Source organism: Leuciscus leuciscus (genome assembly GCF_965113295.1).
Source record: "Leuciscus leuciscus genome assembly, chromosome: 15".
Taxonomy (NCBI): domain Eukaryota; kingdom Metazoa; phylum Chordata; class Actinopteri; order Cypriniformes; family Leuciscidae; genus Leuciscus; species Leuciscus leuciscus.
In genome coordinates, this window is record NC_138739.1 from 13681362 (window position 1) to 13825540 (window position 144179).

Consider the following 144179-nt stretch of genomic DNA (forward strand, 5'->3'; position numbering starts at 1 on the left):
CGTGATTACAGAGCCTTAAAACTCGTTAGCGCCAACTAGTGGCCGATTTCTTTCAAAATTCTTACAGACCTCCAGGGGCTTGAGCCGAACATGCCCACCGAGTTTCGCTCCGATCGGACTTCGTTAACGGTGCTCAAACCTCATTGGCCAATGGCGGCCATGTTTTTCGAGATAGGCCAATATCCTTTTAGACATACATGGCCCCTTGGGCCAAGACACTGCATACCAAATTTCAAGTCGTTCGGAAAAACGGTCAGGTGTCTATACGTTTTATTTTGTTTTATAGCGCCACCCTGTGGCCAATCGACGCAATTTTTTTACTGTGACCTCAGATTGACCTCTTACACATGTGTACCAAGTTTGGTGAAGTTTACTTAATTACTTCTTGAGTTATAGCCATTTTAGTAAAATAGGCTCCTCCCACAACGTTAATTTTGCACCCCCTAGCGACCATGAATCGAAATTTCAACTTTTTTTCGATAATTATTGATCTTCAGACTGCAGAGAACAATTCTGCACTGGTTTGGTTCCGATCAGGCGAAAAACCAGGGACTAGTTCGCAAAAGTAGGTTTTTGACAAAATTCAAAATGGCGAAAAATCTATCATGGCGGAAATGAAATCGGAGATATACATTTTTTTCTTCAGGACCTCTGGATTTCAATGATATAAGACACTTGAAGCTACACCTTACGGTCTGGGAGTTCTGAGCAGTTTCGCGCTTTTGATTGCTATAGCGCCACCTATGGGCCGATTGGGCTGAGTCCGTGTATCTGAGTAGCGAGCAATAGTACTACCATCTGGCAAAGTTTCAAGTCTCTAGGTCTTACGGTTTGGGCTGCACGATGCGTTTTATGGCGGAAAAATAATAATAATAATTAAAGCTGCAAGCAGCATTTATCGGGGTTCAAGCTGTTAAGGTGTTTAAGGTTTTTAAGCACAAAAGCATCAAAAGTTATAAAGTTTTATTTAGCAAGCATGTAACCACTGACATAATAGATTAAGAAGACCATTTACAGCCAATGCAGGCAATTCACCATAGGTAATATATGGTTTTAAAGCTTTTTAACAGTTATAGCGCCACCTTTGGTCCGATGTCCATAAAATTTGGCATGCTTGTTAATGATGTTATGTCACATATACTCACCAATTTTTGTCAAGTTCTGAGTTTTCATTTAGGATTTATAGGCTTTTTAATGTATTTTGCCACACCCATTTTATAAATGACCCTATTACAGCCATCCAAATGCAAAAGTTCAACTTTTTTTTGATAATTATTGATCTCGAGAGTCCAGAGAATTGTCCTAGACTGGTCTGGTTCCGATCGGGCGAAAAACCTAGGACTAGTTCGCAAAAGTAGGTTTTTAACATATTTGCGAATAATTAATGAACGGTTTGATTGACAGCAATGGTTCTTGAGGCAAAGTTGTTCAGCATGAGCAGATCTATCAAATGATATGCATATTGTGTGGATGTGTGCAACACCACGTGATTACAAAGCCATAAAACTCATAAAACAATTGGACTTCGTTAACCTTGTTTAATAGGTGCTCAAACCTCATTGGCCAATGGCGGCCATGTTTTTCGAGATATGCCAATATCCTTTTAGACATACATGGCCTCTTGGCCCAAGACACTGCATACCAAATTTCAAGTCATTCGGAAAAACGGTCAGGTGTTTATACGTTTTTTTTTGTTTATAGCGCCACCATGTGGCCAATCGATGCAATTTTTTTACTGTGACCTCAGATTGACCTCCTACACATGTGTACCAAGTTTGGTGAAGTTTAATCAATTAATTCTTGAGTTATAGCCATTTTAGTAAAATAGGCTCCTCCCACAACGTTCATTTTGCACCCCCTAGCGACCATGAATCAAAATTTCGACTTTTTTTTGATAATTATTGATTGTCAGACTCCAGAGAACAATTCTTCACTGGTTTGGTTCCGATCGGACAAAAAACCTAGGACTAGTTCACAAAAGTAGGTTTTTGACAAAATTCAAAATGGCGGAAAATCTATCATGACGGAAATGAAATCGGAGATATACGTTTTGTTCGTCAGGCGTCCAGCTTTCCAATGATATAAGACACTTGAGTCTAAGACTTACGGTCTATGAGTTATGAGCTGTTTCGCGCTTTTGGTTGCTATAGCGCCACCTATGGGCCAATCGGGGTCATAATTTGATAACCTCTCCTCGATTTTTGTACTACCATCTGGCAAAGTGTCAATGCTCTAGCCCTTACGGTTTGGGCTGCACGATGCGTTTTACGGCAGAAGAATAATAATAATAATAATAATTAAAGCTGCAAGCAGCATTTAGCGGGGTTCAAGCATTTAGGGTCTTTAAGCACATAAGGCAGTTTAGTGAGTTGTCTGAGTTTTTGTTTAGGATTTACAGGCTTTTGAGTGTTTTTTGCCATACCCATTTTCTAAATGATCCTGTTATGGCTACCCAATGGGTAAAGTTAAAGTTTTTTATATAATTAATAATCTAGAGCTTCCAGAGAATTGTACTGTACTGGTATATTTCCGATCGGGCGAAAAACCTAGGACTAGTTCGCAAAAGTAGGTTTTTAACATAATCGCAAGTATTTAATGAACAAATTGATTGACAGCAGTAGTTCTTGAGGCAAAGTTGTTCAGTATGAGGAGATCTATCAAATGATATGCATCACGTGATTACATAGCCGTAAAACCTGTTAGCGTCAACTAGTGGCTGATTTTTCAAAATTCTTACAGACCTCTAGGGCCACGAGTCGAACATGCCCACCGAGTTTCGTTCTGATCGGCCTCCGTTAAGAGCAAACTAACAGCTTTGAATTAAAATGGTGAGGTATCCTGTTGTAAACATCAACCATGCCTGTTGACAGTTCTCTTTTGTGGGAAAGGAATGAAAAGTTCTCAAATCCGCAGCACAGCCTCAGACATAACATTTATATCCATGATCTGCCATTTTCACTATTGTCCTTGCTTGCTTCTTCACAATACCTGCAGATCTTCTGCTGATTCGGCTGTGCAGGTCTACATTAACACTGCCTGGCCTAGAACATGGACTGGAAAATGCAAATTTGGGGGGTATAAATATTAATGATCCTGACTCCAACGTCACAGTCGGTGTTATGGTGGGATTCACTCATTTTTCAGCGGTCTTTTGCAAACAGGAGATTTACACATGAAGGAGGAAACAATGGTGTTTGAGGCTCACGGTATGTCAGTTCCATGTCCAGAACTCTTATCATTCAACTATGCCAAGATAAATACAGTTTTCAACTGTATGGCACCTTTAAAATAGATGATTAGTAATATAATGCTTACTTGGAGTCTGAAATGGCTTTAACAAAAGAAGAAAAATATTCTTAGATTTCTGTTCATTCTAATCATGTACAAATAAAGTAGCACATTAAGATTACATTTATTTGAATGCATTAGTGAGTGTGTGATTGTGCTGTGTGTGCAGCGTGTCAATACTAAAATTGAAGGTGTAATTGATATCTTTGGTGATAATATCTGTAGTAATCATAAAAAAACAATTAAGAAATAAAGAATTAAAATTACAAATAATATTCTATTAAGTTATGAGTTACAATAACATGATTTGCAATAGTAATAATATCAATAATATATGCACAATACACACAGATTAGACTATCAGGTCTGTGTCTTACAAAAACATTAGTATTGCAGCCAATGTGAGTCTGTGGGATTTATAAACAGACAAAATATGATTTGAAATGTTATTTTAATGATTTTATTAAGTTTAAACAATATTTCAAATGGAAATTTTTTTTAAAAATAATATTTTAGTGAGCAGAATGAACCAATGAGTGTTCTTCTTCTGGTGGTTAAAATGTAAATGAAAACAATAATACTTAAACAATAATACTTAATACACTAACCATGCTTGAACACACACATGCACACACATTTTGTTGTAGATGGAGATATTTAAAATAAAAGATAGGTAACAAAATGATAATTGCAAATCTCCTCTGTATAACACCATTTTCAGATTTCAAATTAATCACTGAGAGGCAGAATTGTTCAAACTGAGAGCTCAGTAAAAATGAAGTGATAAACTTTGACAAAACATGACTGTTATAATAGGTGATTTTCATGCAAGTAATTTGATATAGTCCAAAAACTAATGCAAAAGCACAGATGAAAATATTTTATTAAGTAGAATGTCCTGCAGAGGGCAGTAGAAGACCACTAATTGACTCACTTTCATTTGAAAGACTTTTTTATCCACCAGTAAAACAAAGCAGTTTCTCCATGTTCTTTCCATTAAGCATGCTTACACACACAGACACACACACAAACACAAACACATCCACACACACACACACACACAGATACAAATATGTTTTCAATGTCTTTAGGATGTGTTATTGTGAAAAAATATTTTAATGGTCTAACCATTTCATATATTTCATTGTGATCTATATTATCAGTCCAATAATAATTTTTAAAAAATAGCTTTAACCCTTTGTTTGTTGGCCAAAACTGAAAGCTGATAAAAAGATTAATACTATGTCTAATACTGCTGCTCCCTCTAGTTGACAACAGTGGAATTACAGCCTCCATCTTACAGTTGAAGTGTTTGAATGAATGAATGGGAATTTGGTTTTTCACTTATATCTCGGGAACCAGAAGGCGAAAAATTCTGAAATTCAGAGCATAGATAGTTCTTGAGGAGCCCTGTTGAATGAGACCATCGCGGTGTTTATGGGCGATTGGGCCCGGGAGTTATGACTGTTCAAAGGCATGTCTTTTGAGGCTTTTATCTCTGGAATGCCCAGGGCAAATTACACCACATTTGAATCGAAGCTAGCCTAGAACGGGACCTTTCCAACGAGCTCTCACACAAGGTTCGGGGTGGTCTGGGTCGGGAGTTTCGGCCGTTCAAAATCGGGGGTCCCACGAATTTGCGATTCGTGGGGGGCGCGCTCCCGAGGCCCGCGACGACACGTTTCGATCAAGAGCCCGGAGAAGACCTTACCATCAAAATTTGAGCGCGCAACGACTTTCCGTTTTCGAGTTATGAATGAATTTGTATTCGGGGGCGTGGCTTAAATGCCGTTTTACTTTCGTTTTCATGTTAAATGTTAAAATAATGATTTTATAAAGTCTAAATATGAATTATATAACAATATTAGGGAGTAGTATGATGAAATGACAGCAGGGGGCAGTAAAATACCACTTATTGGCTTAATATGGTATTCATTTTAAGACTACATATTGAAGTGACCCTATTATAGCTATCCAAATGAAGTAGTTCAACTTTTTCTGACAATTATTGATCTAGTGAGTCCAGAGAATTGTATTGCACTGGTTTTTAACATTATTTTATAAACATGATCATGTGGAAAACACAATTTACAGCCAAAACAGGCAATTTACCATAGGAAATATATGGTTTTAAAGCTTTTTAACAGTTATAGCGCCAACTATGGTCCGATCTTCATAAAAATTTCCATGCTTCTTTAGCATGTTATGTCACATATGCTCATCAATTTTTGTGAAGTTCTGAGTTTTCATTTAGGATTTATAGGCTTTTTAGTGTATTTTGCCACGCCCATTTTCTAAATGACCCTATTACAGCCATCCAAATGCAAAAGTTCAACTTTTTTTCGATAATTATTGATCTAGAGAGTCCAGAGAATTGCCCTAGACTGGTCTGGTTCCGATCGGGCCAAAAACCAGGGACTAGTTCGCAAAGGTAGGTTTTTAACATGTTTGCAAATATTTAATGAATGGTTTGATTGACAGTAGTGGTTCTTGAGGCAAAGTTGTTCAGCATGAGCAGATCTATCAAATGATAGGCATAATGTGACAATAAGTTTAACACCACGTGATTACAGAGCCATAAAACTCGTTAGCGCCAACTAGTGGCCGATTTCTTTCAAAATTCTTACAGACCTCTAGGGCCATGAGTTGAACATGCCCATCGAGTTTTGTTCCGATCGGCCTCCGTTAACCTTGTCTAATAGGTGCTCAAACTTCATTGGCCGATGGCGGCCATGTTTTTTGAGATACACCAATGTCCTCATAGACATACATGGCACCTTGGACCAAGACACTGCATACCAATTTTCAAGTCAATCGGACTAACGGTCAGGTGGTTATAGCCTGTTTTATGTTTTTTTCATATTATAGCGCCACCATGTGGCCAATCACCGCGATTTTTTTACTGTGACCTCAGATTGACCTCTTACACAAGTGAACCGAGTTTGGTAAATATACCTCATTTACTTCTGGAGTTATAGCCGTTTTAGTAAAATAGGCTCCTCCCACAACATACATTTTGGCGCCCCTTAGCGACCTTGAATCGAAATTTCAACTTTGTTTCGATAATTATTGATCTTCAGACTCCAGAGAACATTTCTACACTGGTTTGGTTCCGATCGGGCGAAAAACCACAGACTAGTTCGCAAAAGTAGGTTTTTGACAAAATTCAAAATGGCGGAAAATCTTTCATGGCGGAAATGAAATCGGAGATATACGTTTTGTTCGTCAGCCGTCCAGCTTTCCAATGATATAAGACACTTGAGTCTACGAATTACGGTCTATGAGTTATGAGCTGTTTCGCGCTTTTGGTTGCTATAGCGCCACCTATGGGCCAATCGGGTTCATAATCTCTGAACCTCTCCTCGATTTTTGTACTACCATCTGGCAAAGTTTCAATGCTCTAGCCCTTACGGTTTGGGCTGCACGATGCGTTTTAGCGGAGAAGAATAATAATAATAATTAAAGCTGCAAGCAGCATTTAGCGGGGTTCAAGCATTTAGGGTCTTTAAGCACATAAGGCAGTTTAGTGAGTTGTCTGAGTTTTTGTTTAGGATTTACAGGCTTTTGAGTGTTTTTTGCCATACACATTTTCTAAATGATCCTGTTATGGCTACCCAATGGGTAAAGTTAAAGTTTTTTATATAATTAATAATCTAGAGCTTCCAGAGAATTGTACTGCACTGGTATATTTCCGATCGGGCGAAAAACCTAGGACTAGTTCGCAAAAGTAGGTTTTTAACATAATCGCAAGTATTTAATGAACAAATTGATTGACAGCAGTAGTTCTTGAGGCAAAGTTGTTCAGTATGAGGAGATCTATCAAATGATATGCATCACGTGATTACATAGCCGTAAAACCTGTTAGCGTCAACTAGTGGCTGATTTTTCAAAATTCTTACAGACCTCTAGGGCCACGAGTCGAACATGCCCACCGAGTTTCGTTCTGATCGGCCTCCGTTAAGAGCAAACTAACAGCTTTGAATTAAAATGGTGAGGTATCCTGTTGTAAACATCAACCATGCCTGTTGACAGTTCTCTTTTGTGGGAAGGGAATGAAAAGTTCTCAAATCCGCAGCACAGCCTCAGACATAACATTTATATCCATGATCTGCCATTTTCACTATTGTCCTTGCTTGCTTCTTCACAATACCTGCAGATCTTCTGATGATTCGGCTGTGCAGGTCCACATTAATACTGCCTGGCCTAGAACATTGACTGGAAAATCCAAATTTGGGGGGTATAAATATTAATGATCCTGACTCCAACGTCACAGTCGGTGTTATGGTGGGATTCACTCATTTTTCAGCGGTCTTTTGCAAACAGAAGATTTACACATGAAGGAGGAAACAATGGTGTTTGAGGCTCACGGTATGTCAGTTCCATGTCCAGAACTCTTATCATTCAACTATGCCAAGATAAATACAGTTTTCAATTGTATGGCACCTTTAAAATAGATGATTAGTAATATAATGCTTACTTGGAGTCTGAAATGGCTTTAACAAAAGAAGAAAAATAGTCTTAGATTTCTGTTCATTCTAATCATGTACAAATAAAGTAGCACAGTAAGATTACATTTATTTGAATGCATTAGTGAGTGTGTGATTGTGCTGTGTGTGCAGCGTATCAATACTAAAAGTGAAGGTGTAGTTGATATCTTTGGTGATAATATCTGTAGTAATCATAAAAAAACAATTAAGAAATAAAGAATTAAAATTACAAATAATATTCTATTAAGATATGAGTTACAATAACATGATTTGCAATAGTAATAATATCAATAATATATGCACAATACACACAGATTAGACTATCAGGTCTGTGTTTTACAAAAACATTAGTATTGCAGCCAATGTGAGTCTGTGGGATTTATAAACAGACAAAATATGATTTGAAATGTTATTTTAATGATTTTATTAAGTTTAAACAATATTTCAAATGGAAAAAAAATGAAAAATAATATTTTAGTGAGCAGAATGAACCAATGAGTGTTCTTCTGGTGGTTAAAATGTAAATGAAAACAATAATACTTAAACAATAATACTTAATACACTAACCATGCTTGAACACACACATGCACACACATTTTGTTGTAGATGTAGATATTTAAAATAAAAGATAGGTAACAAAATGATAATTGCAAATCTCCTCTGTATAACACCATTTTCAGATTTCAAATTAATCACTGAGAGGCAGAATTGTTCAAACTGAGAGCTCAGTAAAAATGAAGTGATAAACTTTGACAAAACATGACTGTGTTATAATAGGTGATTTTCATGCAAGTAATTTTATATAGTCCAAAAACTAATGCAAAAGCACAGATGAAAATATTTTATTAAGTAGAATGTCCTGCAGAGGGCAGTAGAAGACCACTAATTGACTCACTTTCATTTGAAAGACTTTTTTATCCACCAGTAAAACAAAGCAGTTTCTCCATGTTCTTTCCATTAAGCATGCTTACACACACAGACACACACACAAACACAAACACATCCATCCACACACACACACACACACACACACACACACACACACAAAGACAAATATGTTTTCAATGTTTTTATGATGTGATATTGTGAAAATATCTTCATCTCCTCATCTTGAACAACTTTGCCTCAAGAATCACTAATGTCAATCAAACCGTTCATAATCATAATAAAAAAATAAAATATATACAAATATCATAATAAAACAAAAAACATCGTAATAAAAAAGATTGCTTCTTAAAGCATTTGTTTATTTCCCAATACTGAAAGCGAATTAAAAGATCATGCGTAATCCTGCTGCTCCCTCTAGTGGACAACAGTGGTATTATAGCTTTTTTTACAGTTGAAGTGTTTGAATGAATGAATGGGAATTAGTTTTTTTACTTATATCTCAGGAACCGAAAGGCGAAAAATTCTGAAACTCAGAGCATAGATAGTGCTTGAGGAGCCCTGTTGAATGAGACCATCAAGGTGTTTTTGGGCGATTGGGGCTGGGAGTTATGACTGTTATAAGGCATATCTGTTCGGGCTATTATCTCTGGAATGCCCAGGGCAAATAACACCACATTTGAATCGAAGCTAGCCAAGGACGCGCCCTTTCCAACGAGCTCTCACACAAGGTTCGGGGTGGTTTGGGTCGGGAGTTGCGGTCGTTCAAAGTCGGGGGTCCGCGGGCTTGCGATGCGCGGGGGGGGGCGCGCTCCCGAGGCCCGCGACGACACGTTTCGATCAAGAGCCCCGAGAGGTCCTCACCATCAAAATTTGAGCGCGCAACGACTTTCCGTTTTCGAGTTATGAATGAATTTGTATTTGGGGGCGTGGCTTAAATGCCGTTATACTTTCGTTTCATTTCATTCATTTACTTTCGTCCATTTCCATATCTCAGTGTAACACAATTGTCAATAGTAATACTCAATAGATGAGTTTTGACAAAATGTGATTGTAAATGTTAAAATAATGATTTTATAAAGTCTAAATATGAATTTTATAACAATATTAGGGAGTAGTATGATGAAATGACAGCAGGGGGCAGTAAAATACCACTTATTGGCTTAATATGTCATTATATTCATATAAAATCACCTTTTGAAGAAGTTAAACTTTTTTTCTGATAATTATTGATCTAGAGAGTTCAGAGAATTGTGCTGCACTGGTTTTGAACATTATGATATGAACATTATATGATAGAAGACACCATTTACAGCAAATACAGGCAATTTACCATAGGAAATATATGGTTTTAAAGCGTTTTAACAGTAATAGCGCCAACTATGGTCCGCTCTCCATAAAATTTTCCATGCTTCTTAAGCAGGTTATGACACATATGCTCATCAATTTTCGTGAAGTTCTGAGTTTTCGTTTAGGATTTATAGGCTTTTGAGTGCATTTTACCACGCCCATTTTCTAAATGACCCTGTTAGCCATGCGAAAAATGCAAAAGTTCAACTTTTTTTTGATAATTATTGACCTAGAGAGTCCATAGAATTGTCCTAGACTGGTTTGGTTCCGACCGGGCGAAAAACCTAGGACTAGTTCGCAAAAGTAGGTTTTTAACATAATTACGAATATTTAATGAACGGTTTGATTGACAGCAATGGTTCTTGAGGCAAAGTTGTTCAACAAGAGGAGATCTATCAAATGGTATGCATTTTGTGACAATAAGTGTAACACCACGTGATTACAGAGCCATAAAACTCGTTAGCGCCAACTAGTGGCCGATTTCTTTTAAAATTCTTACAGACCTCTAGGGCCATGAGTAGAACATGCCCACCGAGTTTCGTTCCGATCGGCCTCCGTTAACCTTGTCTAATAGGTGCTCAAACTTCATTGGCCGATGGCGGCCATGTTTTTTTAGATACGCCAATGTCCTCATACACATACATGACACCTTGGACCAAGACACTGCATACCAATTTTCAAGTCAATCGGACTAACGGTCAGGTGGTTAAAGCCTGTTTTATGTTTTTTTCATATTATAGCGCCACCATGTGGCCAATCGCCGCGATTTTTTTACTGTTACCTCATATTGAGCTCATACATATGTGTACCGAGTTTGGTGAAGATACCTCATTTACTTCTGGAGTTATAGCCATTTTAGTAAAATAGGCCCCTCCCACAACGTACGTTTTGGCGCCCCTTAGCGTCCGTGAATCGAAATTTCGACTTTTTTTCGATAATTATTGATCTTCAGTTTCTAGAGAACATTTCTGCACTGGTTTGGTTCCGATCGGGCGAAAAACCAGGGACTAGTTCGCAAAAGTAGGTTTTTGACAAAATTCAAAATGGCGGAAAATCTATCATGGCGGAAATGAAATCGGAGATATACGTTTTGTTCGTCAGGCATCCAGCTTTCCAATGATATAAGACACTTGAGTCTACGACATACGGTCTAGGAGTTATGAGCAGTTTCGCGCTTTTGGTCGCTATAGCGCCACCTATGGGCCATTCGAGGTCATAATTTGATAACCTCTCCTCGATTTTTGTACTACCATATGGCAAAGTTTCAAAGTTCCAGCTCTTACGGTTTGGGCTGCACGATGCGTTTTACGGCAGAAGAAAAATAATAATAAAAATCAGGACAATTACAATAGGGTTTCAGCACTTCGTGCTTGAACCCCTAATTAAAGCTGCAAGCAGCATTTATCGGGGTTCAAGCTTTTAAGGTCTTTAAGGTTTTTAAGCATCAAAAGTTATAAAGTTTTATTTAGCAAGCATGTAACCACTGACATAATAGATGGAAAAGACCATGTTCTAGCATGATTTACCATGATATACCACATTCTAGCATGATTTACCACAGTTTATCATGATTTACCATGGTTTACCATTATTTACCATGTTCTAGCATAGTTTACCATGATTTTATCTTAATTTACTTTGATTTACCATGTTTTAGCATGATTTACCATGATATACCACATTCTAGCATGATTTACCATAGTTTATCATGATTTACCATGGTTTACCATGATTTACCATGGTTTACCATGATTTACCATGAATTCATCTTAGTTTACCTTGATTTACCATGTTCTAGCATGATTTACCATGATTTTCCACATTCTAGCATGATTTACCATAGTTTATCATGATTTACCATGGTTTACCATGATTTACCCTGTTCTGGCATAGTTTACCATGAATTTATCTTAGTTTACCTTGATTTACCATGTTCTAGCATGGTTTACCATGATATGCCACATTCTAGCATGATTTACCAAAGTTTATCATGATAAACTTGGTTTACCATGATTTACCCTGTTCTAGCATAGTTTACAATGATTTACCATGATATACCACGTTGTAGAATGACATAACAGGATTCTAGCATGATTTACCTTGATACACCACATTCTAGTATTATTTACTATGATTTACAATGTTTCTAGCGTGATTTACCATGATTTACCAAATTACTAGCAAGTATGTGAAGTGTCAGTGCAAATGAAGCACTGACAAAATCTGATTGTGTTATAATAGTTATTGTTATATAAGTGATTTTTTAATGTCTAATTATGAATTCAAAAGCACATTTCAAAAGACTTCATTAATAAGTAGAATGGCCAGCAGAGGGCACTAGAAGACCATTATTGGCTCAGTTTCAGTTTAATCTTCATGATTTTCACCAGCTTTCTGCACTAAAGCAAACCAGTCTTTCCATGTTAACTCCATAATGCATGCTTACACACACACACACACACACACACACACACACACACACACACACACACACACACACACACACACACACACACACACAAATACTTTAACAGACGGATTTTGACTAAATGTAATTGTAAATGTTAAAATAATTATTTTATAAAGTCTAAATATGAATTATAGAAACAATATGACAAAATAACTATTTTAAACAGCAGGGGGCAGTAAAATACCACTTATTGGCTTAATATGCCATTGTATTCATATTATTTTCACCTTTTTAAACTGTTATAGAGTCAAATTTTGTCCGATCTGTCTGAAATTGTTCATGCTTGTTCAGAGTGATATTTCACATGTTCTGACTTGTTTTTAAGAAGATCTGAGCATCTTAAAAGATATAAGCTTTCGGGGACACTTGGTCAAGGCCACATTTTGAAGTGACCCTATTATAGCCATCCAAATGAAGTAGTTCAACTTTTTCTGATAATTACTGATCTAGAGAGTCCAGAGAATTGTACCAGGCAATGTACCATAGGAAATGTATGGTTTTAAAGCTTTTTAACAGTTATAGCGCCATCTATCGTCCGATCTCTATAAAATTTGGCATGCTTGTTAATGATGTTATGTCACATATGCACACCAATTTTCGTGAAGTTCTGAGTTTTTATTTGTGATTTATAGGCTTTTGAGTGTATTTTGGCACACCCATTTTATAAATGACCCTATTACAGCCACCCAAATGCAAAAGTTCAACTTTTTTTTGATAATTATTGATCTAGAGAGTCCAGAGAATTGTCCTAGACTGGTCTGGTTCTGATCGGGCGAAAAACCTAGGACTAGTTCGCAAAAGTAGGTTTTTAACATATTCATGAATATTTAATGAACTGTTTGATTGACAGCAATGGTTCTTGAGGCAAAGTTGTTCAGCATGAGCAGATCTATCAGATGATATGCATTTTGTGATGATAAGTGTAACACCACGTGATTACAGAGCCTTAAAACTCGTTAGCGCCAACTAGTGGCCGATTTCTTTCAAAATTCTTACAGACCTCTAGGGGCTTGAGCCGAACATGCCCACCGAGTTTCGTTCCGATCGGACTTCGTTAATAGGTGCTCAAACCTCATTGGCCAATGGCGGCCATGTTTTTCGAGATACGCCAATATCCTTTTAGACATACATGGCCCCTTGGGCCAAGACACTGCATACCAAATTTCAAGTCATTCGGAAAAACGGTCAGGTGTCTATACGTTTTTATTGTTTTATAGCGCCACCATGAGGCCAATCGACGCAATTTTTTTACTGTGACCCCAGACTGAACCCATACACATGTGTATCAAGTTTGGTTAAGCTATCTCATTTACTTTTTGAGTTATAGCCATTTTAGTAAAATAGGCTCCTCCCACAATGTTCATTTTATGCCCCCTAGCGACCATGAATAAAAATTTCGACTTTTTTTGGACAATTATTGATCTTCAGACTCCAGAGAACATTTCTGCACTGGTTTGGTTCCGATAGGGCAAAAAACCACAGACTAGTTCGCAAAAGTAGATTTTTGACAAAATTCAAAATGGCGGAAAATCTATCATGGCGGAAATGAAATCGGAGATATACGTTTTGTTCGTCAGGCGTCCAGCTTTCCAATGATATAAGACACTTGAGTCTACGACAAACGGTCTAGGAGTTATGAGCTGTTTCGCGCTTTTGGTTGCTATAGCGCCACCTATGGGCCAATCGGGGTCATAATCTCTAAACCTCTCCTCGATTTTTGTACTACCATCTGGCAAAGTTTCAATGCTCTAGCCCTTACGGTTTGGGCTGCACGATGCGTTTTACGGCAGAAGAATAATAATAATAATAATAATTAAAGCTGCAAGCAGCATTTAGCGGGGTTCAAGCATTTAGGGTCTTTAAGCACATAAGGCAGTTTAGTGAGTTGTCTGAGTTTTTGTTTAGGATTTACAGGCTTTTGAGTGTTTTTTGCCATACACATTTTCTAAATGATCCTGTTATGGCTACCCAATGGGTAAAGTTAAAGTTTTTATATAATTAATAATCTAGAGCTTCCAGAGAATTGTACTGCACTGGTATATTTCCGATCGGGCGAAAAACCTAGGACTAGTTCGCAAAAGTAGGTTTTTAACATAATCGCAAGTATTTAATGAACAAATTGATTGACAGCAGTAGTTCTTGAGGCAAAGTTGTTCAGTATGAGGAGATCTATCAAATGATATGCATCACGTGATTACATAGCCGTAAAACCTGTTAGCGTCAACTAGTGGCTGATTTTTCAAAATTCTTACAGACCTCTAGGGCCACGAGTCGAACATGCCCACCTAGTTTCGTTCTGATCGGCCTCCGTTAAGAGCAAACTAACAGCTTTGAATTAAAATGGTGAGGTATCCTGTTGTAAACATCAACCATGCCTGTTGACAGTTCTCTTTTGTGGGAAGGGAATGAAAAGTTCTCAAATCCGCAGCACAGCCTCAGACATAACATTTATATCCATGATCTGCCATTTTCACTATTGTCCTTGCTTGCTTCTTCACAATACCTGCAGATCTTCTGATGATTCGGCTGTGCAGGTCCACATTAACACTGCCTGGCCTAGAACATTGACTGGAAAATCCAAATTTGGGGGGTATAAATATTAATGATCCTGACTCCAACGTCACAGTCGGTGTTATGGTGGGATTCACTCATTTTTCTGCGGTCTTTTGCAAACAGGAGATTTACACATGAAGGAGGAAACAATGGTGTTTGAGGCTCACGGTATGTCAGTTCCATGTCCAGAACTCTTATCATTCAACTATGCCAAGATAAATACAGTTTTCAATTGTATGGCACCTTTAAAATAGATGATTAGTAATATAATGCTTACTTGGAGTCTGAAATGGCTTTAACAAAAGAAGAAAAATAGTCTTAGATTTCTGTTCATTCTAATCATGTACAAATAAAGTAGCACAGTAAGATTACATTTATTTGAATGCATTAGTGAGTGTGTGATTGTGCTGTGTGTGCAGCGTATCAATACTAAAAGTGAAGGTGTAGTTGATATCTTTGGTGATAATATCTGTAGTAATCATAAAAAAACAATTAAGAAATAAAGAATTAAAATTACAAATAATATTCTATTAAGATATGAGTTACAATAACATGATTTACAATAGTAATAATATCAATAATATATGCACAATACACACAGATTAGACTATCAGGTCTGTGTTTTACAAAAACATTAGTATTGCAGCCAATGTGAGTCTGTGGAATTTATAAACAGACAAAATATGATTTGAAATGTTATTTTAATGATTTTATTAAGTTTAAACAATATTTCAAATGGAAAAAAAATGAAAAATAATATTTTAGTGAGCAGAATGAACCAATGAGTGTTCTTCTTCTGGTGGTTAAAATGTAAATGAAAACAATAATACTTAAACAATAATACTTAATACACTAACCATGCTTGAACACACACATGCACACACATTTTTTTGTAGATGTAGATATTTAAAATAAAAGATAGGTAACAAAATGATAATTGCAAATCTCCTCTGTATAACACCATTTTCAGATTTCAAATTAATCACTGAGAGGCAGAATTGTTCAAACTGAGAGCTCAGTAAAAATGAAGTGATAAACTTTGACAAAACATGACTGTGTTATAATAGGTGATTTTCATGCAAGTAATTTTATATAGTCCAAAAACTAATGCAAAAGCACAGATGAAAATATTTTATTAAGTAGAATGTCCTGCAGAGGGCAGTAGAAGACCACTAATTGACTCACTTTCATTTGAAAGACTTTTTTATCCACCAGTAAAACAAAGCAGTTTCTCCATGTTCTTTCCATTAAGCATGCTTACACACACAGACACACACACAAACACAAACACATCCATCCACACACACACACACACACACACACACAAAGACAAATATGTTTTCAATGTTTTTATGATGTGATATTGTGAAAATATCTTCATCTCCTCATCTTGAACAACTTTGCCTCAAGAATCACTAATGTCAATCAAACCGTTCATAATCATAATAGAAAAATAAAATATATACAAATATCATAATAAAACAAAAAACATCGTAATAAAAAAGATTGCTTCTTAAAGCATTTGTTTATTTCCCAATACTGAAAGCGAATTAAAAGATCATGCGTAATCCTGCTGCTCCCTCTAGTGGACAACAGTGGTATTATAGCTTTTTTTACAGTTGAAGTGTTTGAATGAATGAATGGGAATTTGTTTTTTTACTTATATCTCAGGAACCAAAAGGCGAAAAATTCTGAAACTCAGAGCATAGATAGTGCTTGAGGAGCCCTGTTGAATGAGACCATCAAGGTGTTTTTGGGCGATTGGGGCTGGGAGTTATGACTGTTATAAGGCATATCTGTTCGGGCTATTATCTCTGGAATGCCCAGGGCAAATAACACCACATTTGAATCGAAGCTAGCCAAGGACGCGCCCTTTCCAACGAGCTCTCACACAAGGTTCGGGGTGGTTTGGGTCGGGAGTTGCGGTCGTTCAAAGTCGGGGGACCGCGGGCTTGCGATGTGCGGGGGGGCGCGCTCCCGAGGCCCGCGACGACACGTTTCGATCAAGAGCCCCGAGAGGTCCTCACCATCAAAATTTGAGCGCGTAACGACTTTCCGTTTTCGAGTTATGAATGAATTTGTATTTGGGGGCGTGGCTTAAATGCCGTTATACTTTCGTTTCATTTCATTCATTTACTTTCGTCCATTTCCATATCTCAGTGTAACACAATTGTCAATAGTAATACTCAATAGATGAGTTTTGACAAAATGTGATTGTAAATGTTCAAATAATGATTTTATAAAGTCTAAATATGAATTTTATAACAATATTAGGGAGTAGTATGATGAAATGACAGCAGGGGGCAGTAAAATACCACTTATTGGCTTAATATGTCATTATATTCATATAAAATCACCTTTTGAAGAAGTTAAACTTTTTTTCTGATAATTATTGATCTAGAGAGTTCAGAGAATTGTGCTGCACTGGTTTTGAACATTATGATATGAACATTATATGATAGAAGACACCATTTACAGCAAATACAGGCAATTTACCATAGGAAATATATGGTTTTAAAGCGTTTTAACAGTTATAGCGCCAACTATGGTCCGCTCTCCATAAAATTTTCCATGCTTCTTAAGCAGGTTATGACACATATGCTCATCAATTTTCGTGAAGTTCTGAGTTTTCGTTTAGGATTTATAGGCTTTTGAGTGCATTTTACCACGCCCATTTTCTAAATGACCCTGTTAGCCATGCGAAAAATGCAAAAGTTCAACTTTTTTTTGATAATTATTGACCTAGAGAGTCCATAGAATTGTCCTAGACTGGTTTGGTTCCGATCGGGCGAAAAACCTAGGACTAGTTCGCAAAAGTAGGGTTTTAACATAATTACGAATATTTAATGAACGGTTTGATTGACAGCAATGGTTCTTGAGGCAAAGTTGTTCAACAAGAGGAGATCTATCAAATGGTATCCATTTTGTGACAATAAGTGTAACACCACGTGATTACAGAGCCATAAATCTCGTTAGCGCCAACTAGTGGCCGATTTCTTTCAAAATTCTTACAGACCTCTAGGGCCATGAGTAGAACATGCCCACCGAGTTTCGTTCCGATCGGCCTCCGTTAACCTTGTCTAATAGGTGCTCAAACTTCATTGGCCGATGGCGGCCATGTTTTTTTAGATACGCCAATGTCCTCATACACATACATGACACCTTGGACCAAGACACTGCATACCAATTTTCAAGTCAATCGGACTAACGGTCAGGTGGTTAAAGCCTGTTTTATGTTTTTTTCATATTATAGCGCCACCATGTGGCAAATCGCCGCGATTTTTTTACTGTTACCTCATATTGAGCTCATACATATGTGTACCGAGTTTGGTGAAGATACCTCATTTACTTCTGGAGTTATAGCCATTTTAGTAAAATAGGCCCCTCCCACAACGTACGTTTTGGCGCCCCTTAGCGTCCGTGAATCGAAATTTCGACTTTTTTTCGATAATTATTGATCTTCAGTTTCTAGAGAACATTTCTGTACTGGTTTGGTTCCGATCGGGCGAAAAACCAGGGACTAGTTCGCAAAAGTAGGTTTTTGACAAAATTAAAAATGGCGGAAAATCTATCATGGCGGAAATGAAATCGGAGATATACGTTTTGTTCGTCAGGCGTCCAGCTTTCCAATGATATAAGACACTTGAGTCTACGACATACGGTCTAGGAGTTCTGAGCAGTTTCGCGCTTTTGGTTGCTATAGCGCCACCTATGGGCCAATCGGGGTCATAATTTGATAACCTCTCCTCGATTTTTGTACTACCATCTGGCAAAGTTTCAAGGTTCCAGCTCTTACGGTTTGGGCTGCACGATGCGTTTTACGGCAGAAGAAAAATAATAATAAAAATCAGGACAATTACAATAGGGTTTCAGCACTTCGTGCTTGAACCCCTAAAAATCCTTACAATTACAATAGGTGTTCAGCACTTCGTGCTTGAACCCCTAATAATAAAAATCTTTACAAATACAATAGGTGTTCAGCACTTCGTGCTTGAACCCCTAATTAAAGCTGCAAGCAGCATTTATCGGGGTTCAAGCAGTTAAGGCCTTTAAGGCCTTTAAGAACAAAAGCATCAAAAGTTATTAAGTTTTATTTAGCAAGCATTTAACCACTGACATATATGATGGAAAAGACCATTTACAGCCAATACAGGCCATTTAACATAGGAAATATATGGTTTTCAAAGCTTTTTGACAGGTATTGCACCTTTTTGCCTGAGTCTTCTTACAGTCTTGCCTGATCTCCACCACTTTTATTAGTAGTACTCAAAGTGTGCCCATATATTTGTGTCAAATTTGTTGTAAATATGTAATTTTGATAAGGAGTTTAGACAATTATATTCAGTGGCATAACGAGCCAACACACGGCATACGGCTCCTAAGATTGTGGCCAAAACTGGTACTGCAATCACTTTCAAATTACTGTAGAGCGGTGTATCCCCTCCCCTCCCCCTGACTCGAGGTTGCCAGATAGGCTGCAGGATCCAGCAGGAACGTAGGCTGCTACGTAGCTGTGGTAACTAGAGCAGAACTGGAAACCCTGAGGCCGAAACACTACTGACTTCGTGATTGGTAGATAGGTGGAGGGTGGCGCTTCAGGCCAAAACACAACATGACAACATCAACATCAGTTGAGGGCTGCAACTTCAATTTTAAAATGACAATATTCTGCCCGGACTACTGTTGTCAGTGATATAAGTATTTGAAATGAACATGATTTCTTAATGTCTAGTGATATATCAGGGCCATTTTATGATTAATTGAAATACATTTCTTACATACAGCTCCTTTAAGTAGGATTATCAAGGCGGGCCCCTTGATGACGCAATTGATGACATTGATGACGCAATGTCAGTGAGTAGGCTACCATAAATAGGGCAGGATATGATCATACACAGCATATAAGAGATGAGATGACTAACAAAATCAGGAGGAGCCTATGCTCACCAAAAAACCAAAAAACCAAAAAAACACTGGTGATAGCGCACCATAACACATTGTTAGGCCTAGGTCCAAATACATAAAAAAGATGCTCTCTTACATTATAGCGGGATTTTCCGGGCTTTCCTATGTGCAACTGCAAAGTTGTCGATTAGATCAGGATTGTGCGCACGGGCATTCTCAATTGACCATTTGCAGGGAGTATGATTGACAGGCGATCTGACTAATCATAATCCGCCATTTTGTCCCACAAAGCAGTCAGGAGAGTTAGTAGATTAACATTGGAGGATTTAAATTTGAAAAACAAAGTGTACTGACGTCTTGGCACTTTAAAACAACATTCCTTTTATGTTCATTCATGTTTATTTGAATGCTATAAATTAACTAGAAGGAAGAGATGATTGGTTCACGAGCAGCTTTAACTGAGCCTCGAGTCTACAGCGATCTGTCAGACACATTAAAGAGTCACAAAACAGTATTTATTGTTTAAATGTCTCTAAAAAGTGACTACATTTGAAAGGTGAGACTTTTGCCGCTTTTCCATTAACAGTACCAGCTCAACTCGAGTCGACTCGACTCGACTCGGCTCGCTTTTCGCTCCGTTTTCCATTGCAGATAGTACCTCCACAATAGTACCTGGTCGTCATAGCGACGCCGCAGGAAACTGCTGTGACTTAATCTTCTACGCGAGATACATCCGCTGCCACACACACAGGACAAAGGAGGAAATCGAGTGTATGCTGTTTTTGGATGTTTTTGTTTTTGCTGTTTTTTATTCAGGATACTCCGTCTGGCGCGTGCAATGATGACGCAGTTAATAGTGACGATTCTCTCTGACCAGTCAGCAGTCTGCCGTGTTTTCACGTCACATTTTAGTATCGCCTCAGCTCGCCCCAGCTCGCTTAGAACCTCGCCGGAGGTGGTACGAAAAAAAGTACCTGGAAGCAGGTACAGGTACAACTTTTACACAGTGGAAAAAGTACACTGTGTTATACTGTGTAGTGGAAAAGCGCCATTTGTTTCATATCAAAAGTACTTGTCTGTCAGCGCGCAGTCTCCTCTCTGATCCGCAATGTATTTTTCACTGCGTGAGAACTTGGTGTGGTGTGAGAGTGGCGTCGCTTGTCAGACATAGCAACAGTAACTAAAGTGGGCGGGTCTTTGCGAATGGTCATTGACAGTATGGACGGGGATTCGCCAGTCCCAATTCAAAACAAATTTCATCACAATCCATCATTGTTCGTTTCAAACATGTGAGAGCATCAAAATGATCCATGGGTGAAATTGATTGGGTTTAATTTTTTTTTTTTGTCAGTTCCTATCATAATTTTAACATTTTGGCGTTATTGTTTAGCTATTTACCTATGTTTTCAAATTTCCTTTGTTTTTTTGTTGTTGTCTCGATCGGACTAACGGCTTTGAAGATAAACACAATTTTTTAAAGCTCTAAATGACACTTACAAAAACCATAAGGCGAAACCTGGCATGTTTGGTATTGTTGGACTCGGCAAGGATTCAGGAGTCTTAGGAGGTCACTCCTGTGAAAAAACACTGGCATTGTGTCAATGACGTATACTGAGTTTTTTGAGATACACCAATGTTCTCATAGACTATCATGGCACCCTGGACAAAGACACTGCGTGCCAATTTTCAGTAGACTAACAGTTGGGTGCGCTTATAGCTATGTTCATGATTTTTTTCACTGTTATAGCGCCAACAATTGGCCAATTGTCACGATTTGTTTCATGTCAACTCAGATTGAGCTTATGAACATGTGTCCCAAGTTTAGCGAAAATATCTCTTTCCGCTCACAAGTTATAACCATTTTATAGTGCCACCAAGTGGACAATTGTCATGATTTTTTTTCACATGACCTCAGAATGAGCTCATGAACATGTGTCCCAAGTTTTGCGAAAATATCTCTTTCCGTTCACAAGTTATAACCGTTTTATAGTGCCACCAAGTGGCCAATTGTTGCGATTTTTTTCAAGTGATCTCAGATTGAGCTCAGGAAGATGTACCCCAAGTTTAGCAAAAAAATATCTTTCCGTTCACAATTTATAACCGTTTTAGTAAAAGTGGCCCTGCTGCCATCAAATATTTTGGTTCCCCTTATCAACCGTTAATTGAAATTTTGAAATGTTTGGATGATTATTGATTGTCAGACTCCAGAGAATATTCCTGCAGTGGTTTGGTTCCGATCGGGCCAAAAACCTAGGAGAAGTTCGCAAAAATAGGTTTTTCAAAAAAATGCAATTTACTCGAAATTGGCGCCTGAAGGGCGAGCAAATCGGAGATAGCCATTTTGTCCGCCTTGAGCCAAGGATTCCAACGATATAAGACACTTGATCCTGGGACAAACGGTCTAAGAGTTGTGAGCGATTTAGTACTTTTGGTTGCTGTAGCGCCACCTATGGGCCAATTGGGGTCATACTCTGATAGGTTGTCCCCAAATTGAGGCCTACCATCTGGCCAGGTTTCACGTCTCTAGGCCTTACGGTTTGTCCTGCACGATGCGTTTTACGAATCCTTACAATTACAATAGGGTTTCAGCATTTCATGCTTGAACCCCTAATAAGAATGAAGGCTTTTTGCCAGTTATAGCGCCACCTATGGTCCGATCTCCATGAAACTCTGCATGCTTCCTCACCATGTTCTGACACATATGCTCATCAATTTTTGTGAAGTTCTGAGTTTTCATTTGGGATTTATAGGCTTTTTAGTGTATTTTGCCACGCCCCTTTTCTAAATGACCCTGTTACAGCCACCCAAATGCAAAAGTTCAACTTTTTTTCGATAATTATTGATCTAGAGAGTCCAGAGAATTGTCCTAGACTGGTTTGGTTCCGATCGGGCCAAAAACCAGGGACTAGTTCGCAAAAGTAGGTTTTGGACAAAATCCGACATAGCAGAAAATTTTCCCTGCCTACATCCAAATCGGAGATAGCCATTTTGTCCGCCTTGAGCCAAGGATTCCAACGATATAAGACACTTGATCCTGGGACAAACGGTCTAAGAGTTGTGAGCGATTTAGTACTTTTGGTTGCTGTAGCGCCACCTATGGGCCAATTGGGGTCATACTCTGATAGGTTGTCCCCAAATTGAGGCCTACCATCTGGCCAGGTTTCACGTCTCTAGGCCTTACGGTTTGTCCTGCACGATGCGTTTTACGAATCCTTACAATTACAATAGGGTTTCAGCATTTCATGCTTGAACCCCTAATAAGAATGAAGGCTTTTTGCCAGTTATAGCGCCACCTATGGTCCGATCTCCATGAAACTCTGCATGCTTCCTCACCATGTTCTGACACATATGCTCATCAATTTTTGTGAAGTTCTGAGTTTTCATTTGGGATTTATAGGCTTTTTAGTGTATTTTGCCACGCCCCTTTTCTAAATGACCCTGTTACAGCCACCCAAATGCAAAAGTTCAACTTTTTTTCGATAATTATTGATCTAGAGAGTCCAGAGAATTGTCCTAGACTGGTTTGGTTCCGATCGGGCCAAAAACCAGGGACTAGTTCGCAAAAGTAGGTTTTGGACAAAATCCGACATAGCAGAAAATTTTCCCTGCCTACATCCAAATCGGAGATAGCCATTTTGTCCGCCTTGAGCCAAGGATTCCAACGATATAAGACACTTGATCCTGGGACAAACGGTCTAAGAGTTGTGAGCGATTTAGTACTTTTGGTTGCTGTAGCGCCACCTATGGGCCAATTGGGGTCATACTCTGATAGGTTGTCCCCAAATTGAGGCCTACCATCTGGCCAGGTTTCACGTCTCTAGGCCTTACGGTTTGTCCTGCACGATGCGTTTTACGAATCCTTACAATTACAATAGGGTTTCAGCATTTCATGCTTGAACCCCTAATAAGAATGAAGGCTTTTTGCCAGTTATAGCGCCACCTATGGTCCGATCTCCATGAAACTCTGCATGCTTCCTCACCATGTTCTGACACATATGCTCATCAATTTTTGTGAAGTTCTGAGTTTTCATTTGGGATTTATAGGCTTTTTAGTGTATTTTGCCACGCCCCTTTTCTAAATGACCCTGTTACAGCCACCCAAATGCAAAAGTTCAACTTTTTTTCGATAATTATTGATCTAGAGAGTCCAGAGAATTGTCCTAGACTGGTTTGGTTCCGATCGGGCCAAAAACCAGGGACTAGTTCGCAAAAGTAGGTTTTGGACAAAATCCGACATAGCAGAAAATTTTCCCTGCCTACATCCAAATCGGAGATAGCCATTTTGTCCGCCTTGAGCCAAGGATTCCAACGATATAAGACACTTGATCCTGGGACAAACGGTCTAAGAGTTGTGAGCGATTTAGTACTTTTGGTTGCTGTAGCGCCACCTATGGGCCAATTGGGGTCATACTCTGATAGGTTGTCCCCAAATTGAGGCCTACCATCTGGCCAGGTTTCACGTCTCTAGGCCTTACGGTTTGTCCTGCACGATGCGTTTTACGAATCCTTACAATTACAATAGGGTTTCAGCATTTCATGCTTGAACCCCTAATAAGAATGAAGGCTTTTTGCCAGTTATAGCGCCACCTATGGTCCGATCTCCATGAAACTCTGCATGCTTCCTCACCATGTTCTGACACATATGCTCATCAATTTTTGTGAAGTTCTGAGTTTTCATTTGGGATTTATAGGCTTTTTAGTGTATTTTGCCACGCCCCTTTTCTAAATGACCCTGTTACAGCCACCCAAATGCAAAAGTTCAACTTTTTTTCGATAATTATTGATCTAGAGAGTCCAGAGAATTGTCCTAGACTGGTTTGGTTCCGATCGGGCCAAAAACCAGGGACTAGTTCGCAAAAGTAGGTTTTGGACAAAATCCGACATAGCAGAAAATTTTCCCTGCCTACATCCAAATCGGAGATAGCCATTTTGTCCGCCTTGAGCCAAGGATTCCAACGATATAAGACACTTGATCCTGGGACAAACGGTCTAAGAGTTGTGAGCGATTTAGTACTTTTGGTTGCTGTAGCGCCACCTATGGGCCAATTGGGGTCATACTCTGATAGGTTGTCCCCAAATTGAGGCCTACCATCTGGCCAGGTTTCACGTCTCTAGGCCTTACGGTTTGTCCTGCACGATGCGTTTTACGAATCCTTACAATTACAATAGGGTTTCAGCATTTCATGCTTGAACCCCTAATAAGAATGAAGGCTTTTTGCCAGTTATAGCGCCACCTATGGTCCGATCTCCATGAAACTCTGCATGCTTCCTCACCATGTTCTGACACATATGCTCATCAATTTTTGTGAAGTTCTGAGTTTTCATTTGGGATTTATAGGCTTTTTAGTGTATTTTGCCACGCCCCTTTTCTAAATGACCCTGTTACAGCCACCCAAATGCAAAAGTTCAACTTTTTTTCGATAATTATTGATCTAGAGAGTCCAGAGAATTGTCCTAGACTGGTTTGGTTCCGATCGGGCCAAAAACCAGGGACTAGTTCGCAAAAGTAGGTTTTGGACAAAATCCGACATAGCAGAAAATTTTCCCTGCCTACATCCAAATCGGAGATAGCCATTTTGTCCGCCTTGAGCCAAGGATTCCAACGATATAAGACACTTGATCCTGGGACAAACGGTCTAAGAGTTGTGAGCGATTTAGTACTTTTGGTTGCTGTAGCGCCACCTATGGGCCAATTGGGGTCATACTCTGATAGGTTGTCCCCAAATTGAGGCCTACCATCTGGCCAGGTTTCACGTCTCTAGGCCTTACGGTTTGTCCTGCACGATGCGTTTTACGAATCCTTACAATTACAATAGGGTTTCAGCATTTCATGCTTGAACCCCTAATAAGAATGAAGGCTTTTTGCCAGTTATAGCGCCACCTATGGTCCGATCTCCATGAAACTCTGCATGCTTCCTCACCATGTTCTGACAAATATGCTCATCAATTTTTGTGAAGTTCTGAGTTTTCATTTGGGATTTATAGGCTTTTTAGTGTATTTTGCCACGCCCCTTTTCTAAATGACCCTGTTACAGCCACCCAAATGCAAAAGTTCAACTTTTTTTCGATAATTATTGATCTAGAGAGTCCAGAGAATTGTCCTAGACTGGTTTGGTTCCGATCGGGCCAAAAACCAGGGACTAGTTCGCAAAAGTAGGTTTTGGACAAAATCCGACATAGCAGAAAATTTTCCCTGCCTACATCCAAATCGGAGATAGCCATTTTGTCCGCCTTGAGCCAAGGATTCCAACGATATAAGACACTTGATCCTGGGACAAACGGTCTAAGAGTTGTGAGCGATTTAGTACTTTTGGTTGCTGTAGCGCCACCTATGGGCCAATTGGGGTCATACTCTGATAGGTTGTCCCCAAATTGAGGCCTACCATCTGGCCAGGTTTCACGTCTCTAGGCCTTACGGTTTGTCCTGCACGATGCGTTTTACGAATCCTTACAATTACAATAGGGTTTCAGCATTTCATGCTTGAACCCCTAATAATAATAATAATAAAAATCAGTACAAATACAATAGGTGTTCAGCACTTCGTGCTTGAACCCCTAAAAATCAGTACAATTACAATAGGGTTTCAGCACTTCGTGCTTGAACCCCTAACAAACTCAAATTACTTTAGTCTATTAGAATAAAAATACATATTTTCACAGAGGGTTATAGTAAATCACACCAGCAGTCAGCAGAACAACAACATATATTCCTGCTATAGGAACTGAAGACAGACCTGAAGCCGTAATGATAAATGGATACAATGAATTATTATTGACTGTATTTACTGTCACGTCATCTCAAATTCATTCTCCATATTGAGTGGCGCCATCTGGTGAGTTTTGAATAACAGCAGCTAAAACAGTATTACAGCACAATGCAACAGGTTACTTTAAGATCAAGAGTCATGTGACATAGTGTGAAAATTGTGACACTTGATGTGCATGTGAAGGTGATAGATGATCTCAGTTATGTTTTAATACTGAGACAGAGCTCACGTTTTCATTTATTAGATCGATGTAACTAAATATTCAACTGTATTTTAACATCCTCAAAGGAAAATGTTGTGAATTACTAAATTATACTTACTAATGACAGAAACATTGAAGCACTTAAAACTGTGAAATAGTTTTTATTCTACATAAAGATTGTGGGTAAGAAAAATGACTGGACTCATAATGTATCAACTTTCTCCTTCCAACCAACCAATTTGAAAAAAGAAAAGAAAAAGAAACACATTCTAAACTTTTGAACAGTTAAATATGATAATTGTGTTACTGTTTCTCTCCCTCTGTGTCAAACAGTTGCTCATCTTGTTTGTTTTTTCTCCAGTAGATTAAAGAGTTTAAACAACTCTGACAGTATCAGGACAGGAATAAGCTCTTCACCTACAAACTAAACACTCATGCACTGAAAACACATTCTCACCTGCAAGATGTTTGTCCACCAACAGACAAAACCACATTTCTGTAGAAAACCGACCTCAGGAGTTTCAGTCTGACTCAGAAGATGAACTTCAATAAAACTGCACTGTGAAGTGGCAGACGATTTTATCTATGTACTTTGGGTTTTTCCAGTCACTAAAATTTAGACAAAATATACATCATTTTAAAATCACTAGAGTTAGGCTTTCTAGCAATCTCACCTCATATAAGACAGCCGCTCAACAGTCTGTGGTCGTCATTGTCTGATTCTCCTTTTCATGATGGGCCATAAATTATCAGCAATAGACAGATCTGGACTGCAGGTGTAGAGTGTGTAAGAAACCACTCTGTTGTAACACGTGCAGAATGATCGTCTAACCATAGACTTCCCAGGAGCAATGTCATCTTGATGGCTGTATGTGCAATACCAACACCTCTCCTCCACGTCAATGATACCGTCACGAATATGCACTGATGCACCACCGTACCATTACAGATGTTTGCTTTTGCATCTGTCTCTGATGAAAGTATGGATCGTCACTTTCGTCTTTGGGACTGAGAACTCAATGTCGGTTTTTTAGAAACATCTTTGCAATTTAGCCATGACAGTAATCTTTTCACTTTCATTTTGCCTCTGTCCCAACTTTTTTTGGAGTGTGTTGCTGCCATCAAAATCAAAATGTGTTTATATTTACCAAATACAATTAGGTTGGTCAGTGGAAACATTGGAAATCTTTTCTTTTTGGCAGTTAAATAAAGGTTCAAGAGAATTAATAAAATCACATATTTAGTTTGTACTGCATTTTACAAAATGTCCCATCTTTTCTGGAAATGGGGTCACTGAGGTGGTATCTTTTCAAAAGGTACTAATAACTTCAGAAATTGAACTAAAATGAGTATTCTTATGATTGCTTTGAACAATTTAGACTGAGTTCAACAAACATTAAATTACTTTTTCATAAACGTAAACATTTTTTTAAATAAAACGTCTCTGTTACTAACGTAACCTCGGTTCCCTGAGAGAGGAGAAGTTTTCCCATAGCGTAAGCTACTCATGCAATACAAGAGACCTCTTGAAAGGGAAATGTACACTGTAACGGATTTCTGTAATTTGAACAGTATTTTACTGTAATATGTACAGTAAGATACTGTAAAATATGTATACAGTATGTTACTGTAAACAGCAAAGGATTATGGGAAAATATAGGGTCACTACTGTAATTCTTCACTACTGTAAATCAATGTACAGTAGTGAACTTGCCCGCGAAAAACTGACCAATGGCAAGAGGGATTTCTTTTCAAGTGTTTTTTTGAGGGGTGAAGTGGCAGTTAATGCACGGACAAAAGATCATGTAACTCACCAAAAAGGTTAGTATATAATTTCTATTTTATGTAAAATAAACATTTTCAAATGTTTTTACTTATGTTAACAGCAAACTAACATGATGTATCGTTTTGTTTTCGTCTGAATGGTTTTAGTGTCTTTTTTTCCTGACTGTCGTCAGAATGGTTTTTTTGGTGCCTTTATTACTGTCTTTTTTCCTGACTGTCGGCCGGGTCGCTGTCACGGTGATAATATTAACTGGTGAGTAAGTTAAGTTCACCTATATTAGCCGAAATATTCTTTAGTTAAAACTATAAAAAATAATGGTTGTGTGTTCCTCTGCCTCTTTAACGCAAGTTCCCAGCTAACAGGGGACGTCCCCCGGACTTTTCGAACGTCCCCTTAGGTCCGCATTAGGTCCGCTTTGCAACGTTCCCGAGCGGACGTTCGGAGGACGTCCGCATTTGGTCCGCTTTGTAACGTTCCCGAGCGGACCTTCGGAGGACGTCCGTATTTGGTCCGCTTTGTAACGTTCCCGAGCGGACCTTCGGAGGACGTCCGTATTTGGTCCGCTTTGTAACGTTCCCGAGCGGACCTTCGGAGGACGTCCGTATTTGGGTCCGCTTTGTAACGTTCGCTGATGGAAGTTCTGATGACATTTGTCCGGGCCATGTTTGCGAACGTCTATTTCGTCCCTCACCTGCCATTTCCATGACAACACAATCCAGTCGCCCATGCCTTTGATTTTTATCATTAGACCGGACATCTTGCAACTCAGACAAACGAATAATTAAACTAAAATATAAACCAATATTGGATGGGGATTTGTTTATCCATTAAATTAACTGTGATAATGGATTTTATCTAAAAACCATGTTTTTTTGTTTTGCAGATTGACAGTTTTATAACTGCAAATAAACTATAGTAAAACTATTATTTGAATTAATTGTAAAATTAAGTTAATGTTAAAAATGTTAGTGTTTTAATTTTAATGTTAAGATAATAACTTTCATGTTACTTATAACTTCTATCACTAATTAAAGATGTAATCAAATCACGAGTCTGTTTTCAGCCAATATAATTTAAACATCAAAAACATGAGAAGTGATTCAATTGAATAGCCTACAATTTATTATTCCGCATGAAGAAAATAAGGTTGAATCTCAGGAGCTCTAAAATAATGCATCGACTTCACATGATGAATGCAGCCAAGGAAAATGCGAAGAATGGAAAAGCACATTGCTGGAAAGAAAGTGGAAAATAACACAGGTAAGACAAATAAAAGTATCCTAATTTAGGCTACCTGTAAAAATGTTGGTCAGGCGATCGAATGACTGGTTTTATTCAAAATAAGTTATTTTAGGAAAAATATTATTCTAATTATTGCACTTAAGACTGATAGCACATTGCATTTCAAATAACAAAAAAAAAGTGTCATATAGCTGGCCCACACTATAATTTTGGCAGAATATGCCTTCCATAACCAGGCTTGGGAGGGTTACTTTAAAAATGTATTCCGTTACAGTTACAAATTACTTCATGAAAAAAGTATTCAGTAACGTAATCCAAGTACCACAATATGAAAGTAATGTAATCTGATTACTTTTGGATTACTTCAAGGTCACATATATAAAGTCAAGCAATAAAAAAAATAAAAAAAATTGAAAACCTTTTATTTATTAAGAATTTGGTCCGGTGTAAAATATTAGCAAAATATAAACTATTTATGAAAATGTCATATAGCTGTAAGTAACTATGTTGTAGCTAAAAACCTATTAAAACGAAGCAATCATGTCTCATTTCCACAACTTGGGAACACACAGCCCTGAATATTTATGTAAATGGCTATACAGACATCTAGTGGCTACTGTATGGTATTACAGATTATTTTTGTTTTATTTTTAACTAACATGTACAAGGAAAAAACAAAAAACAACATTTTAAATTTCTACACAATCTAAATATTAGTTTATTTTAAAATAGGCCTAGGCTACATGTTGACTAAAGCCGTGATCGTTCTTAATTTGCCTGACTAAACTCGGGGCGTTGGCAGTGGGAGTTCCCCTACGTTACCTAGACAGCGAACATCCTGTTAAGTGAGAAGAGATTAAGAAAGGACATTTTGGTACAACCATGTTGTTTGCATTTTCTTCTTTGAAAACAAAATGTCAGCGGAATTTCCATTAATTGACAGCGTTTTTGTCCCGCGGGCAACGTTTCTACTGGCATCAGTGATTCATTCAGCGTCTGAGGAGATTGTAGACAGCTGTTATTTGCACATGCACCAGCGGGTGGCACACGTGAGTCATTACTGTCAACAGAATCAGGAACTACTGTATAATCAAGCAGCGCTTAATATAGTGTTATTATGCCAAAATACTGATTTATTAAGTTTTAAATTAAACCATTGTAATCCTGAAAGTATTCCCCCTTTTTTCAAAATGTAACTATAATCTGATTACAACGTTTTTTGACGTAACTGTAACCAATTACAGTTACTGGATTTTTGTATCCTGATTACATAACGCCGTTACATGTATTCCGTTACTCCCCAACCCTGTCCATAACACACTAGCAAGTGACGATCAAATGCACCTAAGCGAGTGACGTCATTCATTATGGCACGCAGCATGTATCCGTGTATCCATGGCAACGCTCAGCTGCGTAGTGACAGTTAACGGTCCTCCTCAGACGCGGCCTTGTGTTTTCTCTTTCGACAGTCTAAAAGGTATTTTTAATTTTTAGATTAGTATATATTAGTTATCGTAACCACTATACATCATTACATATTATGAAAATTTGACCTTTTAAAACGTTTGCTGAAGTTGTCCGCCGTGTAAGTTGCCACTGCTAACCGTTATGCTAACACTACGAAACTAACGTTAAATGTTGCTGAAATGAGACGACGTTATTTTTCACATATTCATATATAGACATATAAAATCATAACACTACTGAATGTGTTAATTTTGTTGTTTTAGATGCCAGGGGAAGAATTGCCAACGGACTAACCTCACAGCTGACCGACCGAGACACACACACACACACACACACACACACACGGAAAGAGCACAACACCTTTACAATTGTTCAAATAAATACTTTGTTCCTTACAACGTGTCTGTTTTCTTTGGTTAGCCAGAAGTAAAATAAAATTAAATGATACAAGGATGTTAAAAGGACTTCTAATGAACGTTCTGTAAAGGTCCCCGAATGTTTTCCAAACGTCCCACTAAGGTCCCTCGGGACGTCGCACGACGGTCCTGCAAACGTCCTGCGAAGGTCCCCTGCGACGTCCTGCGAACGTCCCCCGCGACGTCCTGCTAACGTTTAAAGAACCCTACACGAAGACGTCCAGAGGACGTTCGCAGAGGACGTTCAGGGACGTTCTAGGGACGTCTTTTTGTTAGCTGGGTTAGCTCATCAGGCGGGCGGAGTCGACGGTAACGTTAACCGAGCTAACAGCGAACTCAACGTGAAATACTGAGGTAAAGTGAGATAGACGAAACCCTTGTTAAAGTGCGGGTTTTAAACAATATTTTCACGTAGGCCTATATGATTTATTTTCAGGTTTGTGATCTGGATAATGCCATCTGCAACGATGGAGTGTGTTGGAGCCTTTTCATTGTGATAACATCAACTGGTATGTAACGTTATGGTCAACTTCACCTAAATTAGCCGAAGTAAACTTATTAAACAGAGAAGCATAATAACTTTGGTATGTTCTGTCTCCTCTTTCACAACTTTTTGGCAGATGTACAGCGTAAATACTGAGTAAAACTTAGTTAAAGGGATAACGTAGTACACCTTAAACAGAAAATTATGTATGTCATCATTTACTCGCCCACAACGTGTTCTAAACCTGCATGAAGTTCTTTCGTCTGAACATTTATGTAAAATAAGATATTATTAAGATATAAAATAAGATATTTTGAATAATGTTGGTAAATAGTGGCTGGTCCGCATGGACTTCTATAATAGAAAAAATACTTTGGATGTCAATGGGGACCAGTAACTGTTTGGTTGCTTATGTTCTTTAAAATATCTTCTTTTGTATACAGCACATTAAATAATTTAATGGAAGTTATGAACAAGTTGAGGGTGAGTAAATGGTGACAGAATTTACAATTTTGAGTAAACTAACCCTTTATCCAACACCATTGTTAATTTCATCTTTTGTTTTATTTTCAAGTTTGTGGTCTGAATTATGTCGTCTGAAATGTCGGAGGTGTATTTTGGAGTCTTTTTTGTGATTGCCTTCGTAATGGTGATAACATCTACAGGTGAGTAAGATGACATCAACTAAATTAGCTGAAGTATGCATTAGTTAAGCAGGCAAACATGTTCTTTTCTGTTCTTTATTTTGAATTTGCAGCGGCCATTCCCTCCGGACTGTACATCACTGCTGACGCTCTCCACTAATACACAGAACGGGTTGACGTTGGAGGAGGAAGAGGAGAAGGAGGAGGAAAGGGTTAGCAATATACCATTATCAATATAGCAAAGTTTTGCTAACTAATATTTTTAATGTTGTTTAATTGATTAAAAACTATAAACACCATACAACATTATATCTTACCTCATCTTCACCCCACATGTTATTGTTGTTAGTAATAAGTTCTGTTATTGTATTTTAGTTTTTTTTTCTGTAAACTATAACACTAAAAGGCTGCTGTGACTTTATCTGTTTCAGGAGAGTCTGTTCTCAAAGCAAAAACATGGATGCTGACAATGAAGGGCAGAATCATCATCCAGTTACAACTGCTAACAGACGACTCTTCAGCATTAGCTGTCTATTTTGTCGAATGCAGAATCAGGTAAACCAATATATATATATATTTTTTTTTTACATTACATTACATTTACATGCATGCATTTGGAAGTCACTTTTATCCAAAGCAACTTACATTGTATTAAGTTTAATTTAAATGATCCATTCCCTGGAAATCTAAGCTACAGGAATATTGAAAAAGAATGAAGCTTTAATGATTTTAATGTAATGTATTATGGGGTAATACCATCCCTGTAGGTTAGGGGTGGAAATTGGCAAAAATTTGATGATTCGATAGTATTGCGATATTTGGGCCACAATTCAATATTATTGCGCTTCCTAACATTGCGATACAGCAAGTATTGCGATTCGATTCTGCGATATATTGCGATTCATGTCCCCCATATTATTCAAAGACATTACAAAAAATAAGACTGCTCAACTCACTACAAATGTCACATTAAATCTGTGAACATCTTCTACACATTTACTGGAGGCTAGTGCAAAAACTTTGTCCTTGAACATTCAGGACACAGGACCTTATTACAGAACGTAATTATATGAACGCGTCACCACCGCATTAGCACCAAAAACATGGAGATTTTATTTTAGAGAATAATTACACAACCTATTCGATATACTATAATTCTATAATTAAATAAACTAATCGAATATCCAAAAATTGTGACTCATCCCTGCATTTAATACCTTGTTTTTTTCCCAAAATCTTCACTTACGTCTCGATTTTCGAAGGGGATTATAAACGTTTCTTCCTTGGTTCGCTTTTATTTAGGCCTATTACATTCACATTCTTTACTGTGGTAAAGTAGAAAAACGTTGTAGGACAGATAGCCTACATTTTTACTTGCACGTCAGATTCATTTCAACACAGTTTTTGCTTGTTATTAGACATGTACGGCGCGTCAAGTTTATTTGATTTTTAGTTTCGCTCTCTTTGGCAGCGCAATTTCAAACATAGCTTAAATGTCTTGCCCTTGTGGAAGATTAAATTCACTTTTCATACCTTTTACAACAAGTAGAAAACATGAAGATATCAGAAAATAGATCGATGGTCTCTTTCCTCCTCGTGTCATCCCTCTCAAAGCACAGAGCGGTATGGCTTCATGTGGAATCACGTGTCTTTGTGTGGAAGTATTAAACGAAAGTTTTTTTTTTTTTATATAGATTTAACTTTTCTATTATGTAAGTTTCTAATATTTACTGATATGTATTTGAATGCTTTACAGGCTTTGTGTTGCTTCTTTGACGGAATTGCTCAAATAAAGACTTTTTTGCTCGAATAAACTACATTTTTTTATTTCAATTTTCATAATAACCCCCCAACCACTGCAGGTAGTTGGTCCATTACCACCGCAGTGATAAAAAAAACTGCCACCGTCACAGCCTTATAACCTATATTGGAATAATTTGCGCTACTGTATCAATATAATTGCGTGCGCAAAATATCGCGACACTGAACAGAATCGATTTTTCCCCCACCACTACTGTAGGTGGATTCAGAATCAGATGTAGTGCTTTTATTAACGCCAAAGTACATGCAGCATCAAGTTTGAGGGTTAGGGAAAATTCTGCCAACACCGGTCTGAAAAAATTATATATTTTTTCCCTGCTTGTGTTTGCAGGTTCATTCTGAGAGTCAACCCTGATGGCACCAAACACCAAAGGCACAGATCAGATGGAAATCTGGAAAGGTCCAAAGAAAAGCATCAGCCTGAAACCCTCAGTGTTTCTCATCAGAGAGGTTGTCAACTTTGACTGGCAAAATTACTGAAATGTAACAACACAACACTGACTTTGACTGTATTTTATTGTTTTAAGGCCTGTTTTGCTTTTCAGTGTGTGTACGTTTTTGCCATGCTACAGATATAAATGGTCACCAGGAGATTAATTCTATGGACTTTGGAGATGTTGCCTTTTTTTTTCTTCAGCTAGTGGCTCCTAAAGGTCAAGATTTGTAATTTGTACTTCTAAAACAAAATGTTCAACGATTAAAAAGAATATTATAAGGACAAATGTTTGTGAGTTATTGTGATTTTTTGGGGGGTGGGGTAAACATAAATTAAAAAAAGAAAATTTAAATGAAAAAAACTAACAAAAAACAATACTAATACTGTAAATGAAAATACGGTAATAATACTGTAAATGCAAGTACAGTAAATGATACAGTATACTGTAAGTGAAAATACAGTAATAATACTGTAAATGCAATTACAGTAAATGGTACAGTATACTGTAAGTGAAAATACAGTAATAATACTGTAAAACATTTTACAGTAACTTACTGGCATCCAGCTGCCAGTAAGTTACTGTAAAATTTACAGCAACCTCTTTACAGTGTAGGTGTGACAGGTTTGAGACTAGGGTAACAGGGTTGAAGAGACAAATACAGCTTAACATATAAATAGTTGTTTTTTTTTACTCAAATTCACAGTAAGATTTTCAATAAGCACTGTATTTCATTATGTAACACAGAAAGACAACAGATATAAATTGCAATTGCAACTGAGTTTTATTGAGCCGACTGCAGGAAAAACAGCAATAACATAGTATACATTAGAACATTATAAAATGACTGAATAGGACCTCAACATAAAACATAACGTGTGCTTTTTATGTGTGTGTGTGTGTGTGTGTGTGTGTGTGTGTGTGTGTGTGTGTGTTTTCATGTAGGCACGCTTCGTGGCAAAGAAGTAATGGGGTTGAGTGTGACGGGGTTGTGATTTTTTGCTCAAAATGGCCACTGCTCTACATGAAGTGAATAACAGGAGAGCACATGGCATGCATGATATTAAGAAATCATGTATATTGTTAAAATAAAGATAATTCACAAGTAATAGATTTATATCTTTATTTGATGTAACAGGGTTGAGTCGTTGAGCTTGACAACCACAATATCACAATTCTAAATAAGTTATAGTTACAAAAGAAGGTGGTAACTTGCCTCTGTCTGCACACAATGTTGTTCAGAAGACTTATATGATGTTAATTCCTGTTATTGATGTCACACAAGGATACGTTCATAGGGTCTCATTCATGAAACACGAGCAGAACGAATTTTTGTGTAAATCGTGTGTAAAGTGGTTCTGGCGTAAATTTTCGGATTCATTAAAATGTTCGTATTTTCCAAATGTTAGTTGGTACGAAAGAAATCTACACCTGCTCCCAGCCACGCGTAAATAGTGCGTTTAACATCCGAACGTTTTGCTCATTAATAAGGCTGCATTTTAATTCACCTTAATCGGGTACATATTTACACAGCATTTTGAAAAAAGATTATATATAGTATATACATACGTTTTTTCTTTTTACTTTTATTACGAAAGCCAGTAATAGCATCTGCAAACGGAACACACGTCCGCAAGTCTTTTATTTTTATTTTTATATATATATTTTTTTATATTCAAGCTGTTTATTAATTTTATCTTTTATTTTTATTTTTAATTTTTTTTACAAGTCCGCAAGTCACAAGTGTTGCAGTCAAGCTTCATGTCGAACCATTTTCTTTTCACTTCTGGGACTGTTCGATTAACAGATGAAACACCATTAACTGCATCTGTAATATGCTGCCAAGCATTTTTACCTAAATTATTACCTAAAAACAATCCTTTTTTTTAGGACCTGATACGCCACTACGCTTGAAAATAAAATGTGGCGTTTTGAATGAACTTCTGATAATAAAACTTAAATTTCTGCATCTGAGAATTTTCTCTTCTTCATTCGCTTTTGAGAAGACGTGTTGAAATCCTTCGTTTCGTGTCATAATATGATGCCCATATATAGTTGTTAGTCGGTTTTAATGGGCGGGATTTATGGTAATTGAGAGAATGAGCGTGCACGCGCGTCCCATTTATGACTGATTGGAATTCATTAACCCACACACACATTTCACTATCAAATCTGACGTTTACGAAGTATTTGTGAATCAGGAGAAGAATTTTCGGGAATGTCTCTTTACGCGCAAATCACTCACATATTTACTCATATATTTACGAATGTTTCATGAATGAGACCCATTATTTTTATGGGGGGAGAATGATTTGTGTAACGGGGTTGAGGGGTTACTGAGGTACAGAACTAAATAATGTGATTTTAATTAATAATCATGAATTTAATTAGAGAAAAAAAAGAAACATTACCAGCAAAAATGTACAGATAGATATTCATGGGAAGGGCAAAATGTATGGACTTTTTTCTAATTTTATTATTCATATCCCAAGTACACTTTCAGAAGGCCACGAGGGACATGACAAAGTAGGTGGTGTCAACTGAAAAAAAAACAAGATAATTTATAATATAAAGATAATATGTATGTCATTATTTTTAACCCTTTCACACGTAAGTTTAAAATATTCTGGCTGACCCCCCAGCGTGAGTTTTTCAAGGCGACCGTTATTTAGAACGTGTCACTTTATGGTTTCCATGGTCATTGCTTGTCACGTGACACACTGCAGCAACAACAGAGCTGAATGAATGATGATCTGCTTTTATGTCATTTTCCATTTTTTATTCAAAATATTCACAAATTTTTTAGATATGGCATGAAATATCTGATATTCCGATTGTCAAATACATGCAAGTGGAAGTGTTTTGTTGTTTAACCTACCCAACGTTGCTTTAATCTCTGGTTTAATCACTGTGTTACGATTATTAAGTGTAAGAAGTCCAGATAAACTGTACTTTAACTGTACTTGTTGCCACAGCAACAACCAGGGTACTGAAGGGGTTGGGGGTCAGAGGACAGGCTTTCCGACAAGCTGTTGGGTCACTGTCAGAGACTGATGAGCAAAGCAGAAACTGGCTGTGGCTAAATAGGAAGAATCCCAAATGGGCCACAAAATGACCAAGAGAGGTAAAAGTAGAGGGGAGCGCACCTGGGACACCAGTTGTTGCTTTTGAGCCCCTTGGAGGTGTTGTGGGCCTATCAACGAAAACACCAAGGAAGGAGGGTGCCAACCTGATGACCCAAATTAAGTGATTACTACCCCCCACTCAAGATGTTAAGAAAGTGCTGATTATTCTAAGGGATTGCATACAGTATCAAGTCCTATACGCTCAACACACAGTTGAATGGCTAGTTGGTTTGAGTAAAGGTCAAAAGTTGAGGTCCTTTGATATGTTTGATACTTGATATTTTTTCTGGATTAATCATTAGTTGTATGATATTGTTTTACGGTGTATACTTTACTTTTAACACCTTTTACCTATTTATTTATTATTCTCAGGTAAGGTAAAGAAAGTCTAATATGACCTAAACCGTAAGCATTCAAAAGGTACTTACAATTTGGTCAGAAGACTCCTCTGTGGTATGTTCTCATTAAAAGTCTTCCAGCATCATAAATCTCAGTAGGCAGATTTTGTAATTAATTAAATTTATTTTAATTGGTTACTTTCTTTTTATAATAAACAAAAATATAAAGGCAAATAGAACTTCGTTTGAGTATAAAATACAATAATCACGTTTTGAATCAAAGGTGTAGTAAGCTCTGGGCTTCTTATCTTCTGCTTGGGGTTTCTTGTCCACAGCTCTGGGCTTCGTGGCGTCGGGGGCACTGGCGTATCAGTATCCCCAGAGGCAGTCAGTTCATCAGTCTTTTATACTCCTGTTGTTTACAACAGGCATTAGGTTGGTACTCCTCCAAAGTTTCCCAGATCCTTCTCCAGGCAGGTGCAAGCGGTCCACTTCTTCATGTCCTTGAACTCCAGTAAACTCAACTAAGATGGCTGAGTTCATTTAAAGTTCTAGGAGTCCTCTAGCGCACACACATAATCACACTTTTCTGCTCCTCTCAACATGGGTTTGGCACAGTCACATATACATACATAACCAATTACTGTACATCTATGCCAAAACAACATAAGCCATCTTTTACAAACAAAATAAATAACAACATTGAATGCAATGCATTATATCCAATACATTGGCTAAATATGTGTAACAAAAAGGCATCTACAATGAACAAGGAGGCAGGTAATTGCATTTTCTTGATATTATACAACAATATTGATATGATATTGAACTGATTAATGGCTCCATCTGGTGTGTTTTTGAAGAACAGCATCATCACTGTGAACTCAACAGGAAACACTATTATACTGATGATATGGGTGACCCATCACGATGTGCGTCCAACACTATATTGTTGGATTTTAACATTCCTTAAAGGGTACATCTAAAGGGTACCGGTGCATCTACCAACCCAGAAAACGTGAAAATTGACGTCAACTTGTGTAAAAGTTAAACATGACGGTACATGCAAGTCGATGAGATTAATCATTGTAACTCCAAAACAACTACATAAATGTATCCACTAACCATTGAGAAATGTCCAGGTGCGTCTAAAAGTTAAACCTCTACCTGAGTCTCTCTTTAAAGCTGCACTCACAACTGGTTATCTCTGAGATTTTGGAAAAGTGAGATTATTTGCGTGTTTTGTCATTGCTGGAGTATCCGAAGCTTGTGTAAAGGATCGGCACTCTTCTGAACGGAGGCGGGGAGCAGCAGCTCATTTAAAGGGACACACGCGAAAATGGCGCGTTTTTGCTCACACCCAAAAAGGGGCAAATTTGACCAGCTATAATACGTGATCTGTGGGGTATTTTGAGCTGAAATGTCTGGGAACACAGTAGATTTATATTACATCTTGTGAAAAGGGGCAAAAAATGTCACCTTTAAAGAAAATGCAGTGAAAGACTAAATTACACTTACTAATGACAGAAACACTGAAGCTCTTTATAATTCTGATGATCTGTAGTTTATAGAGTCAAGAGTCTGTGTTTCTGGTGTTTGTGATGATCAGAGATCCAGTCTGATGATCCAGCTTCAGTCTGTAAATGTAACATGCAAACAAACAGCAGAAGAACATCAGTGATTCACACTTTCACTCTCAGACAAACATGTCTCATGATCTTGAACAACTTAATGCACATTCAACTCACATCCTGATTTCTAAGCATCACAGTACAATCTCTAGAATGTGAATGTTTTATTCTTTACCCAATTGATATAAAAATATATATTTTTTTAAAACAAAAGAATAAATAACTTTTACAGACTAAACTTTCAAATGGCAGCGTTACATATCATTGTGTTTCAATTGTTTTCCTGTCTCTGTGTGAAACAGTTTCTCATCATGTTTCTGTAGATTCAAGTTTAAAGCTGTTCATAGCAGGGCAGGAAGAAACTCTATCTACAAACTACCACAAACACACACGCACTGAATGCTTAGTCTCACATATAAAATGTCCATCCACCCAAATTATCAAACCACAAAAAAAGAAAAAAAGAAAGAAATAACCCGCAGCAGGTTTCAGTTCGACTCAGAAGCTGAACGTCAGTAAAACTATGAGATCAGATACGCTTTTAACTTTGTACTTTATTATTTTTTCATACACTAAATTTAAGAACTGAATAATTATATGCAACCATTTTAAAATCAGTTATGCTCTTAACCATTTAACACAGTTACAACTACTTTTCAAAAAGTATGTTAAATGATAAAAATAAAGAATATTTCACCCATTAAGAACAGTTCAAGTCTCAATAAAGGCTTGAAGTACTATAGGATTATAGACCTTATGTAGCTCCGCCCCTTTTCGGCGCGGCACTCGTTGTCTTTTGACTTCCGGTCTGTATTTTCACAGCGATGTTGCGTATAATATGAATGAACGGCTCATTTTAAAATCTTCCCGGTCGACTGACATTTGTTAAGACATCTGCTTTAAACATTACAGCCCGCATGATAACTTTCGTTAACTTTACATTAAGTAAATCCACTTCAAAAGCTAATTACTCCTGGACAGCAGCACCATAGAGATATACAGAGCGATCGCAAAACCGGAAGTTCAAAGACAATATTCTAAAGATGGCGGCGCCCTCGTTTCTCTGGCGCATAAGGTCTATATGATATGCAAATGCAGCGAGTGAAACTAGAAGGGTCGAACTGTGTCGTGGGAGGGTTCACGTATAGACTGAGTGTTTTCAGTGGATAGTTTCATCACACACCAAACTACTGAATAAAATGTTTCACATGTTTTTCACATGCGTCTTGTTCTGTCTGTGCTGGTGCCATTTGATTGGCAAGTTATAAAAACATTTTTATGGTTTATTTTTTCCCCCATTTCAGAGTAATACAGTGGCTGCTACAAACTCAGAAAAAAAGGTACAAAAGCTGTCACTGGGGTGACACACTTTCAAAAGTAATATAATAATTTATGTAACGAATTAACTCTATGAAATATTAATAATCAATAATAACTGGTTTTTATTGATTATGAATATTTGGATCCCTTAACATAATTAACTTAATGTAGTAAAATTAATATTACAATCAATCCACCTGTTCGTCTTGTGAACAATCAGCGTTAATTGTTTATTCATTCTAAGAAATTTTTATTTCTGGGGAAGGGAAACGTCTTTCTTACTGTACAGTACTAAGAGCCTGTAGTCAAAATCTAAATCGTAAAGTAATCTTTGTTGCAAGCAGAGAATCAGAACCAAATACGTATTGTGCACAAATTGTATTAACTAAATCACAAACATAACTAAATCTAAACACACACATACAGTGGGGAGAACAAGTATTTGATACACTGCCGATTGTGCAGGTTTTCCCACTTACAAAGCATGTAGAAGTCTGTAATTTTTATCATAGGTACTCTTCAACTGTGAGTGATGGAATCTAAAACAAATCTATGATTTTTAAGTAATTAATTTGCATTTTATTGCATGACATAAGTATTTGGTATCAGAAAAGCAGAACTTAATATTTGGTATAGAAACCTTTGTTTGCAATTACTGAGATCATACGTTTCCTGTAGTTCCTGACCAGGTTTGCACACACTGCATGCAGCAGGAATTTTGGCCCACTTCTCCATACAGACCTACTCCAGATCCTTCAGGTTTTGGGGCTGTCGCTGGGCAATACGGACTTTCAGCTCCCTCCAAAGATTTTCTATTGGGTTCAGGTTTGGAAACTGGCTAGGCCACTCCAGGACCTTGAGATGCTTCTTATGGAGCCACTCCTTAGTTGCCCTGGCTGTGTGTTTCGGGTCGTTGTCATGCTGGAAGACCCAGCCACGACCCATCTTCAATGCTCTTACTGAGGGAAGATCTTGCGATACATGGCCCCATCCATCCTCCCCTCAATACGGTTCAGTCGTCCAGTCGTCACGAGGTGAGCTCTTGCATGGTGCCCCAGACCGAAGGAGATTGACCGTCATCTTGAACTTCTTCCATTTTCTAATAATTGCGCCAACAGTTGTTGCCTTCTCACCAAGCTGCTTGCCTATTGTCTTGTAGCCCATCCCAGCCTTGTGCAGGTCTACAATTTTATCCCTGATGTCCTTAGACAGCTCTCTGGTCTTGGCCATTGTGGAGAGGTTGGAGTCTGTTTGATTGAGTGTGTGGACAGGTGTCTTTTAACTAGTTCAAACAGGTGCAGTTAAAGGTGGGGTATGTGATTCTCTTTTTTGTCCATTTTTTCAAAATCACTTGAAATCCTATTCCTAACCCACTTACAGCCACTGAGTTAGAAGCACTGAAATGAAAATTAAGCAATTTAATCATCTGTGGAACGGGCAGGACTCGAAAAACTCCAGCCCATCATTTCCAAGACCACCTAGAATCATTGGACAGTAAGTTTGTCAATCAAACGGTCGTACCATACCCCCTTACCCCCATCCCCCTCGCACTCTTCGCATGGGTGGAGTCAGGGCCAGCATTGGAGGAAAGAAGGTAGGACCATTTGAGTTGTGTATTTTCAAAATCTACCGGCCGTTTTGCAAATCTCATACCCTACCTTTAATGTCATGCAATATAATGCAAATTAATTATTTAAAATTCATAAATTGTGATTTTTTGGATTTTTGTTTTAGATTCCGTCTCTCACAGTTGAAGTGTACCTATGATAAAAATTACAGACCTCTACATACTTTGTAAGTAGGAAAACCTGCAAAATCGGCAGTGTATCAAATACTTGTTCTCCCCACTGTACATACACGGGTAAAAGGGTGAGTGAGAATGGAATTTGGAAGCAGGAGATGGAACTATGGGAAAGATCCATTTAACTATGAAAAGAACCATCAGCTTATCTCACCTCATTAAATTGATACTTGCATGTCTGTGCAGTGGACACAATTCTTGAAGTTGTTGAAAAGGATGTTGAGGGTTCGGTGAGTGTCAAATGTTAAAGTGCAATCGTTTTCTTCTCCGTTGGATGAAGAAGATATTATGAACTTGCATGGTTAGTTCGACTCTGTTATCATGGCTGGAGTGCAGATTGTGGCCTGCAGGCCCTGGGCCAGAGAGGACATGCAGAGCAAATGGTGGGAGTTGCGATGGACTTCTTCTGCATTGAATGAAGACGTTGTCCACAGGTTGTCTTTGATTCTGTTGTGGTTGAGAGAGTCATCTCTCTCCTGAATGAGCACATGGCTGGTTGTGAGTTGAGGCCTGCTGCCCTGGGGCCTGCTGAGGCCACGCTGGACAGCACAGCACCCTGAATGTACCGAGAAGGCCAAGAGTGGATTGTTGCCCATTCAGTGATGGTAAGGTTACAGTTTTCTTCTGAGTTGGATTGAAGAAAATACAGTCGGACTCCTTTGGGAGAGTAAAAGGGTCGCAGGCGGTGGTCATGGCCTGCTGGGGCCCTCTGGCCCCAGTGGGGGGTCCCCACAGACATCAACCTGAAGAAGCAGCAGTAGAGGCCAGAAGAGAAGAGAGAGGGGGGTCACTGTGAATTTGTCTCTAATAAAGCCTGAGAAAGGCCCGCCTCTCCGGGTTTGCTTGACCAATGAGAAGGGTGGAATTTCCAAGCGGGAAAATCAGATCCCAGAGTGAGTTTTAAATATAATTTGTTAAACTATAACAAACACTTGTGTCTGACTTGTCTCAGTCGTTACATTTAAGTACTAATATATACCTTTAAAGGGGTCATATAATGCCATTTTTGTACAAGTTAATATGATTCTTTAGGGTCTAAATGAAAAAGTTTGTAATATACTTTAAAGGACAAGTTCGGTATTTTACACTTAAAGCCCTGTTTTCAGATCGTTTCTGATGAAATACAACGGTTAAGATTGAAATTTGGACGCATTAAACTTTCGTTTACAAAGACGTGAAACTCACCGAGTGGTCAGGGGTGTTCACTGATATGCTCACACAAAAATCACTGCAAAAGATGCTTTCCAACAGGTTTTATCGTAGTTTTTGTCCAACTCCATTGACTTGTATTGGATGAAAAACTACGATAAAACCTGTTGGAAAGCATCTTTTGCAGCGATTTTTGTGTGAGCATATCAGTGAACACCCCTGACCACTCGGTGAGTTTCACGTCTTTGTAAACGAAAGTTTAATGCGTTTTAGGAAGGATTATTCCAGTGCACCTATGCAACCATTGTGGAGGTGGGGGGGTGCTACCACAGAAACCGAAAATTCTCGGGCCAGCAGCATTTGTCCAAATTTCAATCTTAACCATTGTATTTCATCAGAAACGATCTGAAAACAGGGCTTTAAGTGTAAAATACCGAACTTGTCCTTTAATTAAAAATTCTCATTAGTATTGTAAGAAAACACAAATTTTACCTGGTCAAAAACAGCTCTGTTTTCAGCACGCCATTTAAGTGCATGTGTCTTTAAATGATAATGAGCTTTGCTCACCCCGCCCCTCTGTTCTGTGGGGCGTTTTGACACAACACACTCCACGTGACAACTCCTTGACAACAGTTGAGGGTATATTTTGGAGAAAGAATGGCAGCGGGAGTCTCTGAGGATCTGTGCAACCGTATCTGTGCAACTGTATCAATTTGAACCGGAATCGGACCTGGAACAAGATGATGACCCTGAAAAAGTTAGACAATTAAGGCTCGAACAGGACGTTTCTGAATGGTTGGTTAATGTAATGTCACTTTGATCTATCTTTGTATGTACTGGCAGGGTAGAGTAGTGAGATACGAGCTGAAGCACTTACACCTTCCAGTACATGCCTTGTTGCACCCACATTTGGTCAACTCCCAACAACTCTCTGCAATAGGTGGAAGTGGAGTCCAGAAGACTTTCCACTCTTCGTCCTTTTTAACCCATCCCCAGTCGGATGGGCTCGGCATTTGTGGATGTCGCTTCAATGCCTGTCCCCACACGTATCCAGCCTCATAAGAAGCACGTTTGGCATGCTCTTTGAGTGCTGCTTGAGTTGGTGGGATCAAGTCATATTGTCTTTGCTTTCTGGCAAAGAGATCAAGCCTGGCCTCGTTCACAGTGGTGACATCGCTGGACCTGTCATACATTAGCACAACAAATCTCTCCAAAGCTTGCAGGTCACTATCCTCCACTGCAGAGGGACATTTGCTGAGTCTCGCAAATGTGTTTGAGACCTCATCACACACGTCCCATGTTTCCCAGGCAGACTTTGATTTGCCATGGAAGGATGACGCAATGTCGCAACCACTGAAGGCATGGAAGAAGAGGATACCACGTGTTTTCTCTGGTCCTATGGCTGAAACCACCTCATGTATAGGGATCCATCTTGTCTTCTCTCCTTTGCCAAACGTCACCCACATTTTCTGACACCAAATCGTCCTTAATGAAAAAAATAAATAAAATACATTTCTATCGGAAAATTGATCTTTTGAGGATCCAGGGGTCGGCCATCTTGAAAATAGAAATTTCAAGTGGCTGAGAGTGTTTTCTTGTCAAGCAACCCTTAGAGACTGCTCATACCAATTTGCATGCTTATGTCACTAACTAAACAATTATATCGCTTAAAGCTGCCGTCGGCAACATTTTTTTGATCATATTCAGTGAAATTGACACTATAATCCGACAGAACAACATAAATAAGATGGTTTTAGAAAAAAACCCGAGCTTCTAACTCCACCTGGAGTGTGTTATTTGTTTTGCAAAAATCCACCGCTCCCGGATCATCGGGTCCAATCAGCGCAGGGGGGTGTGAGATCTGACTGTCAATCACAGGTCGTGTACACGCCACAGATCCCCCCTCACTCGCGCACGTTAATATCACATGCACACGCCACGCCTGAAGTTCGCCTGGAGATTGCATGAAGCGTGATGGCGGAGAGAAAATCTACTAACAAGCTTCCAATTCCTCGGTTATTGCTATCTATGGATAGATTAGCCAGGGCAGCCTACCTCCGAGTCCATGGTGTTGATAGATGCTGAAGAGACGGACGCGTTCACAGAAAATCAGGTACACACGCACAGTGACGCACTGACGAGCACGACCTCGATGGGAGGGTGATCGCTGGTAGTGGGGAGGGGCATGAGAGTTGTAAACATTCAAAATTTTGGCTAATCGACCCAATCTGCCAGACTTGCCGACTGCAGCTTTAACTGCTCCATTTAAGTGGTGGTAATCTTGAAAAAAAAGGCCGCCATCTTGAAATTTCAAGTGGCTGTGGGCGGTTTCTTGTCAAATGACCCTTTGAGACAGCTCATGGCAATTTTCATGCTTGTATCACCAACTAAATGATTGCTTAAGCCTAATTGCTCCACTAAGGTGGTGGCCATCTTGAAAAATGGCCGCCATCTTTAAATTTCAAGTAGCTGTAGGTGGCTTATTGTCAAGTGACCCACAGAGACTGCTCATGCCAATTTTCATGCTTGTATCACCAAATAAACCACTATGTCACTTAACTGCTCCACTAAGGTGTCGGCCATCTTGAAAAATGGCTGCCATCTTGAAATTTCAAGTGGCTCGGACAATTTTCTTGTCAAGTGACCCATGGAGACTGCTCATGCCAATTTTCACGCTTGTATCATAAACTGAACGATTCTGCCAAACATAAGCACTTGGCCGCTCCACTACTAGCACTAGCGTTGGTTAAAAAAGTTGGGGACTTACTCTCCACGAGCGCTTCCTGTCTTGAGTTTGGGCCTAATGACTCCAGAGTCGTCTTTAAACCAAGGCATGGATATGTACCTAAAGTGCTTTCAACTGGCCTGTGCTTCCATGGGCCTTCCGTGCCCCATAGGTGTAAGAGCCCACTCCACAAGAGGCATGGCTTCCTCCTGGGCATGGTCCAGTGGAGTTCCTATAGAAGACATTTGTGCGGTGGGTGGCTGGTCTGCTCTAGGGCTTCACTTTTGTGAAAAAATCCTGTTTGATTTTTGAGACATAAGTTTTCATTGAATCAATTGTTGTTTCCATTTTAAACGCCAAATATGGGCAAATCCACAAACAACTACAGGCATTAGGACGAACATAAAGAGGGCGCTTGAGTCAGCAATATTCCTGATGATTTATTGGCGTGAAGTTTCGTGCACAATGACAAACAGGAGTGCAACATTCTCGAAAAACAATAAGCAGAGTGGACTGCCATAACATCAATGAAAAACATTAATGCAGGCTTCAACTTGGCTGTGTTTACGATGATAAACGTTAAACAAATTTTGGATGCGCTCCAAAAAAAGACCGTTAAAGTCGATTCCCTATTTTCGTTTTCAAAACTTGTGTTGGTGGCCCGATCGATTGTTCAAACGATTTTCGAACGTAAAGTGACAGCCCTAGTCTGCTCAGTCCACATTTGCAAAATTCTACAACTTAGAGGTTTCTGCCTCGCAGGCACGAGTCCTCTCCATTTAGGGCCCTAGAACCAATGGGTTCAGACCTATATATATCTGAGGCTCCCCCACGGTGGCCCTCTGCACTAATCACTGTATGCAGTTTATAACATTCTAGGACCCAACACTTCTGGTCTACGATGATTCGGACTACTCTGTTATAAGTATCGGGCCTGCCTGGACAACTCCAGAGCAGTCATCTGCTAATAGCACGGCGTTTTAAAATGGGTTCCCATTGCGTTTGCAACGCAATACGAGTGAACCGTTCTCGAAAGGGAACGTACTCGGTTACTTGCGTAATTTCGGTTCGCTGAGAGATACCGGGAACGAGTATTGTGTTGCCAGCCGTGCTATTTTGCTCATGTCAGGTGCTTCGCTTCAGATGATTTAACCTGTCTCTATGGCGAATTCTGTCGAATTTATAACTTTTAACCACGCCCATATTGGCGCACTCAAGGCGAGCAAGTGCTCTGATTGGATCTTTATCTCTCAGGGAACCGAGGTTACGCAAGTAACCGAGTACATTCTCAGAACAATATGCCCCTAATACAGTGGGGCAAAAAAGTATTTAGTCAGCCACCAATTGTGCAAGTTCTCCCACTTAAAAAGATGAGAGACGCCTGTAATTTTCATCATAGGTACACTTCAACTATGAGAGACAAAATGAGGAAAAAAAAATCCAGAAAATCACATTGTAGGATTTTTAATGAATTTATTTGAATTATGGTGGAAAATAAATATTTGGTCACCTACAAACAAGCAAGATTTCTGGCTCTCACAGACCTGTAACTTCGTCTTTAAGAGGCTCCTCTGTCCTCCACTTGTTACCTGTATTAATGGCACCTGTTTGAACTTGTTATCAGTATAAAAAACAACTGTCCACAACCTCAAACAGTCACACTCCAAACTCCACTATGGCCAAGACCAAAGAGCTGTCAAAGGACACCAGAAACAAAATTGTAGACCTGCACCAGGCCGGGAAGACTGAATCTGCAATAAGTAAGCAGCTTGGTGTGAAGAAATCAACTGTGGGAGCAATTACTAGGAAATGGAAGACATACAAGACCACTGATAATCTCCCTTGATCTGGGGCTCCACGCAAGATCTCACCCGTGGGGTCAAAATCATCACAAGAACGGTGAGCAAAAATCCCAGAACCACACGGGGGGACCTAGTGAATGACCTGCAGAGAGCTGGGACCAAAGTAACATAGGCTACCATCAGTAACACACTACTCCGCCAGGGACTCAAATCCTGCAGTGCCAGATGTGTCCCCCTGCTTAAGCCAGTACATGTCCAGGCCCGTCTGAAGTTTGCTAGAGAGCATTTGGATGATCCAGAAGAGGATTGGGAGAATGTCATATGGTCAGATGAAACCAAAATAGAACTTTTTGGTAAAAACTCAACTCGTCGTGTTTAAAGGAGAAAGAATGCTGAGTTGCATCCAATGGACACCATACCTACTGTGAAGCATGGGGGTGGAAACATCATGTTTTGGGGCTGTTTTTCTGCAAAGGGACCAGGACGATTGATCCGTATAAAGGAAAGAATGAATGGGGCCATGTATCGTGAGATTTTGAGTGAAAACCTCCTTCCATCAGCAAGGGCATTGAAGATGAAACGTGGCTGGGTCTTTCAGCATGACAATAATCCAGCCATGACAAACACACCGCCCGGGCAACGAAGGAGTGGCTTCGTAAGAAGCATTTCAAGGTCCTGGAGTGGCCTAGCCAGTCTCCAGATCTCAACCTCATAGAAAATCTTCGGAGGGAGTTGAAAGTCCGTGTTGCCCAGCGACAGCCCCAAAACATCACTGCTCTAGAGGAGATCTGCATGGAGGAATGGGCCAAAATACCAGCACAGTGTGTGAAAACCTTGTGAAGACTTAGAGAAAACGTTTGACCTCTGTCATTGTCAACAAAGGGTATATAACAAAGTATTGAGATAAACTTTTGTTATTGACCAAATACTTATTTTCCACCATAATTTGCAAATAAATTCATAAAAAATCCTACAATGTGATTTTCTGGATTTTTTTTCTCATAGTTGAAGTGGAAGAACTTGCACAATTGGTGGCTGACTAAATACTTTTTTTTAACGTACACTTTATGTACATACATTTACAATACTAATATGTACCCCCTAAATAAGGTACCATTTGAAAGCTTTTGTACCTTACAAAAAGCTAGTTACATAACAGAAATAATTAATATGTTGCCTATTAAGAACAGTTAAAATTGAGATGAACAATAATAGTAGGCGGCCTACATCATGCAAATGCGGGGTTGTGAAACTAGGAGGGTCAAACTGTGTCGTGGGAGGATTCACACACCACATCAACACTTCTGCTGTAAAAGCAGGACATTTTTTTAGATCAGACACTGAACAACTGAAGAAAATGTTTCACATGTTTGTTTTGTTCTGTTTGTGCTGCTTGAGTCTAATCGGTAAGTCATAAAACATTTTAATTTTACATTTCCCATTTTAGAGTAATAAAGCTGCTCTACTTTTCAGATGAAGTTAGATTCATCTGCTGTTATGTACCAGACGAATCACGAATATTGGGAAATCTACTAACTTTGAATTCAGACTCTGTTCAGAATTTTAAACTAAAATATAATGTTGAAAGACATGGAAATTAATGGAAATCTCTACAGTGAATCTACATATATTTCTGTAAATCTCTGTTTTCTTAATCTTCTAATACATTTTTTATGGATTCACATCAGAAGTGTATATATGCCAAAATAAACTTGCACGTTCAATCTGCAATAGTTATCATGTATTTGTTTTTAATAAATATGTAACTTTATACATTGAACAGTTTAAAGTTTGAGGATCTGTTCCACCATCTTAAATAAAGGTTTTACTAATAAATCTGTTGCGCCAAACTTTAAACTTGGAAACAATTAATAAGCGCTGCTGCAATGTTTTCTCTGTCTGCTTGATTCTGACAATCTCTCTTTAACGGTAGCGGTTAGAAGTTTACAGTAGCACATATTAAGACTTGATATTTTTGGCTTTGTAAACCATCAAAAACCTTAATCTGTAAATCTGTTTGTTCTCCAGGTGTGTTTGGTGATTCAGTGTCAGTTATGGAGGGAGATTATGTTACTCTAAACACTGATGATACTGAAATACATGAAGACGAAGATATACTGTGGACATTTGGAGATGAAAACTCTCTTATAGCTAAAATAAAAAAAAAGAAGCAAATCTTCTCCACATATGATGGTCCTGATGGGAGATTCAGAGACAGACTGAAGCTGGACGATCAAACTGGATCCCTGACCATCACAAACACCACAACTGAACATACTGGAGTTTATAAACTACTGATAACTAGAGCTAAAAAATCATCAAAAATATTCAGTGTTTCTGTCTATGGTGAGAAGAGATAATTTGTCCAAAAGTTCACATTTTAATTTTATAGTTTGAACTGAACGTGACCGTTAACACACTAAACACCAACTCAAAACAAAATTCACAATAACTAAAATAGACTGATTGTTCATATTTCTCTCTATTCTGTCATGTTTTCCAGCTCGTCTGCCTGTTCCTGTCATCATCAGTAACTCTTCACAATGTTCTTCATCATCATCATCAAATTGTTCATTGGTGTGTTCATCAGTGTTGAATGTGTGTGATGTGACTCTCTCCTGGTACAAAGGAATCAGTGTATTGTCCAGCATCAGTGTGTGTGATCTCAGCATCAGTCTCTCTCTACCTCTGGAGGTGGAATATCAGGATAAAAACACCTACAGCTGTGTGCTGAACAATCCCATCAGCAACCAGACCACACATCTGGACATCAACACACTCTGTCACACATGTGCAGGTACCACAGCACTGATGATATATGTGTGTATTTACTGACCTGATCTCTGTCTTCTGTTGTCGATCTGATTCAGTCACTTACATTAATCTCTCTTTAGACATTACAACACAGTCTCCTTCTCCTCCTCCAGTCTCAGTGTCTCTGATAGTGTTGATCTCTGCTGCTGCTGCTGCTGGATCTCTGTTGATTGTAGCTGCAGTCATTGGGATCTTCTGCATCTGCAGGAAAAAATTAGGTAACGAGATCAAACAATTAATGCATTTGTTGAAATATTTATCTTTTATAAGGCCAATTTCAATAGATTAAAAAAATATGTTGTTTTTAACATGTATGCATTATGGTATTGTTAATGCAGTTCAGACCCAGGAGAAAGACATGAATGATTCTGCATTGTGTAAACCAACCAGACGAAAAAGGGTAAGACCATTCATGACTTTGTTGCAAGAAGTTGTTGTCTGTTTGAATTTTTGTATTCAATATGCATCAGATGGTCAGTGAACAGATGTATTGTATTTTTCCTCAATAACAATAACATATTATTATGATTAGTTCATCCAAAAAAGAAAAAAAAAAGTCTTAAATTTACTCACCGCACTGTTATGAGTTTCTTTTAGGTAGTATGTCAGCCTCAGTCACCATTCACTTTCATTGCATATTTTTTTTTTAAAGTGAACTATAACTGCCAGTCTCTGCCTACTACCACCTTTTGTGTTTCCCGGAAGCAAGTTTATCTCCATCGTGGGTTGTAACGGTACGGTAGACTTTCGTGTTTGTCGTGGTCGGGGAGACTTGATGAGGAAGAGCTGCATTATTTGTCTGTCCACACTAGACAGCCAATCAGAACAGCATGTGGGCGGAGTCTCGCGGCAAGTGCACAGCACCAGTCAGTAATCGTGACGGCATTCGCAAAAAAATGGATGTAGGATGATCAAATGCACAAATATTACACCATTTAAAAAATTTTTCAAATACATAGGCTACTGAGTTACTAAAACAATCTTTGTCAAAGAATGCACTTGAACGTTCTTGTTTCCATTTGCTTAATTTCAAGATCTGAGGTGAATTATCCATTGTTGCTTTTACATCTACAAAGCTGGAGCACTAAATGATATTCAAAGTCACATTACACGCTTTTGAACGGTTTCTATTTTTCTGCGACGTCGCGCTGGAACAACAAACACAATTAAAGTGCGGCAATAATCTCAGGTACTGCTTGTGCTTTGTTTAATGTTAAAAGCGTGTAATGTGACTTTGAATATCATTTAGTGCTCCAGCTTTGTAGCTGTACAAGCAACAATCGACAATTCACCTCAGATCTTGAAATTAAACAAATGGAAACAAAAATACATATCACATTGTGTACGTCATTTTAAAGTTCACTCTATTCTCCCAGTTCAACGGCCACTTACTTTAATGTATTTCGGGAGAAGTGGATGAATTCACGTGTTGTAAATCCAGCTCAACTAACGCGATCGTTATAAAGGTGTTTAAAGTTTAAACAACAATTAACACATCCACTTGCATATATTTGACAATCGGAATATCAGATATATTTCATGCCATAGCTAACACATTTTAGAATATTTTGAATAAAAAAGACATAAAAGCAGATCATCATTCATTCATTCAGCGCTGTTGTAGCTGCGGTGTGTCACGTGACAAGCAATGACGCGTCACCATGGAAACCATAAAGTGACACGTTCTAAATAACGGTCGCCTTGAAAAACTCACGCTGGCGGGGTCAGCCAGAATATTTTAAACTTACGTGTGAAAGGGTTAAGTTAACCTTAGTGTGCTCCAAAACAATGACAAGATTCACGTTTAGAAGATATAAGTTCAAAACGTACCATCTCTCACTTCTGCCAGTATTAATCAATGATTTTTGAAGACACATCACTCTGCACTTCAGCTTCACATCAGATTTCCTGTCCTATCAAATGCTCTCTAGAATCTGAAGTCCCGCCCCCAACATTAGTAACTGGGCTGAAATCAGTCACTTATTCAGTATTATGTTAAGTGTGTGATTATCAGTGACAAAGTGATCGAACATCATTCATTTGGATAGGCTGATGACTTCTGCCGATACGGGACAGTGACCGTGATCAACAAGAGATCAAACTTATGCAAATGATGGGCGATACCCAGGTTAGGTAATCTAGGCTACAATCAATTAAAATGGCTGTATATTGATTGACTGTATATTTTTCCTTGCAGAAATCAGAGGAGGCCGTGTATGGAAATATCACCCCAAAATGGTGATCGAATACAGCATCTCTGCCAGGATGTTTTTCTTCTAACTCATCTAATGTTTTTATTTGAATTATTATTTTTACACATGCACTCTCATAAGCACTATTGTTAAGTCTGCAATTGTGTTGCTGTGTATTAGTTTAATTTAATGGCGCACAAATAAGACAGCATCCAGAAACAACTAAATGTTTTATTTTTAGCACATGGAAACTTTATAAAATGTTGTTATCACCATTCACTGTTCTCGATCACTTGGTCTACACCTGTTTAAATAAATAGAAAATGATCTGTCCAATGCATAAAATCCATAGATAAAATCACATCTCTAATAACAGTGCTACTTTACCAGAGACAGTGCGCTATAAATACAGCTGCTGTTCTCACAGAGGATGAGCTGAAGAACAAATATGAAATAATGATGGGCACTTTCGAAACATTTTTTTATTTGTTTTGAAACAATTAGAAAGCCAAATTCGATTTTTATTTTTTATTTTTTCTGCCAAAAGTCACATGATTTCAGTAGAAGAGGTTCCGTTACGTCATTACTGCTCGGAAATGTCGATGGTTTGCTGCCTAGGGGGCGATGATATCTGTGAACCCATGAACCAGTGGTTGTCTACATGATTTTTACCTGATCTTGGATTTTTTATACATTTCATACATTTCTTATACATTTTATTTGATACATTTCTATAAAATTTTTCTATTACAATTTTATACATTTCTAGACATTGAATGATTTGTGCAATAAAAAGGAAGAGCTTCAGTTAAAAGTCTCTAATTGGTCTGATTAACCAACAATCCTACAATTTAATAAAATGACAAAAACACTTTTTATTTAATGCTATTATATGATTTGTTAATTGCCTTTAATAGATTACACCTTCAATAAAACATTTACAATGGGCTTGTAAAAGGTGTTTTATTCATGTTTGGTCTGAGTTTTCGCTGCATTTCCACAGTTCTGACCAGCAGGGGTCGCCAGCGCGTGGAGATTCGAGCGATTCGAAACAGTGAATCATTTTTTTTTTTTATGAAGCAATGGTTCAATTGATTCAAAGTTTCGAAAAGCTTTGTTTCTCCCATTACTAATAAACTAAATAAAAAAGACACCTTACTGATTACTGCGCTGCCTCATGATGCTTGTTTATCACAGATTACTTTGGTCTTTTAGAATAAAAACACATTTTCACAGAGTTATTAGCCTAGCCTACTACTTTTATTACTTAGCTTATATAGTAAAACACACCAGCAGTCAGCAGAACAACAACATATTTATTCCTGCTATATGAACTGAAGACAGACCTGAAGCTGTAATGATAAATAGATACAGTTATTTTTATTACAGATTGACTGTCTTTGACTCATATTTACTGTCATCACTTTAATTCTCGATATTAAATGGCGCCATCTGGTGGGTTTTGAATAACAGCAGCTAAAACAGCATTACAGCACAATGCAACAGGTTATTTTAGGACTAAGAGTCATGTGACAATGTGAAAATGGTGTCACTTGATGTGCATGTGAAGGTGATAGAGATGATCTCAGTTATGCTTTAATACTGAGACAGAACTCACATTTTCATTTATTAGATCGATGTAACTAAATATTCAACTGTATTTTAACATCCTCAAAGGAAAATGCTGTGAATTACTAAATTATACTTACTAATGACAGAAACATTGAAGCACTTAAAACTGTTAAATAGTTTTTAAAGATTGTGGGTAAGAAAAATGACTGGACTCATAATGTATCAACTTGCTCCTTCCAACCAACCAATTTGAAAAAAAAGAAAAGAAAAAGAAACGCATTCTAAACTTTTGAACAGTTAAATATGATAATTGTGTTACCGTTTCACTCCCTCTGTGTCAAACAGTTGCTCATCTTGTTTGTTTTTTCTCCAGTAGATTAGGCCTAAAGAGTTTTAACAAATCTGATAGTATCAGGACAGTAAGAAGCTCTTCACCTACAAACTAAACACTCATGCACTGAAAACACACTCTCACCTGCAAGATGTTTGTCCACCAACAGACAAAACCACTTTTCTGTAGAAAACCGACCGCAGGAGTTTCAGTCTGACTCAGAAGATGAACTTCAGTAAAACTGCACTGTGAAGTGGCAGACGATTTTATCTATGTACTTTGGGTTTTTCCATTCACTAAAATTGAGACAAAATATACATCATTTTAAAATCACTAGAGTTAGGCTTTCTAGCAATCTTGCCTGATATAAGACAGCCGCTCAACAGTCTGTGGTTGTCATTGACCAATTCTCCTTTTCATGATGGGCCATAAATTATCAGCAATAGACAGATCTGGACTGCAGGTGTAGAGTGTCTAAACCACTCTGTTGTAACACGTGCAGAATGATCGTCTAACCATAGATTTCCCAGGAACAATGTCATCTTGATGGCTGTATGTGCAATACCAACACCTCTCCTCCACGTCAATGATACCGTCACGAATATGCACTGATGCACCACCGTACCATTACAGATGTTTGCTTTTGCATCTGTCTCTGATGAAAGTATGGATCGTCACTTTCGTCTTTGGGACTGAGAACTCAATGTCGTTTTTTCTAAACATCTTTGCAATTTAGCCATGACAGTAGGCCTAATCTTTTCACTTTCATTTTGCCTCTGTCCCAACTTTTTTGGAATGTGTTGCAGCCATCAAAATCAAAATGTGTTTATATTTACCAAATACAATTAAAGGGATACTTCACCGTTTTTTCATATTAAACTATGTTATTCCCTTAACTAAGACGAGTTGATACATACCTCTATCGTCTCAGTGCGTGCACTAAATCCCTCTGTCTTGCGGCGAAACTTTGTTAGCCCAGTTCATTTAATATGGGCCAAGCAGAGAAGATACCAAACACCTCCACGTTTTCCCTATTTAAATACAGTTACTCGCGAAGTGTAACTCGACCTAGGACGGTGACACAAAACAAAACGTTGCGCTTTTCTAAGCGTGTAAAATGGATAACTATTTTGTATGGCGGAATACCATAGCAAGTGCTTGTAAGCACTTCGACTTGGCGCAGTAATATCTTCACTAGAGGGAGCGGGGGCCGGTGAGAGGATTTTTCACGAGTGAAGATATTACTACGCCAAGTCGAAGTGCTTACAAGCACTTGCTATGGTATTCCGCCATACAAAATAGTTATCCATTTTACACGCTTAGAAAAGCGCAACGTTTTGTTTTGTGTCACCGTCCTAGGTCGAGTTACACTTCGCGAGTAACTGTATTTAAATAGGGAAAACGTGGAGGTGTTTGGTATCTTCTCTGCTTGGCCCATATTAAATGAACTGGGCTAACAAAGTTTCGCCGCAAGACAGAGGGATTTAGTGCACGCACTGAGACGAGAGAGGTATGTATCAACTCGTCTTAGTTAAGGGAATAACATAGTTTAATATGAAAAAACGGTGAAGTATCCCTTTAAGTTGGTCAGTGGAAACATTGGAAATCTTTTCTTTTCGGCAGTTACAGTTTTTTCTGATTGCTTAAGCACATTTTTTGTAACTATTGGCTATTTTTGCTAAACTCTACACACAAATAAGAAAACCTTTCACCAAATTATCAAAACATTGTAGTTCTCTTGCAAAAGCGAACACAGCTAGATTAACTCTTCACACCTTCGTAAAAATTGTGTTTTCGTATCAAACAGTAAACACAAGCCATCATCTACTAAGCACACAATGTGCCAACTACACTCTGATGGTATGAATACAAAACACATCTGGCTTTTGCTTTCTCTGTGTACAGATGTCAATTTGAGGTCATACTTTTGTCATAGTGTCATGTAAACATACAAGGATCCAAACTTCAAGTATTGGTGTTTATTCACACTCATCAAAACCAAGACAAAGTCAGAACACAAAATAGTAATTTCACAAAAAAAAGAAAAGAAAAAAAGACAATCAGCCTACATCATGCCGTCTTTCTGGGTCCGGCCACAAAATTTCGTCCACATCGCATGCGATATCCTCCAGTCCAAGGTACCGGGGAAAATATCTCCTTGAATGCCGTATCCAGGCCTGACATGATGCCTGGTCAATATCTCCATATGCCTCCTCCATTGCCTGTAAAAGGGCTACCTGTTGATGAGGATGACGGTCGTACACTTTCCAGCGCCAGGCAGAGAAGAACTCCTCGATGGGATTTAAGAATGGAGAGTATGGAGGGAGGTTGAGTGCCATGAAGGATGGGTGGTCTGTAAACCAGTTGCGGACCAAAGCAGCCCTATGGAAACTAACATTGTCCCATATGATGACATATCGGGTATGCTCTGGTCTCTGAACAGTGAGCATGTCATGTAAGGTGTCCAGGAATGCAATAATGTGTGCAGTGTTGTATGGGCCTATGGTTGCATGATGGTGAACAACACCATTTTGGCTTATAGCTGCACACATGGTTATGTTACCACCACGTTGTCCTGGGACATTGATGATGGCACGGTGTCCAATAATGTCCCTGCCACGTCTCCTGGTTTTACTGAGGTTAAAACCGGCCTCATCTACAAAAAGTAGCTCATGTCCCATGGCATCTGCTTCTATTTCCATCACTCTCTGGACAAGACAAAACAAATGCAACACATCAGGCCCATGCACAGCACTACAGTATGCACTTCCAAATTCAGAACCAATGACACTATAGCTTACCTGCACATAGTCATATCGCAGTTGCTTTACACGTTCTGTGTTTCTTTCGAAAGGAACTCTGTAAATTTGCTTCATTCTTATTCTGTGGCGCGCAAGTACACGACTTAGTGCAGAAATGCTTACACTGTGTATATTTTTGAAAGATGGTGTCATTATCAATTATGCGCTGCTGTATTTTGCGCAGTCTTATTGCATTATTGGCAATCACCATGTTCACTATATGGGTCTCTTGCTCTGGAGTGAACATTCTTCCTCTGCCCCCAACATCTGGACGTCTAGCAATTCTGTAAAGTAACAATTTCAGTATTTTTGCATGTATGGTACTGTTGTGTTTCTCATTAGAGTATGGCAGTGCTACAAAGTACTTACCGATTCTCATTTCGAAATGTCCTAATGATGCTTGCCACAGTGTAGCGGCTCAAATTAGGCTGAACCCGTTGGCCAGCTTCCCTCAGGGTCATCCCATGGTTGATGACATGGTCCACTATTGTAGCTCTGATGTCATCAGTTATTCTATTTCTTACTCTTCTTACCCTTCCTCTTTCCCCTCCTCGTCCTCTTCTTGCTCCTCCTTGTCCTCTTCCTCTAACTTCCTCTAACCCTCTCGCTTCTTCACCTCCACGTCCTCTCCCTCGGCCTCCTCGTCCTCTTCTTGCTCCTCCTTGTCCTCTTCCTCTAACCCTCTCGCTTCTTCAACTCCACGTCCTCTTCCTCCAACTTCTTCACCTCCACGTCCTCTTCCTCCAACTTTTTCACCTCCACGTCTTCACCTCCACGTCCTCTTCCTCCAACTTTTTCACCTCCACGTCCTCTTCCTCCAACTTCTTCACCTTCACCTCCACGTCCTCTCCCTCGGCCTCCTCGGCCTCCTCTGATTCTCACTCTTCTCACTCTTACTGCTCCTTCCATTGTACTCCACACAGACAGCTTACCTGTGGCTTATTTATAGTGCTTAGGCTGATTGCAAAGTGAACTAATTATCTAAAACAGTTTTCACATGTGAAAGTGTGCCAGACAGTTGGCAAAATAGTGTTAATGATAGCCATACATGTGTATAATTTTGCTAGGAGTGTGTTGGAAATTTGGTAATTGAGTGTAAGCAGTGAGTTGTGTTTAAAGTTCTGCAAAAAGAGTGTTGTGCAGTGAATTGTGCCTACAGTTTTGCAAAGTGTGTGTTACAAAATTGCAAACTGAGTGCAAAGCAGTGTTTGTGCTTTTAGTTTTGCAAACTCAGTGAGTGGTTTTGCTATACGTATTAATAGTTTTAGAAATTGTGCTACAAGAATCACGATTAGCGCTTCAGCATTCAGAAAAAACTGTAAATAAAGGTTCAAGAGAATTAATAAAAATCACATATTCTTGATTTTACTGCATTTCACAAATATCCCATCTTTTCTGGAAATGAGGTCACTGAGGTGGTACCTTTTCAAAAGGTACTAATAGGGGCTTTTGCACCAGAAACCTTTTCACAGCTCCTAGAACTATTGGCGGAAGTACCCAGTTTTTGGTGTGTTCACACCTCAATAACTGTTAAAGACTTTAGTTCTAGGAACTCCTTTTGGAGGAACTAATTTAGCTCCTACTTCAGATTAGGATCAAAACCAGCGCTACAGAGTGGTGAAGGTATGACGTCACCTTGTAGGCCAACCAGTGTGGTGAAGAGATGAGTCCAGTTAGCATCACACTGGTTCCCTCGACAAATCCCACAATTCTGTGCATTCCAATCCCTGAAAAATAAAGATGGCATTTGAAATTTGAGGTCGAAGGTCAGTTTGTGTGTAAAGTGATGACATTTCTAGTGATAAGTTTGTATTGTAGTAATTAAATATTCTTTTTTTTTGTCACCAAAGCTCTCTCTGTTTTGTCATCAATTGCCAAATCGTTACACTGCCTCAGAAGTCTGTCTGAAATCAGTTGGTAAGGTATCTTTATGCGTAAACACCGTCTGCTAAGTCATAGTCTGAAAGGGCAGGGAGGCAACAAGTCTTCGGATGCAGCCACAGTTTATAGCCTATATATTTACAACACTAACTAACTCTTTGAACATGGAAAAAAGTGATAAATCGACCTCTCGACCTTATAACTAAGGAGGAAATCTAACGCAACTTTGAGGAGACCAAGTGAAACATGATTACATATTCCTGCTCAGCTAGCGCCACTGGATATCAACCACACAGCAAATGCTAAGACTTTTCATATACTGTCTACTTTCTTTGTATAACAGTTCTATCTAATAACGTATTAGACAGGGCTGTTAAACAGATTGTATACTAAAGGAGTCATTCCACGAAACCAGTACGATTTGGTCATTCCACGAAGCCGGTTCGTTTTAATATGTATAAACTAGGACCAGATATATGCATTGGCCTTATAGTTATGTGCTTAACACTTATTATATTGAAAGAATCTTTGCATGCAAAGCGGGAACTTCCATGTTATAATATCACGAGGAGGCCCAGCCGGCTTTCAATCTTCAATTGGTATTCCACTCGACCATGCCCAAGATGAGACCATACCTCTTGTGGAATGAGCTCGGACGCTTATGGGACACTGGAGGCCCTTAGACTCATAAGTCAGCGAGATAGCGTCCACTATCCAGCATGATAATCTCTGCTTTCTGACTGAGAGTCCTTTGGAGTGGCCGCCAAAACATACGAAGAGCTGTTCTGACTGACTGAACGGGGCAGAACGCTCTAAATAAACTCTAATGGCCCTGACAGGGCAGAGCAAATTCGCATCTCTTTCATCCTCTGACGAGGGAAGAGCTGGCAGTGAAATGACCTGTACTCCTGTGGAGAGCACTTTAGGAACTCTGGAGTCGTTAGGCCCGAATTCAAGGCAGGAAGCACTTACTGAAAGCGCTTGCAAATCACATACTCACTTGACTGACGCTAGCGCCAGCAAGAGAGCAGTTTTGAGTGAAAGAGGCTTCAGGTCAGCGAGCTGAAGTGGCTCAGATGAGGCTCCTTTCATGGCCTCCAGGACCATGGAGAGGTCCCAGACAGGCACGGAGGGGGGTCGAGGTGGGTTTAGCCTTCTGGCCCCTTTGAGGAAGTGCACGAATAGGTCCCTTCTTCCCACTGATTGCCCAGCCACATGAGCGTGAAATGCTGCTATTGCCGCTATAGAGACAGAGCGCCACGCGGGAAAACAGTCCAACGGTCTGTGAACGGTCAAGATCAATTGACTTTGCATTGCGAGAGGCTGCCTCCTTGTCATTTCTTGCTTCTAACAAAAGACAGAAAAATGCCTAAAAGCTGCTATGTGACAAGGTGTACAGCAAACAAGCTAAGAAACCCAGAAATAAGTTTTCATAAGCTGTCGACCCCAAAAAACGAGCGTTTGAAGACAAAAAAGTGGATACAGGCTGGAACGAATGGGTAAATTGTGGGATCCTGACACTCAGTATGCACTAAAAATACACTACATGTGCAGTAAGTTAAACATTTGGTCACTGGTGAATCAAATATCCAAATGTCAGTTTTATATATTATATTTCTGTAAGATAAACTACAGTATCCTGTGTTGTCGATTACGGTTTCCTCCAGCGGGTGTACGTTAGTTCTCAAAGTAACGAGACACGTGCCGCTCTGTCTCAACTGCCTGTATCCACTTTTATGTCCTAAACACTCGTTTTTTGGGGTCGAGAGCTAATAAAAACGTATTTCTGGGTTTTTTAGCTTGTTTGCTGTACACCTTGTCACACAGCAGCTTTTAGGCATTTTTCTGTCTTCTGTTAGAAGCAAGAAATGACAAGGAGGCAGCCTCTCGCAATGCAAAAAAAATGGAGACGGTTGGATTGTTTTCCCCCCGGGTGTGGGCATGGCCTAATACGCTATGTCTCTATATACTGTTGCCTTTGGCTTGCTCAGTTGGGGATATTTTGGGGATATTTAATTTTATTTTAACAATCAATAAATTCCTCTTGAAACAAACTTTGTTGTATTATTTTAATTTAATACTGTGAAGCTGCTTTGATACAATCTGTATTGTGAAAAGCGCTATACAAATAAACTTGACTTGACTTGACTTGACTTTGAGCGTGGACGGGGAACGCCCCGCGTTTAAAGAGCTCTTGTAAAAAGGAGAGAATTTTCTGTACTCCACATAATAAGGGGGGCAAGTTCCGAGCTGTGTACCAGGCAACAAAGTGAGATGCAGCTGTTCATCTGACTTGCAATGGTCGAACTTCAGGTCTTATACAGTTTCTTATCACTAGGTAGCCAATCAGCTATCTTTCTCTTTTTGCTCCGCCTCGAGATCTCGCTACCGTTAGAATCATCTTTCCCGGATACATCTTTTAATAGGTGGAAAAATCTTTTTTAAATCTTTTTTTTTTTTTTTATCTCAGGTAACATGATTCTCTGCACCTGCAGTGTTCTAGTGCAATCCATCATTTTTAATTAACATTTTTAGTAGGGATGTCCCGATCAGGTTTTTTTGCCCTCGAGTCCGAGTCCGAGTCATTTGATTTTGAGTATCTGCCGATACCGAGTCCCGATCCGATACTTCTATAATACATAAAAAAAAGAATAAAGAAGAGCTAAAAAACAGATCCAGGATGTTCCTTATTTTTTATTTAATTCACCTTATTTTAACATTCAACAACTCTGTTAACAAACAGAGCACTTCTGTGAGGTAGCTTGAACAATCAAGTAATAAATAACATAAATTCTTCACTTTTGGACTTTAGTGCAACAGTAAATATAAAAAAAAAGTCTAATATATTTAAACAAATAGCACCTCAACTTAAAATACCCGGCAGGAATGTAAACAAATAAAATATAAAAGTGCCACAGTGTTTGCAAAGCCAGTAATGTGCTTTTAGGAACTGCACTCGCCGGTTTTACACTGCATGCGTTAGCAGAGCGTGCAGCGCGTATTTTTTTCGGCGCCCATGTTAACGGTGCGTGTCCACTGGCGCAGAGCGAGCGGAGCGGAGCGAGGGTTTTCAATTCATTCCTATGGAAGTTGAGCTTCACGCTCGCCCAGTGCATTTTGGGATTGCCAGCGGACCGGAGAAAGCGTTGAGAGCGACCGAGAGCGTCAAAAGGTTGGGCAGTTCTCGACTTTACCCCTCATTTACACAGCACACGTGTGCGGTGCATTACGTCTGCGACAAGGTTTTATTCCGTCCTCCACGCGGTGCCAACTCACACCAGGAGCATTTCAGAAGCGGAGCGACTGGATGCGCAAGACCACGTGATTTGCCTGTCCGACGTGGTTTTTCTTGATTTTTGAGTTTCTACCATACAGTCTATGGTTTCTACCAAGGATATTGGTGTGTAATACGTTTGGGAGTTTGCACAGGGTGTTTATTTTGAATTTGACAATGTTTTTTTTACTTTATTTTGTATTCCCGGTGCGACTTGGACGTGCGTCCGTCAAAAATAGACCTGGCGCCTATATTTAGCGAAGCGCCGCAGACGTGTTCAGTGTAAATGAGGGGTTATGTAAATATCAAGCGAAAAACGCGGTCGGCAGCCAATTGCTGTAACCCCTCATTTACACTGCACACGTGTGCGGCGCATTACGGCTGCGACACGGCTACCGGAGCTGATCGCGCCCATTCTAGTCAATGCTTGTGTTTACACCGGCCGCAACGCGGCGCGTTTCAGAAGCTTCCCAGAAGCGGCTCTCCGTGCCGCTTCGCTAAATATAGGCGCCTAGTCTATTTTTGACGGACGCGCGTCCAAGTCGCACCGGGAATACAAAATAAAAGTAAAAAAAACATTGTCAAATTCAAAATAAACACCCTGTGCAAACTCCCAAACGTATCACACACCAATATCCTTGGTAGAAACCATAGACTGTATGGTAGAAACCCAAAAATCAAGAAAAACCACGTCGGACAGGCAAATCACGTGGTCTCGCGCATCCAGTCGCTCCGCTTCTGAAATGCTCCTGGTGTGAGTTGGCACCGCGTGGAGGACGGAATAAAACCTTGTCGCAGACGTAATGCGCCGCAGATGTGTGCAGTGTAAATGAGGGGTGAGGTTCGGGATGAGACGTCTGTATAAAAATATGCAAATTGTGCCGGAGTTTATGCTGGATTTAGTGCATAAATCATTTTGTTTACAAATTAGACGCTTTGCAGTTGTTATATATGTTAAAGATTTTATTTTTGACGTGTTCATTGTGATTATATTGATTGGATTTATAAAAGTTTATAAAATTGAAAGGATATCTTTGCTTGGTGCATTTGGAAACAAAGCTTATCTATTTCTAAATGTAATCGCGTGCATTGCTGGTGATTATACTGTCCGTGTGTTGAAAAAAACTTAGATTAAACACAACAGCAACAGACACACCCCAAAGCGGAGACGTTACAGCGTTGCCAGCGGCACTGAGCGGAGTTTTGCCGCTGTAGTGGACACGCACCGTAACAGATTAGAGCGTTCACACCGCACGCAGAAGCGGCGCGGCAGTGCGTAGCAGAGCAGAGCAGCAGTGCCGCGATCGTTTCGGCGCCGAGTCTATTTTTGCTGCGCCGCTTACGCTGAATTAAAGTGACAATGCATTGATCATGGCCAAAATACACCGCATTTTTATCCAAAAAGTGCATTGATGATATCTATTGTGTTTTAAACAGTCAATCAAATGACCAACAGGCAGCAATTTAAAAAGAAAACAAATGTCCAAAAACAAACTTGTTGCCAGAACAATAAAAACAAAGATGATAAGTTATATAAATGAAATTATGAATAAAATAAGCTTCTTGACAAGTCTTTTCTCTTAAATGTATTTGAAAACGAAAGAAAGCAATGCCAACTTATCCATTATAGAGTACTCTGTCTGTACACACGCCGCGGTTCAGCCGCGCGTGACAAACGCTGCCAGTGTGAAAGCAAAACGCGCGTGTCCTGCTCCCACTAACCATACGCACTGCTCCTGCGCTGCTTACGCTCTGCTCGCGTGCAGTGTGAAACCGGCGTAACTCTGTGCCACCGCATAACTATAGATGTGTTAAAAAATAATGAGAATATATATACATATATATCCGAGTCCTGATCGGGAGGTAACGTCCGATTCCGATCGAGTCTGAAAACACGTGATCGGGCCCTATTTCCGATCACGTGATCGGATCGGGACATCCCTAATTTTTAGTACCATCTTATCAACTAACTATACACATCTTCTCTCTGAGCTAGTTAGGTACTTTTCCATCCTCACAGACCCTTTGACCTGATTTAACCTGATTTATCCTGATTTAACCTGGTTTCTGACTGAGACACAGCAATACAGACTTTTATATGAGGCAAAGGAAATTCTCCAACACATGTAAAAGGATACAGCGCGCCAAATGGCACGGCAGAACAGCGGGCTGAAGGTGGCGTCGAGTTGAAACAGGAGCCGGCATCCTCAGACTGCTTTGCAGGTGCTTGTTCGAGGCGGCGAAGAAGGTTTCTAATACGGAAGTCAGCGAAGTGGAGACTTGCTGAAGAGATTAAATCTGTTTTTATGGCGAAAATGGGGCCTTATATAGCTATAAGCCATGCCCATTCTGGCGGGCTATGACATGCCAGGGCGCGAAGCGGCCTGATTGGTTTTCGTGCATGAGCTGCCTCGCCATAGGTTCGTGAAGTTGTTGCAGCACAGCCAATGACCGCTCTAGGTGCTCAGCTAGGTGTCTGCTGTGCAGCTGCACTGCTTTTTAAAAACCTCTTGAAAGGGAAATGTAGGTGTGACAGGGTTGAGACTAGGGTAACAGGGTTGAAGAGACAAATACAGCTTAACATATAAATAGTTGTTTTTTTTAGTGTGTGTGTGTGTGTGTGTGTCTTTTTTTTTTTTTTTCATGTACGCACGCTTTGTGTGTGACGGCCTGCATACCTGTCTTTAGCTGTGTCCCAATGTGAAGACTGCATCCTTCGAAGGCTGCGGACTTCAAACGATGCAGCCTATGCGTCCTCCGAACGACACACCATGTAGCCTTCGTAGGATTTCCTAATTGTGCAGCCAGGTGTTCCCGATTACCGCTCCAGGCGCCAAGCAACGGTGCGAGAGTATGCTGCCATCCTGACAATTCATTTGATATAATTAAGTAAACAGCTATGGAGCCAGAATTGGCTATTGTCATTTTTATGTTTTATATTTTACTGGAGGACCAGGTCATGTAGGCCTACTTTCGGCTTAGCCGAAGATTCAAATGTTCATTTATATCTTACCTTGATGCGATTTTGTAGGCTAGTGTATTCTTTTTATGCACATAAATGGACCATGGTAAATATATTTACACAGGTTTTCAACCCTATTTGAATATAAAACTCAGTTGAATATAAAAAGTCCAGTGCGAATGTTACTCCCACTCGTCATCGGCAGCTGTCAGTCACTGTTGCTAGGCGACAAGAACAATCCTCCGCCGCTAGACCGGTCCGAGCGCTTCAGATGCGCTCTTTGAAATGGGACGGTGCTGTAGTTAGCAACAATTTGTTAATATTGTGACAATAGGCCTACATTTTGTTAGTTTAATTTTCAAAATAACCAGTGGTGGTATGCAGGGCCGGCCCGAGGCATAAGCGAACTAAGCGGCTGCTTGGGGCCCCCTCGCCACCAGGGGGCCCCCAATCGAGTTTTTTTTTTTTTTTTACATATTAATTAACTTAAACAAGTGACATAAATGAATGAAAGGATTAATAATTCACGACAAGAAAATTCTGATTTCATGATCAATATACCTGCCTACAACTGCTGCTGTGTCTGCCAGTGTTTGAGTCATGTGCATAACCTCGCGTGGCGTGCATAGACAATTTGTGCGCAAAGTCACGGTAATGTTAAGCCATGTCACAAAAATTTGATTTGATCAATGATTTATCCTTTAAATGTAATGATATTCAGAACAGAACAAGAATAAAAAAAATAACTATAAACAAGCCAAAACGAAATAATTTAAAGCGAAAGTGAAAGTACGCGGCGTTGGGCTCACGTATCTCTCTCATTAGAATCAAAATGTTTCAACATTCGCGATGGATTTGGATGGTAAACTATTCTTTATCAGAGGCTTTGTACTTCACTTACATTCCAATATCGACGGAAAAAATAATCCTCTTCACACTCGCAAAAATGTGCTTGGAAACATCACAGTGGAAGATTACAAAGCTGGAATATGTTGTGTGTGTGTGTGTGTGTGTGTGTGTGTGTGTGTGTGTGTGTGTGTGAGTCGCGGGCGCGATCGAACAGTGGAAACATAAAAACATACTCCGTCATGTTCATACAAGACATCATTCAAACTGCAAAGTGTTGCAAAACGTTGGAGGATATTTTGCAAATAAATTTTTTTATATGTTTTGTGACAGTTTGTTTTCAGAAGTTTCCAAGAGTTAGTAAAAGATTAAAGAAAAAGTTAAAACTTTAAGTAGGCCTATCTATTTTTTATGAAGTATTTATTTTGTATTAATACATAGCCTCATTGTATTAATTTATAATGTAACATTATAGCGTGACATTGTCAATAATCGTCAAGCACAGGTGACTCTGCGTGGTGGGAGGGGGCCCCCAAATCAAATTCTGCTTAGGGCCCCCAAAAGGCTCGGGCCGGCACTGGTGGTATGTAAGAAACTACTTCGTTAATACTCGAAGTGATTTTCCCACAAAGGACAGCAACACTACAAAATTATTTTACAATATGATGCATTGTTTTACAATAAACTACACAAAAGTATATAGTTTAAATGTATCAACCTTGAAAATATTCAGAAGTAAAATGCAACATATGCAGTAATATAAAAGCAGAACCATCATAAAAACCCTGACAAGGTTTTTTTTCCTCCAGAATTCCTTTACTTTTACTCTTGATACCTTAAGTACATTAGAGTATGCAAGATAAGTTTGCTTAACTAAGGTTTGAAATATATGACTAGTAGTTTTTCCCCAAAGCGGTATTAGTGCTTATTTAAAGTACTTCAGTGTAATAAAGTATCTCAATATTTATTCCATGAGTCAGCCCTGCAAACCTGTTGGTAGACGTGGATAGTGTAAATATGCAGTCAAACACTCTGGAGAGCATCCCAGATGATGTCCCACCAGCAGGAGGCCTTACCAGGGTCTCTATTGTGGAGCCCATCCCGGTCCAGCAACAAACCAGGGTCTCCCACTCAGCTGAATAAAAGTCTACATCATTTTTTCTTATTTTATGTACTGTAATTTAAATGTTTATGTTGATTTTGATATGTTTAAAATATGTTGTAAATAGTTGGGGGGAAAAAGTTATAGAAGAATTTGTTTCATGTAGAAATTATGACTGTCATTACAAAAATAAACAATGTCCCGAGCAAAGAATTCTCTTGTATTTACACATTTAAAGTTGCATAATTTTTTTTTCCTTTTAAAAAATATAAGTGAAAAAAAGTTAAACAAGAATATATATAGGCTATATATTTCTCAATGATTCTTTCAAGAGGAGAAAACAGCCTGTCCATTCTCTCTTGTGCTCTCCTCGCCTCTGCAGTCCCATGTCTTCTCTAATCAAGTCCAAAAACTCGTCCTCTCTGTCTTGCCTTCATCGTGGTGCTGGTGCTGATGCTGCTGGTCCTGGTGCTGATGCTGATGCTGCTGCCTCTGGCTCTTCCTCTTCTTGGTCACACACTGCTGAACTCGGCCCTGGTGTGTCCTCAGGGATTGAGGCAATGAGGGTGCAATGCCTCTGTCCCAACATATCATCCATGAGGACAAACCAGGGCCAAGTTTCAGCAGTGGGTTTCCCACTCACACCCTCTCCTGTCCCAGGACACGTGCAATCCTAAGGCAGAGCAAATTAACCATGGCTTGTTAACAACAACAGCACAATACATTTCAGCAAAGATGTGATCTCAACTTTCTTACTTTGTATTTTTAAAATCATATTCATGAATACTCAAATTTGGTTAAGCACAGCACTACAAAAACACATAAAAGTGAAACCCCAATGCCTTATCTACTGCTTTTCTTATTGTTGTGGGCTTTATAGGGTGAGTGATATTTCTTATTTACACAAGTTAGACAGACTAGTGCATACCCACCCAGCAAAAACTCGTTGAAAAGACGTTGAAAAGACGACTTTGCAAGACGTCTAAACAACGTTACATTTTGGTTGAAAAGTGAAAGGTGAAAAGCCGTCTTTTTCAGGTCGTTGAAAAGACGTCTATAAAAAGACGTCCATTTTAGGTCTAAATTTGGTTGAAAAGTGAAAGGGGAAAAGACGTCATTTTCAGGTCGTTAAAAAGACCTGATTAAACCTGGTCGTTAAAAAGATCCGAATTTCAAGCATAAATTAATTATTATGTAATAATAATGTAATATGTAATAATATATATGTAATATATTCATTATATCCTACAAAGTGACGTCATTCACCACTCTATATAGATTCATCATATTATACTAGCCTATATATTATTATTAATAATAATAATACTCAAAATAGAACAAATGACAAAAAAATAACAAGAAAACATTTATTGACACGTCAAATACACACGAACAACACTCATTATTCGTTTGTAGCCACATATCCCCCACCGCCAGATCGTCCAGGGGCATGTTTAAGGTGGTCTCCCACGGCTTTGTATATTTCGTGGTCAGTGGCCTTATTATTCCACTTTTTGATTGCATCTGTAATGATGACAAAGAAAAACATTAGTGTTCTGTTCAGTTTGTTACTAACAAGAATTAAGAGAGGCAACGGTACACAGGCTTTTCAGTTTGGTTCGCATTTTCGCATGAGATTGCAGTGATGGTTTAACCACTGCACCTGCAGAAATAATTTTTAACCTAGATAAATGTGCGCTATTATTAGGTGCATATCCAAGTGTTTGTGCGGAATGTGGAGCGCGCACTGCATGACATGGTGGAGGCGCCGGCGAGGTCACTTGCATTTTCCTATCAACAGTGGAAACAACTTAAAATACTCCATCATTTCTGGCCAATACTGAAAAGAATAATACATCAACTACAACTAATTTATTTGTGTAAACTCACAATAACAAGAAAACGTGCTTTTCTAAAATAAAAATAAACAAACAGGGGGCGCTTTCTTCTTGGCGTGACACTAAAGCGCTTCCCAAAAATGAACTGAAACACTATACTATACTATGCTATACTAGCCTCACAGACAGCCTCACTAAAGCTTGAAACGCCCACTTTTAAACGAAAAAATCCGAATCGAAAGCCGTCTAATCGTGTAATCTGACTGAAAGATGCATTTCTTTAAAGGCGCATCTACTTTACAGCGGAGATGTAGGGTGATATGTTTGCAGCCGCTGATTTAGAAAACACTAATTATATTATTAATTAATAGACACTTAAAATGCCTCTTATTTTTTTCTGACATATTTATTATCAGCCTGCTTTTGTCGGTGCTTTGCGGCAAGATTTATGAGTGCGCTTGAGCGCGGAAAAGGCTATTCCTCCATGCATCCAGTATTTAAGCAGAGATTAATATAAACGTGCATATAGACTAAAAATCTTTAGCCTATATGCATGACAACTCTAATCAATGCATTTACTAGTTGACATTATTTAATAATTATTAATTAGCTCTTTGTGTTAAATTAGTATAAGTAGTTAACATAATTAATGAACTAACAAGATAATAAAACAAAGATTAAATTAAGATGCTAACTATATATTTCTATATAGCATTGTTTGTTCCACCACGCAAAGGACTGTTTTTAAGGTGAGAATCCTTTATAAATGTGAAGATTTACTGTATCTTGAAGATTGCTGTATTATATTGTATCTTCTGTTATAAAGATGTAGATTGGTATTTCGTTAATAAAAATAATAAGCACATAATGCTGTAAAAAAATAAACAACTTATGTTCTGTTAGATGTTAGATGTTTTGTGTTTTGACTACTTTTTGAATTTTGTCTAATTATATCTCTATGTAATGAAGATATATTATCCAAAATATAATAACATTATATATATACATTATATTACATTATATAATTTTGCCTGGGGCCCCCACTCTTAGTATTAGTTACTAGGCCTAATACCCTTTCAGCTAAAAGTGATTAGAGGGGATAATACTACAACTTACAACATTAGATGAGATGCATTTTTGTATTTGATGTATTTTAATTCATTTAAATTAGATTTTTATTTTTAATTGATTACATTTTTATTGATTGAATAATTGTATTATTATAAATTATTAAGATAAACATTTTAATTATAATTTAATATTTATTTATTTTTGTTTAATAAAAATGCAACAACAAACAACAAAAAGATGATGCTTTGTTTCCCCCCCCTGCTGTACTGAAAACCAAACGGTGACTTCAAAATCTGAGGTACCAAACCATCATTTTTGTGTACTGTTTCTCTTCCAATCTGTCTATTCTAAATGCTCTGTTACATCACTTTGAATTCCATAAAGCACGCTCAAAGTAAAATCAGAATATACCTATCACAGTGGTGAACAGTGCTGTTGACTGAAATGCTTTTTTTGAGCCGTGGCCCTTCATGTTGAGCTGTGCCATAAGATTGTTGGTCATCAGCCTGAAAGAAAGAGGGGAAGAAAGTGGTGGGAAACAGAGATGGAGAAAAGGTGATCAGTCACCTCCTCTACTCACACCTCCTCTACTTACACCTCCTTGGTGCAAGGTAGCAAAGAGGAGATGTGAGAAGGGATGAGTCAAGGTAACAGGCATTTCTTTTATTATCAGAAATCAAATCTTTTATGATTAAAGAAATGAATGCTTGATCGTACATACCTATCCAAAATCTTTGTTGAACAGTCCCTGATGTTTTTGCCTCCAACTTTACTTAACTGGGTAATCTAAGAGGAAAAAAGTAAATATCATTATTACTATACAATATTGGTAACAAACATTTTCAGTCCTTGCATTAACCTAATCAGTTGAACTTAATTTTATTGGTTAGGACAAGTCCAAATGTGTTTGTAAATAGTGTTATAGTAAACACAGTTCTGTATTTTCAGTAAAGTAGAATTATGAGTATACTATTGTCATCATTGCATTGTGCATGAGGGACCAGGAACACAATTTAAACACATAAATTTAATATATTTATGTACAAAAATATTTACAGGTAAATTGTAGCTACTCACTAACACTAACTGTCACTAAAACTTATTAAATATAATATGTATTATTATTATTGGTGGGGTTTCACTGTAAATAAAATAAAATAACAATGCTGCAAATATTGAAATAATTTTTGAGAAAAGCTAAATCAGTCATTCTAGGCCGCAATATAAAAATAAAAACAAAAACAAATCCAGGACTGATTGAATAAATTACATTATTACCGAAAGTAAGTACTTAATGTTCATTGTTAGCACAATTTTTTTTTTTTTTTTAAAGAAAAGAATAAGCAAACTGGTTAATAATTCTATTTTACCAGAACATCTCTCTCTTCATTATTTTGAAGCTTCTCCTCCAAGGTGTTCAGCTCCTCTATCAGCTCCATTCTTCTGATGTGGTACGAAGAATTATTAGGTTCTGCACTTCCAATCCTCTGGACCTCCTGCATGATCTCCACCAGCTTTTTGAGGACACATTTCTGGAATTCTAAAAAGTTAAAAACATTTGACAAGAATATTAATGATCAACTATATAATCAATAATAAATTCAAATGTCACTATATTAAATTATTCATCTTGATATCAGTAATGGAATTTGACTAGTAAACATGTGGTTTACCAATTCTTGGTATCAAAACATTGGGAAATCACTTGTGGAAATACAAATATCAAAAATTTAATTTCAGATAGTAAAAACTGTAATTCTTAATAAATGTAATTGTTATTGTCTGGTTAATTATCACAATAGGATGCCATTCAAATTCAAATGGTCATATAAAGATTAATACAAAAACAGTATGCTTTATGCCTATCTACAAATATACAAGACAAAGTAATTACTTACTGGATGTGGGCATTGGAAATACATCCATGCTGTGGCCAGTTGGAGCCCTTGGTGTTTCTGAAATAAACATTTAAAACTCAGTTCATACCAAGAGAAAGAGAAAAAATAGCTGCACTTCATATTGCATTTTCAAGATAGGAACTACAAACTAAACAGATGCACTTCTTTTGATTTGTATTTTAATTTTATACTTGGTCATGTTCTACTTGAAATTGTCCACCCCCCCAAAATCAGTTACACAACAATGTAATCTAATTAGTTACCATGTCTAGAATTTGTAATTTTTTAATTTATTTTTTGCTCTGATGCTCTCAACTATTTTCAATGTAAGTCTATGGGGTGGTTGCTAGGGTGCTTTAACAGGTTGCTAAGGGTTTCAGGGTGGTTGCTAATGTATTCTGGGTGGTTGCTACACTCAAAAAAAAAATTTGTCTAAACATAAGATTTATGTATTTGAATTGCATGTAAAATTCCCATGCATTTGGATTACATAGTTGTAACATAAACCAATCAATACTCTGAATGTGATTCATATTTTTAAGTCATATCTAAATGAAACAGATAAGATTTATGTAATTGTATTAATAAACTGAATGTGATTTATATTTGTCAGTCATATGTAAATGAAACAGGTAAGATTTATGTAATAGTACACAGAAAAACGCCCATGTTAAATTAACACTGCTCAGTGTTCATATGTGTGCACACTACAGAGTTAAAGCGGTGTTGAAGTTAATGAGATAATTAAGTGATGATTGAGCATTAATTATGAACACCTGTAGTTAACAAGCAGAATCACTGAAGGAAAGAGAAACACAAGAACTACAACTGACTTCAGCCACAGCCTTAGATGAAATCAACTGAAGAGAAAAGAAGACATTAAATCTGTGAAGATCTCAGCAGAGGAGGATTAAACAACTCCACAAACAGCATTACCAGCTTCACTTATTACTAACCAGACTGACTTTATTTCATTTCCGTTTGAATTAAATCAATAGTTGTATTTTAAAGTCACCATGATGGTGGTTAGCGTTTGCTTTAGTTGGGCTCTTGACCATTGACTCTTTAATATAAAATTTTCTCTGACTGCTATAATTATGTGTTTATAAAACACATTTGTTGCAGTGAAAAAGCCAAGAGAAAAAGAGATCAGGTGATGTTGGCTGTTTATTGATGGTGTTATCATCATATTGTGGCCTGAATCACTTATCTTTTTCAGTGTCTAATGCTTTGATTATTGGGGTTATGTGATTTTGTTTTATTTATTATAGTAGCTGTGTGACCTGACAGCATTAGATCCAACAGTTAATCAAATAATATAAAGAATTTTAAAAACTTTTAGTGCATTGAACTTTCTCTTCTACATTATTACTTAGACATCAAGAATCAGTGTATGACTCTCAACAATGGTGACAATCAATGAAATGATTCATACTGCAGTGCATGCTGGGTACCACAAATCAAAACTCACCCATATCTCCCAGCATGCATTGCGGCATTAATAAATTATGCATCAGGATTTTTTGTATCTTTTGTCACCATTGTTGAGATTCATATGCTGTTTCTTGATGTCTGTGTGAGTCTAAGTAATGCCATAGATGAAAGGTTTTTGTGCACTAACTATAAAAAAGAAGAAAAAAAAAGTATATTGTTTGATAAACAACACTGTTAGATTTCATGCTGTAAAATCAAATGGCTTCTGTTATGAATAAAACAATATTAAAAAGCATTAGACACTGAACAAGATCAGCGAATGAGGCAATTACATGATGATGACTTTGTCATCATCAATAAACAGCCAACATCACCTGATCTTTTTTTCTCTTGGCTTTTTCACTGCAACAAACGTGTTTTATAAACTCATAATTATAGCAGTCAGAGAAAATTTTATATTAAAGAGTCAATGGTCAAGAGCCCAACTAAAGCAAACACTAACCACCATCATGGTGACTTTAAAATACAACTATTGATTTAATTCAAACGGAAATGAAATAAAGTCAGTCTGGTTAGTAATAAGTGAAGCTGGTAATGCTGTTTGTGGAGTTGTTTAATCCTCCTCTGCTGAGATCTTCACAGATTTAATGTCTTCTTTTCTCTTCAGTTGATTTCATCTAAGGCTGTGGCTGAAGTCAGTTGTAGTTCTTGTGTTTCTCTTTCCTTCAGTGATTCTGCTTGTTAACTACAGGTGTTCATAATTAATGCTCAATCATCACTTAATTATCTCATTAACTTCAACACCGCTTTAACTCTGTAGTGTGCACACATATGAACACTGAGCAGTGTTAATTTAACATGGGCGTTTTTCTGTGTACTATTACATAAATCTTACCTGTTTCATTTACATATGACTGACAAATATAAATCACATTCAGTTTATTAATACAATTACATAAATCTTACCTGTTTCATTTACATATGACTGACAAATATAAATCACATTCAGAGTATTGATTGGTTTATGTTACAACTATGTAATCCAAATGCATGGGAATTTTACATGCAATTCAAATACATAAATCTTATGTTTAGACACAAATTTTTTTTGAGTGTAGGTGGTTACTATGGTGTTCTGGCTGGTCACTATGGTGTTGCTAGATGGTAACGGTGGAGTTTTATAGAGTTCTTAACATGTTCTTAGCATGATTTAGCTAATCACTCAGCTAATCACAATTAGCATCTGAAGCTGTAGTGTCACTTGAGTGACTAGAGTCTTCTGTTGGGTCTAATGTATCTGTAATTTACACACACACACACACACACACACACACACACACACACACACACACACACACACACACACACACACACACACACACACACACACACACACACACACACACACACACACACACACACACACACACACACACAGCATGCTAAGGTACTTCTTGCCAACTATTTTATCTAACAAGTTAAATATCTTACCATGTCTAGAAGTAGAATGTGATCGACTGGATGAGTTTGATCGCTCCCTTATTGGGGTGGAATGCACTGTAACACCAACATGAAATGTGTTACAGGAAGACAGGAAAATGTTTATGTTTATGAAATAAGAATAAAGTATATATATATATATATATATATTATACAATATATACTTTTCTTTGTACACTGTGTTGGTATTGTGCACTGTTTTTCATTTGACATTATGTATGCCTTTTTGTTGTCTAATAAAAACAAACATTCAAAATTCTCTTTTAACTAAAGCCTACAAGTGATTTTCGGCTAATGTATATATGAGTAATGTACAGTAATAGTAGTAGAATTAATAATTGCATGAATATTTAAATATGATGCATTTCGTTGGTAGTGTAAAGTTGGATTTATTTATTTATTTAAATATACTGTAAGGAAATACCAATGTTTTGATTATTTTTTAAAAGGCTGTTACAGTTATGACATTATGACAGTGTTTTGGTGGGTATGTTTTAAAAATTACATTATGAGCTCAAAATTATGAACTTAGGTATTTCTTGCCAACAATTTTGATTTGATTATCTTACCATGTCTAGAAGTAGAAGTGGAGTGCCTTCTATGGTGTGATCGAATGGATGAGTTTGATCGCTCCCTTATTGGGGTGGAATGCACTGTAACACAAACGTGAAATGTTTATGTTTATGAAATAAGAAAAAAATCCCATATGATAAAGACATTAACAATATGAGAAAAGTAGTACAATATAAACTCTCCAACATTGTTATAATTATATTTTTTTAAACATATGAACATTGGTGTTCCCATTTGTTGTTTATCATTTACAGTGCAATTATTGTTATAATAACATTATATAGTAGTATAATAAATAATAATAATACAGTGTTATACGACATGCACAATAATATTACAGTGTCAAACAAATAAAAATAAAAACTCCTATTTCTTGCCAAAATTTTGATTTGATTATCTTACCATGTCTAAGAGTAGAAGTGGAGTGCCTTCTATGGTGTGACTGAATGGATGAGTTTGATCGCTCCCTTATTGGGGTGGAATGCACTGTAACACAAACAATTGCAATTTACAGTGCAATTATTCTTATAATAACATTATATAGTAGTATAATAAATAATAATAATACATTTGAACTGGATTTACATTATGGTTTGTTAATACATTATGAGTTACTACATAGTTTAAATCCTCCTTTTTCAATCAGATATAAAGACAGTCTGCCACATGTAGGCGCATATCCTTTATGCAGTGGCGTCTGCATAGGTAGGCTATACACACACTATGTACCAATGGTTCTGCAACAATTTTATCTAACAAGTTGATTTTCTTACCATGTCTAGAAGTAGAAGTGGAGTGCCTTCTATCACTTCCATGGTGTGATCGACTGGAGGAGTTTGATCGCTCCCTTATTGGACTAGGGTTATCTTCAACATATGCAAACAAACAATTAACATCATAATCATCTCCAGAATAACAGCACTTTTTCATGTGATGTTGCTTAGCTCACTTCCATAGCTTATCCCATCAGAACCATCCAAAAAGTGTAGTGATTGTTACACACAAAGCTTAACATTACCTGGAATTTCAATTTCATCATCTTCTGAAGATGAATCTGGCAGCTGTTGGCTCTGAGTCAACTGGTCATTCTGATCCATGGATAATTCTGCAAGAAGAAAAAAACTATCAAACAGGACCTTTTTAATCTGATGTGATTTGAAATTACTTATTTTTTTACTTTTATATTATACAGAGAACTTAAATAATGTGATTATTTACTGTCACTACAATAAGCAATACTGTTCTCTGTTCACTGGATTAAGCTAGCACTCTTGATTTACCTTCAGAAGTGGTGTGGACAATGGTAGCAGGAGTTCGGTTTTTCAGGAGTTCGGGAGGCTTTGGAAATGCCTGCAAATTCTTATCTGAAACAGTCAAAATGGTATTTATACATCACTATGCTGTGATAAACCTAAACTAAACAAAACTAAAATAACATAGAAAATCCTTATTTCTAATAGGTTTCGAGAAATGTATTCGCCCTCACTTGACTTGTTCTTGACTTTTGAGACATCATCTTCTGAGTTAAACGACCCTGCAATTATTACATCAGTAAGCCTTGTTTTTGCAAGTAAAAAAAAACAAAACAAAATGAAGGGCTCGACATTAAGCCTTGACGTGCTTGTCCTTTGGACAAGTAAGTTGGTCATTCCCTTTGTAAAAAGTTGCTTGTCTGGGGAAAAATATAATTTATTCTGTAGCAACATTCTTAGAGTTCTAGAAATTAAATCTACATCTTTGTGATATTTACCCCAAGGACATTTTTTTTTTTTTTTTTACCTTTAACAGGAAACATTTTTCCCCTAATGTTGTAAAATATATGCTTCATCAATCCTAAATCAATACCTACACTGCAAAATTACAAAGACATTAAATAAAGTTTTGCGATTGTTCAAAATATATATATTTTTTCATATACAAATAAGAAATGCTGTGTGTGTGTGTGTGTGTGTGTGTGTGTGTGTGTGTGTGTGTGTGTGTGTGTGTGTGTGTGTGTGTGTGTGTGTGTGTGTGTGTGTGTGTGTGTGTGTGTGTGTGTGTGTGTTGGTCAATATTCGTTCAAATGGCTGATTCATTCAAGATTGAGGCAATTGTTTATGAATAGGTTATTGAATCGATTCGTTCAAACGCTGAATCATTAAGCAATGAAACCCTCTGGTTGAGTGTTGCTGTGAGGTGCAGTTTGGTTCTACTGTGGTCTCTGTTTGGAACTTTTTTCGCTGCTGAAATAGAACAAAAGCAGTCAATATTGCGTCAAAAAAGTAAGTAGGCCTACTTATTTATTGAACTGTTCTACGAAATCAGTCACATTTTCAATCGTGATGGTATTCAGGAAAACGGCCCTTGGTCGTGTAATGTTGCTTAACTGTAGCCTATCATATGCTAATAATATGTAATATGTTCATATATAGGCTACAAATATAAGAACTCCACATTTGGTATTTTTACCACAGTATGTTAACCCGTAGGCCTACTGTGTTAAAAACGCGGAGCGCTTTCAAAGGCCAATGAAAGCTACTGTCAGTTAAGTCCTATTCGGACACTAATTGTTTATCATGGGCTGGGCGGGCTCGTACGGTATTTTAAACATTTACAGGTAAATGTAAATCAGGTAAGTGATTTTATTGCCGCCCGAATCCATAATGTCAGTGTTTTTTCTCACGCAACCCTCGTAAAAATCCCTGGCCAAATTGTTTTTTGACAAACAATGTTGTCAGTTTTTTGGTGGGAATTTAATTGCAAATCTGAATCCACATCTCTGAGTTTACAAGAAGAGATTCAAAATTCACTGTTTAAATCCTTTTTGATCACTACCGAGTACCGTATGATGTAGGGCTACACTTTTATTACTGAAATGCTGGAAAGTATTTACAAGAACGTTCACTATTTCATCGCAGCTCCACATCAGCGAACAAAAAATGGGAAAGAGATGAAAGCACGTAAAAAATTGTAAAAATGGTTATTGAGGCAGCAATTTATGATAGAATTTTAAAATATGTAGGCTAGGCTATTATAGGCTATTATAGTTTGGATTATTTTTTATAATATCCCATGAGTCCTATAATGCAATTTCAACTATTTCTGAAGCGCTTCTTTTATAAAGAACAGCGCTTTCTCGCATAACTCAGTGAAGCAGCCCCTGCACGAGAGAATAGGCTAATTGATTCTCGAGCCCAATGATATCAACCAATTCAGCACCATCGCCACGGACAGCACCGGGTAACGTCGAAGCGGCTTACTAAGGTATAGTTCGGGGAACACGCCTAATGGTATACCTTTAATTAATTTATACCTTAAGAGGTTTCATAGCGCGCTAAGAAACAACGTGATCGGGAAACCGATACCAGTCTACTTGTCTGGTCGGGCATGTAAAATTCTCTTCCACTTGCCCCTTCAAAAAATCCACTCCCGGACAAGCAGACAAGCGTTATGTCGAGCCCTGTATGTATAAAATATTTTGGAGAACAATTATGCACTTACATTCCATATAATCGTCATGTTTCCTCTTTTTTACAACTCTCTTTTTATATGGCATATTGGTGATATTTTCGTGGTCAGTTTGGGCTGATGACGTGTAATCATAAAGCTCACAGTCTTTCTCGTTTTCTACAAAATAAATCACCAAGTTAAATAGAAATGTACAGTAACCTGTATGTAAATAACGCAGAGAAATAATAACAACACCAAATTCAGTAGGTCATTATGTGTATTTGTACCTGATGTCATTTTTATTTTCACCAGCAGGAAAGTGAGCCAGTCCTCCATGGGGTTTAACTTTTTTTTATGGGCTGACTGCACCTGGGTCTTTGGCCATCTCACAATCTTCTCATCTTCAAGGATCCAGTTTTTTGGGATGACACCCTCAAAATGTTTGTCACCCTCAATCCAAACAGCCCTTGCAAAAACCATGTCTGAAACTACAAAAGGGCAACTAAAAAAAAAAAAAAAAGAATGCTTCATTTTTCATTATATTTCATGCAACAAAGGGAAGATGGCATATCCTCCACAGTGTGGTAGACATACAGCTTTTGTTTTCAAGTCCTGGCTTTGTAGTAGTTGTGTTTTAGCTGTGCTGTAGGTACTGCTGACAAAAGCAATGTCTAGGAGTTTAGACTGGCAAGGCTTTTCAAATAGGTTGGAGGTCTGGTGATCTGGGATGACACTGCAAACTAATTTGCCATCTGTTTTTTCTTCAGTTACAAAAGCTACGCTACCATCTTTGAGCAAAAAACAGCTGTCCCTCTGCTTTGCTGACACTGGCTGCATGCGAGTTTGCTTCTGTTTCGTATTTTTTTGTGTACGCTCCTTCTCTGCCATACGCTTTGCCACTTGCACCAAAGGGTTATGGCTGGTCTTGACAAGCTTCTTGATGGTTTTCAGATGGTTCTCAAAAGGGAAAGCAGATATTTCATTTAACGAACAATCAAAATGTGCAACATCTTCATGGAGGTGTTTTACGTTATGCACATTGTAGACAGTGAATTTATTTCCATAGACCTCAGCACTATTGATGACAAAGTGATTAAGGAGGTCTGCTGCATATGGTAGAAAGTGGTTTCTCCGCTCACGATCTGCAGAAAGAAGGATCGACATTCCAATCGTCAGGCAAAGGAAGTGGTGGTATAAATCCTGGTCCACAATTCCATGGAGTATCACTGGTCCAGTGTACAGCAGGAACTGCCGGAACTCGGTGGCTTTCCATCTATCCAACTCCTGAAGGGATCTGGGTTTCCTTGCCATCTCACTGGGCATTGAGTTCCTCAGCTTAATGAGTTCACTGGAGAGTTCAGCTCTCTGTCTCGGAGAGAGTCTACGAGGATTGGGGATCCTGCACAGGTAGTACAGGATGCGCCTCACAACCCCAAGACAAACAAGGTGCATGTAATCAAGAACAAAAGAGCCAACACATGGAATGCCTGCTCTGATCAGTGGTGTCTCCCCATTCTGGTGTTTTGCTCTGTAGGCCATCTGGCTGAACTTTTCATCTGTCCTGCTAGGGGATGTATCCTTGCTGTTGAACACTATTTTACCCAACCATTCACCCTCCTCTTCACACCTCTCACAGCTGTGGTATCCAGTGTGGTAGATTATGTTTTTCAAGAAAGCTCTTGCTGGAGCATCACAGATAAAGGCTTTTATGTGAACCTGTATGACATTTCCATTGTGTTGAATTCCATTTTCCCTGAGCCTCTTAATTTCTTCTACCAGGTCTTGGACATAGTCTTCCAATGGTGCAGGTTTTGTCATGCCACTAAACAGGCAGATGATAAAAGGCTCAAATCCATCAACCTTTGCCAGCATGGGCCAGAATTGAGCAGCACTAGATCTGAATAATGGCACACCATCAACATTAATGGTGACAGCAATGTGATCTGGTGAAGCTGGGCACTGAAGAAGTATGCACCGTATACCAGTTTCCAAACCATAATAGATGTATTCGCCGTTACATCTTGCCTGGCGTTCCACTACTTTTGGAGTACAAAGAAGTGTCCGTGAGTCCTTAGGCAGGTCATTGTGTCCATGATTACGTAGAACTTGGAGCAAGTCATTGAGTGATTTGTGTGATTGATTATTGGTCACTGCCCAATCTGCCAAGTCATTACATAGGTCCAATCTGTTTTCATCTAGGTCACCAGCTATTTCAGGTGCCTCCTCCATTACTTCATCTTCTGTGTCTGGACCTTCAACACTGTATCTTTCTCGATCCCTGCCATCATCCACAGCATCAAACTCGTCATAATCCAGATAGGACATGTCATCCATGAACTCTTCTTCCCTGTCATCCTCAGCTAGCTTCTTTACCATAGAATTGACCTTCCTCCAGTTTTTAAGATAATCTGAGGCCATTTTAACAATGCTACAGATGTCTGTAGAAAAAATAAATGATGACAGTTTTCATTTTTGGGTGAACTATCCTTTTAAGTGTAGACTCTAAAAAATGCTAGGTTGTTTCAACCCAACTATGGGTCAAATATGGACTAATCCAGCCGTTGGGTTACATTAAATTAAAAAAATTTAACCCACCGTTTGGGTTTGTCCATATTTGACTCAAAATTGGGTTAAGACAACCCAGCATTGTTTAGAGTGTACAGACCGCTGGGCTTGTCATTAAGCTTTGTCATGTGTTTGTCCTTCGGACAAGTAACTCGGTCATTCACTCAGAGTAAAAAAGCTTGTCTTGAAAAAAATAGGATTTGTTTGTTGTGTAAATCTAATTTATTTTTTATTACTATTATGGCATTAATTAGCCCACAAACTGAAAAACAGCGTACAGCCTCATGTCCACGTGTAAACGGAAAAAATCGAATTGAAAGCAAATACGGTCTGATTATGTTATCACGTCCGTGTGAAAGGTGCATTTGAACATGATAATACAATAAAATATAATTTATTTCTGTGATTAAAGCTGAATTTTCAGCATCAGTACTCCAGTCTTCATTACATGATCATTTAGAAATCATTCTAATATGATGATTTGATGCTCAACAAATATTTATGATTATTATCAACATTTTATTATTATTGAGCTCACGGTCCCTATTATAATAGCCCTATTACTACATATAGCTATATAGAAAGTTACTTGAAATACTTGAAAAGCATATGAAATGTCTACTTTTAAACAAAACTATTCAAAACAGGAAACTCTCTACTTATGTAATCCGTAGTCATGCATTAATTTGAAGCGTCCGTAACACATTATTATGGTTGTTCAGAGCAAAGCAGTTGGATTAAATGTCGATCCTAATAAACATAAGCGTAATTTAGCTTTGCATATAAAGTTTCATGTTATTTGTATTTATAATTGTTATAAACGTTATCTTTAAAATGCCATGGACGTGACAGTGCACTGAAGCGTTGTGACCTCATAATTTTCTTCATTTCTGATACAGCACAATACAGTATATTGCACACCTAAATGGACAACTTAAAAAGGGTTTTGATCTTTAGGTAAAAACTTTATTTTTTCATGGTATGGATGACATTTGCATGGAATTGCCCGATACATTTTAATTGTCGACAATCAAAAATCGTGATATCGTACATGAAACTCATGAATACAAAAAGTCCATGAAAATGAAAGAACTAAATATTAACAGTATGATTTCTGTGTGGGATGGAGGGGGGATGGTTCCCATTTATTTTGACTGTTACTATTTGACTGCTACTGTCTTGTAGTTACATCTACAAATAAATACTTTAAAATGCATAATGAACACATTTTAGTGATTTCTTAACAAATAAAATAAAATTGCATCCTAAATTTTCACAACACAGATATTAAAAACTATATATCCCTCATTTGACAGAAATAAAACTTTACTAATAAGTCATTGTAACTTTGAAAATATAACAGAGTGGTGGAACTATGTGCTCATGGGCTGGAGCTGACTCTGGAGCGAGCTAACGGGCTGGAGCGAGCTCACGGGCTGGAGCGGACTCTGGAGCGAGCTCACGGGCTGGAGCGGACTCTGGAGCGAGCTCACGGGCTGGAGCGAGCTCACGGGCTGGAGCGAGCTCATGGGCTGGAGCGAGCTCATGGGCTGGAGCGAGCTCACGGGCTGGAGCGGACTCTGGAGCGAGCTAACGGGCTGGAGCGAGCTCATGGGCTGGAGCGGACTCTGAGCGAGCTCACGGGCTGAAGTGAGGTCTTGATGATAGTCTGTGGAGGGCTTGGACGCAGGTTTGGGATGAGCTGGGATGAATTCCACAAAATATTGATTTCTGAACTGTAAGTTAAAACATTAGTATTGTCTAGTTTAAAAAAGGGTAAGGGTTAGGGTTGAATTTGTTTTGTTTGCATTATTTGAGATCTGAAAACACTGCATATTTGTTTGCAATTTTCTGCAAAAAAAATGTATCTAAATGACAATTTGATTATTTGGAATTTGGGAGAAATGTTTTCAGTAGCTTAGAATAAAATAAAATAAAATATTATTTTTACTCAAAAGCATACCTATAAATAACTTTGCAGTGTTCTCTTAATTTCTGAATCTACGTGAATATCCTATGGATAGTTGTCTCATCACAAAAAAAAAAAAAAAGACCAAATATAAATATTCAATGTAAGTTTAAAAATAAAATATACAACATATATTACTGACAACACATTTAAGAGCAGCTAAGTAATAGTATAGCCTACTTACCGTGAAATTAAAACTGATGAGGCAGAGGAAGACAATCCAAAATCTAATAAAACAAAGAAGTGAAAAATATATATTTATCAAACCTGGTAACAGTCCTTAAGTTTCATGTATGCTGCATTATGCCAATAAATACATTGGATTTTAATTTGTTGCTAGTAATTAGCATTGTTAGTATCGAGCATTTTCATGTAAATAAATGCATTGCTTCTCCACATGTTCACTGTAAAAGTAGTTTGTGTGCTTTCATGGGCTATGTGAGAAGAATTTTTGCAAGCGAGTCAGAAATTCTGGGTTCATCCGCACTCGAATAGTTTTTTTTTTCTGTCTTCAAAACCGAATATGTTCATCAGTGGTTGTATGTCAAGCAGGGACACGTTTGTGTGAGTTTTGTTTTGTGATTTCACCAGAACAAATAGAAAGACTCCGCAACGTCGTTAAAGCGCGTGTCCGTGTGGACTGTGCGCGAGTCACAACTGAGAACACTGTATCCGCGCGCCACTTATAGCAGGCAAGGAGCACTCTTGATTTAAAAAACTCCGCTGGTTAAATGGATATGTTTTATTTATTTTTATTAGGTACATCCTTGCCGCAAGATGTTTCAAAAAGTGGTGGGGACAAAATCGATCAGTCCTGCTGAGTTTTGCTCCAAACCTGATCAAACTCTCCTGCCAATCGCTTCCTATAGTAGCCTAACCTATCGCTTCCTAGCCTAACCTAAAATCTGTAGGATTGTGACCCTTGGAAACCCTACTACTAGCCTACTAATAATAATACTGTTCCTCCAAAGTAACGTTAACATGGCAAACAAACTCTAACTAAAAGAGCGCGAGCGCGTCTCTCAAATGACGTCATACATCTAACGGTATTTAACGGAAGATTGTAAGTTAGGCCTATAAGGACGCTTGTAAGATGTACATTTACAAGAAAAAGATAGTCAATTAACCTTTACATATCTTAATATGTTCCTTGATATTCACTTTTATGAGATAACTTATTTTTAGTGGTTAAAATAACTTAGTTGAGAAAACCAATCAGGCTCACATTCCCTCACAGGCTCATCAGGCTATCCCATATAACTTAATTGTATTATTTACTCTGGTCATATTGTTAATTGTCATATTTGTGATTTTATAATTCATATTTTCAGTTGTAAATGTAATTTAAATCAATTGGTTACATAGGCTAGGCTACTTGAATACTCACATCTCTGTATCCGGAAGCAATGCGCGCGATAAGCACCGAGACAGCCGCTTATATACCCTCGGCCAGATTCGCGGGCTTAGCACGCGAGCAAAAATTCAATTTTTTTATATTTTCTTAATTATGTAAAATGTAATGTATACATTTATTCCAATCTTTTGTTATATTATTCTGCCATTAAATGACACATAAAATAATTAATTAATTAAATTAAAACTGATGGAGTGTTTTTTTTTTCTTTCTCTCTTCTGGCTGCATATTTTTTCTTATAATGAGAACAGTGGGAATGCAATTTTTTGTGTAATATTATACCCTGGTGGTATCTCTATAATCACTTTTAGCTGAAAGTGTATTACTAACTAACAGGCAAACCAACACTGAGTGGGGGCCCCAGGCAAAATTAGTTTGAAGATTTACTGTATCTTGAAGATTGCTGTATTGTATTATGTCTTCTGTTATAAAGATGAAGACTGATATTTCGTTCATTTAAAAAATAAGTACACAATGTCGTAAAAATTAAACAACATATGTTCTGTTAGATGTTTTGTGTTTTGACTAGGCTACTTTTTTAATTTTGTACAATTATATCTAGGCTATGTAATGAAGATATATTATCCAAAAAAATTATATATAATTATATATAATAGGCTATATATATATATATTTCTGCTTAAATACTGGATGCATGGAGGAATAGCCTATTCCGCGCTCAAGCTTTATATAGATATATTTCTCATGTATTTGAGGCTAGTATACGCTGTGTTTCTATTTATTTTTGAGACGCGCTCCAGTTAACGGAGACCATGAAAGCGCGCCCTGATTGTTTTATTTTATTTTACGAAAGCACAACGTTTTATTGTTATTGTGAGTTTACACAAATAAAAGTAGTTGCGACAGATGCATTATTCTTTTCTGTATGGACAGAAATGATGGAGTATTTTAAGTTGTTTCCACTGTTGATAGGAAAATCCAAGTGACGTCGCCGGCGCCTCCAAAATGTCATGCAGTGCGCGCTCCACATTCCGCACAAACACTTGGATTTGCACCTAATAATAGCGCACATTTATCTAGGTTAAGGTTAGAGCGAGCGGCCATGCCAGACGGAGAAGTCATTTTCATGTTTAACAAATCAAATCATGCATTTTCTACATACCTGCTGCGAGTAAGCGCTGCTCCAGTTTGAAAAAGGCGGCTGAGGCGAGCTGGTAACCGCATAACCAGCGTAACGAGAGAGGGGCCCCACTAAGGGGGATGCAGAGATGTTGCTGCGTCTTTATATTAACATTCCTGATTGTTTGAATTATCAGCCCTCGGGGGCCCCTTAAAATGCGGGGCCCCAGGCAATTGCCTGGCTTGCCTGCCCTATTGGGGCGCCATGGTGTGCTGGGACAGGTACCGAAGTTATGGCTGTAATGAAATCATTTAAGGCAAGGTGCAGCACACAAAGCATAAGAGATTTTGAAGAAAAAAGAAAAAGAAAAAAAGATTTGTCATGTTTTTTGTTGTTTTTTCACCCTCCAAAAAACAGTTAGGCCAACTTACTTCAAACATAACCCAAATGGAGATGTTTAGCACTGTTCAATGACACTGTTCATTGCACCTTTTTGTAGCCTATAAAATGAATGTGAATTGGGGGTCAGTTGTCCCCCTTTGCTATCTTCATTTGTGTTCCTCATCTCCAAGTCATTTGGAACAAACATTAACAATAACAACATTATTTTCATTTCTCTGGTCGAATGTTCATAAGGATAAAGCAATTTCTTCACACATTGATTGTGTTACATAATGCAATTTTAATGGGATTTTGGCAATATTGCGATTAATATTGCGATTAATATTGCGATTAAACTTTCACTCGTGTAAACACAATACTCCGATCAAACTAATGTGATTAAGCTCATTCACATCTTGTATGTTCAATGTCTTTTTAATAACATCTTTAAAACATGCCTTTTAAATTTCTTGTAAATCTATTTTAAGTTGTGAATGCTTACTTGGCTTGCCATTTAAACATGTTAAAACAGTAATGCTTGAATAATTACACAGTTGTACAAGTTTTATTGACCATGTTTTTAATTTTGTGGAGCTGTTACTTTCCTGTTTAAATGGCATGCCGTTAAAACTGAACATTGTTGTTATATTAAGTTGTAATTAAAGAACTTCTGAAACAAATTATATTGTGTATTTTCAAGTCACTGACGTTTGCCTACAGAACAACTGGCTCTTCTCCCTTTTACCTAAACTCATTACTTCAGACTTACGTGCCATCCAGAAACTTGCGCTCTGCAAGCGAACCCAGAGCTGCTGAGTCCATAGCACTTTCAAGAAACGGCTGAAGACGCTGCATCTATTTTTAAAAAGTGGGTGGGAACCCGCATCTTTTTCGGCAACACTTGATCCATTAATACTAATTATTTTCTATTCTATATCTATTAAAAAAAAGTACATGTAAGCGTTAGATTAAACTGGGAAGGGTCATAGCACTTGCATATCTGTCCTATTGTTAGTTTCACTGCTTTGTTCTCATTTGTAAGTCGTTTTTGGATAAAAGCGTCCGCTAAATTAATAAATGTAAATGTAAAAAATATTCTATAAATTGAAGAATATGTACTCTTTAATTACCATAGTGCCAACACATTGTCAGGTTACACTTTGTTATCACCAGCATGGTGCAAAAGGACTATTAACTTAGATATCACAGCAACACATACTCATTTGTATCAGTACTGGATACAAATTTGTGTATAACTTAGAAGTTAATACTTGTTCATAACCACTTTAAGCAACGTCGTATTCTTTTTATTTTGATAATTTTATTTACGTCTTCAACAATGTTATTAAAATGTTCAGGCACTGAGACAAAAGGTTGATATCTTTGTGAGTATCATTCCTTTGGTTAAAGGAATTTCCCATGACAATCTCTTTGAAGTGAAGTGTCAGAATTAGCTTCACCCCGAAGCCATTTGCTTGTTGGTTGCAGCTGGGGTTGTTCCATGTTAAAATAATTTCCTTGTTTACAATCTTGCTTCGTTATAGAATGAATCAGCGTTTTAATGAATATAAAAATAAATAAAAAAAACACTAAAAAACAACAACAACAACAATAAGGTTTAAATAAAAATGAATAAAATGTCATACAAAAAATAGTTATTAATCAAATAAATAGATTAAATGATTGAAATTGACAAGTACATCAGCAAACACTAATATGAAACATTTTTTATTGAACAATAATAACCATTATATAACAACAAATAACAGTAATTAAAAATATATATTTTGGTGCCTACATTGCAATATGATTGTTCAGAAATAGGTGTACTAATGCACAACACTAGCGTTTTTAACGACATAATCAGGGTGCGCATTTTGCTGAATTTCTGCCATGCCAAATCATTTATGTTTATATATGGTTATACAGTATATGGTTTGCGAACGTATAGGTGCTTACAACTCATTTATTGCTGGGATGTCCAGGTTGTGCAGTGACACTTAACTTTGGAACTATTTCTACAATATTTCTTTGCTTGCTATATTGACTTTATTTACGTTCGATATTAGGGCTATATGTGGTCCGAAACGGACGTGGGCTAAATTTGGATCTAATCAGACGGACCAAACAAAGCTACATTTTCAAATACTTTTTTTTGGGCTAAATTTGGACCAAATCAGACGGACCAAACAAAGCCCAATTTTCAACGTCTATGTTTGGGCTAAATTTGGACCAAATCAGACGGACCAAACAAAGCCCAATTTTCAACGTCTATGTTTGGGCTAAATTTGGACCAAATCAGACGGACCAAACAAAGCCCAATTTTCAACGTCTATGTTTGGGCTAAATTTGGACCAAATCAGACGGACCAAACAAAGCCCAATTTTCAACGTCTATGTTTGGGCTAAATTTGGACCAAATCAGACGGACCAAACAAAGCCCAATTTTCAACGTCTATGTTTGGGCTAAATGAAGACAATGACGGGCCGACTTGATTTAGCCCAAAAAACAACGTCTTAATGACGTCTGGTGCTGGGTGGGTATATTACAATAAAATTTAATTTAATTTATTTCGTTTATTTATTTATTTTTATTGCAGTTTAATAAATTGAGCTGTCTGCTCCTTGCTCCCTGAAACAATTATTAAACTAATATTAGCACAAGTTTTGCCTCAGACCACCTGACAAATGAAGCCACGCAATTGTGATTTAAGTTAAGATGAAGTTTATAAGAAAGAAAAACTTGTGGCTTTTAACTGTGGTTTCACTAGCTATTTGAGTAAATGAAAACATAATACTTACATTTAAATGTGAATTTGCCGTCCACCAGCGAACTCTCGGCCGTCATTTTTTTTATTTTTATAAAAATGCTGTCGTCACCGACGCGCGATGACTTATGGGGTAGGATAGTCCGCTAAGTGTCCATTTATGTATCCTTCCTTTCACGGGGAAACGAAGGGTGCATTTGGCGTCGCTTTAGCCTTCGTCGCGCCGCGATTACGCAACCGGCCTTCGAATACGGACTTCGGAGGATGCAGAATTGAATTGGGACAGCCTTCATCGCGCCGCGGTGACGCAATCGGCCTTCAAATGCGACCTCCGAAGTGTGCAGCCTTTGAATTGGGACATCCTTCGTCGCTCCGCTGTGACGTTTCGACGCGCCGCTGTGACGCAATCGGCCTTCAAATACGGCCTTCGGAGGATGCAGACTTCACATTGGGACACAGCTATAGTTATTCTTTGTTTCAGTAGGGCGGGGCTGCGATCCTGAGAGTGAATGGAGGACACCTGTGTTTGGAGTTTAACGTCCTGTTAAAAGCTTCCTACTTCCTGCCTTCCAGGGAGAGAGTGGTTCTCTCCCCGGCGTGTCTTCTCCTTTATGTTTTTGTTATTGCCGGCATTTTGTGTTTAGGTTTGGTTCTGTTTGGTAAATAAATTGGTTATCTTTTTATTAAGTGTTTTTGTTTTACTTCTTTGTCATAAACTCCGAGCCGGGTTATGACATGTGGCAAAGAAGTAATGGGGTTGAGTGTGATGGGGTTGGGATTTTTTGCTCAAAATGGCCACTGCTCTACATGAAGTGAATAACAGGAGAGCACATGGCATGCATGATATTAAGAAATCATGTATATTGTTGAAATAAAGATAATTTTCACAAGTAATAGATTATACCTTTATTCGATGTAACAGGGTTGAGTCGTTGAGCTTGACAACCACAATATCACACTTCTAAATAAGTTATAGTTACAAAAGAAGGTGGTAACTTGCCTGTGTCTGCACACAATGTTGTTCAGAAGACTTATATGTTACTTCCTGTTATTGAAGTCACTGAAGGATACGTTCATTATTTTTATATGGGGGGAGGGGGGGGGGGATGATTTGTGTAACGGGGTTGAGGGGTTACTGAGGCACAGAACTAAATAATGTGATTTTAATTAATAATTATAAATTTAATTAGAGAAAAAACAAAACATTACCAGCAAAAAAGCACAGACAGATATTCATGGGAAGGGCAAAATGTATGGACTTTTTTCTCATTTTAGTATTCATATCCCAAGTACACTTTCGGAAGGGACATGACAAAGTAGGTGGTGTCAACTGAAAAAAACAAGATCATTTCTAATAAAGATAAAATGTATGTCTATACTATATTTCTATACTTTATCAAAGGAGACATTTATAGATTTTGGTGACCCAACAGGTAAAATGCATTCAGAGTTCCTAATGGCGATGCAAATTCAACCGGGAAAATGGCCCTAGCTTTCGGAACATTTAGTTCTCGGGGAATCACCATGATGGCTAGTTTCTAGAACTACTCGGTGCGAAAGCCCCTATGTTCCATTTCGGCAGTAACATGTACACTTTATGTACATACATTTACAATACTAATATGCACCCCCTAAATAAGGTACCATTTGAAAGCCTTTGTACCTTACAAAAAGCAAGTTAAATGACAAAAATAAGGAATATATTAACTATTAAGAACAGTTAAAGTTGAGATAAACTATAATAGTACATCATGCAAATTCAGGGTTGTGAAACTAGGAGGGTCATGTGTCGTGGGAGGATTCACACACCACATCAACACTTCTGCTGTATGTTTAGCAGGAAGTTTTATTAGATCAGACACTGAACAACTGAAGGAAATGTTTCACATGTTAGTTTTGTTCTGTTTGTGCTGCTTGAGTCTAATCGGTAAGTTATACAAACATTTTATTTTCCCATATTAGAGTAATAAAGCTGCTCTACTGTTCAAATGAAATTATTTTCATCTGCTGTTATGTACCAGACGAATCACGAATATTAGGAAATCTACTAACTTTGAATTCTGTCTCTGTTCAGAATTTTAAACTGAAATACAATATTGAAAGGCATGGAAATGAATGGAAATCTCTAGAGAAAATGTAAATTTCTGATATTTTCTGTAAATCTGTTTTCTTAATCTTCGAATACATTTTTAATGGGTTCACATCAGAAGTGTATATGTGACCCTGGACCACAAAACCAGTCACATGGGTAAATTTTTTTAAATTGAGATTCATACATCAACTGAAAGCTGCATAAATAATATTTGCATTGATGTATGGTTTGTTATGATAGGACAATATTTGGCAGTGATACAACTATTTGAACATCTGTAATTTGAGGGGGCAAAAAAATCGTAACATTGAGAAATTGCCTTTAAAGTTGTCCATTTATGTTTGCGATTGTGCTGCATTCACTCACAAAAATATTTGTTATATATTTACGGTAGGAAATTTACTAAATATCTTCATGGAACATGATCTTTACTTATATATCCTAATGATTTTTGGCATAAAAGAAAAAAACAACAATTTTGATCCACACAATCTATTGTTGGCCATTGCCACAGATATACCCGTGCGACTTATGACTGGTTTAGTAGTGCAGGGTCACAATTAACTTGCATGTTCAATCTGTAATAATTGTCATGTATTTGTTTTTAATAAATATGTAACTTTATACATTGATATTCCTCAACAGCAGATCATTTTAAAACAATTTAAAGTTTGAGGATGTGTTGCACCATATTAAATTAAGGTTTAACTAATAAATCTCTTGCGCCAAACTTTAAACTGTGAAATAATCAGATTTACATTTAAACCATAATTTTGAGCCTGAATTGCGTTCCTTTACATTAAAGAACAGGGATAAAGATAATCTTAAAAGTAAACTCATATATGATGGGAAAAGTTGTTGTTGTTTTTTGGAAACCTGTCCGCTTTGAGTTCATATCTGGAATTAATGCATTTATGTTTTTTACTATATTAAATAGCCTGTAATATTTAGTACGACAATCTAAAGTATTATGGCTTGTTGAATAATTTGCTTGTTAAAAATGTACATTTTTAAAAGTATTAATAAAAATAATAATAATAATAATTCTTGCATTGATTAGTAGCATTAAGCCATTATCTCGCCTTTTTTCCACTAATGATGCTGCCGTATTAGTCCATTAATTGATACTGTAAATATATTTCCTAGTAACCTGTAAGCACTTCTGCAATGTTTCACTGCTTGATTCTGACAGTCTCTCTTTAACGGTAGCGGTTAGAAGTTTACAGAAGCACATATAAAGACTGTTGATATTTCAGGCTTTGTAAACCATCAGAAACCTTAATCTGTGAATTTGTTTGGTTCAACTTTATTTTGATAGTCCACTTTAGACATTCTACTAAATATAAATAACTTTGCAACTACATGTCAACTAACTCTCATTAGAGTATTAGACTGTTAGGTTATGGTTAGTTGCCAAATTACTTCTATTCAGCAGAATATCTGTTGAGGAGCATCAAAATAAAGTGTTAGCAGATACAGAGCAGCCAGTCTACTAATACTCTAATGACAGTTAGTTAGAGATCACTTCTAAGTGGATTATTGAAATAAAGTGTTGCCATTTGTTTGTTCTCCAGGTGTGTTTGGTGATTCAGTGTCAGTGATGGAGGGAAATTCTGTCACTCTAAACACTGATGATACTGAAATACGTGAAAATGAAGATATAATGTGGACATTTGGAGATGAAAACTATCTTTTAGCTAAAATTAAAAAAAAGAAGCAAATTGTCTCTACATATAACAGTACAGATGAGAGATTCAGAGACAGACTGAAGCTGGACGATCAAACTGGATCTCTGACCATCACAAACACCACAACTGAACATACTGGAGTTTATCAACTACAGATAATTAGAGCTAAAAAATCATCAAAAACATTCAGTGTTTCTGTCTATGGTGAGTAGAGATCAATTGTCCAAACGTTCATATATTTTATTTACATATTCAAATGTTTAATCATTTTATAGTTTGAGATTACAGACACATTTAGTGACCATGAACACACTAAACACTCACTCAACACAAAATGTATTGTTGATTGTTGTGTTCATATTTCTGCTCATTCTCTGATGTTTTCCAGCTCGTCTGCCTGTTCCTGTCATCAGCAGAAACTGTTCTTCATCATCATCATAACACCAGAATTGTTCATTGGTGTGTTCATCAGTGTTGAATGTGAGTGATGCGACTCTCTCCTGGTACAAAGGAATCAGTGTATTGTCCAGCATCAGTGTGTGTGATCTCAGCATCAGTCTCTCTCTACCTCTGGAGGTGGAATATCAGGATAAAAACACCTACAGCTGTGTGCTGAACAATCCCATCAGCAACCAGACCACACATCTGGACATCAACACACTCTGTCACACATGTGCAGGTACCACAGCACTGATGATATAGGGTGACCATATGTCCTGTTTAACCAGGACATATCTGGCCAGGATTTCGAGATCGCCCAAAATGCCCGGGATTCGGCTTTTGCTTTCTACAGTCACCATTCATTATGTTTACATTATTATGTTATTTGACACTGACCGGTACGTGCCAGCTTTGCAGGTCATGCATTCTGATTCACACGGATCCCGATCGAGACGAAAACACAGGAATTTTCTTAGCAATGCTTACACGCACATCAACCGATCACTTGTTTAGCGTTCATGTAAACACTACATTCAGATTAACCAATCGGAATTAATTCAGTACTACTGAATCAAAAGGTGTGCATGTAAACAAAATGAATGGCGACGAGAAAGCAAAAGCCGAATCGCGGATATTTTGGGCGATCTCGAAATCCCGGCCGGACATGACCTGGAATATGGTCACCCTAGATGATATATGTGTGTATTTACTGACCTGATCTCTGTCTTCTGTTGTATCAGACTCATTCACTTACACTAATGACAAAAACAGCCTTTTTCCACCTTAGAAACATTGCTAAGCTACGTAATATGCTATCAGTTTCTGATGCAGAAAAGTTAGTTCATGCATTCATGACCTCGAGACTGGATTACTGTAATGCTTTATTAGCTGGTTGTCCTGCATTCTCAATAAACAAGCTACAGTTAGTCCAAAATGCCGCCGCTAGAGTTCTTACGAGATCAAGAAAATATGATCATATAACACCGATTTTATCATCACTGCATTGGTTACCTATAAAGTTCCGTATTAATTACAAGGTATTGCTACTGACTTATAAAGCCCTAAACGGCTTAGCTCCAGTCTATTTAACGGATCTTCTATCACCCTATAATCCATCGCGCTCTTTAAGATCACTAAATTCAAGGCTTTTGGTCATACCTAGGATATCCAGAACCACCAAAGGAGGGAGAGCATTCTCACATTTGGCTCCAAAACTCTGGAATAGTCTTCCTGATACTGTTCGTTGCTCAGACTCGCTCTCCCAGTTTAAAACTAGATTAAAGTCGCATCTCTTCAGCCAGGCATTCATATAATCCTACAGTTCAAACTACAATCCGGCCTCTAGTTCATAAATGCCAGAGGAGAACTGGCCCCCGACTGAGCCTGGGTTCTCCCAAGGTTTTTTTTTCTCCATTAGGTCACCTGATGGAGTTTTAGGACACCATTAGGTCACTTGATGGAGTTTTTCGGTTCCTTGCCACTGTTGCCTTTGGCTTGCTCAGTTGGGGATATTTTGGGGATATTTAATTTAATTTTATCAATCAATAAATTCCTCTTGAAACAAACTTTGTTGTATTATTTTAATTTATACTACAGGGCCGTTGAATGCTTGAATCTGATTGGTTGACGAACGTTCTAAGGTGTGCATTATTTTCAGGGAAACGCACGGCTAAAGTAGTTCCAGGCAGGTCTTGACCGCATTACAGTTCCATATCACTTCGCGTAGTCAACTGTAATAACGGAAAATCGGATACAAATCATAACAAGAAAAAGCATTTCGCCCCATGCGCTTGATCTGCAATTTTCAATGTCTAGCTTCACAATCAATAGAAACATGCAGTTTAATTTGAATAAATAAACTATAAAGTCCTATCTATAATCAATAGAAAATTAAACTGAATATAGGCTAAATAAATGGATAGTCCTGCAGCACGGATTTTTATTGCAGATAATTTAACAAATAAATAATTATTGATAGGCCTACTTGTTAAAAGGGCTTTGGGTTTCATTTATTTGGCTAGTCTACTGTCATCTGTCAATCATAGAAAGAAAAAAAGAATTAACGAATTCATTAAAACGAATTGAATTAATTAATAAATAATAATATTGACGCACATGCTTTTCTGTCTCATTATTGCAACATCTCTCTCTAATAACTGCATTAATAACTGCATAAAGCCGGGAACACACTTTAAGGCCGGTTATGAATGTAATTTGATACTTATATGACTGATCATGCCCAAACGCGTGTTCAGCGCGTTCAGTCTGTGTTCAAAGTCGGTGTTTAAAATCTGCTGCAGTCGATGAAAACAGTCAGAGAATGTGTCAGCTAGTCGTGTGTCCCCAGCATTAGTCTGCTATCAGCGGCTCTAACCTCCGTTACTAACTCTGAAATGACGTTTTGGAATTAGCAACGGAGGCATGGGATTAGATGCGTAAGAAATTAGTCCTACATATAAGAGCGTTCTCTTACGAGAGGTTCTCTCGTATTGCGTAAGTTTAGCTTACGCTACGGGTAAAGTCATCTTTTCTCGAGATATGAAGCAAAAAAATTATCCTTAATTTTATATATCTTGTCAACGCAGTGCGGCAGCAAGCTGACCTAGAGCAGGCAATCTAGCGTGCTCATAGGCTGCTCTGCGGCAACTGCAGCAGCCTATCACTGAGCCCTTGGCGTGACGTCACGTCCAATGAGCGCGAGCAGCGCGCCTACGCGTCACGGCCCGAGGCGGGGCGTGGCAGAGGGTATAAATACGGGCTGAGAGGCTGCTTTCACTGATTTTTGTCTCTTCAGCGAAGCTCTTCGCATCGCTGATCCTTGAGGAAGCCGCCGTTGAAACCAGCGCTTTGCAAGCCGAGGATTCTGCCTGAGGAAGCCGGCCGCCTTCGCCGCCTTCAGCTGTCCCTGCCTGCTTCGCTATCCGGCGAAACATATCCTTTCTAATATGCATTGTATTTCATGTAAAGCTCCGCTCAGCGACAGAGACCGCCATGTTATCTGCACTCTCTGCCTGGGACCGGACCACGCTGCCCTCGCCCTCGCGGCGGGTGGCTGTGAAATGTGCGAAGAACTGCCGATGTCGACCCTGCGGGCTCGACTCGCCTTGTTCGACGCTCCAGCTGTCTCTCCGTCTGCCGGGCCGCGCAAGAAGAAGCGCCGCTCTCAGAGGCCACCGGAACCCGCAGCAGCAGCTGAGCGCTCGCCGGAGCCCCTCCCGCGAGCCTCGCTATCTCCATCTCCTCCCCCCCTTCCCGACGCGCAGCGGCCGGCCTTTGCCCGCACTGCCGTCGCCTCGGGGGATGAAGCGGACGACGCTGTTTTAACGGACAGCTGCTCTATCCTGGCCTCGGACAGCGAGGAGTGGTCTGGCTCCACCTCCTCTGCACAGGAGTCTAGCCGATCCCGCGCCGGTGTCGACGCGGAACTGCTCCGCCTCCTCACCAAAGCGGTCGAACAATTGGGACTCGACTGGTCCCCACCGAGGGCGCCCGCGCCTAACCGACTTGACGGGTGTTTTCTGCCTAGCCGCCGCCCAGCGCCTGCCTCTAGGTCAGCACCCTTCCTGCCTGAGCTCCACACTGAGCTCTCTAAGTCGTGGAACGCCCCATTCTCCGCTAGACTCCGCTCACCGGTCTCCTCGACCCTCTCCCAAGTGGACGGGGCCGCCGAGAAGGGATATACTCAAATTCCCCCGGTGGAAGATGCTGTGGCAACGCACCTTTGCCCGCCATCCGCCAGATGGCGCTCAAAGTCTGCCCTGCCGTCCAAGGCCTGCAGGACCACATCAGCACTCGTCGGCCGCGCCTTCTCCGCCGCCGGCCAGGCTGCTTCCGCCCTGCATTCAATGGCTGTGCTCCAGATCCTCCAAGCCGATCTCCTCCGAGAGCTGGACGAGAAAGGCCCGGATCGCGCCGTTCTCACGGACCTGCGTAGCGCGACGGACCTCTCCCTTCGCGCCACAAAGTCCGCTGCACAAGCCATCGGGAGATCTATGGCCTCGCTCACCGTCACCGAAAGGCACCTTTGGTTGACGCTGGCGGATATGAGCGAATCCGAGCGTTCAGTGTTCCTCAACGCACCGCTCTCTCCCACCGGCCTGTTCGGCCCAGCGGTCGCCGGGATCGTCGATCGCTTCTCGGAGGTGCAGAAGGCATCGCAGGCGATGAATCTCTTCCTGCCCCGCCGCTCGAGTTCGTCTGCAGGCCGCTCTCAGCAGCCTCCTGCGCGGAACTCTTCTCAGCGCTCTGCCCAGCCTCCGTCTTCGCAGCGACGACAGGGCGGCCGCCCTAGGTCGCGCTCAACCAGCCGTCACAAACCGCCTCCCCCCCGGGGACCCCGGCCCAAGGTGACGCTCAAGCCTGAGCCCGCGAAGTCCTCCTAGCGGCTGCAAGGAGGAAAAGATGGCTGAGTCCCGCTGCGGCCGGACCGCCATCAAAGCGCCCAGCTCTGCCAGTCCCCTTAGAAAAGGCTACTGCAGCAGCTTACATCGCAGCCAACGAGCCAGTAATACAACTCTCTCGCCTGCACACAAACGCCGTTTTCACGGCGACCCAGAGAAATCTCATAAAGAGTATGGTTTCGGGTTTTCCGGCTCACGCCGAAGGTGTCATGAGTGTAGAATTTGTGCCCACGCCCCAGTGCTCACCACTACACACAAACACGATCTCCCCGGTAACGCTCACAGAGCGCACTCTCATAAAGCGGGCACGCGCCGCTCGAGTGCTAAAGGTAGAGAATGTGCCCGCTCTTCCATGCCCACACCTACCCACTGCCCGCTCTGTCACACAGTTATCCCGGGACGCAGATCCTCTAAAGCTCCCTTACACTGGCCGTGTTGCATATGTAAGCCCTGTGCCCGCTCACGAGCGCACGCACTTACTATCAAACACGTTAAACCTCATGCCGCTCTCGCGCCACGGGTTTCTAGCATCAAAATGTGCCCCGTCCCCAGTGACCGAGCCGTTATGTGCTGTACAGCCAGTCACCATTGTTCGCGAGCCCCCATATTCGAGCACCGGCAGCGCGCGCGCCGCCCCGTCCTCTCTGATAGAGGTTCCCCATCCCGCCCAGCGCGGCGATCCGAACCCAGAGATCATTCGACCCCTAGCTATGTGTGCGAGAGCATGGCAAGCTATCCAGGGCGTGTCAGAATGGGTGCTGAATACTATAATGCACGGCTATTCGCTTCAATTCGCTCGCCGTCCCCCGCGCTTTCTAGCACGGACAGAGACGAGAGTGAATACAGAAGTAGCGCATCTGCTTCAGGCAGAAATAGCAAAGCTGCTGCACAAAGGGGCTATAGAACAGGTGCATCCTTCTCAGAGCGAGTCGGGCTTTTACAGCCGTTATTTCCTCGTACCCAAGAAGGACGGAGCGCTGAGACCTATTTTAGATCTGAGACATTTGAACAAAGCTCTCATGAGACGGCCGTTCAAAATGATCACAACCAGACAAATCCTCGCGCAAATTCGCCCGGGGGACTGGTTCATCTCTCTCGATCTAAAGGACGCATATTTTCAGATTCAGATAATACCCCGTCACAGGCCATTCTTGAGATTCGCCTTCGACGGTCGGGTATATCAGTACACCGTCCTGCCGTTCGGTCTATCTTTAGCACCCCGTACATTTACGAAGTGCATGGACGCGGCTCTCTCTCCCCTGAGGAGACAAGGAATGCGGATACTGAATTATCTGGACGACTGGCTAGTCCTCGCGCAGTCAGAGGCAGAGCTTTTGTCTCACAGAACAGCGCTTCTCAGCCATCTGGAATGCTTGGGTCTCTCGGTCAACTGGACCAAGAGCTCATTACTGCCCCGCCAGTCGACTTCCTTTCTCGGAATAGAACTGGACTCGGTGGCTATGACGGCCAGATTGTCAGAGCAGCGCGCGCGCCGCATTCGACATCTCGCCGCGTCTTTCCAGACGGGCAGTCAGGTTCCGCTGAGGACATTCCAGCGAGTCCTGGGGCATATGGCCTCAGCTGCAGCAGTGCTCCAGCTGGGCTTACTGCGCATGCGCCCGCTTCAACGCTGGCTGAAAGCGCGAGTGCCTCACCGAGCCTGGACGGCCGGCCGCTTACGAGTCAGAGTGAATCATGGCTGTGTTTCAGCCCTGCAGCCCTGGCTAGCAGCCGAATGGTATCGCACGGGAGTGACGATGGGAGTTGTCTCGCACCGGAAAGTTGTCTCGACAGATGCGTCCAACCTAGGTTGGGGAGCGCTATTAGAGGGCAGACCGGTCTATGGCCCTTGGTCAGACCAGGAGAGTCACCTTCATATAAACTGTCTAGAGATGCTGGCGGTCGAGAAAGCGCTCAAGCACTTCCTCCCATACCTACAGGGCCACCATGTACTAGTCCGCACGGACAACATGTCAGTGGTAGCCTATGTGAACCGTCAGGGCGGTGTCAGATCCAAAACACTCTGCGCCCTGGCGGAACGCCTCCTTGTATGGGCTCAGCACTCACTGCGCTCGCTGAGAGCCGCGCATGTGCCGGGTCTCCTGAACGAGGGTCCAGACAGACTGTCCAGGGACAATGTTCCCCTGGGGGAGTGGTCTTTGCATCCCCAAACAGTCCAGTCGCTGTGGCGCCGTTTCGGCAGAGCGGAAGTCGACCTCTTTGCGTCAAAAGACAACGCGCACTGCCCACGGTTCTTTTCCAAGAGCGAGGACGCGCTGGCCCAAACCTGGCCCAGCGGCCCGCTTTACGCTTTTCCCCCTGTCTCTCTGCTGCCACAAGTCATCGGGAGAATCAGGGAAGCGCGCCACACGGTGCTCCTCATAGCCCCGTATTGGGAGAATCAGACATGGTTCCCAGATCTAATACGGCTGGCGGACACACCCCCCTGGCCGATACCGGTGAGAAGAGACCTTCTCTCTCAAGCCCGCGGCTCGATCTGGCATCCTCATCCAGAGCGCTGGTCTCTGCATGTATGGATAGTCAACGGATACCCGTTGATTTGCCAATAGGGGTTGTGAACACGATCACACAGTCTAGAGCTCCCTCTACGAGACGGCTCTACACATCTAAATGGTCTGTGTTTAATAAATGGTGCACCGCCCAAGGGCTGGATCCACAAACATGTGAGGTGTCGCGTGTGCTTTGTTTCCTCCAAGAGCTGTTGGACATGGGCAGGTCCCCCTCCACGCTCAAAGTATATGTTGCGGCCATATCAGCTTTTTCCGACTCGGCGCTGGGCCGCGCATTAGGGAGGAATGAGTTCATTATTCGCTTCCTTAGAGGAGCTAGGAGGATGAACCCCCCGCGACCCCCCTCGGTTCCTATTTGGGATCTTTCCCTGGTCTTAGAGGCCATGAAAGCGCATCCCTTTGAACCCATGGAAACTGTGGATATGAAATACCTCACGCTCAAAACCGTTTTTCTGATAGCCCTGTCTTCAGTCAAACGTGTGGGTGACCTGCATGCGTTATCAGTTAACGCGGCATGTCTCGAGTTCGGACCTAATGACTCTAAGGTCATTCTCAAACCGAGACACGGTTATGTCCCCAAGGTGTTGGGCACACCCTTCAGAGCACAGGTCATTTCTCTCTCAGCTTTGCCGGCTACCGGCAGCGAAGTTGACAGTAATCTCCTTTGCCCTGTCAGAGCGCTGAGAAATTACATTACGCGCTCCGCCGCCATGAGGCGCTCGGAGCAGCTTTTCGTTTCGTTTGGTGGGCGCACCAAGGGTCTCGCCGCCTCGAAACACACTCTGTCCAGATGGATAGTGGACGCTATTGCAGCTGCTTATGCGTCTAAAGACCTGCAATGCCCTTTGGGCATCAGAGCCCACTCTACTAGAGGCATGGCCTCGTCATGGGCTTGGACTAGCGGAATTTCTATTCATGACATTTGTACGGCGGCGGGCTGGGCCTCCCCGTCTACATTTGTTAGATTTTACAATCTAGAAGTTCCCGCCCTGCAGGCTAAACTTTTATCAGTCTAAATCTCGCGTAGGCCGGCCCACTTCTGTGCGCGGGCTACTGCTGTTTGATTTAGCCCTCCTGGTTGAGCTGTACAATATAAGGGTTGGTTAGTCAGACCGGCCGCGCCGTTCTGTTCCCCCTACTATGTGCTTATGTACTTGCGCTAGCCATATCATTGGCCGCCTGGCTCACACTCTCGTGTTCCCCGGGCTTCCCTGGGACTCATTCAGTGGATGCCGGGCGCGCACGGCGTTGACAAGGGAGTTCCCGTAGCGTAAGCTAAACTTACGCAATACGAGAGAACCTCTCGTAAGAGAACGTACTCGGTTACCTAACGTAACCTCTGTTCTCTCTAGAGAGGGAACGAGTATTGCGTAACCCGCCGTGCTCGCGCCACGAGCTCACTCGCTTCTGCGACAAAAACCAGTGAAAGCAGCCTCTCAGCCCGTATTTATACCCTCTGCCACGCCCCGCCTCGGGCCGTGACGCGTAGGCGCGCTGCTCGCGCTCATTGGACGTGACGTCACGCCAAGGGCTCAGTGATAGGCTGCTGCAGTTGCCGCAGAGCAGCCTATGAGCACGCTAGATTGCCTGCTCTAGGTCAGCTTGCTGCCGCACTGCGTTGACAAGATATATAAAATTAAGGATAATTTTTTTGCTTCATATCTCGAGAAAAGATGACTTTACCCGTAGCGTAAGCTAAACTTACGCAATACTCGTTCCCTCTCTAGAGAGAACAGAGGTTACGTTAGGTAACCGAGTACGTTTTAATGACAAAAACTTTACAAACGTCTTGAAAAACATAATCTGAACAATGTTTCGAGGTGTGGTAATTGTAGTATAAGCGGAATAATTGACTTCAGGCCGTTGAATTATTAGAAAAATAATGCACACCCGAGGTGTAACGGCCACTCCGCTTCGCGTCGTGACCGCATTACCACCTCGGGTGTGCATTATTTTTCTAATAATTCAACGGCCTGTCGTCAATTATTCCTTACTTAATACTGTGAAGCTGCTTTGATACAATCTGTATTGTGAAAAGCGCTATACAAATAAACTTGACTTGACTCTCTTTTCCTCTCCTTCAGTTCCTCCAGTCTCAGTGTCTCTGATAGTGTTGATCTCTGCTGGATCTCTGATGATTGTTGCTGGATTCGGGATCTTCTGGATCTGCAGGAAATGTAGAAAAATTGACAAAGGCAAGTGTTATCTACAGCTTTTAAACAAGTATTATAAAAAAATAATACTTTGAAAATATGCTTTAAACAAGTCAACTGATAGCCCTATTTTATCATTTAATTAAAATGATTCTCAATTTTGTAGTTAACCTTTATATGAAACCAAACTAATATGTGTAGTTTTTTTTCTGTAGAATACAGTCATTTTGGAATTTGTGTCTTTATAATGGTCCTCAACATCGCTCTTTACTCGTCTCACTCGCACACAGCATACACATTGAAAATTCATAAACAGAAAAAAAAAAAAAAGAAAAAAAAAACTTTCATGCAGCTGGTGCTCAAATTAAAATCTAAATGAATGATGACTTTTGTTAATACAAATAAACAACCCAATTGGTTTGATTTATGTGTAAATGTCTCTAAATATGACAAACACATGTTTAAGAACTTTGTGTGTGGTGAAAGTTAATGCTATTTTAAAAATCGGCAGTGTTAAGTTTATTTCTTTATGTTTGAAAGCCCTAATAATAACAAATATTGTGAAGAACCATCTTTGTAAGATTGAATTTTGCAGGTTTTAATGGATCTATTATTGTTCTAACAGCTGAGACGTCTTGTTCAGAAGAGATCATTTATGCGGAGACAACATTCAACAAAAGAAACGCACAGGAATCGGTGAGGCAATACATTGTTATTGAGTATTTTTATCATTTCAGATGTAGATAAGTGTGCGTTTGTTTCTTCTGTATAATATGGAAGCCCATTTCTACCACACAAGAAAAAAAAATGGTCTGTTAATAAAAAAATAAAATAAAAAAACAGACAGTCAAAATGCTGATAATAAAAAGTCAATTATGACTTAAAAGTTGAAAATATCACATACAAAGTTTTGAAATTGTGACTTTTTGTCGAAATTAGTATGACATACTAATAGACCTAGTATGCCATAATTTTGTTACGACCCTCCTTTGGCTCTTAACAATCTGGTTGAGAAGGGGAACATTAAACCAGTTCGGACCCCTGTCACCAATAATCACTGTGAATGGGTTGAGAATAACGAGAGACACAAGACAAAAATTCGAATTAACTTAATTTAATAAACGTAAAGGGATAACTATTTTACATATGAATAAATAAAATCTATATTTACACAAAGATAAATAAACCAACCACAAAAAGAAAACTAAACACACCGGCAAATTTGTGCCAAATAAAAGACAATCAAAAAGGAACTTACTGTCAGGATACAAGACACACAGAGATCGAGGTAAGTGAATATAACACAGCTTTATTAAATGGTGCAACAAATCATGGTGAGTATCAGGAGCGAGAAGACGTGAGGAAAACACAGGATGTGGGATCCACAACAGGTAAGTTCAAACACTCCAGATATTTGAATCACAATCCGTTCTGGAATGTTAATAGTGGTCTTTCTCTTACAGGTTCTGGCGTTGGTTCAACGAGTGGCAAGGGGATTCAGTAAAACTCTGGAGATCGCTGGATGTCAGGTAACAAATGGATACTGAACATGTTTCTGGAGGTCACAGATCAAGAAGCCAGAGGTTAGTAAATCACAGGTGAGTATACTTTACGCACAGAAGTCACAGGTTTCTCAAGGAATCAGAGACAGAGGATAAGGGTCAGTTCCTGTTGGAGGCTTGACAAAGAACTGGGGTATTGCAGCGTGTTTTATGTGTTGGTGGAATGGGGTTGATAATTGTGAACAGGTGTGAGTAATCAGAATTCTGGGGAGAGTGACGTTGTGTGGTGAGGGATGCTGAGTCTGATTGGTTCCTGACACTTACTAAACCATTTCAATCTAACCATAAACTAAAAAGAAAATTTCAAAGAAAAAGTCTTCAACGACCACAACGTCATAACTTGATGCAAAAAAACAAACAAAAAACCAAACAAAAATAAAGAGAGTAGCACAAATCCCTAACCTAGTGTGTATTCATGGGTTTCATCAGGTCCCTTTCCACAGGTGTATAAAATCAAGCACCAAGATTATGAATGCAGACTGCATTGTGCTTGATTAATACACCTGTGGAAAGGGACCTGATGAAACCCATGAAGAGACAAAATTCAAGCTAAATGTTTGCCATGCATGTCACGTGACATTCTTACCTAACCCCTCTCCTCCATCCAGCTTAACCCAGATTTGAAGAGCTGCTTAAAGGTGCTCTAAGCGATGTTGGGTGACGTCACTTCTTGTTGACGTTCAAAGTATTGTCAAACAAATTGGAGGCTAGCTCGACCCTCCATCCTCCTCATCCCGTCTCTTTGGTCGTGTGTCGGCCATATCAAAATTCTCAAGAATATACATTTTTAACGTTAGTCATTGTCCAGGACATCTCTCCTCTAGCTAACTTCCCTCTTCATGCTTCTCTCTCTCTCTCCTCCACTCCCCACACCCCCCTTCATGTGCACGTGCACTAACCCCCCAAACCCCACCCCCAAATCATTCTTGTCGGTGATTGGCTGGAACACTGTTTGTTATGTTTCGTGGTCCAGGCTGGGCCAGTTTGTTTTTCTTGCCGTTTGTGGAGCCTGGGCTGAAAATACAGAGACCGTATTTTATTACAGTGTGTTCAGGGGACAGGCAGCTAGCGGATAGTGAGGAGATGTTTGCTGGATGTGACAAAAAAATGTTTTGGCTTAAAAACGTGTGACATCGCTTAGAGCACACAAATGAGAAGTTTTTAGGGCAGTCAAAATAGGAAAGATTAACATGATGGTCAAAGCACTTAACAAAACTAAATCAAACCAAGAGAAACAAAACACATCACAAATCAAATTCAATACAAAATGTCTCTCTTGTTCTGGCAGTAGCATGTCCCTTAAAGGGATACTTCACCTCTGGAAAGATGAATGTGTATTTAAAATAGGTCATTTATGTAGAAGAAATGTGAAATTATTTTTAAATTTGGAGCTTTCTAGACTGAGAAAAGCCAGAAAATGTATTTTTGGCTTATGTGGATGAAAGACAACAACTCCCAGAATGCACTTGCTTCGCTGCCCTAGGAGGCCACTCCCAAGCCGCGCCTACCGGTAAGAGAGCGCAGTTGAAAACAACAAGGCTACGCTACTAGTGAGTCTCCTTGCCGAGTTTGCCCGGGATTTCGAGATCACCCACGGAGGAGCGGGAATTTTCTTAGCAATGTTAAAATGCACATCAACCGATCACTTGTTTAGCGTTCATGTTAACACTACATTCAGATTCACCAATCGGAATGAATTCAGTTAGATTGAAACAAAAGGTGTGCATGTTCATGAATGGCGACTGCAGCCGAATCCCGAACATTTTGGACGATCTACTACTCAGCGCTCCTACTACTCAGCTTTCTCCACAGAAAACAAGAGCCTGTTAGCTTAGCTTCCAAAGAAAGACGGCTGATACTATGTGTAGCCTACATTCTGTGAGTGAGATCCCACCTCCTATGGGCGGGTTGAAAACATGCGGGACAGCCCCTACTACTGGCTGTAGTCTTTAGCCTCTGGCCAAAATATCCTCCGATGACGCAAAATTGGATTATCCCACCCTCACAGGGCACAGCCACTCCACTCGTCACGGATGATTGACAGGAAAAACAGCCAATCAGCACGTTGCCTGTTAAAGTGAAATTATAGAGAGACACAATGAATCGAAAAGGGAAACGAACACGAAACACACCCAAAAACACTCTAAACGTCCCTAAGGACGAAACACTTTCTATGTCACCATTTTGACTTGTGTCTTAACAATGATCTACCAGAGCATTTTTTTTCTTATGTGGTGGAAATGGGCTTCCATATTATAATGATCTATCACATAAATCACGAAACACAACAGTGCCATCAGATGTTTAAAAGTCTTGTTACTTAGAAAAAATATGTATCGCATTTAATATTATATCTTGTCCTATGCATTTTTTTACAGAAAGTTGAAGAAGAGGAATGTGTAGATTATGCACCAATCGCAATGAGAAGATGATCAAACTTCAGTCTTTTTCTGAGTACAAGACCCAGATTGTGATCATTTCACCTCCAACCTCCTCAGACTCCGAGTCAATGGTTGAGTTTTGAGATAATGAGAATCACCTCGTTTCATCAGGAAATCACAGCAGTGTAACGACTGAGACAAATCAGACACAATTATTTGTTGTATTTAACAAATAATCTTTAAAACTCACTCTGGGGTCTATGGACCCATCCGCCAAAGGACCAACTAGGGCAAGAAGGGCCTCAGTTCCCATGACTACCAACTGATAAGACGGTTTATTGCTCTAATAATGTGGTCATGTGGAAAAGCAGAGGCCATTGGAAAGACCCACAGCCCTTAAAACAGACTTTCCTGCATTCATTTATGGATGAACTGATCTGTAAATGAGCATGCACCACAGGACATTGCACAAATGATTATTACTGTCTTGTGTAATGTCTTTTGATACTATTATTTTTTGATACTATGTATTTTATGATTTAACCTCACCTATACCATGTTTGGTCTCTATAAATTGGTACTTTGAAGATCGAAATGGTCGTGTATATGATATGTCGATGGCTGCGCAACATATTAGTATTACAAAAATCTTTAATAGTTTCTTCCTAAGCAACCAATCATTGGCCATTGGTCAAGCAAACCCAGAGAGGTGGGACTTTTCTCAGGCTTTATTAGAGCCAAATTCACAGTGACCCCCTCTCTTCTGGCTTCTACTGTGGCTTCTTCAGGCTGATGTCTGTGGGGACCCCCACCGGGGTCCATGGGCAACGGCAGGCCTTGAGCACAGCCTGCTATATCTTCACTCACCCAACAGAGTCAGACTGTAATTTTTTCAGAGCTTCATTCCCTGTTTACGGTTTCATTCTGTCACTTTGCATTTTACCCGTGTATGTGTGATTGTGTGTATGTGTTTATGCTTAGATTAGTTGTGTTCGTGATTTAGTTAATAAACTTGTGCACAATACATATTTGGTTCTGAATCTCTGCTTGCAACAAAGTTTCAGTGTCAGTTTGTGATCATCTCTCTCTCTGAGGTGTGAAGTGCGTGTCTGTGAATAACATGCGGTTGAAGGTGTTTTTTCCATTCCTGCTTACATGAAACCATTTGATTTCTGCTCAACAGAGAAACCGATTTACAACACACAACATACTGAACCCATCAATGCTGATGTTTGACAAAAAGTCTCAAATAACAATTTCAGTAGTTTTTTTCCAGCTGTAACACTTCCTTCTAAGAAGAACTATTCTTGATACCTTTTTTTCGTTCTATCAGTCGTTTTGAATTTTACACATGAATAGAGTGATCTGATGAATTTTACTCATGTTTTTGGGTTTGTTAAATATGTTGTTGAATATGTTTGTTTAATATATGTTACAAATTATGTGCTTTTAATTGCAGGTGAATCACTGATGAAACATCTGCTATAATACTATAAATAAATAGTTTTAAATGTAGAAATAGGCCTTTTCCTATATATAATGGTGTAGTTAAAGGGATACTCCACCGTTTTACTCCAACTATATTGTATGGCGGAATACCATAGCAAGTGCTTGTAAGCAGTAATATCTTCACTAGAGGGAGCGGGGGCCGGTGAGAGGATTTTTCACGAGTGAAGATATTACTGCGCCAAGTCGAAGTGCTTACAAGCACTTGCTATGGTATTCCGCCATACAATATAGTTATCCATTTTACATGCTTAGAAAAGCGCAACGTTTTGTTTTGTGTCACAGTCCTAGGTCGAGTTACACTACGCGAGTAACTGTATTTAAATAGGGAAAACGTGGAGGTGTTTGGTAGCTTCTCTGCTTGGCCCATATTGAATGAACTGGGCTAAGCTAAGTGCTAACAAAGTTTCGCCGCAAGACAGAGCGATTTAGTGCACGCACTGAGACGAGAGAGGTATGTATCAACTCATCTTAGTTAAGGGAATAACATAGTTTAATATGAAAAAACGGTGGAGTATCCCTTTAAATTTAACAGCCTCTGTATAGAGCGCCATCTAGTGTTCAAAATAAGACTTCACATCTGGAACAATAATACTAGGGTTCTTTCTGTGTTTGTTTATCGGTCAAAAGAGCCGACCTCAAGTCTCTGTGATCTTCTGTCTCTATATAGCTCAGGTCCCTCCTTTAATGCAAGTCTGGGGGATTTTTTCCCACCTGTTTATCATCCAGTAAGTGAAAATGGTGAGAACTACACACAATGGATGATAAATAATATATATTATGCATACTACAAGCCATATGCATACAGCATGATCTAGAATCATAACCAGGAATCAGCTCCACCATCTAATATAAGTATGTTAAAAAGCTTTTAAAGTGACAGTTATAATACAAGCTGCTGCTCACAGACTTACAACTGGGAGAAAGTGGACATCGACTGAGGCCATACAGCAAGCAAAATCTGTTGGGGGTATTTTGTAGGACAGGTGCAGCAGGGAAGAGGGGTTTTTGGACTCGGGACAAGCCGACCCATATGGTACAAGGCAACATCAGCCCAGAGAAGAAAGCTGGTAGTATAGCCAAGGTCCGGCAGCAAGAGGAGGAAGAGATGCACAAAGGCAGTCTCGCAGTCCAAACAGGGACTAACTGGGAAAACCTGGAGAAACGTAAGCTCACCTGGAAGGATCTTTGGGAGATGGAAGGGAACAGACTGAGCTTCATCATCAGAGCAACCTACGATGTTCTTCCCACACCCAAGAACATAAACCAGTGGACTGGAGAAGATCCATTATGTCCTCTCTGTTAAACCCCAGCAACGCTAAGGAAGATCCTCGTCAGCTGCAAAACCAGTCTTTCCCAGCCTTACACCTGGAGGCACAATCAGGTCCTGGGACAACAGGCGATTATCCTGGAAGGAAGGAGAACCACCACCAATGCCCTTCCTCCTCCAAAGCATGGATTCTCAAAATCCACTGCCTTCATAAGAGCGGGACAACTTCCAGTGAAGCCAACAAGCGTGTCGCGCAAGTCCTAAAAAGTGAAGCCAAAGTGTCTCGATCGCCCCCAGGTGGCTGGTCCCAGTATAGGTCATAAACCCTGCCCTCCCCATGAAGTCTAATGGACGTGATGGAAACTAAACAATCAAATTACACTTCAAATACATTTTTTCCAAATATAATTTCTGCCATTTTTAAGTAGTATTTATCATGCTGATGTAAGTTTAAGTGTTATTTAAAAAAAAAAATAAGTTTGGTCTTAGTTATTTGATGCTATAAAAACGGGAATGTGACGTCATGATTGACAGCTTCTCAAAACGAAGTAGACCAGAAGCTCAGTTAATCACAACTAACCTCAGGCCGGACCTGATCCTGTGGTCAACCTCGCAAAAGTCCCTGTTCATTGTGGAATGAACTGTGCCATGGGAGGCTACAGTTAGTGAAGCGAATGAACGAGGCTGAAGTACTCAGACCTAGCAGCCGAAGCAGGACAACGGGGCTGCAAAACCCAGTTGCTCCCAGTAGAGGTTGGTTACAGAGGTTTTGTAGCCACAGGGTACTGAAGGGGTTCAGTCAGAGGACAGGCCTTCTGACAAGCTGTTAGGTCACTGTCAGAGAATGATGAGCAAAGCAGAAACTGGCTGTGGATAAATCGGAAGGATCATGTGGATCATACAAAAAGACCAAGAGGTAAAAGTAGAGGGGAGCGCACCTGGGACGCCAGTGTTTGAGTCCTTTGGAGGTGTCGTGGGCCTATCAGCGAAAACACCAAGGAATGAGGGTTCCGACCTGATGACCCTAATGAAGTGATTACCCCTACCCCCCACTCAAGGTGTTAAGAAAGTGCAGATTTTTCAAAAGGATTGTACTATCAAGTTCTAAACGCTCAACACTCTGGGTTGAGCTTGGACTGAGTTTAACAGTTTGTGGCCTTTGTTTGTAAAGCCAACTAGTTGAGCCAAACATTGATCATCAATTGTATGATATCGCTTAAACTGATAAATGGCTCCATCTGGTGTGTTTTTGAAGAACAGCATCATCACTGTGAGCTCATCAGGAAACACTATTATACTGATGATATGTGTGACCAATCAGGATGTGCGTCCAACACTATATTTACATGAGTTAGGACTTGAGCTTTACACTTTGAAGTACGATTTTGAGTACATTTTTACAAGGAATACTAATTATGTAATTTCTAATTTATATTTATCTAAGTTATATGCTGATTATTAGTTATTATGTGTGGCATTTACTAGCAATTTCTGAGTGAAATTAGTTTCAAAGACAGTTTCGGCAAAGACAACATGAATCTGATTATCAAAATACTAAAGTGTATTTTAACATTCCTTAAAGAAAAATGCATGGAATGACTAAATTACACTTACTAACGACAGAAACACTGAAGCTCTTTATGATTCTGCTGTTGATCTGTAGTTTATAGAGTCCAGAGTCTGTGTTTCTGGTGTTTATGATGGCCAGAGATCCAGTCTGAGAATGTAAAAATGTGTTTTTATGCAGTGTTTTTTTTTTTTTACTAATGTGACATAAAAGTATAATTTATTTGAAAACAAAATAATATTAACTTTAACAAGCTAAACTATTGAATGGCAGTGTTATATGATCATGGTGTATTTATTGCGTTTCTCCCTCAGTTTCTCAGCATGCTCAACATGTTTGTGTGATTAAAAGCATGACTGGAAGAAGCTCTTCACCTACAAACTAAACACACCACAGCTCTGAACGGCCATTTTCTCACCTAAGATGTTTGTCCACTAACAGATCAAACCACATTTCTGAAGAAAACCGACCGCAGCAGTTTCAGTTTGACTCAGAAGATGAACGTCAGTAAAACTGTGAGATCAGACATGCTTTTAACTCTACCTATATATACTAAAATTGAGAACTGAATAAATAAAAAACAATTTTAAAATCCCTAGACTTAGTCTTTATTTTACCATGAAAAGTAATTCATCCAATATTGAGAAAATATTATTCTATTTTTACATAAGACAGTCAGGCAAGTAATTGTGTGCAATTTGAATGAATCATTAAAATCTATTAAAATGATTATTGAATTAAAGTTGGAATAACTCGACGAGGAGCTGCTCATAATGAGTAACAGTGAATAATATTAATGAGATTCACTCAGAGTAACTACATCATTCATTCCTGCCGCAGTGCATGCTGGGAACTCGACTAGCAGCAAGGATTTTTTAAATCTGTTTTAATCTTCTGTAAATGTAAATTGGGCATAAGAACATAGTTTAAATGTGTGTGTGTGTGTGTGTGTGTGTGTGTGTGTGTGTGTGATAGAGAGAGAGAGAGAGAGAGAGAGAGAGAGAGAGAGAGAGAGAGAGTGAGAGTGTGTGTGTGTGTGTGTGTGTGTGTGTGTGTGTGTGTGTGTGTGTGTGTGTGTGTGTGTGTGTGTGTGTGATAGAGAGAGAGAGAGAGAGAGAGAGAGAGAGAGAGAGAGAGTGAGAGTGTGTGTGTGTGTGTGTGTGTGTGTGTGTGTGTGTGTGTGTGTGTGTGTGTGTGTGTGTGTGTGTGTGTGTGTGTGTGTGTGTGTGTGTGTGTGCATTAGTAAGGTCAGACTCTGTCGGGGGAGGTCTTGCTCACATTACTTCTGTTGTGTTTGTTTAGATCAGTTCTGCTAGTGTTATTACATCAGAAAATGTTTCACATGTTTGTTTTGTTCTGTTTGTGCTTCTGCCGTCTGATCGGTAAGTTATGAACATATTTGTGACGTTTATTTACATCTCAGAGTAATAAACTCCTGCGACGGTTCAAATTAGATTATTTTCATCCACTGTGATCAAAATCTCTCTTGATGATTTAGGTATTTTAGTTTCAATGATTACAAATGCAAATCCTCCCATGAAATGTCTTAATTTAAAATACTGAAGAAATACTTCTGCAGTAATCATAAACAATACAAAAGTCATGGAAATTCATTAATAAAATATGTGTTGGATATTATATCCAGAATATTTAAACTTTCAAGCTGTATTTATCATATATCTTTTTTTTTTTTACAATAACAATTTTGAAACACATTTTAAAACACATTAAATATCAAATTATTGATTTTCTCACGTCTGCCTGTTCATTTATGTGACTTTTCATTTAGTTTGTAGTCTCTGCTGATGTTAAAGGTTACAAACTGATCTCAGACTTTCTAAACCAACATGAGCATTAATCTGAAAACCTGTTCATGTTCATCAGGAGTGTTTGCTGCCGAAACAAATGAAATACAGTCAGTGTCAGTGATGGAGGGAGATTCTGTCACTCTTAACACTGATGTTACTAAAATACATGAAGAATACAATAACATAGCATGGAAATATGGAGCTGAAAAGTATTTTATAGCTGAAACCAGTAGAAAATATGGGATCTTAACATATAACGGCACTGATGGAAGATTCAGAGACAGACTGAAGCTGGACGATCAAACTGGATCTCTGACCATCACAAACACCACAACTGAACATACTGGAGATTATGAAGTAATAATAATTGGAGCAACACTTACATCAAAAACATTCAGTGTTTCTGTCTATGGTGAGTCGAGATGTAATTCCTCTTGTGCTTCTTGTTTTATTATCTATATACATATTGAAATGTTTAATTATGTAATAGTTTGAAATTAAAGACACAATCACTGCTCATCAACACAATGAACTAAAAATAACAGTTTAGATTTATCCATATTTCTGTTTATTTATCTCATCTTTCTCAGCTCATCTTCCTGTTCCTGTCATCATCAGTAACTCTTCACAATGTTCTTTGTTATTATCATGTTCATTGGTGTGTTCATCAGTGTTGAATGTGTGTGATGCGACTCTCTCCTGGTACAAAGGAATCAAAGTGCAAAGTGTATTGTCCAGCATCAGTGTGTGCGATCTCAGCATCAGTCTCTCTCTACCTCTGGAGGTGGAATATCAGGATAAAAACACCTACAGCTGTGTGCTGAACAATCCCATCAGCAACCAGACCACACATCTGGACATCAACACACTCTGTCACACATGTGCAGGTACCACAGCACTGATGATATACTGTATGTGTGTATGTACAAATTCACTCACACTAATGACTCTCTCCTTCTCCTCCTCCAGTCTCAGTGTCTCTGATAGTGTTGATCTCTGCTGGATCTCTGATGATTGTTGCAGGATTCGGGATCTTATGGATCTGCAGGAAACACAGAAAAACTGACCCAAAATGCAAGTGTTTCCTACTGCTTTTAACAAGCATTATAATAACTAACAATAATAACAATTAAATTTAAAGTAGACTTTGACAGCCCTAAAAACACGTTGTAAAAAAATAATTTTAGTTTTGTAGTTTTTAATCTCTTCCTGTTGTTCAAACAGTTCAGATTTGTGAAGATAAGAAAACTTCTGTTGTTATGTTACTTCATCCATCGTTCTATGAAAGAAACACACAAACATCGGTAAGATCATTTATCATTAGTTTCTGTTGTGTGTGTTTGTATCATTCAGCAGTGAGTCAGATGGAGAGTGTGTGATTGTGTTTCTATAATCATCACTTATCAGATATTTTCTTTCTTCAATGTAGTTCTTAAAAAAGATAAATATAAATCTTTAGTATTTTATTATATAAAGATAAGATATTTGATTAAAAGTGATAGTTGATTTATTGTTGATTTATTGGTTGTTTATTGTGGCTTTTATGTAACACAGAGATAAATAAAAATTGTCAGATTATTTTACTTTCATATTGTGATTGATCACATTACATATTACCATTTTTAGCAAATAATTGGAATTCATTTTTAAAGCAACTGAGATTGGAGGATTTTTTAATATTATAATAAATTATTAAAATGTTCTAAAAGTGTTGCAGACAGCAGGGAAACATGAATAAAATACAACTAACCGTTTAATTGTGCAAAAGAACAATAAAAAGGGAGGAAGAAACTCAAAATGTATTCAGACACAAATTTCTTCATAAAACTCTTCAGTTCAGGCTAATATTAATATAATATTGGTCACACTTGTATTGTTATTAAGGCATTTACAAAATTGTCAATTTTCTCATTCATCTTGTGTTATGATTATGATTTAACACAGTTAGGGCTGCGTTTCCCAAAAACATTTTAAGAGTAAGTTTATCATAGAGACCATTGGTGGCAATTGTTCTATGATATTTGATATTTTTTCATTTTTTATTATTTTTATTATTATTTAAAATATCTTATTATATCTTGTGTGATGTCTTTTACAGAGAGCTGAATAGGAGAGTATTGTGGAGTATGTGTCTGTCAGCATGAGAAGATGATTCATTTACAGCAGGATTGAGTCTTTCCCTCTAGTTTTCCTTTGAGAATAATCAGAAAATCCCAGCGGACAAACAGACGGATCATTCTGACGGGTTTGAAGTGAGATATTCAGAGATTGATCGATGAAATTATCTCCTAAAACTTCAGGAGACTTTGCATTGTAACACAAGTTATTATGTAAATTGTATGGCCCACTGAAGCATTTTTATATTTGACTCAAAATATTCAAAAGAAGTGAAAGAGAGCCCTGGAAACCTTAAAAGGTGATCTGAAATCAAACTGTGATATTACTGTGAAATATGAAATTAGGGCTATTGATTTTCATGGGACTATCCACATATTCATGACCTTATACTCATGCTTTGATATGCTTGTGTTACTGTATTTTCAGTAGTTATTTCCAGCAAGAGGAGCAGAAGCTTCATATATAGCACACTATTCTTATAAAGATTATATCTTGTTTTTGTCTGTCAGTCTCATTTTAAGAATAAATTCAATGTCTGACTTGCTGTTGTATTATTTATGGCATCATGCAGATGATCAGTGGTTGTAGTTCTCTTACGAGAGATTCTCTCGTACTGCGTAGAATACGCTAGGGGAAAATCCTTTTCCACGAGAATACTGAAGCCTAAAAATTATCCTTTAATTTTGTATTAATGTAAAACGCGTTGCTGCAGCATACAGGCATAGGCGAGACAGCTCGCACGCCTATTGGCTGGTCTGCTGGCAACTGCTTGAGCCTATCGAACGAGACCTAGAGTGACGTCATACCCAAAACGGGTGTGGCTTAGGTCTATAAATATCGCTCGCGGGCTCATATCTCTGATTTTTAATCCTTCAGCGAAGCAACTCACATCGCTGGATCCGAGAAGAAGCCGCGCTGTTGAAGAAGCATCTCAGCGGGACGAGTCGAGAAGCTGCTGGCCGCGCCGCCTTCATCGCCTTCCTGCTGCGCTATCCAGCGCCTATATCCTTTTCTCTGCACTGTGTGTGTGTTCGCCGGCGCGACACACACCGACTAAAAGAGCTCGCGTCTTTTTAAAGATGCCTTCCTGCGGCTCGTGCAGAGCCACACTCAGCGACGGGGACCGCCACGTGATTTGCGTTTCCTGCCTCGCTGACGGCGGCTGACGGCGGCTGCCCTCACTGCGAGCTGTTGCCCATAGCGACTCTGAGGACTCGCTTGGCATTTTTCAATGAGACTGCGCCCACACCTGCTGTAGTGCCGCGCCGTAAAAAGCGCCGCGCTCAACGAATCCCAGAACCTTCTCCCAGCCGCCAAAGCTCGCCGGTGCGCCCGCCTGCTTCACCGGCTTCATCAGTTTCATCAGAGATTGATGCGATGCTGCGAGAAGGGGATTCCTGCTCTCTCCTGGCATCAGGCAGTGAAGGCTGGGCGAGCTCTGAGGATCTCCTCTGAGCGAGCTCCTGCCCGTGCTTCGACGGGAAAGAGAGCGAGCATTGAGGCAGAGCTCATACGCGTACTCCCTCAGGCCACGGCGAGCCTCGGCTTCGATTGGGTTACGCCTGAGCAGCCCACTCACAACCGGCTGGCCAGCTACTTCCAGCCCGGGGAGCGCACTCTGGCGTTCTCCGCTGTCGACGACGCCAAGAACAGAGGATACCACTCCCTGCCGCCGGTCGAAGAGGCTATTGCAGCGCACTTATGCCCGCCCTTTGCTGGACGGCGTGCTAAGATGGCGCTGCCCTCAAAAGCCTGCCGCACGATGTCATCCCTGCTCCGCCGCGCTTTCTCCGCCGCCGGGCAGGCCGCGTCAGCGTTGCACACCATGGCCACGCTCTAGATTTACCAGGCTGATCTCCTCCGCAAGCTGGACGAGAAAGGACCTGACGCAATCTGCGTGCCAGACCTGAGGAGCGCTACAGACCTCGCTCTCCGCGCTACCAAGTCTGCGGCACAGGCCATAGGATGGAGCATGGCCTCGCTCACCGTGTCTGAGAGACATCTCTGGCTAACGCTCTCGGACATGTCTGAGTCGGAGCGCACCGCGTTCCTCGACCGCCGCTTTCCCCTGCCGGCCTCTTCGGAACCTCGGTCAAAGACTTCACCGACAGGTTCGCTGAGGTGCAGAAAGCGACACAGGCCATGAAGCACTTCCTCCCGAAGCGCTCCAGCTCTGCAGCAGGCCGTGCGAAACCGTCTGCTCAGAGCTCACAGCCTAAGCCTCCGCCCACCGCCTCCTCTTCACAACGCCGCCAGACCCAGAGTTCGAGACCGCGCTCTCGCTCTTCCAGCCGCCGCCCCGTGTGGCCTGCGGCCAAAGATTGCGTTGAAGCCAGAGGCCCCGAAGTCGTCCTAGCACGCCTAGGAAAGCGATGGTGTCCAAGTCCCGCTGCGGCCGGACTTCCACCAAAGCTTGCCACTCGTCCAGTTCCAAGAAATGTGACTGGTCCAGCGTATTTAGCAGCCAACAAGCCGGTTCCATTGCCCGCTTGCCTGCACACAAAAGCCGTTTTTATGGCTATCCAGATAAATCCCTTAAAGAGTGTATTTTCTGGTGTCCCAGCCACGGCCGATGGTGTTTCATGTGTAGAAAAAATGCCCACTACTCAGTGCCCATTCCTACACACAAGCACAGCCCCTCACACAGGGCTCGTGCACATAAAATCGACTCAGATCGATTGCGCATTAAACGTAGCAAACGTGCCCACGACCCAGTGCCCACAAACGCTACTTCCTACATGTCTCACGGTTTCTGTAAAAACGAAACCAGTATGCATGCGCTCTGCTCAGGCGAGCGATGCTATAAAGGTGGTAAATGTGCCCGCTACCCCGTGCCCACGTCCACACACAGACATGACAGTTCCAATGGAACTCGTCCAGCCCTCCCCCTCTCGGTTAACCACCACAGAGGAGTCGAGCGCGGGCATTCTGCCCGCTGTTATCAGCGCGCCCCCTGCCTCAGATGTCACGAGCGCGACACTTATGTCACAGCTCACCGAAGCCGCTGTTTCGCGAGCCGATCAGAGCGCGCTTCGCACCCAGCCCCTAGCTACCCGTGCAGACGCGTGGGCGAAGCTTCCCGGGGTTTCGAAATGGGTGCTAAACATCATAAAAGAAGGCTATTCGCTGCAGTTTCGCCAACGCCCTCGCCGCCAAGGGGCGTGTGTCGAGACCACGGTAGAATCGAAAGTAGCACATCTACTTCGAGCCGAAATTCTGAAACTACTGAGCAAAGGGGCTATAGAACCCTTATCTCAAGCTCAAAGCGAAGGGGGGCTTTACAGCAGATACTTCCTGGTACCCAAGAAAGACGGGGGTCTCAGACCCATACTAGATCTGCGGCAACTGAACAGAGCGCTTATGAAACGTCAGTTCAGGATGCTCACGACCAGAAAAATCCTCGCGCATGTTCGCCGAGGGGACTGGTTTGTGTCAATAGATCTAAAGGACGCGTATTTTAAAATACAGATAGCGTCACGTCACAGGCGATTTTTGAGATTCGCCTTCGAGGGCCAGGCATATCAGTACACAGTCCTACCGTTCAGCTTGTCCCTGGCACCCCGTACATTTACGAAGTGCATGGACGCAGCGCTCGTACCCCTCAGACTCCGGGGCATACGAGTGCTGAACTATTTGGACGACTGGCTGATTGTAGCCCAATCTCACTCAGAGATCGTGGAGCACAGAACCATTTTACTCGATCACCTCGAGAATCTCGGTCTCACAGTAAACTGGGAAAAGAGTTCGCTATTCTCCAAACAGATTATTTCTTTTCTGGGAATAGAACTGAACTCGCTGTCAATGACAGCACGCCTGTCATCTCAGCGCACACTGGACATTCAGCGCGCAGTCGGCTCCTTTCGCTGCGGCGCTGTAGTCCCTCTCAAGAATTTTCAAAGGATGCTAGGTCTGATGGCCTCAGCATCATCAGTTCTCCAGTTGGGCCTGCTGCGCATGCGCCCGCTGCAGTTCTGGCTCAGAGAGAGAGTGCCTCACAGAGCGTGGGCCTCCGGTCGGCTTCGCCTCAAGGTCAATCAAGCGTGCATTGCAGCTTTGAACCCTTGGGGGACAAAAGACTGGTACCATTCAGGTGTAAGCCTGGGGACTTCCTCGAGACTGATGGTGGTGTCCACGGACGCATCTGCCTCAGGATGGGGAGCGCTGCTCGAGGGCAGACCGCTCTTTGGCCAATGGTCAAAACGGGAGAAGCTGCTTCATATACAGTAAATTGCCTCGAGATGTTAGCAGTGAGCAAAGCGCTCACGCGCTTTCGTCCCCTGATAAAGGGGTACCACGTCCTAGTACGTTCAGACAACGTGTCGGTGGTATCCTACATAAATTGCCAGGGCGGCCTCAGGTCCCTGACCCTGTACAGGCTAACCAGACGCCTCCTGATATGGGCTCGCAGCAACCTGCTCTCGCTGAAAGCAGCGCACGTGCCAGGGCTCCTGAATATAGGACCAGACAGACTGTCCAGGAACCACGTTCCGACAGGAGAATGGTCCTTGCACCCACAGACAGTACAGCTGCTGTGGAAGAAATTCAGCAGAGCGGAAGTAGACCTGTTCGCGTCTCAGGAAAACGCTCACTGTCCAGAATTTTTCTCGAAAAGCAAGGACGCGCTGACCCACATGTGGCCTCGCCGTCCTCTCTACGCTTTTCCCCCTGTCTCCCTCCTGACCCAGGTGGTAGAACGGATCAGGGAAGAAGGATGTTCAGTGCTGCTTGTAGCGCCGCTCTGGACGAGCCAACCTTGGTTCCCAGTTGTGATGCAGTTAGCAAGCACCGCCCCGTGGCCAGTGCCTCTGAGGAAGGATCTCCTTTCTCAAGCCAACGGCTCGATCTGGCATCCTCACCCAGAGCTGTGGTTCCTTCACGTGTGGACCATCAATGGGTACCCGCTGACCTCCCACAGGGAGTGTTAAACACGATCACGCAGGCCAGAGCTCCGTCTACGCGACGTCTCTACGCCTCCAAATGGTCGGTGTTTTCTGGCTGGTGCACAGCTCGTGGCATGTCACCCCTGAATTGCAGAGTGACGGAGGTTCTCTCCTTCCTACAGGAGCTGCTGGATAAGGGCAGGTCCCCTTTCACGCTCAAAGTCTATGTGGCGGCCATAGCAGTGTTCTCTACGACAATGCTTGGCCAGTCTATAGGAAGGAACGATTTAGTAATTCGCTTCCTTAGAGGAGCTAAGAGACTGAATCCTCCCAGACCTCCCACAGTCCCTATATGGGACCTTCTACGGTACTGGAAGCCATGAAAGGTCATCCTTTTGAGCCCTTGCAGAAGATTGATCTTAAACACCTGACGTTCAAGATGGCGTTTCTTCTGGCATGGAATTTGGGCCTAATGACTCTAGGGTTATACTCAAACCTAAGCACGGTTATGTTCCTAAACCCCTCAATACACCGTTTAGGGCACAGGTCATTTCCCTGTCTGCCCTACCGGTCACTGAAGGAAATGAGGACGAAAGCTTCCTCTGCCCAGTCAGGGCATTAAGAGCTTATGTGTCTTGCTCGTCTGCCTTCAGACAGACGGAGCAGCTCTTTGTTTCATTCAGCGGGCGTTCTAAGGGACAAGCCGCTTCGAAACAGAGCCTATCCAGATGGATAGTGGACGCAATAGCGCTAGCTTACACAACCAAGGGCATGCAATGCCCATTGGGTGTCAGGGTGCACTCCACGAGAAGCATGGCTTCATCGTGGGCCTGGTCAAGTGGGATTGCCTTGCAAGATATTTGTATGGCGGCAGGCTGGGCCTCTCCGTCTACATTTATAAGGTTTTACAACCTAGAGGTTCCCGCACTACAAGCCAGGCTACTGTCGGTCTAGTACGGCCAAATCTCTTAAACTGACACTGTCAGTCTTGAGTTATACGGCTATTGTGAATAGCAGTGCTGCTCTAAGCTGCCATATACGGAAGATAGTGGCTAAACCCCTCTTCTTCCAGGATTCCCTGTGAGTCCCCTAGGTGATTGTGCACTATATGAACTCCGGGCTGTCGCCCTTTGAGTCTATGGTGTCAGATCCCAGCACACACGGCGTTTTACATTAGGTTCCCCTAGCGTATTCTACGCAATATGAGAGAATCTCTCGTAAGAGAACGTACTCGGTTACTAACGTAACCTCGGTTCTCTCTAGAGAGAGGAACGAGTACTGCGTATCCTGCCGTGCATGCACGCGCTCTGGCTGCTTCACTGTGAAAAATCAGAGATATGAGCCCACGAGCGATATTTACAGGCCTAAGCCACGCCCGTTTCGGCGGGACGTGACGCAGAGGGCGCGAAGTGCCCTCATTGGGTATGACGTCACTCTAGGTCTCGCTCGATAGGCTCAAGCAGTTGCCAGCAGACCAGCCAATAGGCGCGCGAGCTGTCTCGCCTATGCCTGTATGCTGCAGCAACGCGTTTTACATTAATACAAAATTAAAGGATAATTTTTTGGCTTCAGTATTCTCGTGGAAAAGGATTTTCCCCTAGCGTATTCTACGCAGTACTCGTTCCTCTCTCTAGAGAGAACCGAGGTTACGTTAGTAACCGAGTACGTTTTCATCAGTGAGAAACGCTGTTAAACAACTTTATTTCTTCAGTGTTATAACAGCGCTGTTATCCAAGGCAAAACACATGAACTACACATTTTGTCATTTCATTTAGTTGTTTACAGCTCTGATCTGTTCTGTGACAGATGGGTTTGGTTCACGTAATAAATCCACCAAAATTCAATAAAATCATTATTTTCAACAACTTGAGCCATTTTTTTCACTTGCAGTTCTTAGCCTACCGGTTAGTCTTTGGCGTGTGTAGTGTGACTCCAGCAGTGAATGTCACGTGACTGATCACGCTTTATTAAACCTCCGCATAAGACAAGGCCTACACTAGAGCATAACCAGGAATTAACCTATCAAAAATCAGATCCACCACAAATTAAGTACGCTATATTAAATAAAAAGCTTTTAAAATGATATATATATACCGATCAGTCATACCATTATGACCACTGACAGGTGAAGTGAATAACACTGATGATCTCTCCATCACAGCACATGTTAGTGGGTGGGATATATTAGGCAGCAAGTGAACATTTTGTCCTCAAAGTTAATGTGTTAGAAGCAGGAACAATGGGCAAGCGTAAGGATTTGAGCGAGTTTGACAAGGGGCAAACTGTGACGGCTAGACTCCTGGGTCAGAGCATCTCCAGAACTGCAGCTCTTGTGGGGTCACAACTTACAGGACTTAAAGGATCTGCTATTAACATCTTGGTGCCAGATCCCACAGCACACCTTCAGGAGTCTAGTGGAGTCCATGCCTCCACGGGTCAGGGCTGTTTCGGCAGCAAAACGGGGAGCAACACAATATTAGGATGGTGGTCATAATGTTATGCCTGATCGGTGTATATCAAATATCAAAATACCAATATATATATATAAAAAAAAATAAAATAAAAACTTTTACAGACTAAACCTGTGAATGGCCGTGTTAAATATGATCATTGTGTTTCTATTGTTTTTCTGTCTCTGCGTCAAATGCAGTTTCTCATCATGTTTCTGTAGATTAAAGTTCAAAGCTGTTCCTGACAGGACAGAAATAAACTCCACACACGCACTGAATGCCCAGTCGCACATATAAGATGTCCGTCCACCCAACTGATCAAACCACACAAAAAGAAGAAAGAAAGAAAGAAATAACCCACAGCAGGTTTCAGTTTGACTCAGAAGCAATGAGATCATACACGGTTTTAAAGTTGTACTTTTCCCCATAGACTATAACTGAGAACTGAATAAATATATACAACAATTTTATATCACAAGTTACTCTCTATTTTACCATGAAATGTAGTGTTTATATGACATATGACAACAGCTGCAAATGTTTCACGTTTGTTTTGTTCTGTTTGTGCTTCTGCCGTCTGATCGGTAAGTTATAAACATATTTGTGACGTTTATTCACATCTCAGAGTAATAAACTCCTGCGGCGGTTCAAATTCGATTATTTTCATCCACTGTGATCAAATCTCTCTTCATGTTTTAGGTATTTGAATTTTTAGGTTTAAACAGTCTGGCTTTAAATAATCATTCGACTGCTATCGATACCACTGCTACAGCCGCTCTGGTGCTCTCTTGTTTTACTGCCAAAATGGCGGAGTTTAGAATGCGTGACGTCAGCCTGCGGAGCTCTATAGCAACCTTTTGCCTGTTGTTAAAACGTTTTAGAAGGTTGGGTACGTTGTGCCAACGTTCTGTGTTTGCTGAGGGGGTTACCGTTACCTTTTATTGTAAATTATCGATTATTCATGTTAATTATGAACCTGTATATAGTCATTCTCTGGGAGGTATGAAAAAAAAGTAGTTACTAATTAGCTAATAGTAAACTAACACATTAAACTGAGTGTATACTTACTAATTTGTTAATCAAAGTTTCTTGTTAGTTAATAGTAGTTACTAGAATGTGCGTTACTCATTTGTTCCTGTGCTATTCATTAATGAAGGAACAGTATTCTAAAGTGTTACCAGAAACACAATGCATTCTTAGTTCTCCATACAAGAAACACTCACACTGTGAGATTAATAAAGCCTTTTTGTAGGGGAAAATCTAAGAAGGAAACAAAGTAATCGTGTTTTAGAGGAACCTGTTCAGCCCAGAGGAACATTGTATTGTCCAGAGGTTGCTCTCTAGTAGAAAAACCAATGAAGTTCTCAGTTATGATCCATTCTAATGATTTGGCAGGGTGAGGGTTAATGGATATCTATCTTAAAATCTATATTGTTTTTTTGAGATGCAATACAATCAAGGAATATGAATTAAGGTCAACTGCATAAGATAAGAAAGACAAAAAATCGAATCGAAACAATAGCATATGAAGCTATGAGGTGGTATTTAGTGTCCCTGATTCCTCTGTATTCACATCTTGGGTGTCTCTCCCCATTTTCTAATTTACAAATGACCATAGGGAACTTCCTACTTAATCAGGTTTTTGTATAATGAAAAATAATGCTTACAATTTAAAAGCATGTGAGTCTATTGCAAGAACCATATGTTCCCGCCGCCTGTTCCTTCACTAATACAACCCACATGATGTTTAAATGTCATGTGACATGAACAGGTGATCTACACCAACACCACTGGTATACAGCGCCATCTACTGGTTTAATAATCCTTACATCTGGCTCCTTCATTCACTGTTGTCTGTCAGTATCACTGGAGTTTAATTGCAAACCTCACGTCACCTTTAAACATAACCTTGGCCAATTTAACGGATTGGCGGGAATTTCATTGCCCTTATTTGTAACATTAGTTATATTGGTAAATGTTTCATTATGATATAGGTGTACTGATCCTATTCTTAATCTTCTGAACCTTTTGAAAGACGGGTATCGTTGGACCCAAAAGTGTTGTGCAGTGACAACTACGACAGTAATGCTGCAAGATATTGTGGTGTAGGAAAATAAGAGAAGGAGGTTGTGGAAAAGGAGGACGTTTTTGACAAAACAAACTTGTGCAAGACATGCTTCTTTTTCCACGTGCCAATACTGATAATCCTGGTGTCTTTTAGCAGGTTAATGCCCACAATTTACTAATCTACATTTATCTGTAAAATATCACTGACTGATAGCAATGTCTGTGAACTAATGTTATGAACTTTACAGAGAAAAAACTGAAGTCCATTGATAGGCCTATTTATCTTCAAAATGGTGTTGTTTAGATGCAAGACAATCAAAAAGACGAGTTTAAGGGTATAAAGAAGTTTTATTGAGGATTACAGACAGGTGGAAAAACACATCTGTGTCTTTCTTCCCTCATTTTGCTCATTCCCTAGTTCTTTCAATGCTCAAAAAGTGTTAACAAACTGCTTAAGATTTCAGTAGACTATAGCTGAATCTTGCACATGATAAACACAATTACACAGAGACATGCATGAAGAAGTGCAGGATATCCCACTTTCCCGCTCGTCCCACTTTGTAATGTGCATGTGATCACAGGAAAAGGCTGGTTGCTCTTAAACAGGTTACCGCCCTGTGAAGTTCCTCCTCTGCCACAAACTGCTTTAATATTATTTGAATTTGCTTGTATGAAGGTGTTGACAGGTTTGCAGCCATCATCAGCTACAGTAATGCCTCTCTTTCTCATTTCACTTGTACACTTCTGCTCACTCATATCAGGACCGAAATGCTGATTGAGGAATTTTTGATACCGGGGCTTTATATGTGGTGGTTAAGCATGAGTGGAGAACGACACACACAAGACCAGCAGCAGAATCACAGCAAGTCAAGTCAAGTCAAGTTTATTTGTATAGCGCTTTTCACAATACAGATTGTATCAAAGCAGCTTCACAGTATTAAATTAAAATAATACAACAAAGTTTGTTTCAAGAGGAATTTATTGATTGATAAAATTAAATTAAATATCCCCAAAATATCCCCAACTGAGCAAGCCAAAGGCAACAGTGGCAAGGAACCGAAAAACTCCATCAAGTGACCTAATGGTGTCCTAAAACTCCATCAGGTGACCTAATGGAGAAAAAAAACCTTGGGAGAACCCAGGCTCAGTCGGGGGCCAGTTCTCCTCTGGCATTTATGAGCTAGAGGCCAGATTGTAGTTTGAACTGTAGGATTATATGAATGCCTGGCTGAAGAGATGCGACTTTAATCTAGTTTTAAACTGGGAGAGCGATTCTGAGCAACGAACAGTATCAGGAAGACTATTCCAGAGTTTTGGAGCCAAATGTGAGAATGCTCTCCCTCCTTTGGTGGTTCTGGATATCCTAGGTATGACCAAAAGCCTTGAATTTAGTGATCTTAAAGAGCGCGATGGATTATAGGGTGATAGAAGATCCGTTAAATAGACTGGAGCTAAGCCGTTTAGGGCTTTATAGGTCAGTAGCAATACCTTGTAATTAATACGGAACTTTATAGGTAACCAATGCAGTGATGATAAAATCGGTGTTATATGATCATATTTTCTTGATCTAGTAAGAACTCTAGCGGCGGCATTTTGGACTAACTGTAGCTTGTTTATTGAGGATGCAGGACAACCAGCTAGTAAAGCATTACAGTAATCCAGTCTCGAGGTCATGAATGCATGAACTAACTTTTCTGCATCAGAAACTGATAGCATATTACGTAGCTTAGCAATGTTTCTAAGGTGGAAAAATGCTGTTTTTGTAACATATGAAATATGATTTTCAAAAGACAGGTTGCAATCGAGTATAACACCCAGGTCTTTTACTGTAGAGGATAAAGTAACAGGACATCCTATGATGTTAAAGTTGTATTGTGCGAGGTTTTGTGGGCGGTTTTTTGAACCGATAAGTATTACCTCTGTCTTGTCTGGATTTAATAAAAGAAAATTACGGGTCATCCAATCTTTTATATCTTTAACACACTCTGTCAATTTGGAAAATTTTGCGTTTTCATCCGGCCGTGATGAAATATATATTTGAGTGTCATCAGCATAACAATGGAAACTAATTCCATGTTTCCTTATAATATTTCCAAGTGGCATCATATATCTTGAAAATAACAGAGGGCCTAATACAGATCCCTGCGGCACTCCATAGTTTACTGGAGTTATGATCGATTTTTCTCCATTTAAATAGACAAAATGGTAGCGGTCAGATAGGTATGATTTGAACCAGCTTAGTGCTTGTCCTTGAACACCAGTATAATTTTGTAGTCGATCTAAGAGTAATGTGTGATCTATAGTATCGAACGCAGCACTAAGATCAAGTAAAACTAGTATTGAGATACAGCCTTGGTCAGAAGCTAAAAGTAAATCATTTGTGATTTTAACGAGCGCAGTTTCAGTGCTATGATGCGGTCTGAATCCAGACTGAAACTTTTCATAGATCTCATTTTGTTGCAAGAAAGAGCCCAGTTGAGCGGACACCACTTTTTCTAATATTTTAGACATAAATGGAAGATTTGAAATGGGTCTATAATTTGCTAGATTATTATGATCTAATTGTGGTTTCTTAATGAGAGGTTTTATAACTGCCAGTTTAAATGTTCTTGGAACATGACCTAAAGATAAAGACGAGTTAATAATATTGAGGAGAGGATCTTCCACTACAGGTAACACTTCTTTCAGTAGTTTAGTTGGTATAGGATCTAATAAACATGTTGTTGTTTTAGATGAAGTGATAAGTTTATTTAACTCTTTTTGTTCTATAGTTGTAAAGCACTGTAATTGTTCTTGCGGGGTGATAATTGAAGCTGAATTATAAGGCGCGATTGAAGATTGAACGTTTACAATTGTGGTTCTGATGCTTTCTATTTTCTCAGTGAAGAAGTTCATGAAATCATTACTACTGAACTGTAACGGGATATTTTGTTCGGGTGACGTCTGTTTATTTGTTAGTCTAGCCACGGTGTTAAATAAAAACCTTGGATTGTTTCGGTTGTTTTCTATTAGTTTGCGGAGATGTTCAGCCCTGGCCGCTTTTAGGGCCTTTTTATAACGTGACATACTGTCTTTCCACGCGATTCTAAAGACCTCTAAATTAGTTTGTTTCCATTTACGCTCTAAAATACGCGTTTCTCTCTTTAAAACATGCGTAGTATTGTTATACCATGGTGCTTTATTTTTCTCTCTGACCTTTTTTAATTTAATAGGTGCAACCACATCCAATGTTCTAGAGAGAATGGTGCTCATAGTGCTAGTTAGTTCTTCTAGTTCATCTGTTTGTTTGGGTTCAGGCAGCAGCTGAGACAGATTAGATAAGCAATTTGAGAAATTATCTATGGTGGATGGGAGGATTGTTCTGCCTGGTTGATAACGCGACGCCGCATGACATATTACAGCAGTACGTAATATGCAAGTTACCATGTAGTGATCAGTGACTTCATTACTTTGTGGAATGATATCTATATCGGTTGGATCGGTTCCATGTGATATAATTAAATCGAGTGTATGATTAAGACGATGTGTTGGTCCGGTGACGTTTTGCTTGACCCCAAATGAATTTAATATTTCTGTAAACGCAGCTCCTAACGCATCATTTGGATTATCTACGTGTATGTTAAAATCTCCAACAATTAGTGCTTTATCGACATTGACTAATAGGTCTGAGAGAAAATCTGCAAACTCTTTTAGGAAATCAGCGTAAGGCCCTGGCGGTCTATATACGGTAGCCAAGGCTAGAGATAATAGGGATGTTTTTCTAACATCTAAGAGCGTAACATTTAGTACTTCAAATGAAATAAACTTATAACCCGTTTTCTGGGTAACATTTAGAATATCTTTATAAATGGTTGCAACACCTCCGCCACGACCAATCAGACGGGGCTCATGCTTATAACAGTATCCAGGAGGAGTAGACTCATTAATGCCGAAATAATCATTTGGTTTAAGCCAGGTTTCAGTAAGGCAAAGTATATCGAAGCTATTATCTGTGACTATTTCATTTACAATAACTGCCTTAGGTGTGAGTGATCTAATGTTTAGAAGACCTAGCTTTAGATATAGTTTTTGTTTACTAATAGCAACATTTTCTGTTTTAATAACAATTAGATTTTTCCTAGATCCTGCATTAGATTTATTATTTGATCTCACTAAACGAGGAATAGACACGGTTTCTATGCAATGTTCTACACTAGTATTTATATCAGTTGAATTGGTGCAGCAGAGACTATGATTTGGACTTTTGGTTACTAGTCAAAGGGTATTTAACATTTTGGAGATGTTATCTGACAGAAGATCCACTCCGAATCTGCTTGGGTGTAAGCCATCAGCACGGAAAAGCCTAGGACGCTCCCACAGCAGACTGATGAATCTCCATGACCTGCTGAACAACAAACACATCAAAACACATTTATTGACATTTGACTTAATAAAGCAGTTTGGTGCTTTTGACTGTACTTTGTTTCCATCTAAACCAATACAAATTTTAAACATTTAAAAGCAAGGTAAATCACAAATTTGCCCCCAGAAAAACACATCTCCTTTTCTCAGGGTGTCGTACCCTGGTATAGCTGGATCATGTTGTGGACACTTTTCACAATGAAAAACAAGCCATCCGAGGAATGCAGTTGCTGGTGATCAGATATGGAGGAGCTCACATGTTTTGGGAAAACTGCTGTAACTTCTCATAGCTCATTCCCTCAATGATGCCGTTGGCCCACAAGCATCCGCTCAACTCTCATATCCACCTCACATATAGTAACCCCTGCCTTATGTTGTCCTCTGTTTGGCCAAAGAGGATCTTACCCATCATTGAGAAATCACCTCATGCACACTGGTAACCCATCTTTCCCATTACAAAATCTTTAACAGTTTTCTTCAACAGAGTCGAGTATTTTCTGGAGCTTAGGGGAAGTGCATTTCAGTGCACAACAGACAGTTTAATGACAGCAGTATTTAATAACTAAAATCCAGTAGACATCTTCAAAGCAGCAACATACTGCTGAGATTATACTCAGTGAATTTAGATATCACAACCGTCCATTCAGTGTAATGTTCTGCCTCTGTAACCAGTGCCATCGTGCCTGTATCATTCATGCCCTCTGAATGTATAAAATCTAAAATATAGACATTTTTCAAATGCTTGTAGCATTTCTTTAACATCTCTGTATGATTTTCAACTGAAATAATGTGCTTTACTATACATATCTTATCACTTATGACACAGGCCAAGTTGCCAAGTTAGTTATAGTCAAGAGAATCTCTGTTGGGGAGCATCAGAATAAAGTGTTACAGATATTAAGCAGAGAGTTTACTAATACTCTAATACGAGTTAGATGACATTTAGTTGCATAGTTAGTAGAATGTCTATCGAAATAAAGTGTTACCCTAAAGGGAGTGATTACATTTGTTTAAAAAAAACACAACATTATTATGTTACAAAATCACATTTTCAGTGTCACATGATCCTTCAGAAATTATTCTAGTATGATGATTTGCTGCTAAAAAAAATATTTCTTATTATTATCAATGTTGAAAACAGATGTGTTGCTTCATATTAGAGATGCGCGGATGGGCTATTATTTCATCCGCAAGTTGCAACCGCATCACAAAACTCATCATCCGTCCGCCATCCATCCGCACCAACGTTTTTGACCAATTTTCAAAACCGCACCCGCCCGCCATCCGCTGATTGCTGTATACATAATATTTTTCATTTGATTGGTTCAACCGCCCGCCACCCGCCCGAATTGAATTAAAATATTATTTTTCGTCACGTCATCCGCCCGATCCGCGTCGCGGCTGTAACCGCCAACCGCGCATCTCTACTTCATATGTTTGTGTTTAAACATCAATGTGATATGAACAGGTGACCGTACAATACAACTACACCCCAGTGCACAGCGCCATCTAGTGTTGAGTAATCATTACATTTGGCTCCTCCATTCAATGTTGTCTGTCAGTATCACTGGAGTTTTTATTGCAAACCTTTTTTAAACACTGTTTGGTATAGGCCTATAGTAGATTTGCCAATGTTCAAAAATGAAAATATTAATGATATTTTTAAAGACCAGTTTATACTACTACATCAGAGTTCCTTTAAATTTTTTAAATGATCCCAAATATTCTGTCGTGATGCACACTGTTGATTTGACAGTTTTACTCTAAATTAATGGTTGTCAGATCAAGTAACACATATGATCAAATTGAAGTGTCACTAACATGTGAATCATCTATTCTTGCCGTTCACAGTCAATGCGTGTGCGCAATGCCTTAAGGGTCTAATGATTAGACACGTTGCAACGGCAGAAGCTAGTTCGTGAACACAGCTCTGCAAGTTATACATTTGAATGAATATCTGTAGATCTTCATAGGATTTAGTTGATCATTAAATACAAAAATATAAAGGCGTTATGTGACATTAAAAAATTGCCATAGTTTAAAAACCTGCAATGTTTAGTTCATACAAACACACAAACCAGCACATGCTCACCTGTGAAAGGTTTTCCACATTTCTTTGGGATTTTACATTTTGTTTGTTTTTTTGTTTTGTTATCTGGGAAAACTCATTGGATCATTTGAAATCTTGACCATTTCAAGATGGCAGATGCAACAACATGTCTGGAGCGGTCGAATGAGGCATCTACACATGCAAATATGTTTCTGCCATAAATGAGTCAACCAAAATGACAGTCCGTCCAGAAAATGACTTTAGCAGAGTTCAAGGTTAGGGAAAGGTGGGAACTGGTGAATGATCAACATAACTTTAATGATAAAATAAACAATCAAAATGAAAGTAAAGCGGCAGTCATCGGGACGGCTCACGCCACCGGCCTTGCGCTGTTCCCTTGGCTCTTGAAGGGCAACTACTTTTTGAAAAACAATCAGTATTAAAAGATAGAGGGAAGAATGTATATTCTTAACCATATATCCAGTTGTGTGCACTACATTACAATGGAGAGAAACAAATATACAGGAAGAATCTGAACCAGGAGAGTATCATTTCAGAAGTGAGGGAACAGAAATGTCAGGTGTAATAGTTTTATGACCTTTGTCTAATTGACAGATACATATCCATCTCCTGCTTTTAATTCAATAAGGAATCAAGGTATTTAAAAATGTTATATAAATGTAAAAATATTTTTTCATAGACATTAATGGGAGACATAATTGTCAAAAAAACAAACAAAACATTTTTTTTTTTACAAAAACCTATTTTAAAAAATATACATTATTATGTTACAAAATCACATTTTATTTCCTGGGGTTTTCTTGAGATCCTGTACATCCTGGGTGTACATTAAAAAAGAATAAGGTATAGGGGTTAATAGCTGTTTTCTATGTGAATATATTGTAAAATGTAATTTAATCCTGGGATCAAAGCTGGATTTTCAGCATCATTACTCCAGTCTTCAGTGTTAAATCATTTTGAAAATGCATATACTTCAATAGTTTAAAAACCCATACGGGTAGCCTACATTAACATTTACATACATAAGTATACCAGACTACATACAAAAATACAAAAAATATACAAAAAATATACAGAACAATATATATTTTTTTAAATCTTCAAAAATGTAAGTGCAACATTATCCAAAAACAGAAAGAAAGAAGAAAAATACAACATTGCAACATATATTGACTGTAATATTGCTTTGCTTATATTGTTATACTTCATTTATTTGTTAATTTGCATTGATCATAATAAAGGACAATAAAAAGGAAAACCGTTCTCAAATTTGTTACAACCTGACCCTAAGCAGGATCATACACCCTGTATTAATAAACAATTAATTACTACTAATACTACCACTAGTAATAATAATAAAAATAATAATAATAAATGTATCTATTCATTTTTAACTTAAACCATAAAATAGCAGTGCACTTTTGTATGTAATGATATCTGAATGAAACCACACAGAGGAAACTCAAATTCCACTTCAGATCTGAGACAGATTCAGTGCAGATAGAATCTCACTCGATCGCTGTTCTGCATCCTGTCATCTGTTTCAACAATGACAACATAATCAAATAAACACATTATTTCTTTGGTGAATTAGAGGAAATACATCATTTTGTTTTCTTATTTGTGTTAAATTGTCTGTTTGTAATATTCACCGTTCTGGCATAGAAGTTGTGTGCAACAGGAACAAACAGCCACCAGCAGAACAGCAGTAGCAACAGCAGCGGGTATCAGACTGGGAACTGGAATTACAGACAGTCATTACTGGAATGCTACTGATTTTACAGATATACTTTCGACTTTTGGTCATCCGTTGAATGAGACTGTTTACATAAATGGCGCCATCTGGTGGGTTTTTGAATAACAGCAGCTCAAACAGCTCAATGGTAATCAGCCCAGGAGAATATATATATATATATATATATATATATATATATATATATATATATATATATATATATATATGTATGTATGTATGTATACAATTTTCATGTTAAATAGGTTAGTTCACCCAAAAATGTTATCCCATGATTTACTTACCCTCAAGCCACCCTATATGTATATGACTATCTTCTTTCAGACGAACACAAAGTATTTAAAAAATATATCCTTGCTCTTCCAAGCTTTAGTGATTGAGGCACGAGATTTTGATGCCCGAAAAAGTCCATCCATCCACCATAAAAATAATCCACATGACTCAATGGGTTATTAAAGGCCTTCTGAAGCGAAAGCAATGGGTTTTTGTTAGAAAAATATCCATGTTTGGAATGCCATTCACCATCTAATCTCTTCTTGTTGGTCTGTTGTAACCTATGGTTGTAACATCAGTGTTTAGAGAGACTGAAACTCCCTTTGCCACATTCACTTCATGTTCACTAACACCACAAACACCTGAAGACACAAAGTTAATTATAAGCTGAACACAATTATATAACAGGAAAGTGCTGTGAAAATATTTTTTGCTATTCTTGCATTCGTTTTAGATTATCCAGCATTAGAACAAATCAGTCTGGACAGTGTTAATCATCTGTAGAGCTCTTAAATTGAGTATTTGTTGGGAAGAAATTAGATAAGATTCTTAAAGGTGTATGCATTGGTGTATGCATTGTACTTTTTATGTATTGTTGTCTAAATGCTGCAACCAAATTGCCTTCAATTAGACACATGAAATCAAACAGCAGAAGAACATCATTTATTTACACATTATACATCACTCACAAACACCTCTACATACACATCCTCTTCCCACACAGAGATCATTAATCGTTTTTATCAACCCCTAGACCCCGGTGTAAATTAGTGTATTGCTATTTTCCACCATATTAAGTCATGGTTTTTATTCATTTATTTTTAATTGTACAGTATCAATGCCTTTTTATTTCAAATGCATTTATAGAATCCGATTTATCAGCAATTGAAAGTTTAAGACTGATTTAACAGAACAATTCAAATTATTTTGAATATTCCTCTTAAATATTAATAGTGCTTCAGAATAAATGACCAGGACACAATTTTGCACGCAAATCTGTTACAGCAAACTCTTAAAATAACAATTTCGTCCTAAACCATAGAGATTTAAAACATCAATAGCTAAAAATGATTACACCTGAATAAATTCATACAGGGTCATGTTCACACGCACTTTTTGTTTCATTATCTTCGAAAAGGACGTTGTAACAAATTAATTTTGCACCTATTTGCACTTACCACTCTCTAACACACACACACACTAAGAGCAAAATAAAGACCCTCATTTTACAGTAGTCACACAGTCCTGATTCTGTGGAAATAAAAGCTTTTGTCTGTGTAAATGCACAAGTAAAATTGTGTTCTTCTGTATAAATGCAAACTGAAAGTTGTTTTTGACTAGTTGTGTATGACTTGTTTTGCTGACATTCCCAGATAAAATGCCCAGACAGCAGGTTATGCAACATGGGTTTACTATCATTTTCTTTCTTTCTTTCCTGCTCCGCAGCAAGTTATGATAAAGGGATAGATACATCAAAAATGAAACCGATATCATTTACTCAACCACATGTTGTTCCAAAGCCACAACACATTTGTTCATCTTAAGAATGAAGATATTTTAAATGAAATCTGAGAGATTTCTGTCCCTCCATTGACTGCCCACAGAACTATCTATCTGTCGCTTCAAAAGTTAATAAAAACTAATCTATATGAATCAGGCAGTTTAGTCCAAATTTTCTGAAGAGACTTGATCGCTTTATATGATGGAACAGATTGAATTTAGTCTTTTATTCCCATTTATGATAAAATGTACAATGGGTGGAAAACACTCTTTCTATGTAGCAAAAAATACTTCACGGCATTTAAATGCATCAATTAATCATGGTTGAGGAGAGTAATGCAAACACTTTTAAAGATATACTGTTCACCCCTATACATATCACAGATGTTTGTTCACAGATGATAATAGAACAAATCCATGAAGGCTGTATAAAAACACTATGAAAACAGTAAAAATTGGTCATTGTTTTATCAAGTCATCACACATTTGTGTGCTGTAACATTTCACCCGACAAACATCACAGTATTAACGCCAAAAAAACATGACATCACAAGACATAACAACAACCATGATAAAGTTGCTAGTGCATCAGTGATGAAATTCCTATAACTAGATGATTCAATATTAGCTTAGATATTTCTGATAACAAAAATATTTTAGAGACGCATAGATTCCAGATGTTATGAATGAATCATGTTTTTAATAATATTTATCACATAAACACACAAAGATGTGTCACGTTGCTTTGCTTGTTTCAGAAAAGAAGACAGTGTTTTTGTGGGTTTACTTCAAGGCACTTTTTCCCTTGGCTGATGTACAAGATAAGGAGATATTCTGCCCAGAATGCAAGAAACACAATATTGGTCTCATTAAAACAGCTAATTAAAAAAAAACAAAAAAACATTTGTGTTAGTAAAACTACAACAATTATGTCCAGTTCTTATTGATTTATGATTAGATCTGGGATAAAAGCTTTTGAGAGGAGTTTAGCATATATTAGCTTTGGCACTTAAATGGCTTTTCTTCAAATATTTACCTGACATATGAAAATCATGAAACACCTCTATTGATTTATACATTTACAATGAGCACCAGACAAAAAGAAAAATACAAAAATAGGAACAAGGGATCAAGATTGCTGCCAAAGCAGAAAGGGATACCACAAGTTGGAAAAACAGAGTATTAAAGTGAAGGCAATCGTCTCCATCAAACAGTCATAATATTCTAACAAACACATCAGCAAAATACAATAATTCCATGAGTAAAAAAAAAAAAAAAAAAACAATATCACACTTGACAATCACAGCTCAATATTACTGAAAAAGACACAAGAAGGTCTTCATCTCCTCATGCCAACAGATAAAATGAAAGAATGAATCAGCAGCTCATAAAATGTCACAGATGTGTGTTCAAAACTTCAGGTGAACTTCATTTTTTGCACATTTCAACCATGAAGATAAATATCTATATACCTAATGTATGAAGATTTACAAGTGTAAGTGCATTGTTTTATCAAGTATAAACACATTTGTGTGTTATTATGCTGTAACACTCCTCAGGTTTAACATTTAACACAGACTGTCTCATATATGACTCCAGTTAAAGGCACAGAATAAATACCTGAATGTTTCACCAACTTTAAAATAAATAAATATATTTCAAGCGTCTTAAAGCTGGTTTTGGTTTCAGTCTAGCTGCTGGAGTGTGTTTTCTGATGAAGGTAGATAAGTAAGGGTTAATTTAACTGTTTAAACTATAAATATTACATAAGAATACCAGACATTTCCAGTAACAGCAACAATACCAGTAAAATCACCTACAGTATCAGTAGCATAGGCTGTCTTTGTGTTGAGGAGAAAAAAATATTGGTCATAATGCCCGTCTTGTTGAGGTAATTGTAAAAAACAGTTCTATCAGTTATAAGAGGAAGTAAACAGACGGAACAAAATAACTGAGATGTCAAACCAGATCAGCATTATAGTGGAAATGTTAAGAAACAGAGATAATAACTCAGTTTCTGTCTGGATCACTGTAACAGCTTTAATAAACCTCTAAACCTCGAGCACTCGCTGATCTAATGCTGAAAACTGTTGTTCTGTTTCTTACTTTATCGCTCATATACGGTTTAAGGCTAAATGTGTTCATATATCATTTAATATTTATGACTTTTAATAAAGTTCGGGAGGAGCATGTTCAGATAATTAACACGAGTGGGGAGCATTCAGTTAATCAATGATAAGAGGTGTATATGTAAGGGATCCCCGAATCCCGAGCTTGGAGCCTCTCCCCCGGACAGCACGCCACCAAATACACATAAACCTTTACTCTATCTAATTATATATAAGTGTGAACTCGTGAAATTGGTTAAATTGGTATGTAACAGGTGAAATGTTTACTGTTATTGGTGCCGACTGCTGAAATCTTGGAATCGTGACGCAATTACTCTGAGCGATGAGAGTTTCAGCTGATCCTCTTCTCTCAATCTTCCTAACTCTCTTCAGTGTCCATTGTTTTATTGGGAGCCTCGGCATGAGTCAGACGATGTTCCATGTCCTCCAAAGGAATGACATCGGGATCAGGTGATGGGTTACTGTCAGCATCATCGTCCTGGACGTCATCGGGATCAGGTGATGGGTTACTGTCAGCATCATCGTCCTGGACGTCATCGGGATCAGGTGATGGGTTACTGTCAGCATCATCCTCCTGGACGACATCGGGATCAGGTGATGGGTTACTGTCAGCATTATTCTCCTGGACGACATCGGGATCAGGTGATGGGTTACTGTCAGCATCATCCTCCTGGACGTCAGCATCATCCTCCTGGACGTCATCGGGATCAGGTGATGGGTTATTCCTCCTGTAAGAAAATACAGATTCACAGAAGGTTACTGTTACGTTTGGTTGAAGCAGAGGAGGAAACAGGATCCAAGTGCAGCACTCTTTTATTAAATAAACTCAAAACATCACAAATACAAACTCAGACTCAGACTCAGGAACAGGAACAAGACTCGGGAACGGAACAACCACCATTAGTGCAACGATAAGAACTGACCAAGACACATGACAAAATCACATGACAAACAGGGAATCACATTAACAAGACACAGAAACATGACAATGACAAGAACAAACAAAACCTAAAACGTGACAGTAAAAGTGATGAGAAGGATTGATGTTTCAGTTACACAAACAAGAAATGAACAAAATGTTTATTTGGGAGTTGTTTTTGATTGTTTTGACTGTTTAACCAGTGAATATCTGCTTCTGTACTGTTAAAAGTAAAGAACAAAAAAGATAACATTTCACATTTACATTTGTTACATTTTATTTACATTTATATTAAATCCAGAATTAAATTAAATCCTTTGTTTTTGCACAGTAAATCTCATATATCTTGCTAAATCATCTGATATTAAATACTTACATTGGTACTGCTGCATGGTTAATTACATTCTGTGAGGCTAGAGTATAACTCCTGTGGCGACGATAGTTAATCACACCAGCAGTTACAGCAGCAGCAACAGCAGAAACCAGCAGAACAACAGCAACACATATTCCTGCTACAGCTCCTGGAGACAAACCTGAACCTGGAACATCTACAGAGACACAGTCATTATTGTGAATGATCATTTTTTCGACCCTTCTATATTGATCATCAGCTGTATCAACAGGAAACATTTTTCAAGTTATCAAGTTAATAACATTAGTCAAAGTGTTATTGGGCAAACCTCAAAAGTCAACTCAACATTTACTGAGTTGATTTAAAAAATATTGAACTGTTTTTAATTCCTCAAAGGAATGCATTGAATGATTAAATTATACACTCACCAATGACAGAAAGACTGAATCTCTTCACTCTAGTGACACTGAAGCTGCTGTTGAAGATGTTGATCTGTAGTTTATATTCTCCAGAGTCTGTGTTTGTGATGTTCCTGATGGTCAGAGATCCAGTCTGATGATCCAGCTTCAGTCTGTCTCTGAATCTCTCATCATCTTCACACTGAACATCTGTACAGATATCGATGAGATCTCCAGTGATTTCAGTGATGAGAATCTCATTAAAATACCACGTCATCACATCATTTGGTTTTCTTGCTACAGCAGGATCAAAAGTGATGGATTCTCCCTTGTTTCTCTTCACTTCATCTATTTCAGCAGCAGAAACACCTGAAACACAAACCAACAGATGCTGGAGGATCTTTTGCTGAAAACAAACTAAAACTGCAAAACATGAGAGAACTGTGAACATGACTTTGGATAAGCCCTTTCTTGACTTTAGATCTGAAAAGAAACATTTTGGTTTGTGCCTACAAACATACATTAACAATGCGCTTTAAAAATATATAAACTGCATTTAAATGTTATTAAATGACTCACCTTGGACAGTAACATTGAAGATCTTTCCACTGTTCCTGCTGCTGTCCCTGCTGTTGCTGATGATATTCAGTGTATATTCTCCAGCATCTGTGATTGTGATGTTCATGATGGTCAGAGATCCAGTCTGATGATCCAGCTTCAGTCTGTCTCTGAATCTCTCATTACCTTCATTACACTGAACATCTGTACAAGTCTTATTAATATCTCCATTGATCTGAGCGATGCGAAAGCCATTATAATACCATCTAAAATCCTCTTGTCGAGTTGTATTAACACCAGTGTGTAGAGTGACTGAATCTCCCTCCATCACTGACACTTCATCTGAACCAACACCAGAGGCACCTGGAGAAGAAACAGTTAACATAACAAAAACAAAACTATGCAACTGTTATTATCTAACAGATCATACAGATTTGAGCAGAGAATTATGTCTGGATTCATAATGTCTGGATTCATAATGTAACACGTGGAAACAAACAGCAGAAGAAGTTTTGATTTAAACGTTCACTCCTCAGGCAAACGAGACCGATCTCATGAAAGTGCGTATCTATAGCACGAATGATAATATCTCGTATCATTTATACGCCAAAAAGAGTTTTAGCGTAAATATGGTACGCAGTTTTCGCGTGTATATGATACGCACTTTATGGCGTGTAATATGCACGCTCCTCACCCCTAATCCTACCCAAGGGGTTTGCAGTGCGTATCATTTGAACGCTAAAACTCGTTTTGGCGTATAAATTATACGAGAATTATCATTCGTGCTATAGATACGCACTTTCATGAGATTGTGCTGGGCAAACATATGAGTCTCATGGATGATCTACACACACCCAATACACATTTTCATAATCAAACATTTTCCTAGACTCATAATGTATTACATAGATGAATAGTACCCATAAAAAATATTTCAGAAAATTATGCTATTTTCCACAGCATCAAGACTCATAATCCAGACCCTTTCTTCAAAATATGTTTAGTTCTCCCCGTAAATAACATATTTAGGCTACATTACCTTTTATTCATTTGGCAGAAGCTCACTCACATTACATTCAAGCTACCTTTGATGCACTGATGTAAAATAATATTTACTAACAGTATCATAACAGTTTGTCAGGTTTCTGTCACTTCGGTCTAGTTTGTTGTTGGTTTTGTGACAGTGACACGCCTGTATTTTCTTATCTTATGTCTGTGTGCTTAGTTTTTATACGAAGTCATTTAGCTACAAAGTTCCCATTGTAACGCCACTGAAACTGATTTAGGCTGATTCTATAATTTGTTAATTGTCACCCGATAATAATCCTGCCATCATCACTACGATACATATTTGTTCAAATAAATCGGTGCAACGCCGCAAAAGAGATTGTAACAAATATTGTCTTACCGTGGTCGGTTGAAATCAAGATCACCGAGAGCAAAACTAGAAGCGACATTTTCCCCACCTGATTCATAGTTAGTGATGTTACGTCTGACACCGACGCTCCGAAGCTTGCTTCAAACTCGAACGGTCCTTGCAATGAACCACTGCTTCGGAGCTTGTATCATTACGTCACTAGTCACGTGAAAATGACGTCTGAAGCAAACACACTGCTTCACTCCTGTAGTGAACCACATGGCTGCTTTGACAGCCCAATCCAGTGTTGGCAGGTTTGAAACCTGGCGGCTGTATTTCTTATAAAAGTGAAGGTAAAAAAAAAAAAAAAACTATAGAAACCATTACAGAAATTCAATTGGATTTAATGTTTTTCATGGGAATTTATTGGTTGTAATGGGAATTGTCATGGTCTCTGTGGGTCTCTATGTGTTGGGTTGTATTGGTGGGGGCATTAAATCCTAATGGAATATGTCCCGAACACACTACAAAAAAGAATTATGTAGTGGTTTAAATGGTAAAAAGCCAATGGTTACTATTTTAATATAAACCATTAGAATTTCTGTGATGGTTTCAAACTTTTTGATCTTCTGTCCTTGTCTAAAGAAATAATTACACAGACACATCCTGCTTAATCTTTTATTATCAAGGTGAACACATGAAATTCATTAGTATCTGTAAAATTCACCTACATAAATGAGTTTCACAGCAAACACTGTTTCAGCTTTGATCACCTCGGTAAACACGTAATAAACGGGGCGTTATGGTTGTCAGCTTTGTTGCATTACATTTACTTCACCATACAATTTCTATCTGAATGAAGCTTCGAGTAATGAACCATTTTCGACACAATTGTATCAGAAAGCAATAATGCTTCGAAACGCTTCATTTGGCCATCACTATTCATAGTGTGCCGCTTTAAGGGCGTACTTGTAAAACTAGTACAGTAAGTGAAACTAACCTGACAGCCTGAATGGAATGTAGAGCGATGACGACCGATGGATTGTAGAGCTATGTGTCATGATTCCTGTCCTGTGTTTCCCTTGTCTTGTGTGCACTTTTGTTATTTCCTGTTCTGTGCTATGTTTTGTAGTCCTTTGTAGTCTTTCTTGTTTATTAGTCTCCCCAGGTGTTTCTTATTAACCACGCCCCCTTGTTACTTAGTTAAGCTTGTTGGTCTCTGTGTATTTATAGCCCTTGTGTTTCACTTGTTACCTTGTCAGTTGTTGTTCATGTAATGGTTGCCTCTGTGATTCCCTGGTTTTGTTCCTTTGACCTTTGTGTTCCTTGTTACTTTATTAAATACCCTGCGTTTAGATCCTTGTCTTCGCCTGTCTTCCTCAGCAACGTTACACTATGGAAAGCAGGTGCTTTTCCCTAGACAGTAAAAGAAAGGCTTTTCCATTAAGCACCTGCTGGTAGAACTTGAAACTACTAATAAGCATTATAACTGCTGCAATATTCTGTATTAATGTCATGGCTATATAAATATCTATGGAAGCTTGTTCCGCCACAATTGTGACTATTCTCACAATTCAGGTTTTTTTTTTTAGCAAACTATTTTGCTATACTGAGTAAAATCGATTGAAATATGTTGAAATAAAATGTATTTGTATAAGCAACGTATTAAACTGCAAATTAACATTTATATTCCTTATAATAAAAACGAAAGACCTATGTTACAGACATATGAAAGACAACATTTCGTTGATTAGTTTTGGATAGATTACACATTTTTACTGTAAAATATCTGCCACCTCAAATAAGCTTTTGTTTGCCAATTTTTGCTAATATGTTAAATATAGTATGTTTTGTCAATGTAGGCTATATTCGAAGTTTGAAATATGTATGATAAAATGTATACTTTAGTTTTTACAAAGAAAGATTACACTTCAATTGTTGTTGTAATTGTAACCTTTTTAATAAAAAAATATATATTTACAAGGTAGATGTAAACAAATTTTAAAAGGTAAATATAAGCATTTTCTTTAAATAATTTTTATTGTGTTTTATTATTGACAAATTTGGGGAGAGGATACATATTCCAAAACTGAAAATACAGTATGAGAATTAACTGCACAATTAATAGACATGTTTTCCTTGGATATTATACAATTTGCAAGCAAAATTTGTGAAAAAAAAAAAAAATTGACATGCTTCCAACTGTGAACCAATTTGGTAGAATATATATATATATATATATATATATATATATATATATATATATATATATATATATATATATATATATATATATATATATACTGTATATATATTGCTCTTGCATTCTTTCTTGTGGCTATAGGTGACACACCTGAATGAATGGCTCATTAAGTATGCGGGCCCCATTGTCTCCTGAGGTGTGAACCACTACATATGCATGATGCTGTTGAATGGTTGACGCCCCTTGCGCATATTGCCTTTACAAACAAAAAGTGTTTTACAAGATTTAAATCAATGTATTGTGTTATGTGAATGATAAGGGCAGGATGATTTTCACATAATTTTGAAGAAAAAACTCTAGGCAAAGACATCAATTAGTCAAAAGTCTTATTGACACATATTTAGTATGTGTTTTGTGGCCTTATTTCAGAAACTTTAGTTTTTAGTTTTTTCAATAACCATGCATAAACATTATTCTCTCAAAAATACAAACATGTACATGCATGTTGCTCACATATTATGGTAGCCCTGTTTGTGCTAAATAGAGTGTAATTATACCTTTGCC

General features: G+C 39.2%; 3 protein-coding genes and 3 long non-coding RNA genes across 14 annotated transcripts in view; all 6 read right to left on the reverse strand.

Annotated features, from left to right (window-relative positions):
• Positions 1-36875: 36875 nt before the first annotated feature.
• Positions 36876-47421, reverse strand: LOC309476079 (uncharacterized protein). 2 transcript variants are annotated; one of them, XM_082139238.1, is made up of 4 exons: positions 46499-47421; positions 45443-46468; positions 45133-45295; positions 36876-44159 (listed from the first exon to the last, which is right to left on the reverse strand). In XM_082139238.1, exons 2-4 carry the CDS (start codon positions 46029-46031, stop codon positions 43736-43738), a joined length of 1176 nt encoding a protein of 391 aa, XP_081995364.1. In that variant the 5' UTR covers positions 46032-46468; positions 46499-47421; the 3' UTR covers positions 36876-43735. The 2 variants fall into 2 exon arrangements, 1 of the variants encoding a protein (XP_081995364.1); XR_014197922.1 differs by having other exon boundaries at positions 45058-47421.
• On the reverse strand, positions 36876-112391 carry LOC309476442. Its single transcript, XR_014198154.1, has 2 exons — positions 112034-112391; positions 36876-38655 (listed from the first exon to the last, which is right to left on the reverse strand). It is a non-coding gene; the product is annotated as an uncharacterized lncRNA (long non-coding RNA).
• On the reverse strand, positions 70242-88276 carry LOC309476784 (uncharacterized protein). Its single transcript, XM_082139938.1, has 14 exons — positions 87682-88276; positions 85329-85371; positions 80898-81098; positions 78462-78545; positions 78200-78286; positions 77955-78047; positions 77584-77667; positions 77178-77261; positions 76600-76665; positions 73675-73731; positions 73147-73316; positions 72498-72562; positions 72188-72282; positions 70242-70391 (listed from the first exon to the last, which is right to left on the reverse strand). Exons 3-14 carry the CDS (start codon positions 81088-81090, stop codon positions 70270-70272), a joined length of 1200 nt encoding a protein of 399 aa, XP_081996064.1. The 5' UTR covers positions 81091-81098; positions 85329-85371; positions 87682-88276; the 3' UTR covers positions 70242-70269.
• Positions 104795-110386, reverse strand: LOC309476390. The gene is made up of 3 exons (XR_014198096.1): positions 110075-110386; positions 106172-109594; positions 104795-106056 (listed from the first exon to the last, which is right to left on the reverse strand). It is a non-coding gene; the product is annotated as an uncharacterized lncRNA (long non-coding RNA).
• A 20376-nt stretch (positions 112392-132767) lies between the features above and the next one.
• On the reverse strand, positions 132768-134628 carry LOC309475038. The gene is made up of 3 exons (XR_014197483.1): positions 134211-134628; positions 133826-133912; positions 132768-133711 (listed from the first exon to the last, which is right to left on the reverse strand). It is a non-coding gene; the product is annotated as an uncharacterized lncRNA (long non-coding RNA).
• Positions 134629-135911: 1283 nt separating this feature from the next.
• The window catches only part of LOC309476059 (uncharacterized protein), a 58802-nt gene continuing 50534 nt past the window's right edge, over positions 135912-144179 (reverse strand). The window contains exons 1-5 of one of the 8 annotated variants that reach the window (XM_082139200.1): positions 142413-142601; positions 140077-140418; positions 139528-139866; positions 139124-139295; positions 135912-138556 (exon numbers count right to left, since the gene is read on the reverse strand). In XM_082139200.1, coding sequence (XP_081995326.1) covers positions 138187-138556; positions 139124-139295; positions 139528-139866; positions 140077-140418; positions 142413-142473 — 1284 coding nt within the window. In that variant the 5' untranslated portion in view covers positions 142474-142601 and the 3' untranslated portion in view covers positions 135912-138186. Of the gene's footprint in view, positions 138557-139123; positions 139296-139527; positions 139867-140076; positions 140419-141094; positions 141552-142412; positions 142602-144179 lie in introns of those variants that run through there. The other 7 variants (XM_082139206.1, XM_082139203.1, XM_082139199.1 and 4 more) reach the window with 7 other exon arrangements.

Bases quoted from the DNA above. Each gene is read 5' to 3' on its own strand.
- LOC309476079 (XM_082139238.1), bottom strand. From the start codon at position 46,031: ATGTGGGTGACGTTTGGCAAAGGAGAGAAGACAAGATGGATCCCTATA. The intron at 45,296-45,442 runs GTAAGTGCTTCA...ATCTTGTTCCAG, and splicing joins CAAGGCATGTACTGGAAGGT to GTCCGATTCCGGTTCAAATT. The intron at 44,160-45,132 runs GTGAGCAAAGCT...CTGCTTCTTCAG, and splicing joins CCACAGAACAGAGGGGCGGG to GTTGATGTCTGTGGGGACCC.
- LOC309476784 (XM_082139938.1), bottom strand. From the start codon at position 81,090: ATGGTTTTTGCAAGGGCTGTTTGGATTGAGGGTGACAAACATTTTGAG. The intron at 73,732-76,599 runs GTAAGATATTTA...TGTTTATTTCAG, and splicing joins ACATTCTACTTCTAGACATG to AAACACCAAGGGCTCCAACT. The intron at 72,563-73,146 runs GTAAAATAGAAT...TTTTCCTCTTAG, and splicing joins ATGAAGAGAGAGATGTTCTG to ATTACCCAGTTAAGTAAAGT.